The 121,002-nt window shown below is 47.2% G+C and overlaps 3 protein-coding genes and 1 long non-coding RNA gene across 10 annotated transcripts; 3 read left to right on the forward strand and 1 right to left on the reverse strand.

Moving 5' to 3' along the window:
- Nucleotides 1-3,199: 3,199 nt before the first annotated feature.
- Nucleotides 3,200-45,499, reverse strand: MAP2K6 (mitogen-activated protein kinase kinase 6). The gene is made up of 12 exons (XM_075770372.1): nucleotides 45,343-45,499; nucleotides 20,437-20,503; nucleotides 19,430-19,478; nucleotides 17,207-17,320; nucleotides 15,491-15,610; nucleotides 14,580-14,696; nucleotides 14,102-14,153; nucleotides 11,917-12,044; nucleotides 11,126-11,203; nucleotides 10,211-10,350; nucleotides 7,272-7,317; nucleotides 3,200-3,828 (listed from the first exon to the last, which is right to left on the reverse strand). Exons 1-12 carry the CDS (start codon nucleotides 45,356-45,358, stop codon nucleotides 3,751-3,753), a joined length of 1,005 nt encoding a protein of 334 aa, XP_075626487.1. The 5' UTR covers nucleotides 45,359-45,499; the 3' UTR covers nucleotides 3,200-3,750.
- A 673-nt stretch (nucleotides 45,500-46,172) lies between these two features.
- LOC142604406 (uncharacterized) lies at nucleotides 46,173-52,766 on the forward strand. Of its 2 annotated transcripts, XR_012838268.1 has the most exons (5): nucleotides 46,173-46,255; nucleotides 46,809-48,096; nucleotides 48,901-49,004; nucleotides 49,100-49,236; nucleotides 49,541-52,766. It is a non-coding gene; the product is annotated as an uncharacterized LOC142604406 (long non-coding RNA). The 2 variants fall into 2 exon arrangements; XR_012838267.1 differs by lacking the exon at nucleotides 46,173-46,255 and having other exon boundaries at nucleotides 46,438-48,096.
- Nucleotides 52,767-58,198: 5,432 nt separating this feature from the next.
- Nucleotides 58,199-92,410, forward strand: ABCA5 (ATP binding cassette subfamily A member 5). Of its 6 annotated transcripts, none has more exons than XM_075770302.1 (40): nucleotides 58,199-58,303; nucleotides 61,573-61,696; nucleotides 62,354-62,467; nucleotides 63,187-63,391; nucleotides 64,538-64,696; nucleotides 64,914-65,011; nucleotides 65,692-65,921; nucleotides 67,412-67,553; nucleotides 67,862-68,050; nucleotides 68,387-68,534; nucleotides 69,363-69,531; nucleotides 71,113-71,171; nucleotides 71,699-71,809; nucleotides 72,032-72,207; nucleotides 72,630-72,749; nucleotides 73,541-73,679; nucleotides 73,853-73,943; nucleotides 74,156-74,295; nucleotides 75,815-75,934; nucleotides 76,969-77,170; nucleotides 77,420-77,589; nucleotides 78,368-78,501; nucleotides 79,454-79,591; nucleotides 80,225-80,338; nucleotides 80,703-80,873; nucleotides 81,844-81,957; nucleotides 82,218-82,355; nucleotides 82,870-82,944; nucleotides 83,502-83,593; nucleotides 84,279-84,405; nucleotides 84,501-84,618; nucleotides 84,726-84,817; nucleotides 84,973-85,148; nucleotides 85,716-85,791; nucleotides 85,876-85,970; nucleotides 86,375-86,494; nucleotides 86,704-86,853; nucleotides 87,829-87,908; nucleotides 88,154-88,209; nucleotides 88,933-92,410. In XM_075770302.1, exons 3-40 carry the CDS (start codon nucleotides 62,363-62,365, stop codon nucleotides 89,038-89,040), a joined length of 4,947 nt encoding a protein of 1,648 aa, XP_075626417.1. In that variant the 5' UTR covers nucleotides 58,199-58,303; nucleotides 61,573-61,696; nucleotides 62,354-62,362; the 3' UTR covers nucleotides 89,041-92,410. The 6 variants fall into 6 exon arrangements, with proteins under 6 accessions (XP_075626417.1, XP_075626418.1, XP_075626414.1 ...); XM_075770299.1 differs by lacking the exon at nucleotides 58,199-58,303 and adding an exon at nucleotides 58,628-58,744; XM_075770303.1 differs by lacking the exon at nucleotides 61,573-61,696 and having other exon boundaries at nucleotides 58,214-58,303.
- LOC142604455 (ATP-binding cassette sub-family A member 9-like) lies at nucleotides 91,651-120,002 on the forward strand. The gene is given in 42 exon segments (XM_075771092.1): nucleotides 91,651-91,657; nucleotides 93,314-93,351; nucleotides 94,220-94,424; nucleotides 97,364-97,476; nucleotides 97,998-98,208; nucleotides 98,439-98,587; nucleotides 99,697-99,923; nucleotides 100,703-100,802; nucleotides 100,804-100,842; nucleotides 101,337-101,522; nucleotides 102,093-102,225; nucleotides 102,890-103,061; nucleotides 103,820-103,832; nucleotides 103,834-103,879; nucleotides 104,847-104,957; nucleotides 105,468-105,643; nucleotides 105,998-106,117; nucleotides 106,471-106,609; nucleotides 107,148-107,238; nucleotides 107,833-107,972; nucleotides 108,441-108,560; nucleotides 109,108-109,267; nucleotides 109,557-109,723; nucleotides 110,153-110,280; nucleotides 110,712-110,849; nucleotides 111,382-111,495; nucleotides 111,912-112,082; nucleotides 112,246-112,359; nucleotides 112,529-112,648; nucleotides 113,242-113,310; nucleotides 113,890-113,981; nucleotides 114,978-115,098; nucleotides 115,463-115,580; nucleotides 115,841-115,932; nucleotides 116,668-116,846; nucleotides 117,325-117,400; nucleotides 117,909-118,003; nucleotides 118,613-118,732; nucleotides 119,096-119,236; nucleotides 119,398-119,477; nucleotides 119,571-119,626; nucleotides 119,748-120,002. Coding segments are annotated over 42 exon segments (4,977 nt in total). The 3' UTR covers nucleotides 119,838-120,002.
- Nucleotides 120,003-121,002: the final 1,000 nt, after the last annotated feature.

Here is a 121,002-nt window from a genome sequence, read left to right on the forward strand (position 1 = left end):
CTTGGGGCAGAGCAGAGCAGCCCTCCCTGCCTTGCAAATGGCTAACTGTGCTGGAATTAATTCACATAGCTGGTCCGGGTCACAGCTCAGTGCTCAGATCCGAGCAGCTTTTCTCTCCTCTCCGCTCCCTGGTGTGGTTTTGGTTTGTTTCAGGGTTTATGGCACAAGATTGGCTACTTTTGCAGTTTAAAAATCCCAGTTCAGAACAATCATCTAAGGTGCTGCCCAGAGTCCTGTGCGGTCTGAAAACAAAAGAGCTTTTTGAAGAACGGCTTTGAGCCTCACCACCTTGGCTGTTCAGGGGGCATGGCTGTTGGGAAAGGCTTAATGTCCCAGAAACCATGCCTGTCCTAGGCAACCCCGTGCTCGTGTGACAGCCAAGCAAAGTTCTGAGCACTGACCAAAGGCTTCTCATCTTCACAGAGGTTACAATCACATGAAAGAGAAAAGAGTCTGATTTTCATCTTGTAGCCCAGCATGTTTTCAAAGCTTTTAAGCACACGGGAGTCCCTGGCTCTCCTCCCTGTGCCAAGGCCACCAGCTCAGGCTTCTCTCTAAGAAAATCCTGGGTCAGGCCAATCTTTGTGTTCACACAAGACAAACAGGCTCTGCATTTCTCTCCTGCCATGGTTACCTTCCGCAGCGGTGATCACTCGGATCACTGTTTTCAGTCACACCGGTCATACAGATTCACACTCACTCTGGGCTGACGCAAATGACTTTTAAAGGAACAAAGTCATGGAGAATCAGGAGGGAAGTGAAGTGATTTGTTGCATGCCCTATTGTAATGTCATTAAAACAAAGGGATTAGACAGCCCAAGCACTGCAAGAGCAAAAAGCATAAAAGAAAGCACTCAGCATGTAGTGTCGAGGCATGTAAGAATCATTTTAGAAGGTTACTAGCTGCAGACAACACTGACATTAATTTTCTATTGGAAAACGCTGGTGACATTAATATCTGCTATTAATACTGAACTTTGACAGTATCTTATAAATTCAACCTGTCAATTACGATGGCACTGAAATAAAGGTGCTCTGAGGTCAAGGAGATGTGGTGTCCAAATGGGACTTATATTCCAGGAGAAAAGCGGCAAAAACAATCTTTAACAAAAGCATCAGCTCCATATGTAGGAAAACCAAAGGGTGGTTTTAAATGTCATGTTTTTCAAAGAGAGAATTGATGCTGGAACCAACTCTATAAACTGGCTGGCTGGACTTTTAGCTGCAGCTGAGGACAATCAATCAAAACAGCTCTGCGACTCTGAGAAAGTGAGAGAGAGAAAACACACACACACACACCATGGAATATGAGAGGGCAGATTATGAGCCATGCGAGGCCTCTTAAAATTACACTGCGAAGTAAAACATCCTTGTGTTTCATCTGCAACAAAATGTAACCTGAAAGGTTCCCCTCGACACAAAGTGGAATATGGAGCTTATCGTTACTGAGGGCCGGGCAGGCTCGTGAAACATGGCTGAGGAAGGGGAACCTCTTCCCCAAAGTCTGCATGACCCACGAGCCCTTTGCAGCAAGGAAACCCCCGCACCCCGACTCCTGCGAGCCCTCCTCAAGCTCACCCTGCTCTGCAGCTGAGGGGCACTCGGATCGATAAATCCCCATGAGCAATGCTCCCCTGTCTCCTTCGATGCTGGCCCCAGGGCAGAGCTGCACTATTCTGGGGTTCACAGCCACCTCTGCAGGCACTGCCAGCCACGGCCGTGGCGGTGACGGTGGCAGCCCAGGCACTGGCGGTGTCTATGTGCACCTCTGCAAAGTGGGTGGCACGTCCCTTGCACAAGAGGTGCCACCCATCGGGAACCCCTGCTCTAAATACTGCCCTCCCCATCAGCCCTTCCATGGGATCGCTTCCCAAACAGATGCTCAGGCTAGTCCAGAAGCCCAAACCTGCACCAACAGAGACTGGAGCCACTAAACTGGGAGAGACAGGGCTGGATCCCAGGCTGAATTACATCCTGCACAACTGAAAATACTGCTGAGCAAGGCATGCTTCTAGTTGGGATTTGACTCTGAGAGTCTGCGTCAAGCGATGGATGGGGAAGGGAAGCACGTGGAGGGGCACGAGGCATGCGTGCACGCTCCGGCACAGCCCCATGCCCAGGCACTCCCCTTCGCAGGGCTGGGGGAAGGAGACACAGGCAAAGGCAAAGGACCTCATAGCCGAGCGAGGCAGCTATGCAGGTTTGGCTCAGTCAAACCAGCGTCAATCTGGAGCCAGTGGCCTTGCTCCAGGCTCAGCAACACCTTGCAGTGCACGGTTCCCCCCCTTTCTCTAGACAGTAACCATGTTACCTAAAAGCAGCGTGATCTGCCATCTCTCCCTCCCACCCCGACAGTCCCCGCACTCCTGCCCTCGGCTAGCAGCTTTTCTCTGAGGACCCGGCCAACAGCAATGAGCTCCTGGTACGGGTGGGCTGTGGTTTCCCCGCGTGGTTTCCCAAGCTGCAGCTCTCACGGGGGACACCTGCAGCCCGTGCCGGAGCCCAGTGCTCCTGGCTGCCTTCAGCATCCCGACCAGAGCTGGACACGGCCCAAACCGCATGCCGGCACGGGCTCCAGGGGAGCTCGCTAGCACTCCCAAAGTCTGTGGGCAAGCACAGAAGGATTGCTGCCGATGCAGTGCCGAGAGCCCTGGAAACTCACACTGAGATATCCCATTTTTCACAGATGTCACGCTATGCATACTCTTATCCTTTCTCATCTGGAGGAGGAGAGAGGAACTCCCTTTTAGGCCCAAAGCAGCTCATCCCCAGCCCAAGGGAGCCCCAGACACTGCAACGCTGCTGGGCTCGCAGGCAGGTGGGGACCGAGCACTGCAGCCTCCTCCTCATCTTTGTGCAACTTAACTTATCTAACAATTTATTTCCCCCTAAGGCTTTTACCCTAACAATATATTCCCACTCCAGACCTCATCACCTGCCCAATGGAGCAGAGTAAGTCAGTGGGACGTAGGACAGGGGCTCTCGCCGGGCAGGGGGCTGGCAGTGCACCGCGGTGTCCGGAGAAGAGGTGACCTCATGGGACGCTGGGGCCTCCCTCCCATACAGTGATGCTGCCTTGCACCCTGCGAAAGCAGCTCGAGTAGCTGAGCTGAGATCCTTGTTTATAAATTCTTTTTATGATGCACATCATTAAATATTTTCCACAACACAGACACTTCGTCTCTGCTTTCTCTTTTCCTTTGACACCTTTTCCCCAGCAAAGCCCTGCAACTATTGCTTGCTGTGGCCTCATTTAGCATCATCATCGTCACCACGCATTCATCCTCATATAAAACAGAAATCTATTCCATCAAGCACTTAACATAAATATTAAAATAATGGAAGGGACAAAATATAAATCTACATACAACTTCATGACTACCATAGCACCTATTACCATGACAAAGCAAATTCTGGTTCGGGGAAGGGGAATGAGGAGAAAGTTAGGAAGAGGGATTTCAACTGTCATTAAATATGTAAATCACTCTCTCAAAATTTTTTTGTTTTGTTTTTGTTTTAAGGTTATCAACCTTATTAAAATTCATTTCACTAACCAGCTCGTTCTATGTCACTATGGATACCAAAGAACCCTTTTAAAAACTTCGGCGAGGCGGGGGTTTCTCAGAATAAAAACAAAACAAAACAAAACACGGCGACTTTCTGCTGGTGCTTTCATGACAAGTCCTGCCACGCGCCCCTCCCCTGCACCCACCAGTCCACAGAAGGGCAATTCATTTACAAGTCCAGTTCTCAGTCTCCCAGGATGAGTTTGACAAAAGAGGCGACGTCTGTCTCTTTGGATTCGTGCAGGGTGAAGAAAGGATGTTGCTGGGAAAGAAAAGAGAGAACAAATAGAAAAGTTTATTATTCACGACGCTGAGAACCGATCCTAAAACCCTTTTAGACAATCTTCAAGACAGTGAAAAATATTTTGTTGCTAGTATCATATATTGGGCTTTCCACGTTTTGCAGCTGAAGCAAGTCGGGGAGCCCGAGGGGCCACTTTGTGAATGGCTCCACATTTGTGCTGCCCTCTCGGATTCCCTCTAAACCCTGCCCTGGTGGGGACGGCTGAGCTGGGCTGCTCTCGAAGCAAGGGAAAGTATTAAAAAATACTGCCTCTGTCTCTAGCATGTCGTGCCCTTCGGCACACGCTGGCTGACAGCTCTGCAGTGCCCCGGGAGGAGACGTGCTCCTCCTGAGATGGTGGTTACCCACCCCACCGTGTGCCAGCTCCAACGGGAGCAAGGAAAACCTTGCAGGAAGGCTGACTGCAGTGGGTTTTCCCTCAGCTTCCTGCTTTATCTGTGTATTTACCCTCTGGTGACTTTTAAGTCTCATTTCTTCCCTGCAATTGCTCATACTCGCAGCAGGAGATGGCTACTTTACCCCTAACAACCGCAAAGAGGAAAGCCATCCCGGCTGGAAAGCCATCGGCAGCTGTATGTTTAACTACTTAATCGTGACCAACATGGGAAGACATCCTGCCAGAAAATCTTGCCTACATTTCAGCACAAATGGAAAAATATGTGTAAGGAGAAAAAAAACACTACCAAATGCCCCCTGACAGCAACAACAAAGCCCCTCTCCGCTAGCACCAGCGACTCAGTTTGCTCCTGGGGGCTGCAACACATCAGCTGAGATCAGCCAACTTCCACCTGAAATCACCGAACACTGTCTGACACCCACTAACCTGGCAATTAATTATATTTATTTGTATGGAGGGTGTCAGAGAGAACCAAAAGGCAGCTGGGGCCGTGTGGGGCTGACAGGTGACCTCCACTCCGTGCAAAATGCTGTTGTGCTTCCCATATGCAGGCTGGGGGAGCTCGGCTTGATTCCTGACCCTCTCGTTTCACACCAGATTTTTAAAGACAAGGTGGGGTTTCCAGGGTTTTTCAAAGCTGCTCCTCACCTCAGTCCCTGAGCACTGGGTATTTCAATGATCATGTATGGCAGTGGCCAAGAAGGGCACAGAAAAGAGGCTTTCCAAGGTGGGCTTGAGCGGAAAGTTATCCAGTGAATAAAAAGAAGCAGCTCTGAGCAGCCGGGAAGCGACCCAAAGACACACCAGCAAGGAAGAGGAAGCACAATTATGTGGGAAACGGAGCTGAAATGGGTTGAGGCAAGGATCCAGACATAATTTAAGGTCTCCCTGGGTCAGACAGTCACGGGAATTGAAGTGTCCTGAATAACTCTTGGAGAGATGGCCCAAACGGCCTGCTGCGCTATTAGCCCAGCATGATGCCGCTGCTTTCACATCCCAGCTAAGTCGCACCCAAAGCAGAGCTACCGCAGCCTGGAAGCACCCGCAAGCATGACATGGGCGGCAGCAGTAGCCTCCAGCCCCGTCTCTCAGTAAACCCAAGCCCTTTGCAACAACTGAGTCTGGTAATAGCACAAAACACCCCATGCCAGGTGGGATGTGCTCCACGTAACGTGCAGACCACCGGGGAGGAGTCCTGCAGTAGTTTCATGCTCCACTTCACCTGGGGAAGTGGGTTTTAAAATGAAATTAAGCATCCGTATCAGTTTTCCTGATGCTCAAGATAGCACAGAGTCATATTTTCCATGAGAAACCTCAATTCCACAGGAAAGCAAGGGAGCAGTCTTGGTCTAAATGACAAGTCCAATCCAGTACCACAACTTAATGCCATAAGAGAGAGAGGAGGGAGAAAAAAACCCCAACAAAACAGCAACCCTCAACCACAGGACCTCACAACATTCATGTCAGCCATAAAATACCACAGCATTGAGATACTCTGGAGAGGTGATCCAAGAACCTAATTCAATAGAAATGCACTCGCTTGCCAATGGGTATTAATGCTGCAACAGACGGAGTTGCTCCGGTGAACCTTTTTGATTAAAGGCCATTTGGCAAACTTCAGAATTTTTCTTAAAATATATATGTATTTATTCAATAATAAATAAAAAAAGGAAAAAAAAAAAGCCTCCCTTTGTTTGAAACCAGTATTTGGGCAAACTGTGTGTAAATCAGATCTATATATAGTCTAATTGCATTACAGGGCTCAGCAAGGAATGCCACAGGAATTATTCATTGCTTACAACTCACGTTCAAAAGGTACATGGAATTCCAGCATGTCTTGCAGCTAGGGAACACCTTGAACCCTGGCACCTTCACACCACAGAGGTCCCAACACCTCTGAGTAGACTGTGATGGGGCTGACCCCTTGGATGGCATAACACCATGTCCTACAAGTTATGGGGCAGGGGACACCAATGCCTGAGGAAATTCTGCAGCAGATTCCACCCTTAACCCAGAAGATCTTGCCAGTGGCACCAGATGGGAGTGGGCATGCAGGGACAGGCAAGCATTTCGGTTAGGACCTTCAGAAATAACAAAGTTAGGTACCTTCCTGCCTTTAGTGAGCTGTGAATGAGGTGCGAGTAAAAGAGAGGACTAGATGCTTATGGGAGTGAAACACTGACTTCCTAAGCTCTCCCGCTTTTTGCCAGCTATTAGGAGCACCAGGATCAATACCAGAAAGGCCATGAAGCTGTGGAGCCCTAGCAGAGAAGTCTCACCACAGACTCTGTTCTTGCCAGCTCCAGCCCAAAGCTCTGGCTGAGTGTACACCAGCGTCTGCGCTGCTGGGAGTTCATCAGCAGTTAAGTGCATCTGACCTCAAAGCCCTGCGCTGCCTTGAATTCCCCCCCGTCGTAAGCCTTTATCAGCATTTTCTTCCTTAGTTATTCCTCTGTCCTAGACAAGCTCACAGCAAACAGTCTCTAAGCAGCAGATGAAATTCAATAACCGGAATGATTAGTCACAGACTGGTCTCTGTCCCTAACATCCAGGAATTACTCTGTCCAAAGTCTCCTCTCCAAGGCACCATGACCGTGAAGCCTAGCAGGCCACCCAGCTCCTCCAACCCACGTGGAGCATCCATGGTGCACGCATTTTACTTAGATGTCTGAAGCCATCACACAACGCAAGGAAAGGCTTTTATCCTCACTAACTGATTCTTGACAGCCTCATTCTTCTCCCTTAGCAAATTTGTTAACTGTGATTACATATCTTTCTTCCTTCATCTGACTGGAGTAACACCTGAATGACATTTCCAAGAGCATCTCTGATTTGCAGTCACCCTCCCAAGACCCTGAAGTGCCACGATTCTCAGATCTGTTACGAAAATGGAGATGCGAAGTATCCCAAATCACCAGTCGCTATTAGAAATTCTGTCTTCAGCATCTCATTCTAATCCATCCCAGCTCTGAACCAATACACTGATTAATCCAGGCACACTCACCATAAGCTCTGGGTATGTTGGCCGTTCTTTGGAATTCTTCTTCAAGCTTTAATGAAAAAAAGAAGAAAAATTTTAAAAGTTATATTCTGTGTGTAATTTAAGCAAGGCCATAAAATTATACCATGACAAAAGCAAGGTTTCAAGTCCCTGTGGAGCAAGTTCAACTACTAATCCATACGTTAAGTGAATAATTTAGGCCTTGAGGACACCTACAGCCAACACAGCCTGCACATGGGCCCCGTATGGTGCACAGCGCTGGGTACACACAAGTGCAGTGAGCTCAAGGTCGAACAGGAGATGCAGAGACACCATATATACCAGTCAAGACACTGCCTGTTGCTGGGGACCACGTACAATTGGGGTTTTGGGTACTATCCAGTAGGCCAGCGGCTAAAGGAATGGATATAGCCTCCAACCTCTGATTGGGAGTGGTGACCGACTGGCTCCAAAGCACGTGTACAACTATTTGTTTATCACCATGCTGTTATCAGTGGGGACGGTTACATGGGACATCCTTTTTTTCTCCTCTCCTACAACAGATGGCTCTGGAGGGTTGTAGCTGGAAGTTATTTTGGTTTCCCTCCAGCAGAAAATAGCTTTAAAAAGACAGGACGTAATCTCTACTCACTTCCTGACAGTGTATTTAGGGGAAAGACACTTGGAGCAACTTGAAAAGATCTTCACACACGTACACGTCGGTGGCGGGGAAAAGGTGTCACACTGAGCAAAACAAAAGTGAGAACCTCAGCGATGATAAGCCGCTCCTCTGCTGGGATTTGCCGGAGCCCAGAGGAAGCGGAGGACACACACTGAATAGATATTTCCTGCTTGCTGTGTGTAGCGGCCTCATGTTTAGTGTCATGTTGTGAATGAACAGAGGAACCTAGTAACGATACGTGCCAATATTGCCGAACTGAAGGTACGGGATGTGTCACATCCTCTGAGCTCAAAAGCAGCCCAAGCTGAGATGCTAAGGTGAATTTGAAGGTTAGGTGTTTCCAGAGGCAGGATTGTGGTATAATCCTCTTAATTTAGACCCTCTACAAACAAAAACCTTGTTCCCAGGTTACTAATACCAGGAAATCTGGTGACAAGTTACTGAAATCAATGTAAATCTTCAGGAATGAAGAGCTATATTTGGATCTGATCCCGACTCGGACATCCCAGGAACTTCCCTGCAGCGGCTACAGGTAGTCAGACTTTCGCTGCCCCAGGCAGCAGCTGGTGTGATTCACTCTGCGACCTCTCGCATTTGAGATAGCCCTAAGCCAGGTCAGTCTCAATACACTAAGCTGATGTGACCTGGTTCAGTGTCAGAAGAAATTCTCAGACTCCAACAACACAAAACTAGTGCAATCTGCAGCCAAAGCTCATTTTTCCAAGTCCATGCCACTCCACTGGTGTTGAGGGGTCTTCAGCGATCCTAGACGATAGGATTTGCAAAGAGAGGAACCACCACGTGCTCCCCAAAGCTTTCAAGACATGAGTGGTGCTCAGCAGGGCCACTCTTCTCACTGCCACCATCAGCAACGGCTGTGGATATCTTACTCCTAAATCAGCCCACAGCTATAGCTGCAAGACACTGTGCTCGCACTTTGCAAAAGCAAAATATTCCGTGGGGAACAACAGCCTGCCTGGCACAAACAGGCAACTTTGCAAAAACAAGTAGTGAGCCAGCAGCATGGGAGAAAGGCAGCTGGTCCAAAATCTCAGCGTGGGCCTTGCAAAAATGGTGGGCATTTTGTGAGAGGGTTTTTTCCAAGCCAGCTCCCACCTCTGACAGACACAGAGCAGTGTGGGCACGGGCAGGTATTCCCCAGCACGGGTGGGTAGAGAGGCGTGCGGCTGAATCACGGGCACCTCGAAAACACGTTTGAACAAGACTCCGAAGAATCTGAGTGTCGGTACTTAAAGTCCCCAGGCAGGAGTGGCTGATAATCCCCTTCCTGGGTCACAGCAGAGCCAGCCGGGCTCCAGGCCCTGACGCTGGCAGCTCGGGAACAGTCTCACATTTCTGTATTTGTCGATCTGCCGTCCTTTCTTGGCTACCATGCAAACCCACCATCCACCTGCCAACTTGGCAAGCCGTGGATGGCACTGCAGCGCCTGGAAAATAAAAACGCCTCCCAGGCGGTTTCCAGGGAAGCTGGAGGGAGAAGCAGTCAGGAGCCGCAGGGCCGCCGCCAGCTCCCTTTGAACCATACGATGAGGGCAGCTGTGAGTCTCCTCGGGTGCTGGGAGAGCCTGTGCTTTTATGCAGCTCTCGCAACCTCCAGACAGCGCGCATCTGCTCCAACCCTTTTCCTACGCCGCGGCCAAACTCTCCCGCTGCTTCCAGCTCCGAGTCCCACGGAAAGCAGCACAGCAGCCGGAGAGCCCCGGGAGTGGGATGGCCGCCGACGGGGGCCACCGTGGGGTGAACTCTGCACCGGCCCTGCCCTCAGAGCCGTGTCCGCTCCCTCAGAGGGAGCGGGAGGCAGGAGGACGCAGCCATTCCGCACCATGCCAGGACCTGCCTGCCCACACCTCCCCGGCCTGCCAGCCCCACCAGACACCCTGTGCTATTGGTGTGGGGTGATCAGATTGAGCAAGTCTCCTAAATCCCTTCTCCTGCGTGCCCCCTCAACGGGACCAAGCCCGTTCCTTGCCACCGCAGGTGGGGAAGACCCCCACAACCACCATCACTGGTGCTCCAGCAAAGGGCGTGCATTGTCTGCGCAGTGCCAGGCCCCAGCCCGGCCCTCACAGCTCAGTGAGGGCATGAAGGCACATCCCTTCGCCAGGGGCAAAGGTTTGGTCAAAAATTTGGGTTGTACCCCAGAGAGAAGCCTATGGGGACAGGGACGCAGAAGGCTGCTGGCACCTGCCCTCCTCAGCCTCCCCACAGCATGGCGGAGGCGAGCGGGACCAGGGCGAGCGAGGCCAAGAGGGTATTTTACCATTGCGAGGTAAAATCGACGAACTCTGCCGAGAACTTCTCCGCTGGGAGCTGCGGCGATGGCTCCTCCACCACCTGCTTGAGCTGCTGGAAGGGCGTCCCCCAGGAGTCGTAGGGAAAGCGCAGGATGGCCAGCTCGATCTGGGGAGACAGAACCCACGCCTCAGGCACGGGGGGCAGACATCTCACAGCTCGCCCTCCCGCCCACCGATTTCAGATTCCTGGGTGCCCACCCAGGGGTGTGTTTTTTTGGGCCCTGCACAAATACGTCATGTTTCCTCACTCCCCCCCGGCCACAATGTCTTGCTTAACCTCCCCCAGCAAAAGGGAAAGGCCTGGGGAGAGCCAGCGGTCTCAATCCTCCATTACCTTCGTGTTGGACATCGCTTGGGAAAGGTCAGGAGTTAAAAAACAATCCCACGTTGCAAAGGGTAACTGCGCTATAGAATCACTTTGCAAGCAGATGGATTCCCCCTAAATGCTGCGTGGGAGACGCCACCCATCTCTCCTTTTCTGAGGGGGACTTTGCTAATTGCTAAATGCTGGGAGTATTTTTTTGTGCTTGAAATCCAACCTGCTCCAAAGCAACAGACGCGCGGTGCCGGACGCCCTCACCTTAGCCCATGCTGCCATCTCCCGGCAGCCCGTGGCCATGGCAGCAGGGTCATCCCCACCCGGCGACGTCCCCACCACCATGACGGAAGACAGCACGGAGTGGACAAAGCAGCTCCATCCTCTTTCCCCTCAACCCTTCAGCGTGTTCCCTGGTACCCCCCGAGCTGTATTCCCGCTCCCACCCTGCCGCCTTCCCAGGGAGCCAGTGCCACCAGTGTCAGGGGGGCTATGGGGAGGAAAATGAGTTCATGAGAAACATTGAGCCCTCCTGGCATCGCTGCGAGCCCCCAGGTCACCCTACCATCGTGATCCCCAGGCTCCAGATATCAGATTTGACGCTGTACCCCTTCTGGTTCAGCTCTGGGTTAATTCTTTCAGGCTGTGAAGAGAAACAAAGGCAGCTGAGGAACAGAGATGGCCCCACTGCAATGCCCGCACCCACCGACCTCGGATGGGTCTTTCATTGTGGCAGACCAGGACCACTTAGCCCATGCCACCAGCTTGGTCCCGTGGTTGTTGTGGGGCCAGATCTGGTCCCACATCTTTGCCAGTAAGGGCACACAGTGAAATGGGTCACCAGAAGCAGATGGTACCTGCACCAGGGATCGGGGTGGCGGAGCTGACCCAGCACATCTGGCACATAGCGGGTGACAAGTCTCAATTCTGCAGGACCGTTTTCACCCTGTGCAAGTGCTCCACAGAGAGTGAATCCTGAACAACAGCTCCTGGGAGGAGTCTGAGGGACCCAATCCCTGGGGACTGTTTTTCCTCCCAGATGGAAAGTACTGTTGTCCCCACAGGGCAAGTGGCAATAATGCAACAGGGAGTAATTACAGAGCCTTCCCCAAGGTCACAGGGAGGTGATAAGGCAGCAGGAAGCTGTGCCCAGGAGATCTGATCTGCCCAGGAGATCCATCTCCCCTCTCTGCCCCTCTACAAGTAACTCCAGGGATACGTCTTCCAAAACGAGTCCCCAGGACACATGCCGGAGGCTGATCCTTCCCCCGTTAGGATGACCCGATGCCCAGGCTCATGTTCCTCTGGCTGTCCCGCAGCAGCTTTCACACACAGCTTCTCCGCAGCTCAACTTACAGCCATGTAGGGTTTGCATCCTGCATCCATGGTTTTAGCAACCGAGTCAACGAGGTAACCGCTAATTCCAAAATCACACATTTTCACCTGCCCCTGCGTATTGATCAACACGTTAGAGGGCTTTACATCTGCAAGAAGGAACACACACCACAGTCACTGTCACGCATGGGTGGCTGTGCCGAGCCAAAATAAAAAGCCAAAGAGCTTCCTATCAGCAGAGGGCACCAAAGGTGCCCGTGCAAACCCCTGCACTTCGTACATGCCAGAAATCCGTCTGGCTGTGGCTATTGCAAGCTCAGGTGACTGCCTCATGGGCCTGTCATATGTCCTGCAAGTGTTCCTTCACTTGCAGACTCCTCTCTCTGATTTGGGGGAGTGGGAGGTAATCCCGCACGTAACCATCGTATCCCACTGCGAAGGGGATGGCCACGGACATCAGAGCGCTCACGGGGGAACAGCTCAGCAGGGCTGGGGGCATCTCCAGAGGATGTCTGCAAAGGGCTGGAGCTCTGGCAAGTCCCCAGCTGGATCTGGTCTCATGCCAGCAAAAGGAAAAATCCATGGGGAAAGGATGCGGGCAGGCAGGAAAGGGTGAAGAGGAGCAGGGGGTGCAGGGGAAGGAAGGAGCAGTAAACTAAGACGAGGATCAGGATTTCAGGAATGGCCTCTAAGGATACCAAGCTTGAAGGCAATGTGAGCAGCAGCAGGCGTGTGGGTGCTCCACACCTTATGGAAATCAGGCCAGTGTCTCATCTATTTATTACTGCCAGATTTATCTGCTTCCCATCACGGCCTTATAATCCTTGGTGCATTCACACTTGCATCACACTCATGAAGGCAGTTATAATCACCATCAGAAAGGGAAATTAAGGCACAGAAAGAAGCTAAGAAGTGATATCCACGAGAGGATGAAAGTGCTTTCCTGCACAGCAGGCAATGCTCCCCGCAAGGCTAATCCCAGATGAGATGTCAGCACAGCACGGGGAGCGCAGGCTGCCCTGTCTGCTCTTGTCCCAGCACTGATCCTCAAAAGGGAGCAATCCTTTCCCTGTTGCCACCCAGAAATAAGAGGTCGCTTCTGCAAGAGGCTCCTCTGTCTACATGTTATAAACTATTAAATAGAAGAGCTGAAACACCAGCCAAAGGAGGCTAGAAGATGCTCTGAAGTCTTGCTTATTAGAATTGGGTGGTTTACAGTTCGTTAACATCTGCTCTCTAATCAGCATTTTGCAATCAAAAGCTTCAGGTACCTGAGATCCTCACCCATCTGTTACTACACTGAAATAAGACAATTTTCAGTGGAAATCAAACAAGCAAACAGAAATCCAGAAGCCGAACAGCATTCCCCACCTACTGTAAATGATACAGAAGGCAGAAATTCAACCCCCAGCCACATGCAGAATGTACAGAATGCGACTGCCTGCTAGAGCTGAACTCTTCGCTTCAGATGCTCCTTTCCCCGGCAGTCACACACTCCAGAGAGGGCTCTTTCCTCCTCATGACAAATTGAAAATGACCCTTTAAAAATAAAGGTGTCAAGCAGCAGTACCGCAAACTTGTTTCTTTCGAAGTGTGTTCGTGGCATCTTTGAGATGCTTTAGAGGGGAAAATGCCAGAAGAATTTAAGGAGGGTATTTATGAGTTCACTTGAGGCTATTTCAGATATCAAACCACTGCTGACAGAAGAGGATGAGGATGGTTAGGTCACCACGTGAGGGATCATGCCAGCACGGAGACACCTCTCACTGCATGTCAGCATGGAGCTGCCAAGCTAGAGGAGAAGCCTTCACAGCCCACCACGGTCAGACAGAAAAGTCTGGTTTAATTTTGCAGAGGTGTTGAAGCAGACCATGGATTTGGACCATGCGTTAGAGAAATGCAGCCCTGGGGAAACAGCCCTTTCTCTGCCAGCACCGTCAGGCTGGAGCTCTCTTCTCCTCCACCTCAGGGAAACGCCGGGACCAGCACACAGTTTTTAAAGAGCAAACCAGCAGACTTTTACTCTGACTAGGTTTTGCTAATCAGGAGACGCTGGGGAATATTTTTGCTGTCAAAGGCCCATTTTATCTCAGGTATTTTGGGAGCCCTGTGCCCGGCCGCAAGGCCAGCCCTTGCGAAGCTGAGAGCAGGCGGCGCAGGGTAGACAAGACACCAGCACGGTCATGGCTGTGTGCCTGGCACTTACCTCTGTGGATCACGGAGAGTTTACTGTGTAGATGTTCTAGTGCTTTTACGATCTGAAACAACAAATCTGGAGTGAATCACAGCTGGCAGCACCATGATGTGGAGAAAATGCTATCTGGCTTCACCCGCCCCATCCTCACCAGACCTGCTTCTCCTGCACACCCACAGCAGCCTGCGGTGGCAGCGGGTACCCAGGGGTCTCCCAGGGGCACCAGGACCCTAACAGAAAGGCAAAGGAGCTACAGGGCCCTTCCCACATGTAACATTGTGCCACTTCCCAATTACATGTACAGGCACATTTTGGGTTATTTATGGCTTATAAATAACTTCCCCTCAGACCAAATACTGGAAGCCAGCTAGGAATGTCCATGGACCATTGCCCTTCCCGGTGCAAATACAGCAGGGATGCTGGGTCATGCAGGACATGGCGTAGAAGAGTAACACCCTTTCCCTTCCCTCCTCACCCTGCTAATACTCACAGAGACAGCTATTTTTCCTAAGATGTCCTCAGGAATCGTCAGCCCTTTGTCAATGACATGTTTGTAGAACTTGTCCAGTGAGGTATCCATCAGCTCCATGCAAATCCATACATCTCCCTGGAGGATAAAGAAAGCAAATATCTGCCTACTGGAACGAAGCATCCTTTCCTTTCCTTTCACATGCAAAGGTCGCCTTTGGCACCTGCCCTTTGCTGTCCTGCTTGCCTCTTCCCCATCTTTTAAAACTCACTCAGCAAAACTGTGCTGGGCTTTCTTTTCCCCTCCTCTCCAGCTGGAATTAAGTGCTGTCCACTTTCCCTACCATTTAGGGCGCATTTTCTGCTGTCTTTTCCCAAAGCAGAGTCATGCTGATTTAGGAGCCCAGAAAGTTATCAGGACTGAGGCTCCTACATGTTCAGGTCACAGCAAATGCTCAGCCAGGAACAGTTCAGCTCTGCAGAGCTATGCTTAAAACTCTTCAATAAATCTTGATTTTCAGACCTTTCCACATTTTTCCTCCACGTGGCTTTCTCATTGCAAGTCAGGACAACATTAACACTAATGGACCAGGCTGTGAGTTGGTGTCCTCAGCACCTAGCCGTGTCCATCGCTCAAACCCACCACCAAGCCCCAAGGTCTCGGCACAGGGGCCTCGCACATCCCTGGCTCTGGGGCTTGGCTGCCCTTGGCTCCTCCTCACATGGGACCGTGTCTCTCCTCGCTCGCCAAGAAGTAACTGTACGTGACAGATCCTTAGGCTGGGATTGAGCAAATCCATATGGTACCAAGACTCCATGTCTAGACGGAGATTAAACCCCTGGCACTTGGAGGGAGTCTAAGTATGGGAATTCAGAGCCTGGGAGAGGATCCAGTCTCCCAGGGGCAGCGCGCTGATCTCCAGGATGCCATACCTCTCGGAAAAGCGCCCCGTAAAAGGTGACTGTGAAGGGGCAATCTACTGTCCTCATGGAGATATCCAGATCCATCAATAATCTCTTCTGCTCCTGGCTGTTCACTGTGGCTCGGATCCGCTGGAAGACAAAGAATTTTAGCGTTGGCTGTCAGCACCTCCGTACCACGCTGCTGCTGCTGCAGGGGACTGGCCACAACCATATCCATGCTGGCCACAGTGCCTTATGTCACGCCTTGACCCTTTTATCACATCTCTTTGTGTTACCCTTTATCATATCTCTGTGACATAGGCACATCACAAGCACAGCACCCATGGCAGGAGCACACTGGTGCCACAGAAGGCAATGGTGGATGAAAGGATGTTCTCACCTCAGCCCGACCTGCAGGTGACTTTGCTCTTCCCTGCAAATGCCACTGTTTTTGCAACAGCCAAAAGTCACTGTGGCTTGAGAGAGCAGAGAAGGGAGCAAGAAATCAAATTCCAGGCTGATGCAAACCCATGACTTTTGGAGCTGCAGTGGACATCTCTTTACATCAGCAGACTTTGGGCACGAGAGAGGGCTCCAGCCTGGCAGCCAGAGTCCATGTGCTCCCCATGGCTTTGGAAAATGAACATTTCCCAGGGAAGAGATGTCATTTAAGTGAAATACCTGGAGACCCTCAGCTGGGAAGCACCACAAAGGCCCATGACACAGTCCCAACACAGGTCCCACACATATTCCAGGCTCCTTGGCCAAAGCCACTTGAGGTCAGTAATGTGATAGAATTAAACTGTTTAGCACCGCAGATGCAGGTAATAACCTGAATGTTCCTGCCATACCCTCTTCAGATCTTCCACCATACTCAGAGAGATCTTTTGCAGTTTGGTGAACACTAAAGCAAATGAGAAGACCAAATGCAGAGCACAGAGGCCCTGAGACACATCCCAGCATCCACAGCAAAGTCTATTCATAACTGAGGAGCTAAGACTTTTCCTTCAGTTTGCTCATAGCTTCCAGCTCTGCATCTTTTTTTTTTTTTTTCTTTTTTCTTATTCTGAAAGGAAACTTGAGCTAAAATTCAGCCAAGCAAAAACTGGTCCTTCTGAAAATACAAATTTTCCCACGACTATTTCCCTAAGCTGCAAGCTTATGAGTCTAAACTGTTGTTATGAAAACTTTTCATAATTGTATCTACAAGCCTGTCATGAATCAAGATCCCACTGTAGCAGACAAAATGTGAAAATCTCAACAAAAATTTCCTGTTCCAAAGAGACTAAAAAAGTCCCAGCTGAAGAAAATGATCTTATGCAACTAAATTTACAGTATACTCTTCTTTACATTACAATTAGCGTGCAGAGCCCTGAATCTGAGGGTGTATCTCCATCAGAAAAAAATATGGATTTTTAAAAAATGATGGCAAATAGCTTTTAAAATCCTAGTGAAAACAGGAATGTTGTAGACATAGACAAACAATACGTCTGTGTGTGCCACGATGCTGAAAACACGTTGAGCATCATACTTCTTAAAACACACCCCTTTTCTTGGTTAAATGGCCCAAATCTACCCCGGCACTCTTTGGCCCTTTGTAGAGAGAGGATTTCACAAGGAAAGAAGTCAATCTCAGTCAAGGCATGCATCAGAACGAGCAAGATTAGAAACGTGCACAAACGAGAGCGCAGAGGGTGCCCAGACACAACGACACACACAGAAAGCACCTCGGGAGGCTCACTCTACCTTCACTGCCATGATCTGCCCGCTAGGCATGTGCCGCATCTTCTCCACCACCCCGTACGCACCTCGTCCCAGCTCGGAGATGGGCTCCAGGTCATCGGCTTTCACCTCAAAGTTCTGCAGGGGGAAAAAAGCCATCAGTGTGAAGGTGGCCGCTGTACAAACGTCCTATGCAAGGAGCGAAATGCCCCTAAAATCTAACTCTGCTCAGCACGTAAATTCACCTCTGTGCATCCCCCTCCCTATCTGTCTTCATGAGGCCAGAAACAAAATCATGGTCCTCAGGGGCTGTCGGGAGGATTAACTACCATGCGGGAATTAGCAGAGTTCTGAAGAGGACATGCCTCGTAACGGCATGAGCAGGGAGCCCGTGTCGACAACCATCCTGAGCAGGGGAGGCACAGGAAGGACCGTTCCTTCGGTGGGATGCTCTTCCCCCCGGCCACCCGCACCCCAGTGCCCATCCCGCCTTTAGCTGCCAGCACTTTCAGCTTCCTCATCCTCTAAGGGCTGGATGGAAAACACCATGGCAGCTTCTCCCCCAGGAATCACCTCCAGTCTTTTTTTTTCTTTTTTTTTTTCCCTTCCATTCTCCTCCTCCCACAAACAATCATAGAAATATCTCCATTTTTTTTAAGGCCTGTGAAAACGTTTTTCTCCAGACCTGTAGGTGGGCCAAATACCAGCTGAGTGTGCCCCATTTCTGTAACACGGAGGATTTGTTTTGTCTAGTATTCAAGATCTCTTTCTCCTGGCCTTACACAAAGGATGACTTTGTTTGGAGCCCTGCATTCTAACCTGCCCTTCTCCTTTCTGCCACGATATTGTGCAGCAGCTCTATTTTTCGCTTATTATTATTTTTGGATGTTTAAAATATGCCTTCACTACTAAAACCAGCCATTTTGTTTGCTGAACGCACAACCACATCAGTCAATCATCCTACAGAAAGGAGCGGGTTATAATGAACTGATTCACAGTGCATAATCCCACACCGCTTTTTGCCGGCACAGCAGAAAAAAACCTGTAGCCTGAAACGTGCTGGCCGGGGATGCCACGGCGTGGAGGGCCCATACACTGCGTTACTGTGCGCTCGGGCGTTCACTCGCAGCTACGTCGCCTGCAAAAAGGAGCCCTGACTAACAGTTTTGTGTTACGGCAGAAATTTAAGCATCTCTGACGGCCAGACACTGCTCCTACTGTTCAACAGGACCCTCTTCAAAAAAGCACTTTTGACTCTCTCAAGGCCACTCTTAAATTTAGCAGCAGAGTTTAAAGGAAGAGGAGGGAAAGTGGCTTTCCCTTGGGATGGGGGGTGAGTGCAGAAAGGCTGGTGGAGGAGGGAGCGCGTCCTAAAGGAGCTTGGCTGGACAAACAGGTAGCAGATCTAGGGGAAATGCGAGCCATGGCATGCTGGTCCCTCTGAGATAGCCACATATCTGCATCCGTAAAAAAGACTGAGCTTTGGGTTTTACAGGTGCGTTTCTCTTCGCACCGTCCAGTATGGGCTCTCTGCCTCCGCGCGTGGAGCCTTTGGGGAGCGCTCGAGCTTTTCCTCATCCCTGGGACCGCAGGGGAGAAATGGTTTTCTTGGAGCGGGCGCTTGCTCCAGCAGCAGGCATTTTCTCTGTCTCAGTGCTGCCCCATTTTGCTCCAGAGGCATCTCACACTCCTTCCACCTTCCAGCCCCTGCTTCGTGCCAGGGAAAATACAAAATCCAAATGAAAGAAAAGTATCCAAAGATAGACATTATAAAACGCTATTGGATTAGCATTTCACTTCATAAATTAACTCGCTGACACCGAGACCTATCTTTTGCACCTAATAAATTTATTGCCCAGCTTTAAAGTGCTTTTATGAATGCTGCTGTGCCATTTTCTCCTATCAAAATAGCTGTCCTCGGTTTTATTTTTTCCATGCTATTTTTTTGAACATCAGGTGGACTGCTTTCCATGCTGTCAGAAGGATTTGCTTCCAGGACAGGAAGATCTACCCTGAGTTAGACTCCTGATGAGATGGCCTTCAATATTAGCGAAGGGAAATACTTTGGATGAAAGCCTTAAATCAGCAAAGGAACTGCAAAGGAGAGTAAAATCTGCTGTCAGCAATCCTTTTGTTTTATAATCATTGTTTCCAGGGGATTAGCTGCACCTTACTGAGGCAAGGCAGGAATTTCCAAGGTGGAAAACATGAAGGGGACCGAGGTGTCACCATAACTCTTAGTCTTACCTCCTCGCCAATAGAGATGCAAGCTTTGGAGTCTAGATCTCTGGGTGGCCTGCAGGAGAGAAAAGGGAAAAGATGTGAAATGTTCTTTGCAAAGATCCATTTTCCCTCAATGAGTAAATACAGCCCCGTGGTCCCGCAGGCCGTCCCCTTGCACCAGCAGGCCAGCAGCCCTCGCAACCCTGAGCAGCCCAACCGGTCTCCTGGCTTTGCAGGATCAACAGCTGAAGCCAAAGATCCAGAAAGTCACCCCAAAAAGGGGTCAGGAAGGAAGCCGTTGGAATTGGCATTTCTCACATCCAACTTCCTTGTGCAGGAACCCAGAGAGATTCATCGGGAAAGGCAAGCCAGGTGGCAAGCACCGAATCTCTGCCAGCCTGTATGAAAAATAGATTAAACGGGCATAAAGGTCTAAACCCACTGTAAATGATTACCCAAGTCACACAGCACGGGTTAACAGGCTAATAAAAGTCAATCCTCAAGGAAGTAAAGAAAACCAAGCAGGCTGGAGTTGCACAAATGGCCTTAAAAACACAGGGTTTTCTTTTGCAAGGCCAAGTATGTGGGGAAGGGGATGCATTCTTACGCCTTGACCAAGCGCATGTTACTCAAACTGGGTAGAGGAAGTGCCACGTCAGTTAAAATCGGGTGCCCATTCTTTTTTTTTCTATTTCCCGGGCACATCATTAAGCAGCACAAGACATGTACCACGGGCAGTGATGGGTAGGGGGTGATGGGCTGCGACCCCCTGCTTCTACCTGGGGCTACAAAAGAAATACAAGGGCTGTTAAGTTACTATCCTCCCTAACGGTGCCAAAATTAACCTAGGCGTTTTGCCCCTGTTCCTCGTGCGGGGTCCCCGTTACCCCAGACCTGCGAGCACGGCCCCGGGTGCTGGCTGTGACCGGCCGCCGGCCCCTGGCCGTGGCAGCGCAGGCGCTAGCAGAGGCTGGAAGGCAGCTGGGGTTCGTGGTTTTCTTTTTATTCTCCCTTAGTGTTTGCAGACTTACGTGGAGCTTGTCTGTGGTTGCTCAAATGCTTCTTTAGGAATTTTCAGCCCAGGATTTCTCTTCTTGCCTGTGAAACAAGAAAGAGGCAGAATTAAAGAAAGGTGCTTTTTTGTTGTTGTTTTGGTTTGGTTTAATTCACAAAACACAGCTTGTCTATATTTGTTGACCTTATTTAACATAAATGCCCGGCCAGGCTGGTGGTGTAGACTCAGGGCACAGGGTTCAAAACATAAAGTGCCTTTGTTCAGCAACGCTTCATTTAGACCTGCAAGGTCTGGCTGCCAGCTTGGTCCAGAAAAGAGGCAAGAGCTCTGGCAAAGGCAGGCCATGTGAAAATGCAAAGTGAAAGGTATTTCTCCTTTGTCAGCCCTACCCACGTAGGATCCCTTAAAAGGTTGCTTAGATTTTAAACCATTCCAGATACATAACTGTGAACCCTGGCAGGATTAAAAATCTTTTTTTTTTTTTTTTAAATTGCATCTGAAAGTCCAGAACCAGCTTCTGATTCTGTTTAAATGGATGTTTCACCTCTTGGTCATTAATGTTGTGCAAACCCAGCAAAAATAAAGCAGAATTAAGTCTGCAGGCTTCAAAGCCATTTGTTTCGGTTCACACTGACCAGCCAAGCTTTTCTGAGCTGGATGAAGCTCAAGCTCTGAAGCAGTTCAAATGCAGGCTCTCCTGTAAAGGGGGTCCAAGCCGGCAGACACAAGAGCCAGGCAGACTAGAGAAATACAAGAACGTTTTTATGACTAAACATATACAGCCACATTTCAGCACGGGGTTTTGAATTCATGGATAAAATAACCCGAAAACATCAGTCATGTCACCAAAACCCCAAGGTAAACATCTGGCTGTTTGGCTGTGTAATAAAATCCCTGGTCCCCCCAAAAACGGCACAACCGTCTAATTTAGGTGTTAAACATTTTTAACCTAACAATTTATATCAATTACTGTCTTTCTTTTAAGCATAAGTTTTACTCTCTATTCCCAACACTCTCTTTCAAACTTTACCTATACGCGTTTGAGTTTGTTTCTCCTCTTGACACAAACTCGTGTCAACAGATGTCTGTGCATCCCACTGCCGGAGGGGTGCTAGATCAAAGTGCAGGCACTCAGAACTCAAAATGACCTTTTTGAAGCAATTAGTCAATTCAGATTGCCCATCTTTTCTTTTTTTTAATCTTTTTTTTTTTTTTTCCCCCCTTGTCTGCTCCAAAAGACAGGATCGTAATCACTCCTTTTGGCAAAGAGTCATTCCAGGATGGGACAGGCTGCAACAACCCAGCTGACACCTCGTGGGAAAAGCATTTATTGGAAACCTCTGTGCACACATCCTATTGTTATTACACATCAACAGAGCTGCAAATTTACAAAAGGAAAAAAAAAAAAAAAAAAAGGCCAATTCTCTGCTCCAAGGAGCTTCCAGTCTAACACAGAAAAGGCAAAATAAAAGAAGCAAGGTCACTCAGAAGCATGAGGAATGGCTCTCAGTTTTCCCAAGAGGTAAAAGCTGGTCTGTAAGGAAGTAAAAATCATTGTAAAAACAAGTGGAGGAATTCCTACAGTTAGCAGAGCTGTTCTTTGATCCTTTTCCTTCTAGTTTTCTTAGTTGTACTACAAAGGTCTCTAGAAGGCACAAGTGAGAAGCAAGCCCTGCTGTGCTAGATGCTCTAGATACCATTTCTTGCCCAAGCTGTGCCAAGCGCACATCGGATCCAACAGGATGCTAAATGGGTAACGGTGTTCTTGATGTTGTCATGTTTTAGCTAAAAAAGGAATCTCAAAAATACAGGTCTTGCAGTGCAGGGAAACAAAAACCCTGTTTCTCTGGCAATGTCTAAGTCTGCCATCCCAGTGACCTCTCTGCCTCCAAAAACCTGCCTGCATCCTCTTGCAGTTCAAGCAAACAAGACAACCACAGGCACAAGAAAAGCAGAATCTTCATCCTTATTTTGCACTTGGGAATCAAGACACAGAAATTCGCTGACTTGCCACGGAGACAGGAACTGCCTCTTTAGCTCTAGAGCTGAACTCTTCCTGTTAACACTCACCAGCCGTCTCTTGGAATGCTTCTACACATCAACCATCCGTCCCCACTGCTGCCATGACATTCACCCAACAACCAAAATAAAAAGAGAAACAAGCACAAATTTGCTCTGTTCTTTCCTTTTCTTTTCTTTCTTTTTTTTTTTTTTCCCCCCTTCGTGGATTTGCTTGCACAATCCCATGTGCTGTACCTGTCCCTCAGGTAGCTCTGGGAGGGTGAAAACGGACCTACTGGAAATGAACCTAATTTGAACGTGAACCAAAACAGGTTGTGCAGCGTTTAATCTTACCGTGGTTCACAAGTGGTGTCAGCAGAAGAACTAAGTAGCAAAATGCCAAACCCAAATAAATATTAAAAGCCTTCCGCCTTCTGGTGAAATAAAATCGGCACTTTGGGGAGTTTATTTTCCTTGTCTCTTCTTCACAGAATACAATATTTTGAAACTTTGCCATTTTTCTGAAGCACAATCTGTTCGCCTATTCGAGTTGCCAAGACACAGACACAGTTTAACGTTCTTTGGGGTTTTCTTTTCAAGAAAGAAGAAAGCAACAACAGTAGCAAGAAGAAAACACGGATTTCACGACAGCACCAGGAGAAGGGATTGCAAACGGGAATTGCCACGGCCGGGACTCGCACCCGCAGCACCAACAGCTCCTGCGGGATCCGCTCATGGTGCGGAGGGGGAAAGCGGTTACCCCCGCACCGCGGCTCACCGCGTGGTTATTTAATGAAAGTCTCAAGCTGCGATCAGGCGATTTCGTGCCTCTCAACCGGATCAGGCAATATTTCTGAGCTCCTTTTGTTACAACATGCAAAATACTTGTCTCTCCAAGCCTTCTGGGGCCAGTGCCTGCAAGTGTCTTGCAGGAAGCATCACCAATCCAGAACGTGACATTGCCTTAAAACCAGAAGCGTGGAGCAGCGGTCAGCACCGCTCTGCAGAGCTGTGGCTGTCACCCCGGCAGGCTGCAGTGGGGTGCAGGAACGGGGGTCCCCCCCTTGCCCCATGCCCCGGCTCCCAGCTGCATGGGGGGCTCAGCTGAGGCTCTGCAGCTGCTCCAAAATACGAGGGTCCAGGTCACATATGCTTGAAAGAGTTTCTTCCCAAAGGCAAATACTGACACTTAGAGGGCTTTTTTTTAAGAAAAAAAAAATAAAATTGGAAGCCCCAAGATCAGTTCTCTTCAATAATAACTGCCAAGCAAGTATCTCACTGTCAAAGTAATATCCCCCAGTTTACCACAGCAGACATTGGCTTTGAAAGACGCCGCCGTATTAAACTGCACTTTGCAGGGAAAGTCATCCGTACAGGAGCTCAAAATGTGGGGGCAGCTTAATAACATACAAAATTGGATGTTACCTGTTCCATCCACCAGAAAACCAGTATTTTTCATAGTGTTTTTATGAATCATTATTATTTTTAGCTTTGTTTGCTGAAGAAAATCACCACATGTGTATTTGACAGTCTGTGTCCCCTGGGGCAGTGTAAATCCACTGGCCAATTTCAGCCCTATCTGACAGAGCAAATTGAGCTTTAAGAGATTGCAAATCTGATAAAAACTGGTGACTAAATAAAGATGTCCCCAACCCAGAGGCAGGCTGAAGCTCAAAAGCAACCCATGGCAGAGACCAGGCATCCACGCTCAAGCTGTGCAGACGCCGCGGGTGTCTCAGACACCAAAATAACAGCACGAGGCTCAATCCTGAGGCACAAACCAGCCGGGGCCTGAGCATCAGTGCGGGGGGTTCACTGGAACACCTTGGGATTTGCAATAAGGAAAGCCCCAAGGAGCCATCATACGAAGCGGAAAGTCTACACGTGGCTCTTTCCGCAGAAGGTTCGCAGTTCTGGTTGATCAACAGATGGGATCGTACATCTGCTCCCCAGCATCCAAAAAGTCATGAGTTTTCTGTGTAAACAACCACTGGTGGCTTGCTGGTCTCCGAGCCTTCAAGCTAAAGTTCATTTGAGAGCTCTCCCTGCAATTTTCCACACGGAGACTTCCACAAGCACTTGACTCAAAAGCCAAGCTTTAAAAATAATTGAGGGGAAAAAAACAGACTGGTTTGGAGCGATGCTGAGAGACATCTCCAGAACCAAGTTTTGATTCAGCAAAACATCCAGGGTATCCGTAACATTAAGCACAAGCTTAAATCTTTTTTTTTTTTTAAACAAAGCAATTACCCACAGTAAATGTTGAACTAGAGTGCTGGAGAAGTTGCCACCTTTAAAAACCTTTAAAAACCCCCTCAGTGCTTGCTTGGCAAGCGCACCGATCAGGCCAGCAGGAACGCAAGCCGTTAGCCGCGACCCCGCTGCATCCTTCTGTGCCTTCTGCACGGGCACCGCACCAGCCCCAGCGAGGCAATGCCGAGAACGAAGTGAGGTCTGCAAGCAAAATTCTAATAGGAAAAAAGAAAACCTGGCTTAATGAAAAGACATTAAATACTTCCCTGTGAAGGTCTTAAACCCAATTCCTGAGGGAGGGGAGAAAAATACAACTTCCAGTGGGCTTGTTAACCTCTTCCCAGCAGCACTGACAGGGCGTACAGAGAGATTAATGTTGCTAGCCCCTTTCAATTAGGGCAGCGTTAAACATCAATATTGAAAAAAGGAAACTTCAAAGTTTCACAGCAGAAGGGTAGGAAGCATAACAGAGAAGAATAAAGAAAGGGAAGACAGAGGAATTCACTACCCACATATGCTGTTACAGAAAATAAACTTTTACTTCTGAAGGAAAATCCCATTTCCCAGTCTCCGGACTTTTCGTTCAGTGAAACATTTTTTATGATATAATCCAAAAGTAAATGGTTCCTTGCCACAAAAAGCTCCTATTTCCTTCAAAGGATATTAACCAGTTCTGTCTTCACCACAATTTATTATTAAAGCTGTGTTCCATCGCCATGTAGCAACACTTCCTTTCAAATTACACTCTTTAGCATATAATTTGCTGGTAAAATTTCACAGGCGGGAAATGCCTCTTTCTCCCATTTTTTTAAGAGATAAAAGTGGCTCATTTACTATTCCTGTCTTTCCTAAGGATTTTTTGTCTGATTTCTTGAAAGGTTTTGAAAGCCAAATGATCTGCTTTTCCCCTATCAGCTGTGTAAGCAAAACCCCCACCCCTAAAATGAGGGCAAAATGGAAATGCTAGGTGTGTTTCCATGGAAGAAGAGTGAATCAGCATCTCGTGGGCTCGGCAGGACCGAGCCCTGCACCACACGGCTGCACAACCGACATCTCCCCTGACACCGACGTGCCACTGCGCCCACGTTGCAGTGGGAAAGGACCCACGGCCATGGCTTAGGTGCAAAACCCCAAACTGAGATGGTTCTTGCAAAACCAAGAAATCAAGATTAACTTTTTTTTTTTTTTTTTTTTTTTGGTCCCAGATGCCCTGAAAATGCCCAGCAGGAGACAGCTCTTCATGCAAAGACTTGGTCTTCAACTGCAAGCCACGCTGCCAGGGCTGTACCTGGACTCATTTTTACGAGCTGGCTCCATTCCAGCTGAGACGGAAATCAAGTCACAAAGAACAAACACAAATGGGTGCAAATTCATGAACTAGCCACTTCCGGTGGGTTTAGTAGTACCAATGTATCTTCCCAGAGGCAACCCCACTCGCCTTCCCATGGGTTGTTGTGGCCTCTCCACAGCCATGACCACAGTGCCTCCTGCATCACCACTGCCTTCCTCCGTGGGCTTTGGCTGTGTGAAAGTGTTGGTGACAGTGGTCTGGTGGCTGGGCTGGGGAGGCACGAGGGAAGTCCTCTGACCACTTCTGCCTCCGTGGTTGGGTTGCGTGTCCTGGTAACCCTTTGGTAAACCACGTTGTGCGATGCTCAAAACAGGGTGCCAGGGACAGGGCAGGCAAGTGCGTGAGCTGTGCCCACCACCCAGCCTGTAAATGCAGAGCTTTAGCCAAGTCCTAGTTTCTGGAGAAAACCAAATGCTAGATGTTCATGTAAGCACCAATGCTGGGGAAGCGGGCCTGAAAATCTGTTTTCCAACCCCTCATTGAGCCACAGGAAAAGAATTTAATGTGCAAGAGATTCTTAAAACCTCTTGAAGTTTCAACCAAAGGCCAAGGCAAGAGATGAATTGGATATTGTGCTTTATTTGCCTCCTTGAAATATAATTCAGCTGCTCTCGCCTTAGCCCTGTCGATAAATACGAGCGGCCAAGTGCCCCTGGCTGCTCCTCCGTCACTGCCGTAAGCAACTGGACCGGTTGGAGGCAAACAGAGATACTCCAACGGGGAACATGGTACGTCCTCTGCACAGGACAGGGACGTTTCCTGCACATTCTTTATCCGTGTCTTCCCTCACAGTTGTTTGCAATAACTCCTTGGAAATGGCAAACTTGAAATCTGTTTCCTTAACAACTCATTTCAGGGCTGCTTGGGAGAAGGGAGCCGAGCCTGCCGCCGTCGTGGGGCTGAGACGTCTGCCAGCTCCAGCTTTCTTCCTCTCGTTTTGGTGCCGTGGAGCTGCCAGCCCGTTTGGTGGCCGTTGGCACATCCAGCTCTGAGCACGCCATCATCGCTGCCAGCCCCATCACTGCGCCCCGTGTCCACGCTGCAACTCACACCTTTATGTCCCAAGAATTTAAGCTTTTTTTTTTTCTTTTCTCCGACAGGAACCGCATTTTGGGAGAGAAAGCGGGAAAGGCAAGAGCACTTTTATAACTGTTATGGATTTTGCCAACACGTACTGGAATCAGGATACACCTGAAACACTGCACCAGGCACAGAGATACCACGGGACAACCTGAATTTCCTCTGAACTCCTAGTCCTCCGTTCCTTCTCTTGGTGCTTTTCTCCAAAAATAAATAAGTCAGTCAATCTCATTTCATACCAAACCTGGAAATGCCAGCAGGGTAAAAGGAGTGTTTGACTCACTTCGCCTTGCTCTTCCCCCTGCATCTCCTTTCTGATGGCTGAGACACATTGCACTGAGCAGGGAACCTGCTCCTAACGCCACCTCCCCGAGACCTAAACGCAGCCAACACGCTGCCCCGACTGCAACCAAATTTGCTTTGGCAAAGAGGAGACAACCTCAGAGCCGCAGCCCAGAGGCGGATACTTTCTTCTCTCAAAGTCAGTCTAAGCAATGAAAATACAGAGACAGAAAATCCCTGCGTCTCCATCTGGAAACCTGTGCAGGAGGAAACCTTGACCCGTTGGCAGAACGCACGAGCAGATGATGCCGCATTCACCTTCCGTTTTAACTCCCCAGGCTCCTGAAGGTACGAAGCATGGCATGCCACAGCCTGGGCACAGTTCACCCAGTGGCCGTGTACCGGCCGATCCCAAACCACTTGCCGATACCGTTAACACCCATATGACAACGCTGGAAATGTGATTTGCTGTCCTGCCCTGACGGCGGCCGTGCCCCAGCACCCGGCCGTGCCGGCGGCTGCCCCCGGGGTTTCTTTGTCGCCGGGCTCAGCTCACTCCTATGATTCAATCCTGCAACCTGTAATAAACCCAGCGCAGGAGAGGCCCCAAACCAAAATAGCAAGGCTTTTGCAAGGAGTGACTGAGGTGCACCGAATGAACCGCGGAGCAGAGGTTGTGCAACGTCTGCTCGGATCGCGCCAGGGTTATTTGCGTCTCAGAGCCCGTCTCCGCTGCAAGAGCGAGCCGCGTTTTCAACTCGCGGCAGGTGACGTAGCTCAGCTCTGCTGAGGAACAAACACAATGGAGACAAAGATCTTCGGCTTTACTGCACGGTAAAATCACAAGGTCGGTCCTTCATGCCTGCCTCAAGACTGGCCTCCAGCAGGAGACAGCTTGGTGGCGAAGCTCTCAACAGCACAAGAACAAAACGCTGGAAGAAGGCGAAGCAGAAAGCTTTGCAATAAGGACTCCAGCAGACTAATCTCTGGATCCCGCAGTGCAGAAACATACAGAAATGTCACCAAACTGTGCAAATATCAGAACCTATTTGCCTGCCTTTCAATAAGCTCTGTATTTCAGTAATTCAATTTTGAAGGTAATTTCCTGATTCAGACTAATCTCTCTTACTCTGCCCATTTTCCTCTTAACACATCCTGCAAAAGGGCTGCAGGCTGCTGTGTTTATTCGTGTCAATATAGAAACCAAGGGGATGCAATTTCTTCTTATCTATCTGCACATTTTGGTTATGAGAGTCTGTTTGTCGTTCTGATAAGACTGCATCTCTAAATTTTAGAAGAGTTAAGACCTTCTGAGTGTGAAGCGGAAGAGACACTTTGATAGAGATTAGACGTGAGATCCTGTGCTAAGACATGCACTGAACTCTGGGAAGGGGGCAAGGGGCTGATACAGCTTTTGGCCAATTCTGCACCTTCCTGTAGCCCCCCACACCAGACAAAACTGAGCCCCCCTGCAGCTCTAGCCCATAGGAGCTTGCAGGGAGCACTGGGGTAATCACGTGCTGGAGCAACCTTCCAGCAGGTTTTGTGGGAAACCAACATCCAACGCCAGTTTTGAGATGAGGACTGGCATCTGATGGAGGGTTTAATACAACACGGCTGCAGGGGAGAGGGTATGAGGGTTTAAGATGATCTTTTGTGTCCCACAGAAGTTGCTGCCACCTCACTGAGTTGTTTCATGGGCTCCAACACTGGCTTGGACCTTCCATTGCCGGGACCCTGGCCTTCACTTCCCAACTGGGCTCTGCCCTGATACGTTCCCTGCACCCTGCTCCAGCGTTTGCTTGCAGGAATACCAACGTAAGGGGAAACGGGGCCTTCAGCGACCATTTTCACGCTCACAGACCAACGAAGAGCAGCCACAGTTCAGAGGAAACAGGGAGGTGACAACAAACAGCTCTTCAGATAACGTCCCTCCAGATAACGTCCCTCCCCGGCCCAGACGCAGCATCACTCCCAATCTCAGCAAGGGAACTGCAGACACAGCGTGGGGCCACCCATCATGTTCCTGTTGAGCTGGTGCCAGGACCACACTGGTATCTGCAGATGCGACAAGGCAAGGCAGAGTCCTCCCCTGACATCCTGCACTGCCGAGGCAGCCTTTAGATTAGTCAGCTTTTCTTCAGAAAACAGATGCAATGCAAACCAGCCCTAAATCCGTTGTACTTCAGGTGCTAATGTAAGTGGGAGATGGTAGATACCAGAGTTTTGCCTGCCTACGGCTTTCAGTGTAGGGCACAAGAGACCTTCATATTAAAAACCCTGTTACAACACTTTGGCTGAACTCATCTGGCGTGTGCATCCAGCCGCTCAAACTGCAATGGCCTGGGGGAAAGGGCACAGCTCCTCCCAAACAGCAGCACCTCTGTGCAAACGGTGACAACATTGCCCAGCAGGAAAAGCACTCGATGCAGCAGAGCTGGGAGCGTCTGCCGTCAGGCAATTCCACCCAGGCTGGGGCTCGGCTGCCCCGAGCTGACCCCAGCACCAGCCCTGCCCTGCCACAGCTCTCCAGGCATCACCATCTTCCCGCTCGGTGCTGGGATCTCCCAGGCGGGTGCAGAGTGGAAATAGTCACTTCTCTGCTGATTCACCCCAGCTGCAAGATGCTCTGCCAGGGACAGGCACTGCTTGTGATCCATCCGATAAAGAGGGGAGGAGGTGGTGGGCGCACCGGGATGTGCACGCTCCAGTTTCAGCTCTAACGACCCCGTCCATGGCCGCAGGCAAGGTAATCACAGAATCACAGAATATCTCGAGCTGGAAGGGACCCATACGGATCTCATCGAGTCCAACTCCCAAAGTTGCACAAGCCTTGTTTGCGTGCTTGTCCCCTCTCCGCCTAGCGTGCAGGTGTGCTGCAATAATGAATTAAGACAAAAACACTTCTGTTGCTTTGGGCTCTGACTCACATGCACCAGAGCAAAGGACTTCCATGGATGAAGACACTGGCAGCCGCCGAAGGGTGCTGCCCACATTGCGCGGGGGGCACAAGGCAGCACAGGCTCACACCACAACCCCGTTCCTCTTTGCAGGCTACTGCGAGTACTAACCTGAACCCATGGAAGTGGTTCAAGCTAAGGACGGGAGGGCAGCTCCGCTCTCCACCAGGCTTGTGAGACGTCTGCAACGCCTTTTAGCTGCAAGGAGACACCTGTCCATGCCGAGGCTGGGGCTGTGCCTTGATGCTCCAGACATGTTGGACCCTCCAGAGATGGTTGTGGAGGTGCACGCATAAAAATTCAAAATGCAAAATTCAGTGGTTTGCCTGCACAACACCTCCACCTCCAATAGTCTGATGGAAATCCTACAGGGACCTCTTCCTTCTCCTCACCTCGCCTTGCCTAATTATTTTTCCACCCATGAAATTAATTTCATGGGTGCACCCAAGCCTTCCTCATCATGCACAGAGAAAAGCCACTTCCACTCCTCTCCTGCCATCACACCACCTCAAATCCTGCAAATCGCTCACGGCTGCCCAACGTGAGGCTGCGAGAGCCAAAGGCAGCTAACAGCTCAGGGAAATCTTACTGGGGTCCAAGTGACACCAAAAAGGACTTTATTTTCTGCTCCTCGCGGTCGCTGGAGCGGGTCGCATCCCTCGCGAGGCTCCTGCGCCTCTGGCATTCGGGCAGCTGCATCCTCCCGTTGCTCTGGGAAAGATGTGATGGTGGCGGAGACCCCATGGAGCAACAGAGGCCATCGGGAGCCTCGTGGCCGCTCCCCTCGCCCCCGTTATCAGGAGAAATCACAGGAGTGGAGCTCCGGGGAGGGGAGCGGCAGGGCAGTCACTCCCTCCACTCACCAGTACACCATAAATCAAGCCCGTACTTTCTCTCTGCCAAGGTCCGCCGGCTTCGCTGCCTCCCCATCCCAGAGCCTGTTTTCTTTGCTGCTTATCTCAAATTAGGAAATCCACAGGAATTGCAGGCCGGAGAAGCTGTTTGTCAAGAGCCTCCAGCCCTCGCGGGGATTTTTTATGAGAGACTTTTGGTTTAGTTGCTGCTTTGTTTTCAAACCCTCGGCTGTCTGCTTGCAGTGGGAGTTTGCTGGAACCAAAACTGGAGAAAAGCTCTTGGAATTCACCCGGGGAACAAAAGGGCTTTTGTGCAGGAGGATTTGGAGGACGCGGCTGCTTTCATTGCCGCTACCTTCATTTCTATTTTCTCCTTGCCAAATAGCACCTGCCCGCGGCACCGGAGGAGGTGGGCTGCTGCCCGCGCACGGGGGGGGGATGCGCAGGCAGGAGGACGGACGTCTCCTGTGCCCGCAGGCAGCGGAAGCAGAGCGCTGCAGGCAGAAGGGTGAAGCGCTTTCCAAACTTGCGTGCATCGCGGCATGCAAAGCTTACCACAGCCTTTCGGCCAAGCTTCGCGCTCCCTGCCCTGGCTCTGCCCCTCGCACGGAAGGCAGGGTGGGCTCTGCTCCTCAGCGCAGCCGCAGCACCCTAAAAAGTCTCCCAAGGGATGGGCAGGCTCTGCCGTGCCGGTGGGTGCTTCCACGCCATGCAGCCCCGTGGATGGGGGGCTGAAGCTCCCTCGGCCAACGTGTGAGCGGGGATGCTGTGGGATCACCCACAAGCTGAGCATCCCTCTGGGTACTCCGCTTTTTTTTTTACTCCCCCTTATCCACTGAGATTTCACCTCAAAACGCCACAGTGAGTGACCACATGCAGCTACAGGGCTCTGACCGACTTCCCACACGAACGGCTAGCCGGCAGCAGCAAGTCCTCCGTACGCAGCGTAGAAGCAGGTGCCCTGTCTGCCTCAGCCACGGCGGGAGCAGAATTTGCCTTAAATCCACCAGTCCCAGCCCAGCTACAAACATTTCTACACTTCCCAAACCCACCGCTCCCTGGAAATCTCGACACAGTAAAGGAGCATCCAATTCCTTTCGCCATTGCTCTGCAGAGCCCCAAAACCCAACTGTCCTAGGTCTGGCTGCAGGGAGGCGATAAGGATACCCTCCCCATCACACAGACTTTTTGCTCGAGGTCTCCTTCCAGTTTCAGTTTTAGTTTTCAGGTTTTTTAAACGTGCTCAGTGCAGCTGGGATATTCTCTCAGCGAGTCCTGCAAGGTGTTTTTAAAGAAGCATCGCTGGCAGAGCAAGGGCCCTGCAGCAGAGCTTCATTTCCCCTGAAAAAACAGATCGGTTTCTGCATCAGCCCCGCTGCCCGGGCACCGAGGGGTGACAAGTCCGAGCACCCGGCAGAGCGGGCGAGCGGCAGCCACCCCGGCAGTGCCGGCACGGTGCTTTCTGAGCCAGGGCCTCTTGGAGCTGTCAGATGTGCTGCCAGCCCAGGGAAATGCAAATTGCTTTGGAAAAACGAAGGTGACATTTCCACCCGCTTGCTGATTTCTGCTGTGCTGCAGACTCAAAAGCCCGATTCAGGCCTGCGGCTCCAGCTATGAAGGTTCTTATGTCTTGATGGTGCTTATATTTAAGCACGTGCTTACCGTGAGCACACGTTCCTATTAAGGCTCTATTAAGTGCCAGGCTGAGCACGAACACGTACATAAAGGCTGTGCCAGCCTGTTGTCTCAGCTTTTGCAATAGCTGCAGCAAGTATCTATCTGTCCCCTGGGCGCCCGGCTGCGGGCTTCAGCCCATTTTTCGGTCATACCCACCGAAAGGGACAACCCACGCACGGGCACTGGTGGACACTCCTCTGAAGCGGTGGTGTCTCCTCAGCATCGCCCTCCCGTGCCCGAGGTGCTGCCCCGGAGCGTCCGCTGGCAAAGCTACGTGGGCAAGCGCCAGGGCTTGTTCAGCCAAAATGAGTCAGGAGGCTTAAACTTGGGAAATGCAGGACTTTCCTGAGCTATGAGAGCTTATATCTTATGTGAGCTACGGTTTTATTTCTGTTACCGGGTGCTCCTCATTTTACCAAGCACAGATTTAATTTGTTCAGCCTATTGTAAATGTTGGACATTTAAACTACACCGCTATCAGCCATCTTCTACTGCTGAGGCATTGCATACAAAACTGGGGTTTATAATTTTCTGCTCATGAGTAAAGCCACCTTAGGACAAAACGGGCAAATTATGTTCCATAGAGAGAAACCTGCCTATTGATTTGGTCATTCTGTGAGTTATAGAGTATCGATAGCTTTTATGACCAAATGAGAATGTCCATGGCAGGAGGACTGTGCCACAAGCCATTTCTTCAGCACCTCTCCTCACCCTCTGCAGAAGGTCCCTGATGAACAGGAGGGCTACGTTAATCCACATGGTCCAGCATCCACTGTGCTCCTCGGGGGAAAAGAGCACCTCTGGGTTCAAAAGGTTTAAACCGTGACAAGGTTGTACAAGACACCTCTAGACTGAAATCCTTCTTTTCAGTTCCCAAGTTGTGCTGTTCTGTTTGGCAGCTGGCAACTGTTTTTTTCAACTAAAAGTGTTGAATTGAAGATAATTTTAGGACCACTTTGCTGTGGTGCAAATAACACTCGGAAGAATTTCAAATCAATGCCTAATTTTCTTCCCAGTGATACGCTGCTCACGCTCCGTCCTTCACTCACGGCTTGGGCCAAGCTGATAAACTGATTAGAGATCTGGTGGCAATCTCGCCCGGAGGTTTTCCTGCATTAGCACAATGCCGCAACACCTGCGGCACCGGCACGGAAGGAGAAGACCTGCTTCCCGACTTCACGTTTTGTCATGGGGAATTTTTGTAAAGGCTCAGCCAAATATTGTGACTAAGTTTTCGTCACGGTCAAGGCTTTGACCAACCTGCCTTTGTGCCATTTGACAGCTCTCTTTTGCTATTCTTTATTTTTTTTTTTTCACTTCAGAGCTTATTTACTTATTTTTGTACCAAAATTATCAAAGGTGGTATTTGACAGTTGTGGACGGCGCAGATGGGAGGAACTAACTCCTGCTCCCTCTGCTGGCAATGCCTCCCAGCAAACGTGTAGGTCCTACTTTAAAAACACACAGGAACCCTATTCACGGTGAGAAGCCAAAGGCTACCGCAGGAAAGCCAAACCCACGTCCCGTCTGAGCCCCGACACCCACCCAGGTCTCCAGCATCACAACTTTGGGCACTACCCCAGCACCGGAGCAGGACAGGAGGCACTAAGGGCATCACTGCACCCCGTTTGCACCGTCAGCAGTAACAGCAGCTGCTCCACGAAACCGCCGGCGGCAGAGACGGGTGAGAACCCGAGCTGCTCCACCACCACCACGGCAGCAGCAAGTCTGTCTGACCAAGAATGTAAAGTCTCGGTCCTGCCGCCACTTCAGCAACGTATCTTTGCACGTGCAAGAAGTCTCAGAAGCTCAAAGCCATGCACGTGAAGGTCTGCAGGACGCAGAACAGCTCTCGGGGCTTCCAGGAAAGCTCTTTCAAGTTCAAACAGATTTTAGCCAGAGGTTAGAGAGCATGCACATCCAGCTGTCCTTCCAGGCACCTGCTAAGAGCATACGCTAGCCTGCATGTCGTATAATAAAGTAAAGCAAGCAGTATGTAAAGAACAAAAGCCTTTCCCCAATTTTTATTATGCATTTTTATTTCAGTTTGGAAAAAATGTTGAAGAAATGCATTACAGCACAGTCCCCTGACAGAAGACAGCAAGTCTTTTTTTTTTTTTTCCTTCAATAAAGTGTCCCTGACACAACTGGGCAATTTTTTTTTTCTATGCACATATGTCCACGTGGATCAAACCCTGTCAGGTTACATCTCTCCACCCAACCTTCTAAATCAGGAGCTGTAAATACAAAACTCCCTTTATGAGCCTTTCTATCAAAGCCTCCATAGAACTCCCTCTGCGAGGTTCAAGACTGTAGTTTCAGTTATACCCATCCACGCTCTCAAATACGACACCGCGTTCTAAGTTGCAAGAACAGATAAGCAAGAGAAAGCAGGGTAGCGTAAATCACCTACACAGATCCATAATGTCCATCCTACTTAGCAACCAGGACAAAATACATCCCCAACCTTGTAAATTCTGATGTGTGTGCTCAGCTCCAAGCACATTCAGTCCCACCGACTCCTGCAAAAGCACTCCCATGCTCCAAGTTTAGCACGTGCACAAGTAGTTTCAAGACCAGAATACGAAAAAAATCCTATTTAGCTTCTCTTTTAAGGGGAAAGAAAAAAATTCTTCAGACCCCACTCATCCAAATGAGGGCCCTGCTTGGCTACAGCTGCTCTGATTCGGCTCTGATTCAATCTCCCAGCTTGCTCCTTGTGTTTCAGCTGCAGCGATGCCTTTTTAAAGCAAGCTCCTGGGTAGAGGGTCCCCCCCTGCTTTGCAGGAGGTGCTGGCCGGGGAGATGCTTGCACAGGATGAGCCCTAAAGCAGCGTGCTACAAGGTAAAGCAAATGCTTGTTGATGCTGGAAGCGCTGGCATTGTTCTGAGGTCTGCGCAGGAAGAGCGAGAGGAGGAATGCTCTCCTATTGCAGGAAGCTGTTCCAGCCTCTTATCAGACATAAAGCTTCTGATTTCTTGCGGGGGAAGTACCAAATGTTTTTGAGGGGAAGAAAAAAGGAAAAAAAAAATAAATCACATGCTTAGCTATAAAGGAAGCTGCCTAATGACATGAATGAAACTGAAGTCATGCAACGTGGAAGCAAGCCTGCTGTGCTGCCTAGCTCCGGTGGATACGAGCAAGGGCACGTTCTGGTACTGTCCCCCTGCAAAGACCTGCAGGGGTGCAAGCCCAGAGGCCCTTCTCCCTGCCAAAAAGGTTCCTGCTGCAAATTCAGTCTTTCTTCTCTCCAGAAAGCAACCTCCTACTAATCAGCTTTGAATGCAGCATCTGTGTGTCACCCTCCCCAGCTGCCAGGGACTATTTTGGGCTCTCCCTCCAGTTCAGATGCTGCTCTGTCGGGGGGCTGTTCTGCGATGTCCCTTCACGCAGTGCACCGCACCGATCTGGTCTTTTAGTTAATTTGTAAAACTGACTCCTTGGCAGGAATTCAAGCTCTCCGTAGAGATGTTCCAAGTTTTATTAGCAATGAGCAAATTACTGGTGTCCTTGGGAAAGGTAAGGAAGTCAGAGTCTATGTTAATTGCCTTTTTTTTTTTTTTCTAGAGGGTATGTCCCAAAGGACAACTCTACGCCACGCAGAATGGCTCTCTGGTTACACAAGTACTGGTATATATAATGGCTGTTGTGGCTTATTGCATAGATATCTGCGTAAAGTTCAGTTTTAAGTATGTCCACTATTTTATCAGACTTTGTGCTTTATTTGAGCCAAGCACTCTTTGACTCCAGCCTGGTTTCTCCCAGTAGGTTATCAGGGAGTTATGGTTTCCATCACTTATAGTTAAAAAGCAGAAAACACTCTAGAACTGGTTGAAAAACAACAGTATCTAGAGCATTGCCTTTCTTCTCCTTTAATAGGCTACTCTGTCAGCCCTGTGCTTGTTAAAAGAGAAAAAAAATCTGTGGGCATGCAGTGAAGGTCAATCTTGTGGTTTTTGAAAGCATTTAATTAGTACGGTTAAGTACCAAGGTCTGTTTGGGAGTGAGCTTCTGCATTAACCATAAGCATCTTTCAACTCGGAGAAGCAAACCTGCGGGAGGGGACCGCAGTTAAGTCTACCTCTCCATGTCCAAAAGTTCAGTGGTGGTCAACCTCAGGATGGAAACTGTTGCAGCTTCCCTGTCCTGTTTCTAGCTCCAAAACCTGCGTGGGGGTTGGAAATCAAGCTCAGATCTCTGCACATCACTAACAGCACAGAGTCCCAGCTGGCCAGATCCTGGGTGCCTTGTGCAGGGGCTGGGGTGACGCATTGCACCTTCGGGGACCCATCAGGGCTGCCGAAAGCCCTGTGCTATGGCTTGTGCTTCTGCTGAGGCATTTTTGTGAGCTGCTGAGGGCCAGTGCTTAAGCAAATCTACTTAAGATCTAGCTCTGCCCAAAGGGGTTTTGGCATTTTGATGATAGAATGTGAAGTCTTTTCCTTCCACAAATTGGAAGAAGGGGGTACAGCTGTTCTTGGCTCCTACAGGTGTTTCACTCCTTGAATAAAACTACAATAAATGTCACATATCTGTGCTTTAATCCCTGGGCAGTAGGTATGCATAAATGCAATGATCACAGGCTGACACTTCCTTTTTAAAAGACCACAGCATCAGCTGTTGGAAAGAAAAAATCAATTCCAGCCCTTGCAAAGGCAAACTTGGTTTTATTTCTTCATGCTCTTGCAGCACTGGAGACCCTAATTGTAAGCAATTAAAGCAGCCCTAGGAAAAAAGGGCTGTGTTGAAATCAAAGCTGGAAAGTGTGCCTCTACATGGCTGCCAGTTGTCAGCACTGGAGAAGTGCCCTGGGAACAAGGAGCTGGTGCCAAGGGCACTGCACAAACCTTCCACACAGACCTGGTGCCAGAAGGACCTTCTCATCTCGCGTGCCCTGTTCTTTAAGTGAATGCTTCACCCTCTACATGCAAGTACTTGCGTGAGCATGCAGGTCTAGTGGGCTCTAACTGGAGCTCCGGCAGATGGGTGATGCTGAGAGTTGATGAAAGCAGGTATCATAGAATGATAGCATGGTTTGGGTGGGAAGGGACCTCCCAGCCCATCCAGTGCCAACCCCTGCCACGGGCAGGGACACCCTCCACCATCCCAGGTTGCCCAAAGCCCCATCCAACCTGGCCTTGAACACTGCCAGGGAGCCAGGGGCAGCCACAGCTTCTCTGGGCAACCTGTGCCAGGGCCTCAGCACCCTCACAGGGAAGGATTTCTTCCTACTATTTCATCTCAGTCTCCCCTCCTGCAGCTTCAGGCCATTCCCCTTGTCCTGTCACTCCCTGCCCTTGTCACCAGTCCCTCTCCAGCTTTCCTGGAGCCCCTGCAGGGACTAGAAGGGGCTCTAAGGTCTCCCCAAAGCCTTCTCTTCTCCAGGCTGAACCACCCCAGCTCTCTCAGCCTGTCTCCATAGGAGAGGTGCTCCAGCCCTCTGATCATCTTCATGGCCTCCTCTGGACTCGTTCCAACAGCTCCATGTCCTTCTTGTCCTGGGGACCCCAGAGCTGGACACAGCACTGCAGGGGGGTCTCACCAGAGCAGAGGGGCAGAATCCCCTCCCTCGACCTGCTGGTCATGTTCCAGATATTATGGAGCAAGTCCAGGGAAAGAAAGTCAGTAATCAGTGCTGGGTCAGCCTTTAAAATTTCCCCTCTCTCTGTTCAATGCTAGCGCTCAGAGGTTTGTCTTTGCCAGATGGGGACTTCCATTACTTTAGAGCTGTCAGAAGAACAAAAGACTTTTTTGAGTCATTTTCTATATCTGACCTTGAACTACTGGAGAAGCAATAAACAGTCTTAAGAGGAATGATAACATGGACTGAAGCTGTAAGTTTTATAATATAACTTGTTGCTTGAGTGTCAGATCAGCCCGGCTGAAAAGACACGAATGAGGAACCTCAGGATCAGACCCCATTACAGGACAAAAATAAGTGCAAAAACGTGTTGCCTGGGACTTCCACAGAACAGCCAGATGATTCTCTGAGGCCATTTGGCACTGATAAGCATTGTTTCATTGAGTGCAATTACATATTTTTGTTTAGAAAAAGATTCTCCTTCAAAAGCAGCTACCAAGTCTTTGCTGATTCAGCCTTCATTAAAGGCCTCTTACTGCAGACCCAGTGAAGTGTTGACTCCTGTTCTTATTTTCTATTGCAGCTTTATCTTTGGCATCCCATCCGCAACTTCTGCTGGTTTGGGGTTTGGTTTTTTTTTTTTTATTTCCACTGGTTTCATCTGAGTGCAGTAAAAGTGGATGTTGCTTGGGCTTCAGTTCTAGTGATTTTTGATCTGCTTGGGTGCAGGCTAGGAAAATCTAGCCTCGATTATAAAATTGCAAGCTAAGTAGGCTAACAAAACAGCAAGAGCAAGAAACTGGATCAGCTCTGCTCAGGGAAGTTTTCCTGCTCATAGAAGGGGGGGGGGTGGAAAGCCGCTTGCTTTCTTTGCAATCTTTCTTACAAATAGGAAACTCTCTCGGCTGCAGAGCCTGCTCCCTCCGGCTGTTTCCACAGGGCTCCTGGGGCTTCGCCGCACTCAGCTTTTTGCAGCAGCCTCACAAGCCGCGGCCACCGCTCCGACAGCAACTGTGAAAGCGGCCTGAGGAGCTCCTACCCCCAAACCGCTCTCCTGATGCGGTCGGATGCTGCTCCTACCGTGCTCGTACAAATTCAGGCCCTTACTCGACTACGGGGTGCAAATCCGGAGCGCTGCTCAGCCACAGCTTTGCTAGCACCAGCAGACCAAGATGCACAAGGGGCTTTTTTGGAACTTCCACAAAGGATGTTCAGCATCTGTTTGCGACATCTCCAAACAAAGATGACTCAGAAGTGCTTTAGCACCCCAGAGACGTTCATGGTGGGATGAACCCTCTGAAACATCAACTGAGTGTTTGGATTTTCTAGCTTAAAAGGAAGGATAGCTTTAGTTTTGGCTTTGAGGCAAAAGCAAGCCCTACAAGCGAGAGTCTCAGGCCTCCCCTCGCCAAATTGCCTTTTACCGAGCAGAAGACACTTTTGCATTCACGATTGTCAACATGCAGAACATGGTGGATTTGGAAGACAAAAGCAAAAAAAAACCAAAAACCCACTATCTTTTTTTGTAGAATGAGTAGATATGGAAATTGCACTGGATGGCCTTCACCACTTTGTCCCCAGAGAGCAGAATATCTAGCGTGGCACAGCTCCAGGGTCCCAGATCTGCTTTCCTGCTAACATCGCTCTAGCTGATAATGTTAATCTCTTCAACTATTCCCAGACAGGCCCTAAGGAAGGGAGCCAAGTAACTCTACAGGTAATGAAATTTTTTTTTTTTTTTAATTATAGCTCTGGCCACGTCTAAAATTAAAAGAACAGTCCTGCAACTTACCCGGCTACCAGCGACTGACTCAACACTAAATAACGATGCTGCCGGTGGCCACGCTGCCGAACTCGTACAATGCACTGACTGTCCCCCAAAATGTGAGTGCCCGCGGGAAGGGCCACCTGCGTGCTCTGGTTCCGAGCCCTTTACTCGGAGTCACTCGTCCCACCCGTTGACCTGCCCGGCGGGTGCTGCTGCTGCTGCTGCCGCCTTTAGCTGCCCGTGGGACGGGGCAGCGACGCGGAGCTCTGCGGGACGAGACCCGCGGGCAGGATGAGCCTCGGAAAAACGCGAGTTCATGGGGTGAAGGCAGGGAACCCCATGGGAAAGGGTTGGGAATCACAACCGTGCCCCGAGATCGGGGTAACGGAGGCTGCGGTCCTCCCGAGCGCGTTCGCAGGGGTCTGCAAGTGTGTTCCCTCTCCTGGGCTATCAGAGCTCCCATGCTATTTTTTCCCTTTTCCAACTCAAAAAAAAAAAAGGGGATCGGAGCTTGTTTCAGATGCGTTGTTTTTAAATCCTTTTCTGAGAGGCTTCTTTTCTGTTGTCATGGCTCTTTTCAGCAAGAGAAAATGGACTAGTGACATCAAATGTATGTATTGTTTGGGGAAAAAAAAGCAACTTTTTAGTCACCTTGTATATTTGCAACCACAGTATACAGAATTTGCAAATCTGCCGTGTGACTTCGAAGGTAATTGTGTTCCATTAATGCCAATATTCTTGCAGGAATGAAGTGTCTCATTTTTCTAAATTACTCCTGTGGTTTTAATTGACTATCATTTGCTTCACCTTAGCAGCTTATGTATGTGTCATAGGAGGGAATTCACCCCAAAGGCAGCTCCGTTTTTTTGGTGAGTAAAGTAACAAATGAGCAACACTTACCACGGCAGTGAGAAACCTTAACTTTTTTTTTCCAGCCGGGAGAAGAAAACAGCTCTTTGCTCCTTTTTCCCCTGCAACTTATCACTTTTACTGCTATAATTACTTCTATAGTTTGAGCTTTTAAATGCTCGTGTCTTCCCGTCCCTGCCAAGCAGCCGGCACAGCACCGGGGAGCTGCTGTTGTGCCGCGCTGGGACGCGGGGACGAGGCACCCCACAAATGCACTCCGGTTTTTGCACCCCCGGCGTCGCCGCCTGGGGCGGACGGGGCGAGAGCTCCTTCCCCGCGCAGCCCAGCAGCTCGGCAAGCAAACGCATCCGCAACGCGGGGGGCGCAGGCAGCGAAACGCAGCGAGTGGCGGGGTTCAGCTGGGGGGGTCTCGGTTCCCGCTTGCTCAGCTGTGTAGAGCAGTGACTTGGCTTATGCCAGACATCATTTCTAGCCTAATACTTTCTATCCCAACTAGCTGGTTTGCTTTCTTCCCATGCTGGTTAATTCCTCCAGCGTAGCATTGCATTAAACCTTTAAACCTCCTCATAAATGTTTCACCCCTCTTAACCCAAAGCGAGGGCGCAGGCAGCCCCATCACAGAAGTGGTGTAGCAGAGCAGGCAGCACACGCAACAGGGTGAAAGAGTAATTCAACGCGGTCTCCAAAAAACTAAAACTCAAAAAAAAAAAAATATTAAAAAAAAAATAATCAACAACTTGAACTGAATTGGCTCTTTGCTGCTAGACTAGGCCTTGCTAGGCTTGCACCTCGCTGGCCGCGCCACAGCTTTGCTCACCCTGCTCTTGCAAAGCCTGCCCTTGCCAAATGCCTGTGTCATGGGAGTGCGTTAATGGTGAGAAGCTGAGGTGGTGCTGACGGGGCAAACTGCACGTTGCACAACCATCGGGAGCCTCACGCGGCTCACGGGTTAATTTTATACTAGCAAAAACCTGCCACCTACCTAGGATGGGTCGGTTTTGTGTTGTGTTTTTTTGTTTTTTTTTTTTTTTTTTAAAAGCTACCATTTAGGCTTTACATCTGTTCCACTGAGACTTCTAGCTGGAAAAAAGGGCATACTACATAAAATGTAATATTTTTAATAGGTGCAGGGCCTTTGATCAAAGTCCATAGGGTACACGTTCAGCCAGCATCACGTGGGATGTGGTTCTCATCATCTCAGTATCCCTTTTCAGCTAGAGCACAAAAAATTGTATTGGAAACAACAAAGCCTAAGAATTGGGAATGAGATCAATGGACAGCAATATTTAGTAGTTAAATGTAGCTTTATGAATTAGTGCTCTAATGGGAACTGCTCCCCCTTCTCTTTTCTTATTTCAGTGGAGAAATTTGCATATTTGTAGGTTGCTGCTTTGATGTGGGCTTCGCGAGTGAATAATTCCCCCATTACAATGAATTTGGAAGACTCCTGAATATATCTGCTGTCACGAGAGTTCAGATTTATAGCCTCAAACTGTGTTTAGCTTGTAATTAATATGGACTTCCGCATTTTTTTCTCTTCCAGAATAATATCCTATTAGTCATGACAGCCAAATGGGCCACATTTGGGCAACGATTCAACTTCTTCTGAGCCACCACCAACATCAAGTCCCACTTGTCCGGAGCAAACTCCTCTCCGAAGGTGAGGAACGGACTGCAGGGACCTGCCGTGCTTGGGGAAATCTTATTTTTCTATGGATTGCTCCATCCAACTGAAAATACCATTTCTGCAACATAAAAGAGGGAACGAAGGTAGAAACAAGCACGGGGTGAAATGCAGGAGTTTGCACCCGGTGGCGTCTTTCTGACTTTATCTGTATTTTGTTGACCGCAAAGTCTTAAGGAGCCCATCGGGGCGCAGGTAACGTGGCCGAACGCAGCCAGCGCCGTGCTGGAGGCATCTGCTCCTTTCTGCTACGGAAAGGGCCAGAATGAAACCGTTGCTTCCAAACTCCAGGGAGAGTTTTATCTTCTACAGCCCGCGCTACGGTTGTGCAGAAAGCAGATCACCTCCGCTTCTTCGCGTGGCACACGTAGGGTCCGAGGAGCAGGTCTGCCCTCTTAGCTAGGTGAGGTTCCTTGCCAGGGAATAAATCTTATCAGAGAATAACCCTCCCGATTACTGTCCCCCTGACAAGCAGCATTTAAAAAATTAATCTCTGGCAAATTCTCAGAACAACTTTGGAACTGATTCAAAGCAGGGAGAGGGCTCCGCAGCTCAGCAGCTGGCTGAAGCTCTGTGCAGTATTTTAGAAAGCTGACGAGGAACCTCCTGTGCAACACATGAAAGCTGATCCTGAAACGCAGATTATGCCTCCCTTAATTCATCCTGACGAACGATACCTCTGGTGCAAACCCCAGAGCTGAAACCCCTTCCCGAGCAAAACCTCAGCCTGAACAGCTGAACTTGGAAAACTTATCCGTGTAAGGAATTCAAACTTAGACACTCGTATTGCAGCGCGTGAGATGGACGGAAAACAGATTCAAGAATGATGCCGTTCATTGAGATCATGTTTTGTGGGTTGGCTACTTGTATTTTCCCATTTTCCTGGTACTGAGGAGGACGGACACGGCCAGTGCTGGCCAGCACGGGGGCCAAGCGGCACCCCGGGAGGGTGGGCTGCAGGGCCACCACCGCAGGTCCCTGCCCGTCACCGGCTCCGTGCCCTCAGGTTTTCCCACCCCGAAGCTTCCCGGGGACCCGGGAATCGGCTGCGCCCCTGCCCAGCCCCTGCCGCTCCGTGGGTGTCGCGGGGACCCTCCTGCGAGCGCCAGCGTGCCGTGGGTATCGCTCGGTTCAATTTTGCATTATCAAACTTCCTTGGCTCTTTCTATTGGAAACTTTTACAATTCTCTGCTTGGCTGGAAAAGATGACTGCAGCAAACCCAAATTAGGAATAAATTATACAACAACTTTACATTTTTCTTACAAAGGAAAACTGTATGGCAAGAGCTGTGAAAGCACCTCCTTCCTATGTCCTCCCAGCCCGGCTGACAGTTGGAAGGCCACTGACTTCACAGATGTTTGGTGGTGGTTTTTTTTTTTAAAACAACAACAACAATAACAACAAAAACCCCCAAGCAAACCCAAACCCCCCCAAAAAACACACCAAAAAAAGCGCCCCAGCCCCAGTTTGGGAGCTGCTCTCCCACCGGGCCCTGCACCATCTCTCACCCCCCCCCCCCCAAGGGCTGCAAAATGCAAGGGGAGGCAGCTGCAATATCAAATCCAAACATTTAAAAGAAGCTCCAAAAGCTGCATCTGCGTGGCCGGTCACTGACATATGTGCATCTATTTTCACAATGAATGGCCGGAGCAACTCCTCCTCCAACATCTCAGCCTGCTCTTGCAGGGACTATTGCATTCCCCCGGCATTTCTGCAATATTAAATTCTCCACCTCCTCCCAGCCACCCCCCCTCCTCGCAGGACACAAGGCAGAGCCACTCCAGAATAATCATCAAGTTAAAAAGCAAGATCAAACCTTCCCCACCGCGCTGGCAGAAAAAAAAAATAATAATAATAATTAAAAAAAAATAATAATAAAAATCCCTGTTGTCCCCTCCCGCTCCATCCGAAGTGCCGAGCCCCCGGTCCCAAAGGCCAAAGCAGCCCTTGGGCGTGCTGTGAGCGCTCGGGGGTCCCAAACCGCGCTGCTGCCTCTGCCCAAAAGTTACCAAATATTAAGGGAGGGGGGAAAGAAAAATCGGTGGAAAATGATCTCAGTCCTGGCACAAGAACAATACTTTCCCATGGAAACATAGGTATATATTTAATTCCTGGTAAGTCCACTCAAGTTTCACCTTTCATCTCCTCCACGGACTTGTTTAAAAGTTTCATTTAATTTTGCACTTGAGATTAGCTGCAATTCGCATGCACCGTGCCCCTTTTTTTGCATGCACACAGACGGCAGCGAATGCATCTGCTCTTCAACACCCTTTATCTGTCCTGACTGTGCAAAAGGCAAAAAGGGCTCAGTAATCCCCGCAGAAGAATTCAAATAACGTCAATGCACAGCTGAACTGCAAGCCCTGCCTTACAGGAACTGTGTGTGTGAGTGTGTGTGTGGCTGCAAAAAAAGGCACATACTAAACAGGAAATGCAAGTGAGCCATTGAAAGCCTCAAACTTCAAAATGCAATTGCATCCCGAAAAAATGCATGCATGCACTTAAAAATGCATGCACGGCTTTTTGCATATTTGCAACGAACAGAAGTAGGAGCCTTACCTCTCGACTGAGACATTTTCCCCTTTGCTTTGATGGGGGAGGGGAGCACAAAAGACTTTGCCTTGCCTCTCTTCTGGAGCTAGTTTTGCAACAAAGATGCAAACTGCAAGCGCTCAATCTTCATGCAACTGGAGTTTTCCTGACTTGCTGCAGCGGCTCTCCTTGCAGCGGGGGTGGTGGTGGGGGGGGGGGGGAATGGGGGTGGGGGGGGGGGGGCCGTGCAATTGCACACTTTGCAGGGCAGCTTGCAGAGCGGGGGGTTTCCTCCCCCCCTGCTTGCAATGGTAGGGAAGGCTCCGCTGCACCTACATGATGGGCCAGGGCTGGCAGCGAAAAGCTCCAAACTTGGAGCTGGGGGGGGGGGGGGGGGGCCTCGCAGTGCGCAGGCGCGATGCCGACGGTCGCCGCGCGGCCGCCTGGGTGCTGTAGTCCCACCGCCCGCCCCTTCCTGCAGGGGGCGGCGCGGGGCTGCGCGCGGGGTTGCGCGCCCGCCGAGGCTGCGCGGGGCCGGCCCGCACGGCGCGCGCAAAGCAGCGAGAACGTCGCGGATGCGGCTTTGTCCCGGCGCCTGCGGGTTGGGGAGGGGGGGGGGGGGGGGATGCGCGGAGCTGCCCCGGGTCCTGCGCACCGCCAGCGCGGAGGGCTCGCCTTGCGCTTCTTCCCCAAGCGGCTGTGGCTGCGAGCGAGCGAGGTCCCTGCCTGCGCCCCGCTGCCTGCGCCCCTGCCTGCGCCCCCCTGCCTGCGCCCCTGCCTGCCTGCGCCCCTGCCTGCGCCCCCCTGCCTGCGCGCCCCTGCCTGCGCGCCCCTGCCTGCGCGCCCCTGCCTGCCTGCGCGCTGTGCAGCTACTCGGAGCTCCCGGCGCGGTGCGGAAGGCGGATGCGGCGGCGGGTGGATGTCCTCCTGCTGTGACCGGGTGCGGGGGGGGGGGGGGGGGAAGGTGGTACCCGCCCAACGCGGACACTTCCCGGCGGGATCCTGAGGCTCCTCCGGGACCAGGGAAGGGCTCCGGGGCTCGGGCTGCGGCGGGAGGGGGCCGTGGTGGGATGGCCGTGCCCAGGGCTGCGCGGGAGCGTGGAAGCGTTGCCCACGGGGGTCTCCGCACACTCAGCTCCATCGCTCCCTCCGCGCACTGGGGTCCGAGAGGTGCGTGCGGAGCCTCCAGCACCCGTAACCCCGCACCGGGCGTGGGGGAGCCCGTCGCAGTGTCCTGGTGCACCGCCGTGAAAAAAGAGAGAGATCGGGGTGGAAAAATACAGCAGAAAGAGGAAAAAAGACACGCTCTGGTTTCCATTGGGTTTAGATTTTAAGGATCCATTGGAGAGGAACCTCCGGCTTTTGTGCTCATACGATGCCGGGGGCGTTAACGCGTTGTGCGTAGCACGGCGATGCCCTGGCTTAACCACGGCCCTTAGCCACCTTGCATGACATTAACAATTTCTGAGTCTTTTTTTCTTTTCCTCTCGCAGGCAGCGCAGGTGAAGCGAGTTCATCCCAAATCTGAAATGGAGTGTTTCCTGAGGTGGTCAGCTCGGCCCCTGTGGGCTCACGGAGGTTCCCCACATGAAGAGCTGGGGTGACCCGATGCCGTGACATCCCCCTGAGATGGGGACGCTGGCTGGGTCAGAAACGCAGCTGTACGGTGGGGTGTGGGAGATGAGTACGTCGGAACCCCACTTTGGGAAAAACCCCTAAGGAAAAGAGGAGATAGGCCTTCCTAAAGCAGCGCTTCATGTTAAATAGATGTTTCATTCTGGGAACGTCGGAAGAGAAGGAAAAAAAGAACTAAACGCTAAAAAAACATGCACTCTAAAAACATTTACCAGTAAATTAGCGGCAAGGATGTTTCTTTAGACCCCAGCAAAATAGCGATGCCAAAAGAATAAAATCCAGCGAAAAAATTCCATGGGAAGCGTGTCCAGGATTGTAAGCAGCACTGCCGCTTCTAGCGTCCTTTTTCCTTGGGCTGGAAAATGCGTATTGTGGCTGATTTTTACACCGTGCCCTCGCACCGCTCCGTTTCCCGACCGGCCCCGTGCGGCTGAGCTCACGCTAGGCTGGCGCTGCTCACGATTTTGCCATTTTTAGCAGCAAGGGCCGAAGTCTGAAGGAGGCCGTAACCCTCAATTAGGGATCTGTTTGGGTAACTTTCTAATGTTGGGAGTGATTGGGGTGAGGGAGATGTGCTGCTGTACGTGGTCCTTCCTGCCAAACTTGCAGCTAGAGCAAATCCTTACAGCCAAGCAATAAATCCCCAAAGTGAAAGGTTTACGATGGAAATGCTGACAATCCCTTAACTAACGCATTACAAATGGCAGCGTTAACAATTCAGTAGCCATAAGCTAGATTAGCAGCAGCACGGACAGCCTTCGAGGATGGCTGTAGTAAGCCAGCCTTGTCTCGATAAAGATGTGCAGCGAGCAAATGGCTTTTAATTTGCTTTTAATCTTTCTAACGAACTTTTGTTGGTCTAACTTGCATGCAAAATGGGGGATGCTCCTTTGGTTTTTCATTAAGTGTTTGGATGACCGTTGGAAGAACATCCATTGGGCGAGGACAAGAGCTCAGTTGTTTTAAGGCATTTTTTCCTATAGGTGACGGAGTCCTTGTTCTCCGCAGTTTCCCCGGGTGCTGACCGTGTCCCTTGCTGGCTGCCCGGTGCCCTCGGGTGCTCCGGGACGTCCCCGTCACACACATGAGCTGGGACAGCCCAGCAAAACCTGTGTAGCGCCGCTGGCACCCAGCAAAGAGCACAATGTAAATTTTCGTTGTTTTTCAATGTTTTCCCCATTCCCCCTCCCCGAAGGCGTGCAGGGACCTGGGATCCCACTGGTCCAGCACCCTGCTAATGCCGAGGGAAATTTTCTCCTGGCTTTAATGGGTTGAAGCTGAGCCGGGGACCCGCAGAGGCTTGTCCGTCTGTCACGTGCTGCGCAGCGGTTCGTGTGTCGGGATGGAGGGGTGTGAAGTTCAGCTGGCGGGCGAGTCTCGGCAGGCTGCGGCAGGACCAGGCGGTGCGGCCGGGGAGGTGGGGGCATGCGGCAGCACTGCTCCCGGGCTGGGGGGCTGCCCGGGGGGGGGGGGGTGAGGGCTACAGCCTTCCCTGTGCCTGCGGGATCACAGAATCACGGAGTGGTTTGGGTGGGAAGGGACCTCAAAGGCCATCCGGTCCCACCCCTGCCATGGGCAGGGACACCCTTCACCAGCCCAGGTTGCCCAAAGCCCCATCCAACCTGGCCTTGAACACTGCCAGGGAGCCAGGGGCAGCCACAACCGATCCGCCGCATCAGGGGTGCCCTGACCCCGAGCCGGGTGGGGATGTGGTTGGGTGACCCGATGTACGTACCAGTGGGCTTCCCCGGGCAGCGTGTCACGGTGCCGTGAGCAGGTTACTATCAGCTTCGAGTCAAGTGGTACCAAAAGACTTTATTATCTCTATTGCTCACGATTGCTCCAGCGCAGTGCCCACCCTTTAAGCTTGGCGTTTAGTTTTCCCTGGGCAGGTCTTTTTACTTTTCAAGTCTAAATTGTGCAGGCAATGTGACCGGATCTCCTCTCTAGGTAGGAATCACCCTCCTCCTGTCCGGTAAGAGGCTCAGGTTCCCATCTCTGCTGTTCACACCGTCTCCTCCTCCGGTCAGCAGCGCTTCCAAGCTGCAGAAAAGGTCATTTGTCTTCTGAGAACTTGTTAAGTAATTTTTTAAACATGACTCGGGTTGCTGGTTTTGTTTACAGTAAAACACTTTGATTTGCCGTGCAGCAATTAGTTCATGAGGGCAGATGCTGAAGCAGAACAGAAAAACCTCCTCTTGCGTGGTTGTTCTGTACCTAAAGGCTGCGGGGCGATGCACGGGAGCCAGCGAGGTGCCTCGCGTGAGCCTCTGTCTCCCAATGCGTGTGAGTACGTTCTCTAGGAACATCTTTAATCAGCCTGTGTCAATAAGTAGCTCCGTGCCGTGTGCATCCCTGCGCAGTGGCTTTTTAGGAGCTAAATTACCGAGTTACGAGTGGCCATGAAATACGGCGGTATTGCAAAGTGCCTGGGGAGAGAGCGGCTCTGGAAAGGGGAATCCATAGGGCTGAACAAATGGAGCCGATTTCTACATCTGGCTCTGGCTGTAACTTTTCCTCTAGTACTTACTCTCTGTATATAGTCATTTGAATTTTATACACGTTACGGTTTGTGTGTTCTTCCTTCCAGGTTGCTCCTTCATTGCTAAGAAATGAATTTTCTGCAGAGAAATTGGACAAACATGCTGTGGTTTCAGGGCACTAAAACCTCCTCTCCGCGTTTGTAAACAGCAGATTGGCGCTGAAATATGTATTTGTTTTAGACACGACTTCGTTTCCAGCATTCGCTTTGATCGGGGCGCTTGGAAGGCGAGCTGTGTCATGTGGCGGATTTGTCCAGTAAAAATACAATTAGGGGCTTCGGTTTCAGTGTTTGCACGAATGATCGCTTGTGGATAATCAACAGGCCAAAAATTAATCCCAGCACTCTGTCCGCAAACAACAGCGAGCTCGAGGGGCGCAGCTTCTCAAGTTGTCCTGCTTCACTCTTGCATAAGCATTGTCAGAGTTTCTTTATGTATTTCAATTCCTTACATCGCAGTGGGAAGGGCTATGTTTTCCCTTCAACCAAGAATTGTTTGGAAAATCAGATGGTGGTCATGTGTGGTTTCTAGCTGTTAGAAGCATAGATGGCGTGAAACAGAAGCAAAACTGATGTCCAGAACACCTCTGGTGCCTCCTTGTACATCCTTGAACGCTAAGACCAGGTTTGTGGGCTGAAGATCACGGTTTTCCCAGCGTGTCAGGCGGTGTGAAGGGGCCGTAGCTATTGCTCTGGAGCTGTTGTGTATTTTGGATGACAACCCTGTGCAGGGACGGACAGAAGTCACGGTGCCTGGGAAGTGGGATCTTCCAAAAACAATACGCTTTGCAAATGAAATCAGGCGGAGCAGAGGAGCTTGCTGAGCCAGCTTCCATGGAGCAGGAGATGGGGCGGGCTCCAGCAGGACCTCTGCAGAAGGACCTAGCGGCTATTTCGGTTTCCCTTGGTTTGGTTCGCATTTTTGTTGGGTTCTGCAGCTCCCAGCCGTCGCCTCCCTTCATGGGAATGGGAGCCGTGGAGAAGGAAGGGTATTGTGGGGCAAGCGTAGCGAGGGTTTGGCTTGTAAGAGATTGTATTGATGGCTTTTAGAGACAACTGGCAAGACAATGATGGTTTGGAGTGTTACCCTATGCCCGGGACAGTGTCCCGTGAAATTTCCCATCGTGTTTTAGCTGAGGGCTCAGCCCCCGTAGAGAAGCAGAGGTGATTGCCTGCAGACAGGCGAATGCCAGCTGTTTCCCTAATGCTCCCGAGGTACAGTGGTCTCCCACTACCGAGCTGGAAATGCAAAACAGAAGGAATAAGCACATTAAAGGCTCTGCCTGCTGCGGGGCAGGCAGACAAGGCAGGGCTCTTTGCTGCTGGAGATGAAGAAACCGTAGGAAGTTCTCCAAGACAAGAGGGTCAGCTGGAAAAAGGGATGTCCCCGAGGGGATGGCTGGGGAAGGAGCTTGAAGAAAAGCCAAAGCTTTGCTGGGAAGGAGAAAACGGCTTGAGGAGAGGAGGTGAGGAACAATGAGCCGTCCTGAGCACGAGCCACAGAGACCATCTGCTCTTCACCGGCCTGAACGGTGCGAGTGATACCCTGCGTTCCTTTGTTCCCCAGTTTAAGGGGAATTGCAGCCTGCGAGCGTTTAAAGCCAAACACAGTCCCTGAGAGTTCAGCCACGTCTTACCTTTTGTCGGAATTTCCTCCATCTCCTTCTCCTCCAGCATTTTCTCTTGCAGCCATTAGTTCATATTTTTCCACCTCGGATCGTGAGTAGGTGGATGAAAAGCCCAGGAGGACGTTGCAGTTAGCAGAAGTTAAACAAACCGCGCAGCCCCGGTGCACGCAGCGGGGGATAGTCGGCCAAGTCTCTCTTTGTGGCTCTAGCCAGGTAGCTGGGGAATTCAGAGGGGATACGATGACCCCAGAAGTACACGCAGCTCATAGAAGCGGCAGTGGCCAATCAATCAAACCTACTTACAACTCAGTAACCTAAGTAATAATAAGGTCTTAGAGCCATAAACCCCGATCCATTTTACGGAGTGACTTTTTGCTGCCTTGCTGTACAGAGATGTCCGTGCTTGAGACGTGCCCTGCGTGCAGAAAGCCCCCGTCAGAGGTCCGTTCCTCTGCCACGCGCGTTAGGGTTGGCACGGTGGAGGCAGAGCCGAGTGTTGTGGCTGCTTTTTTCCTTTGCCTGCTGGTGTGGGTTTTGATGCTGCAAATACTGCTTGGGTTTTTACTGTTTGGAGTTCCTCCTATCTGTATGCCATGCGTATCTATGTGTATATAATAGGTTCTCTGTTTGCTTTGGTGAAGTAATGGACCCAAATGCATCCTTCAGGCATGTCGTGAGCACTTAGTTCCATCTTCAGTCCCAGACCTTTTGTGCTTTGCTGGATTTGCAGCGCTGGCTCTGGGTCCTTCCCCCCCCCCACCACCACGTACATCCCCAGGCTGCCGCCGTGCCGCCGGCTGCGCGTTCGTGGCCCTGCGACGGCTCAGCTTCGCTGCGGGGAGTTGGGTTCTTAAATATCTTTTGGGGTCATATCCACCACCTTTCGTCTCCACGCTGGTAAGATTTGCAGGTCACTCCCCAGGCGTCATTTGAATACCCAGTGGCTTCATCCCAAGGACAGGAGCAATAAAGGAAATTCAGACTTTTCTAAATGCTGCCCAGCCGCCAGTACCCGAGCCCTGTCGTAAGACTGAGAGAAAGCACCACACACCCTGCACCGAGAGCCGAGAGCATTTTAAAAGTGACTCCTTCAAGGTTCCTTTAAACTCGGGGTGTCTTTACGCTGCGTTAAATGATGGCCAGCCAGCTCCCCGCTGTTTGGGGAGTGATGCTCCCTCCTCGCAGGCAGGCAGCGGTCGGGGCAGGACGGTGACAAGGCAGGAGCAGGAGCCACCAGCCCCGCGGCACCACTCGGTGACAGCGGCAGGGTGGCTGTTGGCCGGGTGTAGGTGTAGGAACAACCTTTGGCCTGGCGGGTGACAGTCCCCGCGAGTCACCTGCCCCCCATCCCTCGCTCTCCGGCTTACGTAGGGTTTGGTGTTTTTTGTTTCTTTTTTTGCCTTGTGGCTCTGTACTTTGGACTTTGTTTCTCGCTGTTTTTCCCTGACTCCTTCATTCTGCCAATATTTTTTTTTTTTTTTTCCCGCAGCGCAGTGAGTCTCAGGCTCATTCAACAACACGATTAAGGGTTTGGCTGTAAACAGCTCGGTGCTCTGGATTCCCCCCCCCCGGCTGCAGACCCGTGTCTGCAGATGCTCCCGCACAGGGCTTTCTGCAGGAGCACGGCTGCGGCGGGGTGCTGAGCGGCGGGGCGCTGAGCAGCGGGGGGGCTGAGCAGCGGGGGGGGCGGTCCGAGGGTTTCCCGCAGGCAGGCTCCTCGCTGCCTGTAAGCTCTCCGGGGTAGGGATGTCTTTATCGCTCGGTGTGTACAACCACCACCACGTGAGTGTTTTTGTCGAGGTGGTTTATTAAACCTTTATTACAATTATGTAACTCCTAGGGTAATATGATCTGGAGTTAATTACTGGAGCCGGTTTTCTTTGTGAACGCATCTGAAGAGTTTGTCAAAAGCCTGCGGTAGTCTTTTGCGCTCCTGTTTAACGTGACACAAATTTGGATGGCTCGGCGTAAACGTGGGCATCGGGGAGGCTTGGGCAGGCGCTGGAGGCAGAGGAGAGCCCCGTGATGCTTTGCAGGGGGCTGCTCTGTCAGCAAAGCCCTGCCTCGGATGTGGGGCGCCTGCTGATTTTTTTGGGGATGGATGCAATGCTCCGCGGTGTCCCAGCCAGCCTGGGATATGGTAGGAGACCACCTGGAAAGTCCCGGTACGGAGGGTGCAGGGCAAGGAGAAGCCCAAATACTCAGGGCTAGAAGCTGATGCCTTAGCGCAGCCGGGGAGAGGAGGGAGGAGGAGGAATCCGCTACAAAAATGTTCTTGAACGTGGTCGAATGAGGCTGAGCAGCTCCAAATGTGAGATTCTGAGAAAAGCAGTGCTAAATAAGGACAGGTAGCTGCCTCTGTCTGAAGGGATATTTTTATTGGGCCGGCAGCAGGAAGCATAATTTTCTTCAAATGACATGTATATCTAGAGTATGCTGTAATACAAAGGCAGCCAGTGCTGCGCTTTTTTAAAACGGGAAATTATATTTCAAAATCCATACAGCAAAATTCACCGGGAAGGGAACACAGCTGGCGGTGGGCAAGCGGGGGGGATGCTGCCATGCGCGAGGGCAGTGCTGGTGAAAAATACCTGTTTTCTGCCATGTCCCCACCAGCCAAGGGGCACATTTGCCCCCTCTGAACTCTGCTGATTTAAAATAGGCATTTTGGTTCTTTTTGCTACAAACATGCGGTATCATTCATGACCAGGATGAATATATGTTTGTACCGACGTGGCTGTAATTATAGTAATCTATATGCATTGCGTACAATGTATATATTATCCTTGTACCCCTGGCGCTGCTGATGTGAAAAGTCTGTTGATGCTTCAGTTAGAAAACTTGTTTTTTTCAGAGGTTTCTGACTTCCCATAAAAGTTTATTCTGGGCTGAAACTCTCTGTGCCAACTCTTAGGCAAAGATTGAAATTTCTTTTATGAAATTTTGGGTTGAGCCAGTTTGAACGTTGTTATAGAAAGTGGATAAGGGCACAGAGTAAAATTTGTGTCTCGCGTGCCATAAGCGAATCCGACTCCTAAAGAACTCGCATTTTGTATAACCATTTACAGAGGTGCAAAGCGCTGCCATTGTCAACAGCAGTTTTAACCCTTTTTCTTTTTACCCAGGTAAGAATTGCTGTTGGTATTGGCCTGTACTTGATAACCGTGCCCTGCCTCTGAGTATCGGGCGAGTTTTTGGTGGCAAAGAGCCGGTGGCTTTGGCAGTGGCAGCTCACCCTGCGCAGCTGGGTGCAGCTGCAGATTTTGAGCAGTTAATGCTGAAGGAAGTTGGGTTTTGCACAGTTTATTTTAGTCTCCTAGCTCACAGAAAGAGGCAGGCCTCTAAATTAGGTGCTCTGAATTACTGTCGAAAGGCTTCCCTGGCAGAGGATCTGGGCTCTGGCGTTAGATGATGCAAATGCATCATCCTTGTGCTTATATACAGGTTTATTGATGCAAACACATCGTTTCCAGTAAATATCAAGTATATCTCCTCTTTAAAGCCTGTTCTGTCTTCTTATAAGCCATTGCCTCTGCTCTGGAGGGTGGAATAATTGCTTACAGACAAAGCTATCTGATTTTTGAGAATGAGTTTAACTGTTGCTGGCAACTCATCTGATTAATTAAACAACAACAACAAAAAAAATCCAGACCACCTGTTTTTTTTTAAAAAAGCTTTATTTTGTTTCAATCTGGATGAGACCACAGCAGGTGAAGTGAGCTGGGAAGCAGCAGCGGTTCCTGCTTGGTCCGTGCTACGCCGGGCACCCCTGATGCTCCTAATGATGTAGCATGCCGCACGCTGCCTCGCAGCTGAACAAAACTCACCGTAATGAAAAAAGGCACAAGCACATCATTGTGGTTTTGTTCTCCCCGCCTGTGCTCTGCTGAAGTGCTGGGCACTCGGGAAATGCTGTCTCCAAATAGAAGCGGGACACAATGGGGAACTCGGTTTTTCACCTGTAATTTGGTTCTGCCCTGCACCGTCTCTAATAACGATCCCTCGAAGAAAGAAAAGAGCAGTTCTTCAATGCAGACCCTCAGCAGCGAGAAGGGAGGCTGCTGGCACGAGGCAGAAAACCTGGCGCTGGTGCTCGGCTTCGGAAGAATCGCGACCTCCTGTACGTGCAGGAGATAGAGCCTGTGCTGGTGTAGGCATCTCCCCCTTGCTCTGTTCCTCCTCCAGCTGTAGGTGGTTTTGCACAGTCCTTTCACCAGCGGGATGAGCAGGGATGCTCCCGAGGAATTTGGAAATGGGCCTTTGTAATTCTATTGCTTACTTTTTTTTTTTCTTTTTTTTTTTTTACTTTTGAAAGGCTGAGTCATTACCTACTTAAAAAAAGGAGATTCAGTTAATCATGTTTCCTTTCTGAAACACGATGGATTAGTGCGTTACAGGTGCAGTGCATTGAACTGTGTTTCCATAATATCCTGTTCACTGAATTCCTTAGGTGAGCGTCTGTGTAAAACTTTCTTTTTTAAAGAAATACTTCTGTAAGGAGATCCTTCAAAAAGAAAGTGGAAGAAATGGCCGTCCACAGCCTGGTAGGGACAAAGTGCCATTCTGCACATGCTCTTGTGGCTTCAGAGCTCCGGATGCGATGCACGGAGTCCATCAGCCCAACACGATGAGAACTGGGAAAAAATACCCTCTGCTTCAGCATGAGCTGTCAGTCACCTGAGTACAAAAACCAAACTGGCCACTTACTAACATAAGCACCAGCAAAATACAGAGTTCAAATGTTTAAGATTTCTTTAAAGTTTTGAATTCTATATTCCAAACTCAAGCTCTGCTTAGCTGCACACGCGGAGCAGAAGCGGCATGGAAGGGGGGGAGCCGAGGAGCCAGGAGAGCCCTGGCGTTAGGCTCAGACTTACTTTTCCTGAGTGCTTTGTTATTTTACCTTTTGTCATCAAACTTACATCATTTAGTTTAAGCAACAACTCTTTCAGCTACAGCGCGTTTACACTGAACTGAGGAAGAAACATCCCAAACTTTCAGATAAATGTTGCAAGCTGCCGAGTTGTTTTGCCAGGTGCCAGTTTGTTGGTGCCGATGGGGACCCCCGCGGCTGATGGGGAAGCCTCCTCACTGGAAGCAGAAACCAGTTTCCAGAAAGAAAATCGGATCGTCTGTGCCCACCTTTGTAACCTTTGTGCTGTGTTCAGGCACCTTTGTTGCATTTGGTGCCGCTACCTGGGTGTAGTTGCTTAGATCTTTGTTCCAGCTAAAGAGATGAAATTGCTCTCTTTGTCTTTCAAGTTTTTTTGCTCAGAAGTGTAAGCCGGAGAGGTTTCTGGTGCCCGCTGTTTGCAATAAGCAGTACCCATCCCCACCTCAGATGCAGAATCCTTTTGGCCTTGAACAAATTACATCACCCTTGGCTTATTGTATCTAGAACTGGGGATTATGTTTAAGGCACCTGAGCATACAGGGCTGTTGTAAAAATTAATTAGGTAATGGTTTTAATGTGCTTTGAAGATGAAAAGCATCGCAGTACTTTAGGTGATAATTACTCTCTGGAGGCTCTCACTCCGTTTGCAGGTTGGTTTTGACTCCCGTACTGACGCTGCCACGCGTGTGCTCGGCGGCTCTCCAGCTGCGGCAGCACCCAGTACCACGGGTGTCTCCCCTGGCTGAAAGTAAAACGTGATTTAGGTTCCCACATGACATAGCCCAATGTTTTGGAGCACTCGCATGTGAAACTGCTGCCATCCTGCGTGCAGACCGTTCGCTTTTCCTTGCTATGAACCCCTTGCTAGGGTGGGTTATTGCTCCACACCCTGAGCTCTGAGCTGCTCCCTGGAAGACAGGGCTGGAGGTGAGCAGAGGTGTGAACCTGTTATGGAGAGGTGGTTGTGCTAAAGGTCCCTGAACTGCAAGGAGTTCAAAACTCTGCAAGTAGAACATGAATATGAGTAGTTCAAACTCTTTAAGTATAAACAGAGACCACAACAAACATCAAAGCGACCAGAAGAATTCAGTCCCAGACAGGCTTCTATTCTGTTTAATGGTAGATGGATGAGGATAAGAAGTTTTGGGGTTTTTTTTTATTGAAGCTCAAGTTATGCCATTGTATTTACTCAGTATTCATTAGGCAAAACTAAAGGGCGTTATTTAATTAGAGTACTTTTATCTAATGCTCTTTCTTAAGGTGGAAACTAATGTAAAATAATAAAGTTTCCAGTTAAAGCAAGTCTTTCTGAGGGCTTTTTTTTTTGTTGTTTCCCCCCTAAAGGAAGTGCTAGCATAAAGATCGGGTGGGATTTAAGAAATTGCTGTATGTGAGGTATCTGAAGAAGCCTGGACCAAACGCTGCTGGGCCACACCGCTCTCGAGAGACACCTGGTGGAAGGAGCCTCCTCCCCAACACCTCCTCCCCAACACCTCCTCCCCAACACCTCCTCCCCAACACCTCCTCGCCAACACCTCGCCGTGCCAGCCCGTGGGATTTCTGCTGCTCTGGGGCTGCAGCAAAGGGTGCCTGTGCCTAAGGAGGGCCCTGGCGCCAGGGCAGGGGCTCGAATCCTGGGTATTTCCAACCGTCGCTGCAGGTGAAGGTGTGAATGCAAAGGCTTCTGCGTGGCCGTGATACCTACTCACGTAAACCGAGCTTTACGCTTCATACTGTGCTTTGAGACCCTTTTCTTCTTCCCGGATGCAAACAGAATCTCCTGATCTCAGTTTTCCAAGTGAAAACGTTGAGTCTGTGCTAACATTATACAGCTGCCCTTCAGCACAGGCGTGCACGATGCTCGTGCAGCTCCTCAAGTGCACAAAACCAGCTCAGGTGGGGACTTTAAAATACTACTCCATCAAACTGCTGTGCTCCTCTGGAGGAAGCCAAGCTGTCGGTCCTTGGTGGAGCACAAGGAGCTGCATGGCTTCTTCCTGAGCACGCACACAGCATCTCTGCTGCAGGACTCCAGATGCTCAGCGACACCTCTGGGTTTCATTTTTAGCTCAGCCTTTCTCAGCAACTTGGAGGAGGCATTTAGGAAAACGAGCACATCAGACTGTGCTGGGCATAATTAAGATCTCAGTGGTTTTGATCACGTCCCGCTTGTCAGCAAAAGGCCGGTCACGGGCTAAGGCGAAGGACCCATCTGGAGGGTGACGAGAGCACTCGTCGTCGGAGGGGGAATGACTCGTGGGAAACATCACGCACTGTGGAGCCATTGAGGTAGGGAACCAACACACGTAAACAACAGAAATTCAGCATTTGTATTCAAGGCAGCATTTTCATCGCTTTAATTGTATTTTGGATAATGCAATAAAATACCGGCGACCTTCCGGATGCAGGCAGGAACCAGCAGCGCTGGATTTATCGAGGCAGCTCCCACCCAACCATAAATCTCCGGACCCCGGGGCCGTATTTCCAACCCTTTTCCCTCCTCTCCCGGCGGGGAGGGCGGCGGGGAGGGGGATGGCGGGCGGCGTCCCGGGACAGCGCTGCGGCCCCGCCCGGGTACCGCGGGGATGCGCGGCCGGGGGCGGTGGGCAGCGCTGGGCAGCCCCGTTCCGCCCCGCTCCGCCCCGGGGCGGTGGAGTCCGGCCCCTCGCCTTGTGCCCGGCGGGGAGCGCAGCGTCCCCCGCCGCAGCGGAGCCGAGCGGAGCGGGGCCGGTGAGTGCCGGGGAGGGGGGAGGCGGTGCCGGGGGGGGGGGGGGGGGGGGGGGGCTCTCCCTTCCGCCCTCCCTCCGCCGCGGATGGAGGTGGGGGGCGGCTGCTGTACCGGGGGGAAACGGTCCTCCCCCCCCCCCCCCCCCCCCGAGGTGTGTAAAACGGGAAGGGGAAGAAAAGAGGGGAGAGGAAGAGGAGGAGTTTTGCTGTACCTGTCGGTGCGCGTCATTACACTCGAGTAAATGCGTTGGGGTTATTTGTGTTTTTGTTAAGGTTTCGTGGCTGGGTGAAAAATAGTGACGAACCGAGATACGAAGGCGTTGGGGGGGAGGGAAGAAGGGAGGAATGGAAGCCCGAGGGGGTGTCCTGCCCCCGCGATGCTGCGGGAGCGGGGAGCCGTGCGGGGAGCCGTGCGGGGAGCCGTGCGGGGAGCGGGGAGCCGTGAGGGGAGCCGTGAGGGGAGCGGGGAGTGGGGAGCCGTGCGGGGAGCCGTGAGGGGAGTTGGGAGCCGAGCGGGGACCCGTGCGGGGAGCCGTGCGGGGAGTGGGGAGCGGGGAGCCGAGCGGGGAGCCGTGAGGGGAGCGGGGAGCCGTGAGGGGAGCGGGGAGCGGGGAGCCGCGCGGGGAGTGGGGAGCCGTGCGGGGAGCCGTGAGGGGAGCGGCCTGGCCCGGCCGCGCTCCCTGTCAGCCCGTTGTGCTGCGGCTCCGTGACGGGCAGGTCGGGGGGAGCGTCCGGCAGGTCTGGGCTTCGTGGTGCTCGTCGGCCCGAGAGACGGCTGTTTCCCTGGGGGGTTCCAGGAGGGAGAAAATTCCGCCCGTTTTTAAAAATGCATAAATAAAGCATTTAGCTTAAATATTTTAAGGCCAGTAAAAAGCACATCAGAGTTTTTCTTCAGTATCACTTAGGCGATTGTCTTCTTGCAGCAAGATCAATAATCTTATTTTTTTATCTCTCTGCGGCTGTTGTTCACCGATAAGTTGTTTTTTTTCCTTCAAGCCACAGCTCATTTAGCTGGGGCTCATCCCCCTCCTTGTTTGTTTTGTTTGGTTTTAGCTTTAAAAACACTAAATGGCATAAACTGACCCTTAAAGACCATTGCCAGGTTGATGTCTGGGGAGGTGAGGGAACTCTTCCTAGGTATCGAACGATCATTATTCCCCCCCCACCCAAGAAGCACGAATATCTCCAATGTGGAATGAAAGTGCAAACCCAGGAATTTCCTGGAGATTACTGTGTTTCACCCACTTCTCCTGTCAGTACAAGACCAGAAGGAAGCAGCTAAATTGCTGGGGACTTTTGCTGGTTAAGGGTATTTTTATTTGTCCCATATTATTCAAATAAATGTCTTGGCAGCTGCTTTTTCTGTTTGTTCTATGTGTTTGTTTTCCTGGTCTGGAGTTTCTCAGAGGGTTTGGATTTTTTTCTTTTTTTTTTTTTCCCCCCAGATACAGTTGTTCACCGTTCAAGTGATATTTCTTCAGTGTTCTTAATTGTGCGTTATGTAGCTTCATCAGCGTATGTGGAGATGGCAAGTGTAATATCAAGAAATTAATTAACACTCTTAAAATGACCTTCCCTCCAACCCAGGGGAGGTTAAGTAAAGCATAGAAGTGTTCCAGTGAAGACGTGGAAGTATTACTGTTGGTTGGGATTTTTTTGTAACTGGATAGAAAATAATTAAAGGAGCAGTAACTGGCATTAGCGATTGATTAAATCAGCTTTGCTAATTTTCTGGATTTCAGTAAACTAGAGGAGTGTGAGGGAAGGGGTGGCCGCTTTAATGCGGTCGTGTAGCATTCGGCAAGGACCTCGGTGGAGCTTCTCCTCTTGTAAGTGCTCTTGAAATCTGCTCCTGAAAGCAAACAGTGGAAGTCCAAGCACTTAACAGGGCACGCTGTGAGCAGAGGGGAGAAGCGTGATATTTTTTACGACCTGTAAGCAATAGCTGCTCTTGATTATTTTTACAACGGCTGTCATCTTGAAGCATTTCTTGCTTGAAGACATCCAGAGGAGTTGCATACGTTTTTTTCCTGCAAAAATTAGTTATTAGCACAGGTTGATGTTTAAGCATTTTGTGTTTCGTTTTGGTTTTTATCAAAGGAAAAAAAATTGTTTTATTTTTGGAGTAGATTCAATGGACTTTTATGGGAAGCGCTCCAGGTGGGGTCTCTTCCCCAGGCTTCACTTTCAGTGATGTGCAGCCGTGTCCCCCCCCAGGTCGGTCCTGCCCCATGGAGGACCCCGACACCCAGCGAAGGAAGCCGTGAGCAGTGGGTTCGGTTACTTATGGATGCCTTTCCCCTCCTCTCTTCCCTCCTACGCTCCGAGAAACGCAGGCTCTGATAATGCTGTCTGCCTCTAAGCAGTTTGTGTATTTGAAGTTCTTCAAGCTCCGCTCATAGCAGCAGTGCTGACATCCGAGCAACCTCATGCGCTTCTTTAGTTAGATGGTGTCTGTACTCCAAAAATAGATTTCCATATTAAAATACGGCTGGGGAAGGAAGCTTGAGCCATGTATTGTCGAACAGATAACGGAGGAACCAGGGCCAGCTGCAGAGCTGCTCTGAACGGGCAGTCACCAAAACCATCAGTCCGCTTTGTGAATAACTGCTGGGAGCTGTAAAACCTGGAACATGGATAAATTCTTAAAATCTGCACTGTATTTTGGCTGAAATGTTGAGAAATGACTCAGTCGTTCACCTGCGGCAGGTGGGTGTTGCTGCAGTGGGACTCACGGCCGGAGCAGTCGGGGAGCGGGACGGGGTGGTGGTGTGAAGACCCGTGCGAGTTCTCGTGCTGCCTCTGCTGAGCAGCTCTCGGTTTTATTTCAGCTCCTCAGGTGAGGAAACGGAGAGAGATGTAGATTGACCAGTGACTCCAAACCTCAGACAGCAAGGTGGTGGCAAAACTGGGGATAAAATCCTGGTGGTTCCCCAGCCTGCTGTTCCTCACCAGGTACGTCCTGGTGGAACGGGCTGCTGTCTCCTGGAAGAGCATTTTCAATTTTATTTTAATTCAAATTTTTTTTTTTTTCTCCAAAAGATTATGTTCAGCACTACTGTGCTGTGCAGCTGGCCTAATGAAAAGGTAAAAGAATAATGAAAAGGAAAATAAGTAGCGTTGGATCCGCTCCAGAGCGGAAAGGGGTTACTCGCGGTAAATTGACCAGTTTGCCTGGGGTGAGATGGCTCTTGTTTTCGGATGCTTGGGGCTGGCTGCCTGCCCTGAGCTCACGTGATGGACACTGGAATTGTGCTTTGAGATAAATACTTTGGTTTGTAGTTTATATGCAGCAAAATGAAAATAAGCCCAGGTTAGCTCAAGTCTCGTGAGCTTGTGCGGAGCTGATCCTGCCTTTACATCCCGAGACCTCTCCCAGCCAGTGTGCCCAGCTCTCTCGTTGCAAACGAGCAGTAACGATTTCTTCGTGTAACGGGCATCTAGCAGATATATTGGAAGGCATTTAAAATACGAAAAATAAAATTTACATGAAAACAGAAAAATAGGAGATGCTGAATGCTGTGACTGCCTGGCTTTTGCTTTTTAAATTATTTTGTCATTTCATATGGATTTGCTTTAGTTTGTGTCTTTTTTTTTTCTTAAACAAACCAGTCTGGAAAAATGGCACCAGCTACTCCAAGAGAAGCAGGAGTGTGGAGACAAACCAGAGCTCTCCTCTTCAAGAACTGTCTTATTAAGTGTAGGACTAAAAAAAGCAGCGTTCAGGTAAGTGGAGTGCTTGTTTACTGCTGTCTTCGTGTCTGTGGTTATTCTGCCGTTAAGTGGCTCTTGAGTCGGAGGCAATGCTCAGTTTTATTGTAATGTTTCTGAAGCTTCAAGGTCTGCTCTGAATTTTGGTTTGAAATAGGCTTTTTCAGAAGGTATTTTGTGATCCTCTGGTTGAAAACATATTCTAATGTGTCAGGCGCTATCCAGAAAATATCCTCGATTTAATATTGCAATTTTAGTGCACTTTAAAAACATTTGCGGTATAGCAGGGCTAGACCTCTCCAAAAGACTGTTATCTTTTCTAACAGTTTAGCCCTGTGCGTAGGTGATGTTGTGATACTTCAAGATGAATTTTGAGGCGAAGAAGGCACAGTACAATGCTTGGCTAGACTTATTTAACGGTTCGTGGCTTGCGTTTTGCTACTTCCCAAATACCCTAAGTTTGCTGATATTTAAAGCATGTAGAATTATCCCTTTATACCTTAAAATGGCTTCTTAAGTTACCAATGCAAGCAATTAAAATCCTGCTTCAGTGCCAGAGAAGGATTTGGCATTAAAATTACGGTTGCATTGAAAACGTTCGGGGAACTCTGCAGTCAAGTAATTAGACTCACAGTCCCTCTTTTAAGCTTTGTGTAACTAAGATAAACTTTCAGAAATTTTTGTTTCTACGACCGCTGTTTGATTTTTCCATATTTCTTTCTTTCTCTGCACAGGAGGTCCTTTTCCCACTCTTTTTCTTGTTTTGGCTGATTCTGATGAGCATGATGCATCCGCACAGGAAATACGACGAGGTCGCTAACACCAACCTCGGCACTCTGGATACCTCCATGCTGGTGAATTTTGTCATCGGATACACGCCACCAACCCGAATGGCACGAGAAATCATGAAGAAAGTGGCTTTCGATAACTTCGAAGATGGTATTCGGAGCATTTTATTTTTCGTAGTATATCTCACGCTGTGGCTTGTGTTTGAAGAGGGAGCTGGGAAAAAGCATTTCTTTCCCATCGCAGATAGAGAACAGACTGCGAAGGCGTTTTGGGTTTTTTTTTTTGCTTCGTCAGCAAATGTTTTGGCACTGCCATCTCCGAGTGGTTCCCGTTCTCCTGTTGCAGCCAACAAGTGTTATGTGGCTGCAGGAAGGATTTTGGGAGGACCCAAATTCAAAGTACAAAAAGCCCCTGAGCAGCTCTAGGGCTAATTAATGCTTATCCTGTGACATCCTGGGGTAAAGGCAGGAGATGATGCTGTCCTGCAGGTATTTTAGGTTGTGTTTGCTATCCTGTTGTTACTATCAAAACAACATTTTAAAAATTATTTTTTAAAAATGCTGATCCCTGTTAACGCTGTGTCACCTCTTCTTTTAAAAGCGATTTTTCTTTTTTTTTCCCTTTTTTTTTGTTTGTTTTTTCCCAAGTGCTTTGCCTACGCAGCTCACACATCTAGTGGGAACTTATTTCTCCAAAACCACTCTGATTCTGATGTATTTTCAGTTTGGTATCTTTGATTCTTTTCCTTATGGTATGGATGCTTCAAAGGTACCGCAGAGCCCAGCCCAACGTCTGCATTTTCCTTACGGGTGCCCTCAGCTGCTTGGAGCAAACGGTTCCACTTTCTGCCTTTGCAGCCCGTCTTCCTCCCATCCTCTGCTGAAGTCGGTGGCAAAATACCGTGTTTTCACTGTGTTTTCATATATTTAGCCCTCTGCACTGGTTAATCTGCCCTTTTTGAAAATTGCTGGTGCTGGAGAATGACCTCTTGGGTAACCAGCGCAGGATTGGGGCACAGAAACTGTTGGAGCAGCAAAAAAATGGGGGGAAAAAGGAAAAAAAACTCGGGGGTAAACTTGAATTACCCACCTCGCTACTGAGCGACACTCCTGCAGGTTTCTGTCCAGGAGAATACTTCTTTCACTGGGACCAAAATATTACCCTAAATATACGTGTATCTCCAAAACCACATAAATCATTAATGATTAACGTCATGCTTCTTTAAAACTGTTGCACGGTTTTTCTTCCTGCTGGGCTGATACCTAAATGAACACGATCATTTCTCGTATCTCACAGGCATCATCACAGAGGAGTATTTAAGCGAAGAGGACCTGCAAGAGGCTAGTGCTTTTAAACCCTCAAACTTTGTGGGTGTAGTGTTCAACGATGCCATGTCCTACCAGCTGAGGTTTCCCGATTCGGTCGCTATGTCTTCCATTTACATGGAATCGAGAGGTAAATGTGCACGCTCTTCCGTGTATCCGTAAGGGAATAAACTGAAAAATCATTCCCTCTCTTTCTTTCTTGACCTGATGTTGCATATATGGGTTTTTTGGAAGTTGTTTCCACCGCTGATGAGGGATGGCCTCAAGCTGCACCGTCTTTACATTAGGGATAGGACGGCTGTAACTCCAGCCTTTTGCATTTTAAAATGCCCTGTTTTATTCCGCAGCCAGTTGCTCCAACCTGCGGAAAGGGTGTGAATCGGTGACGTACTGGAGCTCGGGATTTACGGCTCTGCAAGCCTGCATCGATGCCGCAATCATACAGGTAACTCTGAACAAATAACATAATAAGACCCAGGAGATTGAAATCCGTGGACTGCCTTGGCGCTGAGTGGTTTGGATGTTGTCTATTAATTGCGTAAAGTGCCATAGCAATAATTAGCTTGGATCCGATGAGCAGGCAGAATATTTCACAGGTGTTTTTGCTGTATTTTGTACAGAAATGTTCTTGTCTGGTTGAACACTGCAGACATTTGTCTTTGGTTGTGTCCGCATGAGCCCGAACCATCCATACATCACAGCAGTTGTCAAAACCCGAAGGCTTGACAGTGCTCACCCCAAAATGCTGTGTAAGGTGCTGTGCCAAAAGGGGCTGCAGAACTGGCCTGGCCGTTTTGGTGTCGGTATTGCTCAGCAATGCCCTTTTTCCCTGTTTCTCTCCCGTCATGCCGCTCGCGGTGAGAGCGAGCCTCATCATTTTGGGTGATAGGAATTGCAAAAATGTTAACTTTTATCTCCAGATGTTCAGATATTCTCCAATTTCCCTGCTTTTTGGACTGGGGTTTGGGGACAGTAAAGTTTTGGGGTGTCCAGATCTCTCCGTCAGCAGGGATGGAGACCGGGCTGAGCATGGGGCGACGTGCTGGCGCGTGGGTGCTGCTGGGTGGGATGGGGCCAGAAAATCCGGAGCGATGCAAAAATAACTCTTCCTTCTCCTTCTTCCAGCTGAAGACTAATCAGTCGGTTTGGGAACAACTTGAATTGACAAGAGCAATGGTTATGGGAGAGGCCGCGGTGGTGGAAATAGATAATTTTCCGCGTGCGATCATTTTAATTTACCTAGTGATCGCTTTCTCACCGTTCGGGTATTATTTGGCAATTCATATTGTGGCGGAAAAGGAGAGGAAGTTGAAGGAATTCTTAAAAATATTGGGACTGCATGACACTGCCTTTTGGTATGTGAGTGTTTGGTATAACCCGTTCGTTATAGAAGAAATATAAAATATATATAAAGAAACAGTTAAAAAAATAACTCTAGGAAAACTCCTTTATCCCATCCTCCAGTTTTTTAATTGTTTTCAGTCCGATTAACTGAGAACAGCCTAAAAGTGAGATACTCTGTAAAATCTAACGTAGAGATACTTGCAGTATTGTGAAAGTAGAAATATTTTAATAAGTAAATACCAGAGTAACGCTGCTACACTTATGCATGTAAAGTTGCGCCAGACTTCCAGGCATTAAATGTGGTGATGTGTGAGATTTTTAAGTAGTTTGATTTTATTGTTTTTAAGTATTTTTGGCTCAGTATCTCCTTTTCTGGTGGCTCAACAGGTAACCTGCGGTCTCTCTCCAGAGCTTATCAGCAGTTTCCCCAACACACAATTAAATGAATCTAACTCCATAATTTTAACGTGACAGAGCAATCCAAGCAGTAGGTTTTAAATTGTTTCCTTGCCATGATGGAAATTGTCCTATGCAATATAATGGATTTTTTTTTCCCAAATGAGAGGATGTACTAATTTGAAATCATTGATAGTTGCAGAGATAAAAGCAGGTTTAGCTTTGCCCTTTGCTGCAGCAGCCAACAGTGTTTTAGCATCTTTCTCTGCTGCGCCGTAACAGCCAGCTGGGATTGTCTGTCTGTTTTTTGTTTTGGTTTTTTTTTTCCTTCCCCCCCGGTTGCTTTTGTTTTATTTCTGCACCCAAGCTCTTTTCTGACAGTCGGTTCTGTTTGTTTGCGGTACATCCTTAGTGACAAATCTTATTGAGTCGAGTCCTCCACCCGCGGCGTTGGTCTGCTGTCCCCACTTGCGCATCAGCGTAGAGCATCTCTGGTCTGGAGAAAATCATTTTACTTTTCCCAGTGTGAAATGGGAGCGATCTGCAAAGGCACGCTGGCAATGCAGCTTTCGTCAGCCACTGGATATGACTCAGAAACTTGCTTCTGAGGAAAATGTGTCATTTTTTACTACCTGTACACAAACCGCCCTTATTTCCTGAGGTCAGAATTGCTCACAGACTTGCAGCTCTGTTTTTAAAAGAAAAGGATTTTATTACCCTGCCTGGCTACTGGAATGACTAGTGTATTAAATTTTAAATAGAATTTCTTTAATTATTGAAACCTACTACTCAGTTACCCTCTTTTGGTTATACCAGGGAATTAATTATGCAAGTTAAAATAAAAAACCCAACCATGAATCATCTAATTGTGTATCTTTTTGATGCCGTGAGTATTGATGTGTGTGCTCTAATGCTTAGAACAATTATAGGGATGTTTACAAGAGCTCTCTTTATTTGGGGACTCTTGTTTTGTTGCAAGCCTGTCCTTTGGTGCAGCTGTCTGGAATATTAAAGACTGGTAGTTTTAGCTATTTTTGTGTGTGAATAATTCAGGCTGGGAACTCATTGACTGGTTTCAGTTCTTTTTTTCCCCTTTTGCTCCTAGGCTTTCTTGGGTGCTGCTCTACATGAGCCTGATTTTTGTCATGTCTATTCTTATGGCGGTGATTGCGACGGCCTCTTCCCTCTTTCCCCAGAGCAGTGCCTTTGTCATATTTCTCCTTTTTTTCCTGTACGGAATCTCTTCGGTAAGTATTCCTGGTCCGGTGGAATTCAGCCATCCCATCCCTGTGTTTGGTTTGGGTTTTTTTTTTTTTTTCCTTTCAATTCTGATCTTGTTCTCTCTGCTGAAGCATTTGGAACAAATGTAGCTGCCGTAGGACCAAGCGGTGATGGGTGAATGCTCTAGTGACTGTACCAGGAAAATGATTTGATTATCAGAGGCAAAAGTGAAGCTATGGTCTTTTCACTTTAGTATTTCTATACCCTGTATTTATTTATTTTTTAATATAATACCTTCTTATCTTTTTTTTTTTTTTTTTTAATCTGTCCTTAGGTTTTCTTTGCACTTATGCTGACACCTCTATTTAAAAAGTCAAAGCACGTGGGTATAGTGGAGTTCTTGGCGACGCTGACTTTTGGGTTTGTGGGCCTGAATATTGTCCTGCTGGAAGATTTCCCCAAGTCTTTCGTGTGGATTCTCAGCCCCTTATGTCAGTGCAGCTTCTTGATCGGTGTCGCACAGGTAAATAACCTTCTGCTCCTCCGATTGCAACCTCAGTGCGCTCGTCTTGCATCATTTTCAAATAAGTCTTGATGTAGATGTTCTTAATTTTATTTTTTTTTAAATAAACTGATGAAGGTGGGGAAAAATGCCTATTTTAATAACTTCTCATGGCAATGTAATATCAAGTAAAATACAGTGCACCATCAAGCAGCTGTTATTCTTTGTGTTCATTGCTGTGATCTCAATCTCTTCAATTTTTTTCCTGTTGCTAAGTTTTTCACCGTGCTGTGCTGTCTTTCCAGGCTGGTACAGTGCCGGTGTGTAACATCTCCACTTGTCCCTGTTTGTTGGCAGGTCATGCATCTAGAAGACTATGAAGATGGCGCAACATTTTCAAATCTAAATCGCGGTCCTTACCCACTCTTTATCTCTCTCATTTTATTGGTGCTGGACAGCATATTTTATCTGCTTGTAGCTATCTACCTTGATCAGGTTATCCCAGGTACGTTCATGAGAAAAATGGAACTGAACTGTGCCAGCATCACCCGTTCTTGAAGTCCTGAGCCCCCAGGCTGGTGGAGCTGGGTGCCGTTTCCGACTTCATTCCAGCTGTGGGGAAAGGAGATGCTGCTGTTTGCAAATATATTTTATGCTGTGACTCAGAATACTTTTAGCTGAAATAATTTATGTTCTGTTACAACTGTGAGATGTGAGGAGGGGTATTGGCGTGTTTGGAATCGATGGCCTTTAGGCACGCCAGCTAAACTGGGTTTCCCTCTTTCTAGAGGAAAAGCTGCCTTAACTCAGCCTCTGCCGTTTGCTCTTACGGGGTCGAAAATTAAAGACTGCTCCGCCTGTGCCAGACCTTTCCTTGTGACGGCCGTAGTTTAACATGAAACGTAGAATGAAGTTGTTAATCTCGCGACTAGTGCCTGGTTAAGCCCTTCGGTGCCTTTGGCTCTGATCTCGCTGCCTTGCCGTTGCCTGTGTTGAAGTCACTGTTCTTCCAGCGCTGGGGATTTCTCTTGCGTAGAAAGAGATTTGCAGATAGATTTAAACACTTAACACTGCTAGCAGATTCCAGTTTTGCTGATGGGAACCGTGGCTGAAATGCAAATAATATAAATTTGGCTGATGAAATCCCTCCAGCATCGGGTGTGGGCTGGCTCCTAAACCTTTAGCAGGATAGCTCATTGCTTTTATAGCTAAAACCCAAAAGCTGAGGAATATCTGCGGTTACTTTTGTACCCGTATTTTATACTTGTACAACATTTTGTAACGTTGCAGTTACAACAAACAAAGAAGCTGTCTTTTTCTCTTCATTATCCAGGGGAGTTTGGTCTCCGCCGCGCTCCATTTTTCTTTATGAAGCCCTCGTTTTGGTCAAAGCGCAGAAAAAATTACAAGGAGTTGTACGAGAGCAGCATCAATGGCAGTTTAAGTTTCAGTGAGATCGTTGAGCCCGTGCCTTCCGAATTTCAGGGGAAAGAAGCCATCAGGTACGATTCCTGCCGTGCCCCACGTGCAGATGAGCAGATCGCCTGAGTCCCTGATATTTAATGTGTAATTTGAAAATCACTCTTGTTTCTCCAATCGTTGGATTCAAATGGCATATGGTATGCATTGCCCAGAGTCCTCCGCACACGCAGCGTGGCGAGTTTCCATTTTCAGTGAAGCCCCACCATCAACGACGTGGATGCTCTCCAAGGATAAATCACTGGGCTTAAAGAAAGGGTTTGTTTGTGGATTGTATTCCTTCAGTTGGAGTCCTCTCAAAACCGGCCGGTTTTCCATTCCCTCAGTTTCACTGAGGCCACGAGAGGCGTAAGCGGTTGCAGATGTTGAAACGCCTACTCTTCTGGGAGGGTTTAGTTTCTGGTAACGCACATTTGAGGAGGAAAAAGCTGAATTCTAGGTTTGTGTGAAGGCTGTTGTGTTCTCTGTGGACCAGAAGAGAACTTCATGGTGGTTTTACTCAACTGCTGTATCTAAGAGGGTGAAACAAAACTGATAAATAGATGGCGACGCTCTCATCTTTTGCGTTGCGTTTTGTGTCATCTGTTGTCTTGCATCTGGACTGTCACGTATTTTTAATGTATCTCGGATATTATTTTCAGTATCTTCCTTTTAGCCCTCGTTTCCATCATTTTCCAGTGGCATAGCCTGATGGGGGTTGAGGAACTCTGCGTCTTCACTCCTCCGGTTGGCTCCACTAGTCTCAAATATTTGAGCTTAGTGACCAGGACAAGTCTTGTGTTGTCAGTGCTGTCCGTGTCTCTCTGGGCATCTGCCATAGGTTGAAGAGTCCAGTTTTAATCCTGGTGTTCACATTGGAACGTTGTGGCCATTTTTGCATTATTCATCTGCCCTGGACTCCTTCGTAGCATCCCTCCACCAGCTCTCCATCATTTTCTCACTGTCTTGTCATCTTTACACGTACAGGTTTTGTTTTCTTCTCGTCCCCACTATTCACACCTGTAACCCACTCCCCATCCTCGTGTTCAGCGTGGCCAGGCCTCCAAAACCCATCCTCCACATGGTGCCTTCCGATAAACTGGCTGGGATTTTTTTCATTTTGAAAAACAGTGGTGCTGGAAGGAATGTTTTTACCTTTCTCGGAGAGACAGATACCGGCTTTCTTTTGCCTGATCTTGATGAAGCACTGTCAGTAATCACATCTTTGGAGTCTGGTCTACTAACATCTCTTTTCCATGTCCTGTCTGTTGAGTCTTCTGTTGTGTTGTGAAATTACTGGGGAGTAGCTGTGCCCTTTTCTAGGTTGGGAAACCTCTAGTGCATTGCTCTACAGTGTGAAAGAAACACAGATTTGAAATAATTCAGTCTGTCATCATAGGAAATACCTAAGAAGGTGACCAGAAGAAGGTTTCTGATACCGGGGTGGAGATAGACTAAGTTCTGCAACAGGATGTCCTGTCTCTTGACTTGCCTCTATGGGTCTGCAACATATCTGGTGCCACTTTAGTATGGTCGTCTTGTTGTGACTGTTGCCGAGTGTGGATCGTTCAAAATGATGTATAAAGATCCTAAAATAGTTTATAAAATGACGTGTCTTCTTTCAGAATCAGCTGTGTTCAGAAAACATTCAGGAAAAAGGGGGAAACTGTGGAGGCTCTCAGAAGTAAGAACATTTTAGCTTTTTAGCTGCTTGTCAGGCGCAGAGGAGCAATAGCTGAATTGTTGAGTGGTCTTTTGTGTTTCAGTTGGGGCTTTTTGGTTTCTTTTGGTGGGGTGGGACCTTGGAGCATGAATGCAGATGTGCTTGCGTGTGTCTTCTCTCACTGCTTTGGCAGTAATCTTGTCTAAAATTGTACCCCAAAAAGAGGAGCCCTTCCATCACTAAAGAAAGCCTGCTGACATCATCCCCGCTATTCCTCCTCCGCCCGTGTCATTCGTGATACGATCTTCCCTGCCCCATCTTCCCTCATCTTTTCATCTCGTTTCCGTGTGTGGCTTTTAAACGCAGCCAGTGCAGGGACTGCCCCAGCGGGCGCGGGGCACGGAGGTGAGGCGTCCCCTCGAGCCGAGCGTGAATGCATACCCCATATGTCAGTATTTGAATTGAGCTCTGCGGTAGGAGCCGGCTCTGGGAGCCACGAGTGCATCGCTAACGTCTCCTCTTTCTCTCGCGCCTGCCTCGGGGACCAGATTTATCCTTCGACATCTATGAAGGTCAGATCACGGCTCTGCTCGGGCACAGCGGGACCGGGAAGACGACGCTGATGAACATTCTTTGCGGGCTGTGTCCACCGACGGACGGTGAGCTTCTCCGGTGTTTTTGGGTACCCTGCTTTTGAAAACCAAAGCTGTTAACCTTTAGGGTTATTGCAGGATGCACCAAATTTTTCTCTGGATAATGTCTGGCAGAGTCCACTTTAGATTCGTGTCCTTGTTAATGTGCTCTCTGACCATAAAAAAACCTCTCAGTTGATTGCTCTTGGGTTTTTTTCTCCTTTTTTTTTTTTTTTTTTTTTTTTTTAGGGTTCGTCTCTGTCTATGGGCACAAAGTCTCTGAAATCGATGAAATGCTTGAAGTGCGACAAATAGCGGGGGTGTGCCCCCAATCCGACATACACTTTGATATATTAACTGTGGAGGAGAATCTCTCCATATTTGCTGCAATTAAAGGAATCCCTCAGAATGATTTGATACAAGAGGTAAGTCAGCTGGGCACAACTATTGTCTTTTATGTTCATTTTTAACCTGTAGGGCAAAATACCCTTACCCTGCACAGATAGTTCCTTAAGACAAGTTTACAGGGGAATATTACTTTGCAGTACAATAGACAGAGAGGTACAGTCGGATATTTTTTACAATTTTTCCTAGGAAACTGAAATACTCATGAAACGTTTCAGATCCTAGCGTTTGAGTTCAAGCATAGGCGCCTTTGAACTTCTTCAGGTTTGCTGGAGCTCGAGACCCTGCTCTGGATGTACGGGTTCGTTAGCAGGGGGCGTGGTTCGGATACAGAATACTCTGAGAATTAGGAACAGTTAATTTGAATGTTAATTGTTAACAATCTGGTTAAAAAAAATTATAGCCTTTTCTTAACAATAAATGTGGTTCTTATGTTTTAAAGGTGCAGAAAGTGTTGTTGGATTTGGATATGCAGCCTATCAAAGACAATCAAGCTAAAAAATTAAGCGGGGGGCAGAAGAGGCGGCTCTCGGTGGGAGTTGCTGTTCTCGGGAACCCAAAGGTGAGAGCGAAGGAGCCGTCCCCGACCCGCTGTCACTAATACACCTCAGGGCTGGTGCCTCTTGGCAAAACCGACTAATGCATCTAAGGATATATAAGATGCAGAAATTGTTTCTGTGAGCATCTGTCGCTCGTTTTTTCTTCATTTATGGTTTAAACAATTAAGATCAATAGCTCAGCCTTTATGCGTGAGGATGGTAATGACTTAGGTAATGGCAGCAGCTCTGGATTTGATCTCTTTGTGAAATAAATAGCATGACAAGTTTTGTGTTGTCTCTGGCAGGTAACGTTTAGTCCCCGACAGTGAAACTGTGGGAGACTTTCCTGGCAAAACCATCCAGGCGCTTGGAGCAGGGACGGAGCCGGAGGCTCTTTTGTGTTACAGGTCTATTATTGCTGGCCTGTAGGAATGGGAACTGCTTTTAGATCTGTATTTAAAAATGATGTGTGTGACAGTTCGCTGGGATTTTAAAAGCATGTGTGCATATTTAACCATCCCTTACTAGAAGGAGTGAATACATAGCTAAACGTAATTGTATTGGAAACAGAATAAACCAGACTATGACATATGATTTTTCCATTTGGAGACGGGAAACAACAGGAGATTAATTTATTCAAAGCATAGTGAAGATAGCTGCCTTGCTCACTCCAGGATGTTTCTTATATGTTTTAGAGGACTAACTAGCAGGCTTCAAAGAAAAGCCCGGTATCTGTCACTTAGGAAGGATTTCCTGAAGTCAGTACCTTGCACGTGGATGTGGCTTTGCAAACGCGTCCTGTTTTTGCACAAAGGTTTTACTGCTGGATGAGCCAACGGCAGGTATGGATCCGTGTTCACGGCACATCGTCTGGAACCTCCTGAAAAACAGAAAAGCGAATCGCGTGACCGTTTTCAGTACCCACTTCATGGATGAGGCGGATATCCTCGCCGGTGAGTCCTGCGTGACTGCCTGGAACCGCCCGGGGTACCCAGTCCATAAGTGATAGTCATGTTATACAGCAAAGAGCGATGCTTTGCTAACCGTGGTGTATGCCTTTGTTTGAAATACATAGTGGGGTTTTGGAGTAAATTGACAATCCTCAGATTTTTGTTTTTGTTTCTAGATCGTAAAGCTGTGATTTCTCAAGGGATGTTAAAATGCCTTGGATCTTCTCTCTTTCTCAAAAGCAAATGGGGGATTGGCTACCGCTTGAGGTATCCTTTTTCTGTGATATCTGTTATGTGACATCGTGTACCTTTTCTTTGTTTTCTGTTGAAATCTGTACGACAGCACTCCCCACCCCCCAAAAAAACATCCTTTTATCATCTTCATGCTGAACGTTTGGTGCTCTGCTGGCTGATAGTTCTGATGTGGGTGTAAGCAGAAATCAAGCTTTAAAAACCCAATTTCTTGTGCATTTTCTTAGTATGCACATCGATGCCTACTGCAACACAGAAGCTACAACCTCGCTGATAAGACAGCACATACCTGCAGCCAGCCTGATCCAAGAGAACGACGAGCAGCTCGTGTACACCCTGCCGCTCAAGGACATGGACAAGTTTGCAGGTATTGATGTCTTCGTTGTGCTGTGGGACACGCTGATGGAGAAAGCTATCAAGCATGGCCATAGCCTGCAATTCTTGTTCCATTGCCACTTCTGCATCTATATGCTTTTATACATACTCATCGTTTGGCTCTGATTTGGCTGATGATCAGTCAGTGAGGACCTCCTTGCCTCCTCCGAGGAGGCTGTGGTACGTTAAGAGGGATGTGGGTACCCGACAGCAGGTGCTGGGGAGGTGCCTTCAGCAGAGGGGTGAAGAGACCCTTTTGTCCGAGAATCCCCTTGTCCTGCAGAAGCATCAGCTCATTGCAGAGCGTTTTAATGAGCAGGGCTGGTCTCCAGCGGGAAGCCAGAAAGCCCCAAGTCCTACAATAGTCAATCTTCCTTGTTGCGAGCCGCAAAGAGCATTGTGTCCCTGCCTGAAAATTCACGGGCAAGAGGGAGCGCAGAACAGATGTGCTGGTTTCACTAGATGGCAGCAATTATCTGATCGGTCCTACGCTGGGCTCCTTGTTCACCTCCCAGGAGAAAATGGAAGAAACAGCGTGTCCTTTGCGCTATGCGGAGAGCTAAGGGAGAATCAATACTGATGTGAACATGCAGCTCATATTTCATAAATCGGTTTTTCCCCGTTGCATTTAACCATTTAATCATTTATTAGCTTCACCTTTAGCAGCCACTGCGTGTACTTTTGAAAAACAGGCACCTTTATGTAAGATTGAATCAATTCCCCTGAACTATTTTAAGGTAGAAGCCAAGGTTAGGAATATGCCTCAGCCACTGGGGCAGAAGAAATTGCAGAGATGTGATGAGCGTCGTTGGGTATCCAAATGCTCTTCCCAATTGACGCATTCGCATTCCCTTCCGTGTGACCTTGGCTTTGAAGCTCCTGGTTTTGTCAAGTCCTTCACTTCATAGGACTGGCAAGAGCCTGATAGCATTTTTTTTTTTTTTTTAATTCCAAGGTACCCTCACTCTGAACATCATTTTGGTCTTCAAGCTATGCATGCTGTCCAGGATCTCCTGCCCAGTTAAGCTGGCTTTACAGATCTGGGTATTTATTTTTATACGTACAAAAATACATCCAATTACTCGGTGGTTTTATTTGTCAAATCTCTCTGTGCCTGGGCAGGGATCTGGGTAGGATGAGCTGTCCTGCAGTCCCTGGGTGTGATGCTCCCAGGAGAGGGGCTCTCACAGCCAGCCAGGAGGCAGCTCTGAGCCCGGGAGCTGTAGGATGCTGAGGTGGTTTCCATAAACACCACAGCTTCGGGAGAACATGCTGCATTTCCCATACCTCACCACAGAGGCTGAAGTTTTGTGCTAAAAGGAGCTTATCCCAGCCTTGGTTCTCAAGCTATGACCTGTGTCTTCATAATTTAGCAACCACATTTACACATTACCTGCTGCTTTTCTACCGTGCAGAAGGCTTTAGGGATGCCTCTGATGTGCTTGAAGACCTCTTGGGAGATGGTGTAACCCTGCTTCAGAGCAACCAACATGTTTCACCTCTCTCTCTAGGCTTGTTTTCTGACCTGGACACTCATTCCCATTTGGGCGTTATCACCTACGGCGTTTCCATGACGACGCTGGAAGATGTCTATCTGAAGCTGGAAGTTGAGGCAGAGATCGATCAAGCAGGTGGGGTGGACCGTGGCTGCTTTCCTGTTTTCCCTCCTATTTGATTTAGTCTTCATTAGTGTAGAATTGCCCACGCCGCATCGTTGCCAGAAGGGGTTTTGCTGTGGAGGCAAGAATAAAAAAAATCCTCTTGCAGAGTGCTGCATCCAGCAGCACAGGGCGCCTTCAGTCTCACGGCATTCCAGGCTTCTGAAATATTTATCATGAAAAACACGCAAAAGCAGCGAGTTGGACGAGGGGTGATTCTGGGAGGATCCAGGGGAAAAGCTTTTTACTGGCTCTCTCTGCAGTAATTAATTTTTCATCCAGTGTACTTACATCTCACTTCTTTGCTTTACAATTGCTCTTTTTATGGCTAGCTTTTTAAGATGTACTTTATTTTCCTAATGGAGCTTACTTTCAAGAAATTGTAAATGCACAGTATAAAATCTATTTCCAACTTTATGCGTGAACAGTAATATTAGTTGCCTGCACTTAAGGCTGAAATAGCCAAACTTTTCATTCTTTCCCTCCTTTAAATTACCTTTCAATTCAAATGAAAAGTTGAGACGGCTTAATATTACTCCAGAATTAATCAGCTCTTCTTTTGATGTCAATTTTGAATGGTTTAAGCAATCTTAATCTTTCTGGAGCTTTCTGTGTGATACAGACTAGTAAACTATCCTGCCCTGCAAAGCTTTTGCGTGGGTGTAAGGGGGTTTGACAGCTGAATGTGCCGGTACTGAACAATCCAGGTGCACACACAGGCTAACGGTGTGAAACTGGGGCGAGTCTGCTCCTTCGGAGTAGTGGCAGAGATTCGTATCATCTGCCTTAAGCGTCCGCTGCGCGTGCGATGCGGAGCTGTGGGGTAGGTCGGTGTCGTTGACCTTGGGGTTAAGTTGGAATTTGGAAGTTGGAGATGGGGATGAGATGGCTTCTGCAATAGCAAGGGGACGGAATTGCTGGTCACCCACCTTTCTCCAGCCCTACCGTTTCAAACCGCGTAGCTCTGTCAGAGCATCAGATCTCTAAAGTTTTACTCTCTTTTACAGATTACAGCGTGTTCAGTTCCCAGCAAGTGCAGGATGAAATGGATACGAAATCCCTCGACGATATGGAGCAGAGCCTCCTGATGCTCTCGGAGACGAAGGCGCCGGCAATGAGCAATACAGCCCTCTGGAAGAAGCAGGTTTCCACCATAGCGAAGGTTCATTTCCTTAGTCTCAGGCGGGAAAATAAATGTGTGAGAGTTATGTAAGTATTGGGGCTTTCTCATTTGTATACAAAATTCTCAAAACCTGGTTGAATGACACCAGAGAAAGGGCAGGATGCGATTAATTTTTTTCCCATCATTACATTTAAAAAATAATAAGTAAGAAGCTGTTCGTTACTGTTGAATACATGCTTTTTGGGGGGGGGGAGGGAGATGTTTTATGTGCATGCACATAAACTGGGTTGGCTTTCTCTGAATTTTAGTAAAACCAAAACTTTTATTTCTTTCAGGTTGTTGCTTTTTCTCATTTTTCTTGTAGTTCAGATTTTATTATTTTTCATACACCACATCATCAAAAATTCTGTAGCTGCTATCAAACTTTCCCCAGATTTGTACTTGCTGAAGCCCGGAGAGGACTATCACAAGTACAGGAGTCGTCTCCTGCTGCAGAACTCCACAGGTAGGAGAGCCGATACGCTCCGCGGGGGTAGCTCCCGTCTCCCCCTCTCTCTTTAACGTAGCGTTTCACGTGGTGGGGAAAGACGGTGTGTGCTGCTTTTGGGGTTGGGGACAAACTTTTTCCTTGAAATTAACCCAAACGAAGAGTTTCCAAGTACCCAGAGATGGCAGAGAGCGAGTATCCTTTGTGCCGTAGGGTTTGGTTCAGAGATCGTCCTCCTCCTCCCGTGTCTGGTAGCCTTGTGCTCGCTGTGTCTCGAGACACAGAGACAACCCGTGTGGGTAGGGAGACGTTCAGATACATCAACGTTAAAATCCTGCTACAAAGCGTTTTGGAAAATTCCTTTTTATTTCAACTTAGGATGTTTTTAAAGCGCGTAGCAGCGATCCAGGCAATAGAAATGAGCATCTGTTGGAGTTCTTGGGAATTTGTGCTTAATACAACTTCATTTCTCCAGACGCTGTATCAGAGTGCTGCTGGTTTCCTGCTCTCTTAGCTACTTCTCGGTTCAACTGAAACCGTATCCCGCTAATGCTCGTTGGCAGCTCCGCTTCCTCGCTGCTGCGTTTGACTTGCACAAATTAATTGGAGAGTATAACCAAAAAATTTTCTGGAATTCTTCGGAGGCTGTTGAGTGAGAAGCCCAAATAAAAACATGCATGTTGCTCGAAAGAGCAGAGGATCATAGGGCTATATCAGTGAGAAAATGCGTCAATAATTTAGTGTCAAATACTCCGAGTTGGTGATGAGTGATCATGTTTTCTTTGTTTTGCACCAGAATCGGATATTGATGACATTGTCCGCTCTCTTGGGAGCATGAACATACTCTTGGAGATGTTCAATGACAGTGATTACGTCTCGGCTGCACCTCACAGCGCAGCTTTAAACGTGTTTGACCTTGAATCCAGACAGGTAAGACGAACAGACCAGCTCGGTCGTATCCCAAAGGGCAGACAAGCAGCTGGTCAGGGGATGGGTTTGTTGTACTCTTGCCTGAAAGGCACGGATTGAGTCGTATAATCGAATGATATCATGTAATATTGCTTATACAAGAGGCCTGGAAAGAGGCTTGTATTAACAGAATGGAAATATTATCAAATAATGATAATTATGGTAGGCTAATAAAACTTCCATCCCTCTTTCTTCCCTGCAAGGACACGAAAAGCCAAGAGAAATATTTTACTTCACAAGAGATCTGGTATAGGAATTTTTTTAAAAAAATTTTTTTTTTTTTTTTTTTTTTACTTATACGGGCTGAATTATACAATTTGACAGAAGTATAATTCCATTGTGCTCTCGTGTGTAAAGAAAAATGAGTTTCTCGGATTGTGAGCATTCATTTCAGTATGGTCGCTGAAGGAGCGTCAGCAAGATTTGAACATTGGGGTCGTATTTAATCTCCAGCAAAGGAACTGCTTTGCAATATGCCAGCTCTGTCTCTTGTTCCCATTTTTATTCATTGCAAACTGTTAATATTAGTGTGACAGTGCAGCCCTTAGCTATTGTAAATTTTTTCCTGTCTGATTTTTAAATGCATTAGCAAGAACATAGAAGTGTGGGTCGTTGTGTGTATTGTTTTTCAGACTGTAATTGTCTAGACCATCATTTGTCATATCTTCACAGTTGCATAAAACATTCTGGGAATTTAGTACAAATAATTTGTTCTCCAGGAGCACGACTGTTTTCCTGAATTAGGTTACGTGTTATAACCACCCTGAGCAGCCCAGAGCTTCCTGCAAAGCGTACTCTCATTGCGCAAAGATTTTTTTCCAATGTTCAGGTTTAATTAAGCCCATAGGAGAGCCCTCCCAGGGTATTGCCCTTCGTGCAGAAGAATTAATAGAGCACATACTTTCCTTTCCAGAACTATGTTTTCACGGTCATATTCAACAGTACCATGGTGCATTCCCTGCCAGTTTTGATGAATATTGTCAGCAATCTACTTTTGCGCAATTTAAACGTGACGGAGAGCATTCAAATCTGGAGCAACCCCTTCGTTCAGGTGAGCAGAACCCGTGGCTGCACGGCAAAAAATCACCCTTAGACACGGCAAAGCATCCCTGGGGTGAGAGGGGGAGTGCAAAACCACGCCGCAAACGAAGGGAGAAGCTCTCTGCAGCACCAAGGCTGTGCTCAGCACCGTGCTGTCGGGAAGGATTGGGCCCCAGTAGCCAAAGCCCGTGGAGTGAGTCATGGTACGGACCTTTGCAGAATTGAAGAGGACTTGAAAGGTGCTGGGATTTTGTTCTGCAGCTTGTGGAAGTGGAGGGAAAGGGACTTGGAAAGAGGATGTCCTGTTGGGAAGTGGCGGCGGGTTTGTTACGGGTTACCTGCAGTTCTCGGAGGCTGCACGTGGGGATGCTGGAGGTCTGCTGCCTCCTCTGCAGAGCTGGGGTGGCCTTTAGGAGAGGAGGGGACCTGCCGCAGGAGATAAATGCTCAAAGAGTTTATTAGACGCTCTTATAAACACTCCAGAAACCTCCATAGGTATTTTTCTTCATGCTGCAGCTCAGGTGATCTTGAGATACACAGAATCTATGTTTTAGCATTTATGGTCATGTTCCAGTTCTAAATGCCTTTCTTTTATGTGTGCGTGACGTGTTCTGGTGTTGAAGAAATCTGATTTGTATTTCAGAATCTTCCAGACACAATTTTCAGACTGGAGATCTATTTTGAAGCTGTGTTACTGGGAATCATTATTACTGGAATGCCACCCTATTTTGCCATGGACAACGCAGAAAACCATAAGGTAAACTCCCAGGAGTGGATTCATAGACTGCACAAGAACTTAAAAACCTTGGGATTTTGAGGGAAATCTTAAGAAGTGTTTTAAATAGCATCTTTTGCCATGAGAGGCGGTATGGATGTGACTGCTGTTCGGTGCCTGGGATGGAGCAGATTTGGGAAAAGCCCTTTTGCTTTCCATGGAAATGCTTTTTGCTGCTTTGGCAGCTAGAATCAGTGGTAACTGGGTAACGCGCTGATGCCACGTCAGCGTAAACGCAGCGTATTAGAGGGAAAACCAAGATCCTGCTCACACACCGAGGCAGATTAGCGTAGTGTTAATTTTAATGAACACTTAATTAACATTGAGTTTTCTTTTCCTCTTGCAGATCAAAGCGTACACACAGCTGAAGATAGCAGGGCTTTATCCCTCCGCTTACTGGACTGGGCAAGTCGTCGTTGACTTCCCGCTGTTTTTCTCCATCCTTGTCCTGATGATAGGCAGCCTCTTCGCCTTTCACTACGGCGTGTATTTCTACGTTGGCAAGTTCCTTGCTGTGGTGAGTGCAGCGGGGACTGGAGCACACGTGGGGATGCGAGAGGATGGTTACGTTATTTTCCACAAGTGTTTATTTTTATTAGCTGGTTCAGCGGACTTTTTCCAACCGATATACGAGGAAAATACCTAATAGAAGCTGCTGGTGCAGAGGCACCGATCAGGCTGCACCAAAGGCAAAATAGTACTACTTTTCGTGGGGAAAAAATACTCAAATTTTGGAGGTTCGTTCAGAACTGGAATAAAACGGAGCTTTAAAATACCAGGATCTCCCAAGGAAATGCTCCATCCTTTTTTGCCCTGCTTGCTCGGTCAGCTTTGTGCTCTCTGCCGCTGATTGATAATTGCTCCATTTGCATCGGCGTGCTGCTGATGACAAGGCTACGGTGACTTTGAGCACAGACCAGCCCTGCAATGAATTGCAGCGTACGATTAAATTGAAGATACTACAAGTCTTCGTGTCTTTTATATTCAGAGCGGGCTTCCCTGAGATATTGGCTGTAATTGAGAAGAATCAGATTTTCCTAGCTGCTTTCCCAGAAGCTCGGACTTAATCAGGTTTGGGATGTGACTGTTGCGCTGCAGGGCTATTTTTCTACCAGTGCATCTACCCTTGTTTTAATTTCTGTGAAAATGCTAAGGCTGAGGGGTAGAAATTCCTAATATTTGCCAAAATCTTCAGGTCAACGTTTATGGGAGCCTGTGTTATTAAAAAAAAAAAAAAAAAAAAAAAAAAAAGGGAAATAGTTTAAAGGAAACTGAGGGAGGTTCCTGCCTATCCATGTATTCTTTAATTTGTGTCTTTACTAGAATATGCTGTTTGTACCAAGGTGGCAAAATATGTCAAATTAAGTGACAAAGATGAATCCAGAGTTATGTGGCACACTAAAGTAATTCCAATTGATGCTTATACAAAAAGTGCACCCCCTGATTCTTGCTGTACATTTCCTGAGAAACCTTTCCTATCTTTGCAGATTTTTTGCCTGATTGGCTATGTCCCATCAGTCGTGCTCTTCACTTACGTGGTCTCCTTCACGTTTAAAAAAGTCCAGAATACAAAAGAGTTTTGGTCATTTATATTTTCAGTGGTGAGTAGCTTTACCTTGGTTTCGGTTAGCTAGGAAGATCGATAATCTCCAAAGCCACAACAGGCTTCCCAGTTATTTTCTTTAACGGTGTGTCCTTAATGCAGAAGGAGTTTGAAACGTTTATCAATGTCTTTGTACTACTGTTATATCCTAAATGATAAAAGCTTTAAAAAATGTGCCTCAAATTAGATAACATATGTTTGGAGAGCCTGAACAGAATGAAAATGGACTTTTTTTTTTCCCCCTTTTGTCTTGTGCAGACAGCCTTGCTCTGTACAGTTGTCACTGAAGTGGCCTTTTTTCTGGACTATTACCTGGTGACCACCATCCTGCATTATGTCTTCTCCATCTTCATTCCTATTTATCCCCTCATTGGCTGTCTGATTTGTTTTATCAAGGTAAGGGGACACAAGAAATCTTCTCCAGAGCATTTGTAGGTGGCTGGGGTTGGGTGGGCGTCTTTAATGATAACGAGACAGCAGAGACCTGCCCAGTGGTGTAATGTCACCCGTAGCCATTCCATATGTGAAGAGTAACAACTGCTGGTGAAAAGTCACTTTTTTTTTTTTCTCCCCTGTAAGCAGTGTGTTGCGATTTTAAAATGAGGAAGGAAGCGAGTCTTCCATTAAATATCTAAAGGAAAACCGTGCGTTTCTCGGCCTGCAGAGTTGAGCGAACGCAGTGATGGGAGATGGATTGGTTGGGAGTTGGTGGCTTTAAACTGGGAGCAGCCCCAGGGACTTTGATGGAAGTTTACTGGTGTCAGACTTGTGCGAGCAGGGTCTCTGCAGAGCTCAGAAAGTGCTTGAGCAACATAACTTAAATGACTGGTTTGAGATTAAAGTGCAGTGTGGAATATGCAGTCCCTGGTAGGTGATTATTTACCTGAAGGTGGGTTTTTTGTGCTGTCAGGTCTCATGGAAAGGCAAACGAAAGAACGGAGGATACTACGACCCGTGGGACCGGCTCCTGGTAGCAGTTATAGCTGTAAGTATGATTATTTGATTATTTGCCATATTTGCTGTAGAGAATTGCTGACTCCTGCTGGGAGGCCCCTTCTGTTCAGGCATCTTTATTAATAAAAGATTTGATATAACGCTGAGCATCACTGGAGCCTGCAGCTCTGCATCCTGTGGTGGCGTGAACAGTATCAGTAAAAGCTGCTGTGCCTACCAGGTCAACATCTGCTGCTTCAGTGGTCTTATTAACGGTGCCAAAATTAATCCTGATTATTCTGGGAGTCCGTGCAGGTGGAGCAAGAACTCCAGAGCAGGGGACGGTCCCTTCTCTCTCCAAAACCCCCAAATAATTGCCATGAAATCTTAGCAGAGTCTGGCTGTCGACCCACTGAGCAGCGCCTAACGCTGTATTTCATCTTCTTGGAAACATCGGCACGTCTGTGGTGGCGAAGAGCTGGAGCTTCTTGTCACTCATCGCGCTGGTGGGGTCACCTATGGGGTCACCTATAGGGTCACCTATGGGGTCACCAGCCTCGCAGGGCTGGCAGCACTCCGGGTAACCAGAACTGTTTTTGTCCGTTTTAGCCCTATTTGCAGTGCGCCGTGTGGCTCTTCCTACTGCGGTGTTTTGAGCTGAAGAATGGAGGGAGGACAGTTAGAGAGGATCCATTTTTCAGGTGTGTCTCTGTTGAATAGACTTTTAAAAAGTAATAGTCCAAAGAAGCCGTTTTTAAAACCGATGCTGGTGATTCAGCTGGAATATGCAGCTATGGGCGATATTGCAGAAAATAAAATACCTGTGGTTATAGCCCATCCCAAGTGTCTAAAGATTTTCTTCTCCTAACTTTAGTTGTCTGAAATTCAGTCAATAAAGTGCAGAAATATTATTTTTACTTCCTTTTAAGTTATATGAGTGCAATGTCAGGAATTTTATAAGGACATCTGCCGTATGAAAACAGGCGTGATGGCAGGGTTTAATGCCTGTTATGATGGTGCATAGCAGGAGGCAGCACCCGTGCGCTGCAGGGAAGGTTGAGCCGCGCTGCAGCTGCCCGCTGGGGCGGCGATGACGTGTCCCTAACGAAGCAGATCCCGTTCCGAATTTCCTTTCCCTCTGCGCGGCTAGAGCTGCGTACCCCAGCAGAGAGCTCGGCACAAAGATGACGAAGCTGCGATCGCCGACAGCTCTTTCTGCTCTTTTGGGGCTTCTCCGGTGCGCTGCGTAAATGTGTTACCGCTGGGTTTGGCAAACACAAACTGCTTGCCGCATCAAAGCAGCGAGCAAACCTTGACCGATTTCTCTGACAGCTTTATTCCACCTGAATGCCGAGCGGAGGCATCACGTTATTTTCTTCCCCTTAGAAAATGTTTCACAAAAACCAGAACCTGGAAGTTCCCAGACGTCCCGCATGATGAGAACGAAGATGAAGACGTGAAGGCAGAGAGGCTGCGAGTCCAAGAAATACTGAGCAGCCCCAAAAGCGAGGAGGTAATGCTGCGCGCCCGCGGGCGCTACCCGCACCCCAGATCCGGAGGTTTCCCGGAGCTGCTGGGATCTGCAGCCACTTCCCTCTTCTCTACTAGATGCCAGCAATCCTGGTCAGCAGCTTGCACAAAGAGTTTGATGAGAGAAAGGAATTTCTTCTGGGGAGAAAAATAAAGAAAGTGGCAACAAAACATGTGTGTCTCTGCGTAAAAAAAGGTTGGAGTTAAATTACTTGCTGTTGAGCTGGTTTATTTACAAAGATGACTCTTGAATCCATTGACCTGACCTCCCGGGCAATGTTCTGTGTGTCATCCATCCTTTAGGAGAAATACTGGGCTTGTTAGGGCCCAACGGAGCTGGGAAAAGCACGCTAATTAATATGCTCGTTGGAGAGATTGAGCCAACCAGTGGGCAGGTATGCTACATGCTGCAAACTAAATAAAAAACCAAATCTGTATTTAACTTTTATTATTATTATTGCAAGCAATCCCAAGTGTTTTTTGCTAAAACTTTACAAAACCAATTCTGAAACTTATGTTATTGAGTAAAGTCTGTACCTTTCCCTTGAAGGTTCTGATGGGAGATTATTCTTTTGGACTGAACAGCGAAGATGACTCGGTGAAATTTGTGGGATACTGTCCTCAAACGAATCCGCTTTGGCCAGATATCACATTGCAGGAACACTTTGAAATTTATGGCGCTATCAAAGGAATGAGTCAGACTGATGTTAAGGAAGTCATAAAACGGTAAGTAGTTTATTACAGAAATGTTTAAGGTTTTAGCTGTATTTTTCTTAGGGCTTTTTTTTATCCGCCCCCCCAACTCCTAAGGCAATATTTCTGTCCATTTATGTTTGATTGGATCTTTTCAGCAAATTCAGCAAGTGTGAATTTGTAGATTAGGAGATACAGATTCAGCCACACAAAATTCAGCTGGTATTTATGGTGGATTTTTTTTGCTGTGGTTTTTATTTGGTGTTGGTTGTTTTTTGGGGGGGGTTTTTGGTTTGGTTTGGTTTTGTTTTGTTTTAAAGTTATGAAGTGCTAACGATGACCTTTGCAGAGGCTGCGAGGATGGTGAGTCCCGGGCTCGGAGCCATTTCTTGGTTGTCACCTCCTCTGGGACCACAGGGCAGGAGGTTTTTATGGAAACACCCAGCTCCAATTCTGCTTATTGCTTTGCTTTTTTTATACTTTCTATCCAAATATTTGGAACTGAGCTCTTTAAATGAGAGGTTAGCATACTGTGTGATGAGGGGGGAGCCGAACCATCACCCTCTCAGCTGTTCACATGCAGTCCTCCCCCTTCCGCAGCATCGCGAGTGCCCTGGATTTGAAAGACCACCTGCAGAAGACAACGAAGAAGCTGGGCGTAGGGCTGAAACGCAAGGTATGGGGGAGCTTCTCGAGGCGCCGTGTTGGGTGTCTCCAGCAGCTGCTGTGTCCTTACCCCTTCTCTCTGCCTTCCCCCCAGCTGTGCTTTGCCCTGAGCATGCTGGGCAACCCCCGGGTCACGCTCTTGGATGAACCATCAACGGGGATGGATCCAAAAGCCAAGCAGCACATGTGGTGAGTGCCACCAGGGCCGTGTTGGCCACCGGCTTGTGTCTTTTTGGGAATTTCCCTACTTTTCGTCTGCGTTAGCCCCGTTAGAGCTAGGGAGAGCCGTAGACAGGGAATCAACCCGACCTTCATGGCAGGTGCACTTCATCTGTGCCCTCTCCCAAAATAGCGTTAAAAGCTTGAAAGTCAAAAGGAATCTTTAAAATAATAGAAGGAGTATGAGGTTTGAGTCATCTTTGTGAAAAATTCAGGTGTTAATTGTTGCTGTGGGAGTATTACTGGTCCATGAAATACATGGTTTGTGTTTGACCATCACGGTCCTCTTTTCCTACTCACCCAGGATTTACTGGTAGGTGCCAAATGTTTCATTCAGGGATTTTTTATTTTTTTTTTTTGGTTATATTTTGTAGGCGGGCAATTCGAGCAGCATTTAAAAACAAGGAGAGAGCAGCTATCCTGACCACTCACTACATGGAAGAGGCAGATGCTGTCTGTGACCGTGTGGCCATCCTGGTGTCCGGGCAGCTCAGGTACCGCCGGAGCCCTCCCCTGTGGGCGGGTGTTGTGGCAGGGAGGATAGGACAGCTGTCAACTAGGATATATTGATATGAAAATACAGATAGACAATTTGTTTGCACCTTAAACTTGGAGAAAAATTAAACTTAAACTGCAAAAAGGGTCTGTTTAGAAGTTATTTTTGTTATTAGTTATACTCTTATTTTCTCTCTGCAATTGGTAGATGTATAGGTACTGTCCAACACCTGAAGAGTAAGTTTGGCAGAGGATACTTCTTGGAAATGAAATTAAAAGAAACAGCAGATGTACAGCAGGTGGAGTATCTGCAGAGCCAGATCTTGCACATCTTCCCAAACGCGAATCGTCAGGAAAGGTGAAGTTTAACAAACACGCAGAAAACGTTGATGTTAATACAAGCCCCTGATTTCTCAACAGCAACTTGGTGCCAAGTAGGCAATGCCATGATAGTAAAATGTATAAAAAATATTTACACATAGCTTAAAAAACAAAAAGAGGAAGGGTTTTGCAGGCCAGCAAAAGCTGCCAGGGCAGTGGCTGCGAGCCCTGCGTGCAGAAGTTCAGCGTGGAGGAAGCAAAACTCAATGTCTGCATAGCTGTTGCCTGATGGCTTCCTCCTCGGTCAGGGTCGCTGGGAAAATCTGAGTCACTGAGTCTCTGACCCTTACCTAGAAATGTCTGAATGTTTTCTGGGGGTACCTCAAAGTTTGAGGGCAGGTTGGTTGGGTTTTTTCCCCGAACAGCTTAGAATTTCTGCCGTATGAACTCGAGGGTCTGGCTCGGTGACCGCTGATGACTCTCCAGAAAGGACAGTGCCGGCATTGTGTAAGGAGCCTTCTTCAGGTCAGGAGGTTTGGAAGAGAGTTCATTTTTCAGAAGCAAATGCGTGGGGTAGAGCAATTCCCTGTTCTGGAGTCTGGGTTGCAGGAACCGCTGGATGATGCAAAGTCCCAAGAGATCCTGTGACCTCCCTCTAAGTTCATTTGAAAGGCAAAACCTCATAACTTTGGGAATGCTGGGCAGCGATTTTTCTTTCATTAGTTTATAGGCAGAATATAAATGTTTGAACCTTAGCTGAAGAGTGTATAAATCATAGAGCGGTCTCAGGGGGATCTCAGCTGGTGTACCTGGACCTGGATCCTTGAGACAGGTTATAAACCAGCCAGTCTCCTGGAGCCGCAGCGTTCCTGTTGCCTTGGATGATGATGACTAGTCAGAGTGCCTGGAGTAACCTTCAGAAAATGAGTTTAAATCCACTCACTTGGATATTAATATTTCTGCTTTGAGTAATTTTACCTGAAGCTAAATTCACTTTTTTTCTTTGTTCTAGTTTTGCTTCTATTTTGGCATATAAAATTCCTAAAGAAGATGTACAGTCACTTTCACATTCTTTTTCCAAGCTGGAAGAAGGTAATTAAGCACTTGCCATGCTTCACATACATTAATCATTTTGTCTTCTATAACTGACACATTTGCCATGCGGTGGCATTTTTGCCTTTCTGTTTCAAATCCATTTAATTTATTTTTTCTGCTGTTAATGGTTTCCCAACTCTGTTTCTTTTGAAATGAAGAATAAGTGCTTAAAATGCTTTAAATCCAGATCTGTTAGATAGCACAGTATTCCTAAATGTGCGCTCTCGTTAATTCTTTAACAGTAAAACACACCTTTAACATCGAGGAGTACAGCTTTTCTCAGGCAACACTGGAGCAGGTATGTTAAAGCAAATTATATTTCGTGGAAGTAAACCCTGCCATGCGAAGGTGTTGCAGGTTTTTTGACGGAGTTTTCGCAGGCGTCCTGGGTGGATTCGCTTTGCCCCTGCCACGCAGGAGTCGTGCATCCAGTCTGGGCGAGCCGTAGAGGATGGGGAGGGGGTGCTGAGCCCTGCGCAGGCAGCTTGTCCCCCCTCCTGGCTTTCAGGCAGCTGGGGCCGCGCTGCTGATGCCTGTTTGGGTGTTTTGGGGGAACTGAAGTCCCCTTTTCTGAAGTGAATTGGGACTGCCAGATCCCCTGCTCCTCTTTATTCCCATTTTCTCCTTCAAAAATAAGATGCCGACTGCAGTGACTGGAGCAAAATAAATTTGAGGTGTTAGTGGAAGTGCCGCTCTGATTTATTCAAATGACAGGCACTGCTGTTCATTTCGGAAAGGAGGGTGAAGCTGAGGCTTATTATTGCTTATTCTGGGTTAGTTATTGCTGACGATAAATGTCCTTCAGCGTGTATTCGGTTCAACTTCCTTTTCATTGTGCTCTTGAAAAAATGAGGTGGGAGCGTAGGAGCAAGGAGAAAAAACCCAAAATGCTAAAAACTTCCTACGTGGAGATGAAGCAAGACATTCAATACTTGTGAGGTTTTTAGCATGAATTCTATTTGTGACAAAGAAAGCTCCTACAAGGACCGTGGTGTATTTGCATCCTTTCTGTCTGTCCCAGGTTTTCGTGGAGCTTGCTAAGGAGCAGGAGGAGGAGGACAGCAGCTTCGGCACCCTGAACAGCACGCTGTGGTGGGAGAGGACGCAGGAAGACCGAGTCGTTTTCTGAGCTCCTTATGGTCCAGAGCTGCTCAGCAGCTCGTGTTTTGTGCCAGCGATGATCCTCTGCGCACACGTTTGCACGTGAGCGTGGAAAACTTCGGAGCTGGGATGGACAAGGAAAATCGTATTTGGAAGCATTGAGCATGTTCCACCATCCTGGCCTTAGGAATAACGCTGGAATAGCGGTGAGCGTCCCCACCGTTATTCTGGCTGATCTGAAATTCCTTCTCCCCTCGCTGTTTCCCGGTTTGCATTGAGCGAGAAGCCGCTGCCACGACAGTCGGTCATCTCCTGGTGTTGGTCACTTGTGCAGGAGCACCCTTCTGCCTTCCTCCCTTGGCCGTGCTGCGCCGGCATCGGAGCTGGCTGCTTGAGGTTGGGCTGGTGCGATTGGAAAATCGTGCATTTGAGCAAAACCAGTTGCCGCTGGAGCATCCCGCCCCGCGGGACCAACTCACTGGTTCGCAGGGTCGTGCCGTGCCCCCTGCCCTGAGTTGGGCATTGGTGCCCGCCCGACGAGGTGCCGTGCAGACACGTGTCCCCACAAGGTCCTGCTCCCCCGCCGGCTGACCCATCCCTGCTTATGCTTAGAAGATGCACCTGCTTAAGAAGAGAGGGGAAAAACCACTCCAAAGCAATTGTATTCACTGCAAAGAGGGTCCTGAATTACACTGCGAGCTTAGCCTGGTGTCCAGCCGCTGTGAAAATGTTCATTCACGGATATAATACGGCACTCGTCGACACTTAGATCCCTTTCTATCGCACGTTGGCAAATGGGGCCGACTCGTGCTGCGGTTCTGGGTGGCATTGGTGTTTGTTATGCATGCGCTGTCGGGTTAAAGGGGGTGTACAGAAGTGGATGTTTTCTTTCCCCCGCTTGGTAAAAGTACAAAGACATAACTGTGTAGTTATGGGGTTTGCAGAGATGTGAGTATTTCTCGTCTTCATTAAAAACAGTCTAATCCTTTTGTTGGGTGTAACAATGTGTATCCTGCCAGCTGGTTTTAGAGACAGTCCTTTTTAGATGTTTTCATTTTTCTTGACAGTGAATTCATGAGCACATGCAACAGTACTTCCTAATCCATTGCTATTACCTTGTGATAGCAATAAGTAAGGCAGTAATGTGCTCAGCGCAGAACGTTTGCTTTGTCCTGGCCTGGCAATTTTTCATTCACCTTCCTAAATCCAAAATAAAAAGATCCAAATTCACAACCTCGTTGGTAGGAACGGTGCCTTTGTTTGCATAGAAGCACTAAGAAGAGCAGAGTATATAATCCTTTATCCTAAGACGTGACAGATGTATGTTGAAAATACATTATTTTGTTTTTTCTACACAAAGCCATCGTCACTTTTTTTAGTTTTATAGGGTGAAATAAAAGATTGTTAACAGTTCATTGTGTTCTGCAATGAACAAATATAGAGATGCATTTGTATCGGAACATTGGCTTCATAAGTCATATCAATTATATATTTTCACATTAAAGTTAGAAAAGACCTTTGTTTTTCTTGCGAAAACTCAACAAACTGTGGGTTAAGGTGGTTCTGTGTCATGTTTATAATTATCAGGCAATAATGTATGCTAGATGTCTGATAATGGTTTGTTACCGCGTTGAGCCAAATTCTGTTTTCATTAGTTTCCTACTCTACTCTGAGGAGATGTGAACTCTCGATGTAAAACTTTTGCTTCCTCTTTCCTACTTGTAGATTGCATATAAATGTACAGATTTTGTTTCATAGTTCAAATTTGAGCCCAAGAACTGCAGAAACACCTGGACGTCCCGATTGCTTCCCCAGGGGAAGGTTCCTTCCCTTCGGGAGCGCGGAGCGTGACTCTGCCCGTTCTGATGAGCCCTGAGCCGTGGTCCTTGCGTACGCCCGACCTTCCTGTGCTGGAAACAAAACCGAGGTAAAGAACCAGGATTACAGCACCAGCCTCGAAACTGCAGTTCCAGAAGCCCTTCTAGGGCTGACGCTTCCCTGTAAGCAAAGAAAAATGACTCAAATTCAGCTCTTTTTGTTTGTGTAGCCTTTTGTTTAGCCCCTGGGAACCCCCAGCCCGTTGCTCCCAGCTGCATCCCTGCTGCTGGCCGGTGTCTCTGAGCATTTTCCTTTATTTGAAGTAAAGGTGGGACCCGGAATTTTGTCTCGGGATATTTTCCCGTGTCTGTACGTACAAGCTAAGAGCGTCTTCCCCAGATCCCATATTTCTTCCATCTCTGTAAATGGTGTTTCAGCCGAGTGTCACTTGCACATCTGTCCATGCACAGCACGCCCTTTTCATGTGAACTTAGGAAAGTACAGTTGTGACCAGTTAACCTTGAAGTCTTAATGTTATTCTTTAACTTAGAGTTAATAGTCTGTAAAATAGTTCTGTGCTGTCTAGATTACATCACCTTATTTAAAATAGTGTCTTATTTTCTAACATTTCAAGTGGATCATATGAAACCTTTCATTAGCAGCTAGATTTGCTCCGTTTGGTACTATTCTTGTTTACCCTGGAGTAACCCAGTTGATGGTGGCACTGTGTTCGTGCAGCTACACGTGCAAAGAATTCGGCTCGTGAAGTTAACTGCGTATTTGGGGTGGGATCTTTTTGCTGTGGTGACATCACGTGTCAATGTGGCGTAAGACGCCACCCCAAAACATCACTGTAGTCATAGTATATTGTATCAGAAGTCTTTCAAAGTGTCGTATGATGTCTGTAATTGCCAGAATAGGGAAAACACATGCAAAATTAATCCACAGAATCCCCTGGAAATGCGAGAGCTTTACTCCAGCAATTTTAAGTCCCTCTGTTGAGCTGTTAGCGGTGACATGCCAAATCCCAGCCGTACAGTGCGCACACCCAGTTTGTGCTCTAGGAGATAAAACGGAGCCGAGGCAGCTGGATTTGGGCTGACTGCGGGACTTGGGGCAAATCAGGTCACTTTGTGCCGCCGTTCCCAGGTACGACGGGTTGCAGTTACCTCGCAGGGTTGTTGTGAGAAATCGTTAGCTAGTACATCCAAAACGTGCAAAATGCATTTACTTTGTGGTGGTGTTATAAGGTTGTGTTTTTATATGGAGGAATTGAATGTGTCTGATTTTGTTTACGTTACCAAGAAAAGCCCTTATTTAAAAATATCTCTGTGTAGCGAGTGAAGTCGTTTATGTAGCCAGTATCCAGTACTCTGGTAGCAGAAACAGAAGGTGATGGGTCTAAAGGTGACACGTTTGTAATACTCCTCCTGATACTGCCGTCAGGCGCTTGGAATCATTTGCAGTTTATTTTATACACCAGTCTTTCTTTTACCACTTTTTGCTGTATTTATAAAGCTGAGGTTTGTCCTTTTCCACCAGAAAGTACTACCAAAATAAAGATGGATTGGATTGTTAAATGCTCGTGTTTTTATCGTGCGTGTGTTTTGCCGTGCTAGGAATAGGGGATTGTTTTCAAAAGCCTTTGCTGTCCCTTGGAGCGTGCCGGGCACGGGGGCTCGGGCAGAGCGTGGTGGGGGGCTCTCGGCATGGCTGGGGGCATCAGGTTGCAGTAGTTGCATATTTTTAATTGGATTTGGGCAATTGCAGCATTGCAACACTTCGGATTCAACCGCCCGCAGTCGGGTAACGTTTTGCAGCCAGATTAATAGAGCCCGACTTCGGGCTGTTGCTAGAAGTGACCCCACGGGAGCTGCGTGCTCCTGGCACACCGCGTCTTGCATCTGCGGGGATGAATCATGTTCATCCGCTTGAAAATTAACCCCACCGAAAAAAATAATTCACGGATCCGTGCCCAAGACAAACTCACTGGGTGGCTGGATGGGTGCTCGCTCCGGCACAGGGGAAGTCGGAACACGAAACCCTGGTCTACAGGGATGAAGCACGCTGCCTGCCTCCTCGGCTGCCGCACAGGACTGCCAGCGCCGGCGTGACCCACCGCCAAGGAGGAGGAGAGAGGAGGTCCACCCCCAGCCCTGCGCGTCCTCGGCGAAGGACCTAGCAAAGTGGAAGGGGGTTGCGCGCCCTGGACCCCTCGGTGGGGAGGAAGGTAACCCCATAGGAATTTAATCTGAACTTGGTGAAGGTTCCCAGGTTTTCACGTAATAGTTTGTCTTTAATGGCATGTTAAAGGCAGCATGCCATTTATTTTATTTATTTTTTTTAAATAAAATTTTAAAATTTGCCTTGGAGTGGGATACTTGAGCAGCAGAGCCAGGAGCAGCACCCGGTACACGGGATGGGAATCCCCAAGGAGCGCTCTTAGCAGGCATCATTTTTATGTTAAAATGCGTTTTCTGTAGATAACACGCAGACACGCCAGGCCTCCACGCTGCATCAGGTATTGCCAGCACACTATGGCACGGGGTACGTGTCAGAAATAGTATTTTCTTGGTGAAGTTCGTCTCGGATGTGCTTTTTGCGGTTACGAGCAGCCTTCCCCGGTTCTCACTTGTTGCCCGATCGGAAGGGGTGCAGGAAAGTGCCTGCTCATCTAAATGAGCTCATTCCTTGCCAATGAGTAAATCGGCAGCTGCAGAAGAGCTACGGCCTTTTGTTGAGCAACAACCAGACGGCTTTTGTGGTTTTAGTCAGCTCTGCAAATCAGATGCAAAGTCTTTGAGTTGTTGAAGTTCCAGGACAGCCAAATTCCTTTAACTACTTGAACTGTCGTGTGGCTGTACACCCTTCCAACTCATTTGGATTTCCTGGCTTATATGATTTCGTCACCTCCCTGTTTTGAACGCAGATCCATTGGAAAACTATTTTTTAAAAAAAACCCAGCTGTGTGGCAGCTGCTGGAAGAGCAATTAAAAGGAGTGGAAACTAAAAAAAAAAAAAAAAAAAAAAAATTATTAAAAACAAAGGGGAAAAGAGAAACAAGAAATAAAAATCCAGTTGGTCCTTGGATGCAGGATTTACATCTGCAGAGGAAGGAGTGCTTGCTGACTCAGACTCTGAGCAAGATGGGGAGAAGGCAGTGAAGTTTTCCCTCCAGAGAAGTTCAGGCAGGGGCGAAGGTGCTTTGCCACCCATCAGGAGCTCCCATTCACCTTGTCTCAGGGCACACAGCTCTCCTCTTGCAACAATCCCCAGGACTTGTACGCCTGGTAGAAACACGCTGTTATATTGCGCGCAATGCACATGTCGTATTAAATACTGCAAAATGTAGTCTTAATATCTGCAAGCTCTAGGCCAGCTGGTTGTAGGTGTTGCTCACTGGTTGGGTCATCGCTCCAGAAGCGTTGAGAGCGTTCGCGCCTCTGGGATCGGACTCTGACGTCAGGCTGGAGAGGGGCACGGCCATTGGGCTCTGCTACGGCGTTGAACCCTCTCCAGGACTACAAAGAGACGAGGAGTCCAGGCATCTCAGAGCTGTAGGAGACGTATTTCTAATGGAAAACACATTACCAGGTAAGGAGTTTCATATTTCTCTTTTGCTAAGAGAAAAATTATACCTAGGGCATTTTCATGCAGAGGTTGTGTTTGCTGATTATTTTTTTCCTTATTGTTTTAATACAGTGTTATTCTGAATGCATAAGAGCTGTACTTTCCAGCTCCGTTCTCTGACAAACGTTGAGCTTTACATCAAAATGTTTAAGAGGCAATGGAGAAAAAAATATTCTACTTTTCTGGGTGCGCATGGATTTTGATTCTCACCACTGAGGTACTTCGGCTGTAGGCAAAGAGCCACAGGTTGAGTGCTGGGTCCTCCCAGCTAACGCTCCCTCGCTTCACTCCTCCTCCTCCAGCCTTGCTATCACCAATAAAGGCTTCTAAAAATGCAGACCCCCAAATTTCACTTCTCTGTATGAATTAGTGGTGAAATTTGATACAGGGTAGGCTTAGAGGTTTTTTGTGGTTTTTTGAGAGTAGGGAAAAAAAAAAAAACCCTGTTTCAAAAATTGTGTGTTAAAGAGTAGAGTCAGTACAAATCTGTCCCGTATTTATCAGGAGGTAAAGACGGGGCTGCGTAGGGGCCAGATGCAGGCGTTTTGCACCTGCAATAACTGGCACACAGGAGGGTATAGAGAGATCGCGTTCACCTTTGCACTCCCCATGTGCAGGGATTAATCTTTGGCTCTCGGAAAGCCGACGGCTCCTCTGGGAAGCACGAGATGCATCGCACACTGCTTTCTTCATAGCCAGCATCAAGAGGTTCCTGCCAGTGCTCCTGAAGAACAACTTGCTTTTAGGAGTTAGACACAATATCCTCTGTTAAGTTTTTATTGGGGGGGGGGGGAAGTCTGAGGAGGTGCCAAATAGGAAATCCCTGAGACAGTAAATAAATGAAGCCGTTGTATGGGACATGCCTTCCCGGGACAGCCTTTGGTACAGCAGAACTGGACGCAGGATCCCAGCAAAAGTTGTTGCAATTCCTGAGGAGCGTGTTCCTGGAGAGCAAGAAGATTGGGTGCGTTTGCTGAGCCCTTGGAAGCGAAATGCTTCCAGAGACATTCAGTTTTGCAAGTGATGCTCTTACTGGTTTAAGGCTTCTCAAACACTGTTGCCTCCAAATACATTTCTGATGTTTGGGTTTGTCTTCTGAATCTGCAGGTTTGAATCTCAGATCTTGTAGAGGCATCTCTCCTGCTTACATTTTGTGTCTTTTGATATTAATTTAAATTTAATTTTTTTCTGATGAAGTTCATGCAGTGTTTGTAGGCAGCATCATTCATTTGACTTTCTGACTTCACATTTCAGCTTCCAGGGGCATTTGCTTCTTGCTCCAAAGGCAAAAGTAAGATTAGAACCAATAGAAAATTAATTGGAATGCTTTAAAAAGTCTTAGATTTGCTCCATCTTTTTTTTTTTTTAATGAAGTGTTTGTTATGTCTGTAGAAATTCAGTGCATTTTTTGCAAGACCATCACATTTTCCATGTCATCCAAAGACTCCAGTGTGAACCTTTTCTTTACTTCCCCAACATCCCAGGCTGGGCTGTTGCTTTCAGTTCACAATGACTGAAATCCAGACCTGGGCAAAAAAAGTAGCACTTCCTAGAAATCCCTTCCTAATTGCCTTTAACCTTCATGGTAGGCTGCAGTGGGGAAGCACAGGAGAAAGCTCCAGGCAGGGAAAGCAGAGCACTGGGGAGATAACCCTTGTAAACAGGGATTCTGGATCCATCACCCCTGGAGTATGCAAATATTTAATTCTTCCAAAAACAAATAATGAACAGAACAGAGTAGTAGAACCCTTTATTAACTCCAGCTGCCCAATCCATGAAACCAGAAATGATGTCCAAGGGAGTGCAATGCGTTTGAGGTTGCTTTGATTTTTTGGTTTCAGCCATTTTAAAGGATTAAAATACAAAAACACGTTCTGAGGTTCCCTCCTCTCCTTCTGGGAAGGTCATGAAACCAGCCACTCTGAAATTGCTGCTGTTCTTGCACAGGGTATTTGCTGCTTGGCCACATGATCAAAGTTGGAGCTGAAACAAATATTCCCCATAAAAATATCCCCCAATAAATACTCCCTGCTCAGTAATTAGGAGGATATAAAGAAACACAGTGGAGTTTTAATGCTGCCCTGTCCTAGCTGTGCTAGTATCATAATTCATTATATTAACATTTGGGTGAAAACATGACAAATTGGTCTCTCACCAGCCTGTTTAAGGGAGGCAGTGGCAGCATCTATTTTAGGCCACTTTTAGCATCCAACCAGTGTTTCTAACGTGGCCTCCTGGGTGGCAGCTGCCTTCCCCCTATAGATGATGTGAGGAGAATGCACGTATGTCATGGGGATGTTTTAGGGTCTAGTTACAATATCCGGAGTAGGTGAGCGGTGGTTTGCCAGTGAATCGCAAGTGTAAGGCAAGACGTAAATTCACTGCGAGAAATGCAGGATCTGAGGGTGAGCTGTATGTGCAACGTAAACTAGAGCTACTGCACCCAGGAGCTGGGCTTGGCAAGGCTGCTGCTGTATGTTTTAAGTATTTTTAATAGCTGCATAAAAAAAGAAAATTAAACTTTATATCTTCTTTTTTCTACATGCCATTCAATCCTCTCGTATTTTTAGTACAGGACAGACTGTTCTCAATTTTATGTAGATGAAGAATCAAACTATAGCCAGTTGAATGCCTCTTTCTACAAAGCCACTTTGGGATGAAGAAGGACAAATCTGTGCACGTGGAACAGGCAGCTGAGTGCGACCCACCTCTCTGTTCCCTTGTGTGATCTCGGACTGTTTCCTTCAAACTTCTCCTTGGTTGTCCAAACTGTAAAATGGACAAAAGCTCTTAACCTTTGGCATGTTATTGGCTTCCTCTGAAGTGGCCTTTACACAAGTAAATATATTCACTTCCAGTGGTCTCTTTTTTTCTGAACGATATTATTTTCTTTCTCATCCTAGCTGGGAAAATGCAGAGGATATTCAAGAAAGCCTCAAAAATACTTCAGCAAACCCGTGCTCTCTTATGGAAAAATATTCTTCTGATGTGGAGGATGAAGACAGAAAGTTTTCAGGTGAGTATCTGTTCTTCCAAAGGGAAGATAGGGTTTCCACTAAGAAGGATTTTTACGTTGCATTGTTTTTATGCTAGGTGATATCTGAGAAGCCTCAGCTGGTAATGTGGTTCTCTGGAAAATGTCAGCAGTTACACTTCTTCCCGTGACGCTACAATACCACGGCATAATGAGGGCTTGTTACAAAGCTGGCGTGTTGCTTTTGGTTGTTTATCCCATTCCTGTACTCTCTAGAAGAACACGATGTCCAATTCATGATTATGAGCGCAAAATTATCAGCAGACCTTGTTGGCACCAGTGCTAAGAAAACATGTTTTTCGCTTGGAACATTCCTTGTATTTTAAAACACCTGTGAAGTAGATCTTTCTCATTTGCAGAAAGAAAGCATTCATGGCCAGAGGAGCTGGACCGTGCAGCCAGATCAGCGCTGCATGAGAAGGGTCCTTGAAGACACTTTCCGTACCAGCCAACCTCCAAGTCACTGTGCTGCCACTGACCTTTACATTTGCTTCCATTTCTAGGAATGGATTACGTCGGTGTTTTTTCTCTTGATAATACAAATATCGTCAAGTATAATATCCCACTACCCGCGACAAGAAATCCCCTACGACTTCCTTGGATGGTTAGATGATCCTGCCTTTAACCCTACGGGATATACACTTGTGTACACACCTGTAACAAACACCACCAGGGAAATAATGAGCAAAGTGGCTTTGGATTCTTCCGTGAAGGGTAACATTGCTCTTAAATCCTTGTAGCTGCAGCGCCTGAACCCACCCTGACACAGTGGGCACCTTGGTCTTCATTGTGGTGGGGGGAGAAAGGGATTTGGACAATACAATTTTTGAGGGTGCAAAGTGTGGCTGGTGCACATTTTCATGTTGTTGCATGACTTAATCAAAGTTTCAGCTGTCATGGTTTTATTCTTTTTTTTTTCTTTTTTTTTTTTTTTTTAATGACAGATATAATGATAGAAGGGGTGGAAAATGAGAAAAAACTGGAAACAAGAGGAATTTTGGAGGAAGGCATTATTGGTGTTGTTTTTAAAGATGACTTCTCCTACCATCTCAGATTTCAAAGCTACAGTGTTGTGTCTCCAAGTGATGCCTTATAACACATTGGTAACAGAATAAATGAAACCAGAGAAATTGATTTAACATTTGAAAAATGCTTATACGGATCTCTGTGTTGCCATGGCACTCAGAAGGGATCAAGGCTGTATATGTGAAATGCTTCAAGAAAGATATGAGTTAGAATTTGAGGTTTTGTTCCCTTTAAAGGGAACAAATGTCAGAGAAAAAAAAGTTAAGAACACATACATGTTATCCCCAGTTCTTGTTGTCCTTGTTCTTGTCCCTTCTATGTCTTATGTCTTGAAAATGAGCATCATTTGTCCACTAATGTACTTCTAACATAGTGCATGGACATGTATTTAATACATTAAAATCTAAATCTGCACACACTCCACATCACTTCTTATTTGACCAAATTCACCCCTAGTTACTGACTAAAAGTAGTAAACTATCAGAAAAAAAAAAACAAAAAACAACTTATTATCAGATCAAAACCCAAGTGAGTTCATCAGCTGATGGGCCAAAAAAAACTTTGCTAAGAACAGGTCTTGAGAGTGGCAATGATGGAGAGGCTATTTATTCTGTCTACACAAGTCAGTAGCTCTTCACAGACATGACCCCAGCTCTGGTGTGCTCTGGATTTCCTAGAGGTGCTCCTCTCCCACCCTCGGCGTTGGGCACATTTACGGTCGCTGAACTCTGTACTCTGAGCTTGGGCTGCCGCCGAAATAGGAGAGCTGAGCGTGGCCGGTTCTTCTGCGCCGTAAAGACAGGGCTGATGCCACATCAGGTGGGCCATGGAGCCAAAGCCACCCACTCCCAGCACTGCGTTATTCTTGGACAAAAATGGCTGGTCCAGGAAAAAGGCTGAGTAAAACTGAATCTTGATTTCCTCTCTCAAATCAAATAAGTTTTCAACCCCTCACGCATACATAAGCATGTATTTGCACATGTATATATGGAAATATTAGATCAAATTATTCTGTTCTTTTTTTTTTTCCTTTTTTTTTTTTTTCCTTTCTCAAAGATACCTGCTCCAATTTTTCAAGTGACTGAAAAAAAAAAAATAATTATAAAAACCTGTTTGTTTTGATGTTGGCGGTTTCATTATAGAAAATCAAATGAATGACTGATCTCTTTTCTTTAGGTGAAAACCAACCATTCTGTCTGGGAAGAGATGAATTCAATTAGTGGCATTCGTCTGAAATCACCCTTGATCAAACCTGTGTATAAACTGGATTATATTTCGTTCTTTATGTACGTTATATTGTCCTTCTACCCATATATGTACTTTTTATCAGTGAAAGTTATAAGAGAGAAAAAGAAGCTCAAGGTATTAATGAGAGCAATGGGTTTGCAAGATCTCGCATTCTGGTAAGTGTCATAGAAATAAACTGTGTAATTACAGGAATTATATTATGTATATAAGATGTATACTAGCTTGCAGGATGGATGTGCGTCTGCTACCACTGCTCAGCTCAAAAGCAGTAGTTCCCCAGACCCCAGCAGCACCATTTGCAATTGCCTAACCACACGTCTGGGCTCCCTGAAGCTACATTTTGCATCTTGTTGAAGCAAAATCTTTGCTGCTTTTATCTGTAATGCATTGTTTGCTGGAGGACATCAGTTTCCAAGCACGTTGCTCTGATGCAGGATTTTTCATTTCCCCAAAAGAAGAGGAAGAACACTCTTCATGTAGCAAGGCTCTTGGTGTTGAGGTGTTGCTTGCCTCCAGGAAATGGGTGGATACACACAGAGGAAAAACACAAAAAGTGAAGAAATAACTAATTTTGGAGAGAACTGCAAATTATGAAGCACGGGGGGATGCAGGGTCTATCAAAACAGGCCTCCAAAGCCTTCTGAGCGTGCGTATTTCACATTATTAGGAAAAGCGTAGGAATAAGTGTTCCTGGCTGCAGAGCCTGGGCTTAGATGCCCTGTGGCTCTTTGCTGGCATCGTTGCATCTGCAGAGATTTGCACAGGTGCAAGACAGTGATATTTGTACTTTTCCAGTCTGGAAACAGTAAATGGAATTGTATTTGGGAATTATGAAGTATTTGAATTAAAAAGAGTGTGTCTTGTACTGGTCATGCAATGGCATGTGCTGTCATGTACAGGAATGTGTGCAAAATAACTGTGCCTTCATTTGTAGGTTATCCTGGAGTTTGCTGTACACCGTTTACGTTTCAATAACCGCAAGTCTGCTGACACTGATCACGATTAGAGGAGTCATCCATGATCACAACTTTTTTGAAATATTTTTTTTTTTATTTCATTTACGGCACAGCATCTGTAAGTCTGCTTTTTTGTTCTTAAATGATGCACGACTTTTTCCATTTCCTGATCAAAACATCTAAAGCTCAAAGACTACGGAGCACTGTAGGGCTGGGCATTATGAGACAGTAACAAAAACTTCTCCACTACTGGGATTTATTGTTATAATTTGTAGCCTAATATATCACTCCTCTTACATTTTGGGAGATTCGAACCTGAAATCAGAGTAAAGAGGTGCTAACCTCAGCATTAATGGGAAAGCTGATGCTGTGGGGCCAGGGCTTCCTCCTTGCATCCAGGCTTCTTGGGAGGCTGAGAAGGGCCTGATCTGCCTGCCCTTACATCAGAGCTATCTGCTAGATGACATAAGCCTTGCGATGTGCCATGTGCGTCTTTAGGGGACAACTGGAACTCAGCTGGATCTCTAATTTTGTTCCTTGGATTTTCGTGTTGTGTTTTTTTAATCGCCAGCAGAAATGCATCCTGCTTACTACTAGTTTTCTCCACTGCAGATTCACTTCTCTTTCATGCTCAGCTCATTGTTAAAGCAGCCAAAGTTTGCCAGTTTCGTGGGATTTGTCCTTCATGTCATCTTTGGATTGCTGGGCATTTTTACGTTCTTTAAAAAACTACCACCGTCTTCAGAATGGATTTTTAATCTCTTCAGTCCTTTTGCCTTTTCAGCTGGCATCTCAAAGGTATGTTCAAAATAAAGCCAGCACATCGTTAAAGTTCAACCTGCAGTAAACATGCTGCAGACTTCTGCCAGATAACAGTAGCTGCCACACATGGTTTGCATTGCCGTAACAACCCAATCATGCCCCTCTGCCCTCCTTGTAAAAAGAAAACTTTACTCCAAAAAGTACATGCTGCTTCGTGACAAATACGGTTAGACTCTCAACTGCATCATAAATTTTACCAGCTTTGTATATACAATAAATTTCAATCTCTGGAAAATTATTGCAGCAGTAGGATGTGTCTGGTGGGTACCAAGGTCTGCAAGAACCGTGAGGTCTTGAAGTGCTGCCCCAGCAAATACTGTTGCGCGTCACTCTTCTGGTGTAGTAACTTCTGCACAATCTTGAATTCAGCTTACTAAAGCACTTCTGATACTTGTGGTTAATAAAGTGTTGCCCGTGCCCTGTTGATCACGAGTGGGCATGGATTTCTGGTGAAAATGGTCATGATGACACAGCAGGGGCTTGCACAAAGTATTTCTGGCTAAAGGAAATGTTGCAGCTGATTTATGCTTTTTTTCCCCCCCCTAGATGGTTAACTTAGAAAAATATGAGCCAGCCTTTACACGAGAATCATGCCCTTTCTTTAACCTATACATCATCCTGATCCTTGACAGTGTCTTGTATTTGCTGTTGGCCATCTACTTTGATAAGGTTTTACCTGGTAAGTAGAAATGTGAGGGAAAGAGCACAAATTTCCTTGCATTTTTCTTCTGTAATCCTCTTCCATCGTAGGGGGAAGAGGTGCCAAAGGAGCGGTGGGACAGAGCTGAGAAAGCTGTCATCTACATGGAGCAACAAAAAAGGTGTCCTGGCAGTGAGCTGGTCAGGTTGTGGAATGGCATCTTAACAGCAATGAGCCTTGCCACGTTACATGAGGGGATGAAACCTGGATTTGCTGTATTGCTCAGGAAAATAATGGTCGGGAAGAATCCTGTTTTCCCAGAAGCTGGGTGTATGTAGCTACCTAATTTGGCCCTGCCTCAAAAACAGGGTCCAAAAGGAACGTTAAATCCTGCAGCTAGACACTGAGATGCCTTACCTCTACTTCAGCAGCCCTGACCACTGGCTTTAAAAGGGCATTGTAGGACTTGTCCTGATTTTCTTGTACCTTCGACAATAAGGTCTCTGCTGTGATTGTTGCCCACCTGCATTTACAGATACGGACAAGTGGACAACTTTGCATAAATTACCAATCCTTACACGTTGCAGAAAGGCTGTATTCTGCAGCTGTAGATGAAGCAGCGACTGGACATGACATATATCAAAGTTGAGCTGACGCGTAGCAGTCTTTGGTTAATATTTCACCTTCTTTGTTTCTGAATTAGGCAAATACGGAGTACCGTATCCACCTTTGTGCTTCCTGAGACCATCGTACTGGTTCAAGCCCAGGAGCGGGTATGTAGGGGTGCGAGCTGGCAGCGAGAGCAGCCATGATCCTGTCTTCAGCAATAACACTGAGCCAAGGCCTCCGGGCTTCGATGGGAAGGAAGCAATCAGGTAAAGACTCTTGTAGGCATGAAAAATACAATGCTACACATTATGTTTGACTCTAGAGAGTATAGCCATATTGCACTGGTGAATGCTAGACTGAGCCATCTAACACATACAGATAAGGTTAATGGCAAATACGTGAAAGGAAAGAGTTGTTCAGTGTTTCATTCTGCTCCAGAGCTGGATTTGAACATTTATTGGACGTGCCATCTCCTCTGAGCCAGGGACTGACTTGCTGCCCCACAATTTCCTCTTTGCAGAACAGCAGCAAGGAGCCTGTTTCCCTTCACCATCGTCTTTAAGAACACTACTGGTGGAGTGTGCTACATAAGATACTATTATTTACATCCTTACTGGGCTAGTTTGGCCCACTGCTGTTGCTGCCCATTGCTTATTACTAGAAAGCAAATATAAATCTACTCAAATAATAGCCAGGCCATTGCTTTTAATTATACCTGTTACTCATTCCCTAGGGCCTCCCATTTCATTCACTAAGTGTTCATTGAGTTCGACTTTGAAAGCTTTTAAACATCTTTTCTAAAAGTACATCAGCTAATTCTGCTTTTAAGTGTACAAGAAATTAATTATATAAAGCAATTCCTTCGGACGGAATTACCACAACCCCCAACGGTAATGAGCAGGACCAGTGTGAGGAGGAGGTTGAGAAATATTCTTCCAGCAGTTTTCAAAGATTACTTTGAGGCGGAGGAAACATGGCAAAATAGTGAGAATAAATAGTAATGGCTTGCTTACCTTTCCTTTAGACTAAACAATATTAAAAAAAATATACATGAAGAAGGACAAGAGAATCGAAGCTTTAAGGGGTAAGAGAGATTTTGTAATTCCTTTAATTTCATTTTTCACTAGATATGAACCCAAACTGTTTTGAAATGTACTAGATGTGCTTAATTCTGCCTCCAGCACTGTTAAAATACATTATGCAATGGTTATTTCTGCTAGGGTAAATTACTAGCAAGTTTCTACCAGGTCGTTATCTTCCTGTTCAATCCAGGAAAATTACTATTTTTTTTACAACAGCAGAATTCTCCTTAAAAGCTGTGGGTTTTGCAGCCATGAACCACTCTCAAAATCCCCTCTCAAACCTCCCCTTCAAAATGTGACCTATTTTGGGCAAGAAAAACTCGACTTTTTGGTCCCTGGCTATAGCCAAGTCTGCTGTCACTGGCTGAGCTGTGTTCTCCAAGCACTTGCATGTCCACCAAACACAGGTATGCAAGTAGCTGGCGTAGTCATAGCATAGTCAAGGGATAGTTGTTAAATGCTCTTGTTTAACAAGAACTCCAAGTGATGGGGAAAATATCAATATGGTCTCAAAGGTTTATACTGAGTTAAAAAAAAAAATCAACCCAAACAACCATCTCCACCCCACCCCCCCAAAAAAAGTCTTTTTTTTAAAAAAAAAAAAAAGGAAATGAGATAGCAAAGTGTGGATGCTTTGCAATAATTCTCAAATCTCAAGCACTGGAGAGGCTATGGGCTCTTCTCTTTCTGTGGACCACACACTAAAATAAAAGATTATGAAACTCTGAGAAAACAGAAGTGAAAGTTCTTTAAATATTGATACAAGTTTACACACTGTTTCCCTCAATTCAATCACAACATGACTGCACGTTCCTTACTAAGTTTTGTCCTAACTCCTGAAGATGCAACCCATGTTTTTGGCTCTCAGCATCAAATGAAATGCCACTCCTCTGTCATACTCAGCAGCGAGCTACAGGGACAAGTCTACTTGTCTCAAAAACTTCCATCCTCATGTTATTCTATTTCTAGGTTTGTCCTTAAATATTTATGAAGGCCAGATCACGGCATTACTTGGTCACAGTGGATCTGGAAAAACTGCTCTCTTAAATGTGCTCAGTGGATTTTCCAAGCCCTCAGCAGGTAAGATGATGGACCGGAATGCTGAAGAGGAGAAGCTGATTCGGGTGTAAGGGAGTAAAGGTGCAAAAAAAAGAAGTTTTCTCTCAGTCATTCAGCCTGGCTCATTGGCAGTGCAGACTGCTCCTTCAACACGAGCTTCAGGGCTAATGCATCCCTCGTGGATACGCTCGTGTGTGCAAGCATACACAGATGGTTATTTCTCCATTTGGATGGCCTGATATTTTCCATGAGCTGCATACCTATAGGAAATACGTTTTAGTTCTTAAGGGAGAGATTCAGTGCTCTGAAATAATTTTGAGTGGTATTAAAGTTTTGGACAGCACCAAGTTATTTTACCTTTTTTTTAAAAAAAAAAAAACAAACAAACAAACAAAAAAACCCAAACATTTGAGGAACATACACAATGCTGAAATTATTGTCGGAGGTATGAACACCAAGCAGTCTGCTTTCCCCTTATAACTGGAAAACACTGTACAGTATGAAACTTGTTTCATTCATTCCTGTGTGCAGGTTCTGCAACGATATACAGCTACAAAGTGTCTGAAGTACAGGATATGGAAGGAATTCAGGCAATGGTTGGGATTTGCCCCCAATTTAATTTACATTTTGAAGTGTTAACAGTGAAGGAAAACCTGAGAACTTTTGCTCGCATCAAGGGGATCCAGCAGAAGGAAGTAGAGCAAGAGGTTGGTATTGTCAGTGCTGTGCTGTCAAGCGCTTGTCAGTCACTGACCTCTCCTTTATGGCATCTGGGACAGTTTGGGCTTGCTTTATAAAATATTATCTCCAGCATTTTGTTCTGTGGAAATGAGAACAACCCTAATTTAGGGGAGAAGTGGGGTTTTTTTCAATTCTTTCTTATCCTCTTATCATAAGAGTTAAAATTCAGATTTGCAGTACTCATCTCTAAGCAAATCCACTTAAAGTAGATAATTTTAAAATCTCAAAGTTATACTCTCCTGTACTGTGTGTAGCCGTGTACGAATTAAAATGTGACCAGTGCTTTGAAAATCTGGCTTTCGTTTTTGTATATTGCCAAGGTGCAGAAAATTCTTGCAATGTTGGACCTCACCGACCTTCAGGACGTCCGTGCTGATACTCTGAGTGGGGGACAAAAAAGAAAATTGTCTCTTGGAATTGCAATTTTAGGGAATCCCCAGGTAGGGACTGGTCATATTTACACACACACAATGCGTACTGTTTTAGCACTGTTTTAGCTTTGCGTTTTGACTTGGCATGCAGACATTTGTACTTTTCCCCTTGCACTCCAAGTCTGCTGACCTACTAATTCACTTGGCTGCTGGAAGAACTGAGGAATCTAGGCCAACGAGAACTGTATTTTAAATGAAAAGGGTAATAATACTGTAATAGGGGAAAGAGCAATAAAAATGTCTGATATTGGAGGACGCATTTTATTCTTAGAGCGAGATCATCAAAAGTGTAAAATGAAATGATGTAAACATGGCAATGCCAGCTTGGATACATGGAGGTCTGGTCTTGTTCACCTTTGCAGGTGCTGCTTTTAGATGAGCCGACGGCTGGGTTGGATCCCTCCTCCAGGCACCACGTGTGGACCATTCTGAAGGAACGCCGGGCTGGACGTGTGATGCTCTTCGCGACCCGGTCCATAGAGGAGGCCGATGCTCATGCTGGTGAGCCCAGATTTTCACGCTGTGATTGACTACGATTTGAAAATGAGGGTTTCCTACTGCAGAGCCCATGTACGGGTCCTGCCACGATGCAGTCAATGCTTGCTGGACATATTTTGTCTGAGAGCAAGACACAACCTGAGCTGAATAAAGGCTAAAACTGGACTGATGTGCTCTTCCAAGACCTTGCTCGTGCTCTGCTTCAGGATGAAGCAATTGCATATTTTCCGGATGTACCACTAGCAGAACCAACACAAATTAGTGATATTGCTTGAATTAATATCTTTCCTATTTCCTTATTGCTCCCAGGCTGCATAGGAAATTTTCCACAAGCCTGTAAGAATACATAATTAAAAGATTAACCTTGGTGCTTAGGAGAAAGGCAGCAGTTCAAAGAGAAAAAACCTTCAGCACTGGCCTGGTTTTACGCCTCTCAACTTCTTTATAAAAATGTCTGTTGAGTTCAGAAGGAGCAGAGTGAGGTCAGTCTACTGCGCTGCTGTAAATCCCCCCTAAATCCTTTGTGTTCATACCTCCTTAGATCGGAAAGCTTTTCTCTCAAATGGGAGATTACAGTGTGTTGGCTCATCTCTGTACTTGAAGAGAAAATGGGGAATTGGCTATCACTTAAGGTAAATCCTTTTCTTTTTGGTCATCGCCCTTTTTGTGAAAAGGTTCTAGTAGATGTATTTTGTTGCAGAGTCTGTGTCTCTATAGAGTTTCTATATAAAGTAATAGAAATCTTGACGATTCATTTTAGAAAACTTTTGAGACTGCCAAAAAGTCTTGCTTTGGATAGCAAACTGCCTCTTTTTTTTTTTTTTGGAACCCAATTCTGAAAGCTCTGAGCATGAATTTGCAACCTCCTTCGCAGCCAAAAGGGGACCAGCGTAAGATGAATTGCAATTTCCGTATACTCTGTGGTGCCAGAGTGACGTACAACAGCTTTAAAGTAAAGTTGTTTTTCCTTGGACTTTAATTTCTGTGTTCTTGGTTTAGCAGTGCTAGCCAGGATCACTATTCTTGACCTCGAGTATTTCTTGTATACATGGCAAAAACAGGGGCACTGCAGACATCTATAAAAATTCCCACTGAAATGCAGCCCAGTTTTGGAGGTTTCCCTGTGGCTGGAAGAACGACTGCTGGCTTTTTATTTTAAATGGATGATGCATGCATAATTTTTTTTCTCATTTAATATTATAGCAATGGCTTTTTAATACAAACAGGATGCACATAAATGACCTGTGTGACCCTGAGCTGGCATCGTCCCTGGTCAGACGGTACATCCCCGATGCCGTGCTCAAAGGACAGAAGGAGGGTGAGCTGTGTTATATGCTACCTCTGGAGAACACTGACAGTTTCCCAGGTAAGAAAAGCCCGTCGCTGTGCCAGGGTTGTAAAGGGAAACCAAGTGGCGGGAAAAGCAGAAAACAACGTTGCTGTAAGGGAATAACTATATTCCCTGGCCCATACTGCCTGGGATTAGGAAGCTCAGAGCTGCATAAACATCAGCCTTAAAGAAAGTCTCTAATGGACATACTAATGTTAATAATGCAGATGAACAAAAGAAAATCCACCAACTAATCTACAAACTAAAATCCACTGAGTCTTCTCTAGTTTCAGGATGAGATTTCTCCCATCAGGGGCCATGGTAATCAAGAAATCTGAATTTCCTACTTACCTCTAAAGAGAGCAATAGTTTTGCCGTGGCTATTAAGTTGTGGAAATTAATGATGTGAGTGCTAGAAAGTACAACGTTAATCATGCCAGTCTGAGTTTCTGCTCAACACTACCCTTGGTCGCTGGGCTGAATCTGGCTGTTTCTGTTGTGCAGATCTGTTCAGCCATCTTGAGAGCAGTCTTCTGCAAGGGGTTGTTAATTTTGAGGTTAGCAGGACAACCCTGGAAGATGTTTTCCTGAAGCTGGAGGACGAGGAAGCCATTGGTCAAGAAGGTAAAACATTGACCCCCGTTTGCAAGTGTGGCGCAATTAAGGTTCCGTATATACATATATTTTAATTGAATATCTGATGAGTTTCTGTTAAATGTGAGTTTTGGTAGGTCAAGAGTTGCAGTTGTAGTCAGTGTTCCTTTAGGGAAGGATATCTTCTTGAAGAAGTCTAGATGATTCAGTCTTGACTTCCAACAGACTTTTAAGCACATGAATTAAGACTGGTGTTGGAAGGGTATTTGCCTTTGAAAGGGTATCCTGCCCAGACCAGGAGTTGGGAAGAGATAAACTGGTCAGAAGGCATTTCACAAGACCAGTGAAGATATTGGATGTGTTGCCATATGAGCCCAGGATCAGCAAGTCTGAATTCACCAATATAAATTATGTTCTGCATAAATTATGGCCCTTTTTCTCTGCCCTTGTTTGTTTTCTGGCTAAAAAATAAGTGTTCCTCTATTCAGACAGAAAATCCTTGTTGATCGTTTGCACTTGAAACGTATCCTTTGAACGCTCTTTGTGGATAATGATGTTTCTCATGGTGAACACACAGAAGACAGAGACCTTGAGGAGAGGCACCAAAGCCTCCTGGTGTTTTCCGAACAGTAGAGCGTGGCAGTGAGCGGGATGGCACTCTGGAGGCAGCAAGTGTGTGCAATGATGAGAGTTCGCTTCTTAAAACTAAAGCACGAAGGAAAGTTTCTCAGGTCCATGTAAGTATGGGAGCTGTTGCCTAGTCTGCTGGCTTGGTGCTTTCCAAAGGATTTGATTGTTCCCTTGAGTGATCTAGGGAAGGCTTAAATACCAATGGAGATGCTTGGAAGCTAGGAATTAGGTGGGAAATGTTTAAAAGCTGCAGTAATAAGGACGGTTAGAATTTACTGATAGAACTCTGAATTACTTAAGTTTTAAATTTCCCCTTGCCTTTCTCAACATAAATCACACAATTAGTTAAAAGTGGAGTTCCCCTGGACCCACTTAACGGTCTGTTTTTCCATCTAGATTGCTGCTGTTTGGAATATTTGTCCTTCCAATGCTTATGATTTCCATTCTATTTAAACTGTGGGACATCTACAGCAGCTGGGAAATCACAGCCAGCTCATATTCTATTCCCACTGTCGAGAAAATTCAAACTAAGTCGACAAATCTGCTCATCTTCAATGATACAGGTGAATAAGAACGTGTAATGTTGATTGGCTTTCTGCACCACTCGAGTCCTCCTAGAGTTTATATACCAACCTTCTCTTACTCTTTCTGTACATTCCTTTATATATTTGTGGTTTGGGGAAGCGCTTTTGAGCAAAAGCAAATCCAATTTTAGTGGTGATGATTGAATAGCTGATATTTAAAAGAGTAATGAACCAGGCAAATTTAAAAAGAAAAGCAACAAACAGACTATGTAAACATACATTGTGTTTAACCAGTTTAATTAAAATAGAAAAAAAAATTATAGATAATATAAGTTTGCTAAGATTCTGAATGATTTTTTTTAACATACCTCTGCTTTGCAAATGGGAATTTGTCTATAAGAAACTGTTTATGTTGAAAGGAAAAAAACCCCGTAATTATTCTAATTTCTGTTCTTGACTTGATTTCAGGATCAGAAATTGAGGATTTCATTACTGCTTTGAAGACTCAAAACATAATGCCAGAAATGACTCTTGAGGAAAACATCACAAGCATTCCACTACACAACGGAGCTATAAAAATATCTCTGGAAAACGGGGTGAGTGATATTTTCTCTTCTTTCATCCTGTACATCAACAAGATTTTCTGATATGTGTTTAAATGAGGCACAGCAAAATGCACACACCAGCAAGAGGGAGAATATTTATTTGACATAATAAATAATACCGGTAATTCTGCTTGTGGGAAATCAGGGTTATATTTGTTCCTTTCCACTGTATGTTTTTTTACAGTGATCTTTAGAGAAAAACATTAATGCAGGACTTCTGAGCTTTTCTCCAGAAACTGTTGTCTTTATCGATCATTTTGCTCATGGTAGCTGTTAGCACGTGTCCAGGTCTCCACAGTCCCACCAATAAAACTGCCTGATTGCCGTTGTCATTGGTTTTTTCTAAACCCTTCACTGCAGTCAGCTCCTCCTCACAGCTCTCATGAGCATGAAGGTAACGTCTTTTGCTCTTATGCCTCCAGAGCTACCAGTTCACGGTCATGTGCAGTGCAGAACCCATCAACTGTTTCCCTGTGCTCGTGAATATCCTCAGCAACACTTTCCTACGGCTCTTGAACTCCACTGCACGTATCCGCATCTGGAGTGAGCCGTTTTATAACGTGAGTGTCCTGCTTTTCTTGAAAATTAATTGAAATAGCTGTGCTGAAGTGACAAGGACTGGATGGGTTGGAAATGTGGTTGGATGAGCAGCCTCCAAGGGTTGGGGTCCGTGGTCCAACTGCTGGCCAGTTCCTGGGTGCGTTTCTCAGCAGTCAATACCAGGGCTATTTAATGAGAATTTCTTCTGCAGTGTTTAAGAGCTCTATAGGGTCTCAGTGCCATGAGGCATTTAAGCTCGTGCTATGTGGCAATATGGTAGGAATACGACAGAAATACTTGCAAGCTGCACTTTCCTTTGGCATTCACTCAGCATCGAAAAGATGGTCTCTATCTCAACAATTTACAGTAATTCCAATGCTTTTTGAAAATTTTAGGATGCTAAATGCTTTTGTTAATTGCCTTGGTTTGTGTTCTTAAACACAAATTATTTACCATCAGTGTTATTGCTCGCTTTCCTATGAGTGTCGAGGTAGCTGGGCTTTCCCTGGGCAGCTGTTGATTATTGTTGGCTTCTGAATTTCTCTTCTGCAGATACAAACCCCAGAAGTAAAGACCAATATTTTTTTCTTCTGCCTTGGCTACATGCTGCTTTTGGCTGCTGGTTTGCCTCCTCACTTTGCAGTGAGCAGCATGAAGGATTACAAGGTAAAAAACGTGTGCTGCAAGTGGTCTTACACAAGTGAATGCAAATGCGATGTGTCTGGATAGCAGTTCGTGTGCCAGTGGGCTGGACGGCATTTCTAGGTAGGATGCTAGAAGAAATACATCCACGTGAGTGCAATGTTGTGCGAAAGTGCGTTACCTCGCATCTCAGGGAATCAGCTTGGGCTCAGAAAAATTTGGGTGTTAATAAAGATTTTTGGGGTCAGGAGGATTATTTTTTTCTTTTCAAGAACGATGTGTTTTTAAACAACAGTAAAACTAAGAAAGAATTGAAAGTGCTTGGAAGGGAGAGGAAGGCTCAGCCGGGGAAGAGAGAAGCGAGGGTAGTGGAGGAGGAGGAGCAGGACGATGTTTTGGACTCTGCTGAATCACCTCCCTTTTCCCATTTGCTTCTGCAGCTCCAGGCTCGTGCCCAGCTGCGGCTCGCGGGGCTCTTCCCCTCGGCATACTGGTGCGGGCAGGCGCTGGTGGACGTCCCACTTTTCTGGACCCTGGTGTGCCTCATGTTCGGGGTCATGCTGCTCTTCAGCCACACGTGCCCCTTGCAGGCCAGCACCCTGCTGTCCCTGGTGAGCTCTTTGCATGCGGGGAAACGGGCAGCCACAAATCCCCCTCCCTCCTTTTGCAGCGAGTTTTTTGCTTTGAATATTTTAATTGAAACAGACTGCTCTAGGCGGGTTTTCATATATCCACATCCGCCTCCTTGTCGCTGACATCAGTCTCTCTCTCTAGATCATTTGCATCACTGGTTATGGAGTATCTCTTGTCCTCCTCGTCTATTTAATTGCCTTTAAATTTCGCACGGGACGAAGTAATCGTTACCTTTGGTCTTTCATCTTCATTCTGGTAAGTGAAGTGAATTTTCACTCTGAAGCGTTTGATTTACACATCTTGCCACTTGAGGTTTCAGTTCCAATATATTGATATTCAGCAAAATAACCCAAATCTGTGACAAATAGCCTAGATTTAGCAACAATGCATTAATATTGGAAATACTTTTTCTGCCTTATTCCAGGTGAATTTCATTTTCTGTATGCTCAGTGAGCTACACGAGACACCTTCATGCCTTTACCTCACCTTCTCTGCTTTGGTTCCTGTGTTTCCACTGCTGGGCTGGTTGGTCTTCTCTATACCAGTAAGTAAACATGTCCTACTAAATTCAATAATGATCCTAATGGTGCAAACTGGAAAAGAATAGACACTTTCCAAGTTCCCTGTCTCAAAGAGCCTACTGTCAAAAAGACAGAGTGAGAAAAGACAACAGAAGAAAAGGTCCAGGCTGTGGTGTGAGAGAAGGGACCAAGATTTGACTTGTTAATCCTTTGTTTGGTTGGGATGTTTTTGGTTTGTTTAGTTACAAAAAGCTCTTACGATGACTGTATTTTGACAGCCAGGGTAGCATGGGAGGGGAAGGTGGTGGAGTGGGAAGACCTGGAGGGATGAAGGGAGCTGACAGAAGGAGGCGAAAGGACTGGGAAAAGAGAAGCTATGATGGAAAAGATCGATCTAACCTGCCCAGTTTGAGGCACCTCTGAATTAGCTGTAGCCAAGGAAGCAGCAGCTCTCTGAGGCAGTATGAACCCAAAAAAATACACACAGATCAAAGCTCCTTTATCCCATCCTGAAGAAAAGCTAAGTAAGCATCCCTACATCCCGCACTTACTCCAACCCTGCACTGTCACACTGTGTTAAGGAATTTTTCTAATTGACTGATTTTTTTTCTTGTAGAGTTTTTCATTTTTTCACAATATCGATCTTCTTGAGTCATGGAATCACATCTTCATAGCTGTCTTTGCAGTAAGGAACAATTTGGTGATGGTTATTTTGGAAAGGGTGACTGTTCCAATGAGATGGACTTGCACTGGGCTTGTATAACTCTCCCTGAAAATAAAGCATGGGTTATGTGGCCAAAGTTTCATGTTAAATGTTGACAGTGGAGGTACATCCAAGTTATCATGGACTCATATCTCATGTGACCCCTGGATGCTGTACTGTATATGGGGAAAATGGTGGGGGATTAAGTGGAGCTCATGTATGAGGCAGAGATGTTATTAATCAACTGATCAGTCTAATGCTACTTCTCCAAAAGAAAGATGTCATCTCTGATCCTGTAGGACACCTCATAGAGTCTGTCAGGGTGCAGATTATCTGAGCTAAAACTGCAGTATGAAGTTAAGGCTTTTGCAAATGATCAGCATATGAGATGGAAATGTATGTGAAGCATCAATTTAACTTCTTCCCCACATGGACCTATATGACTACCTTTTCAATAGCTGAAGTGAATGAGATAGGTCCCTGCATCCCCTTACAATTAAAATTAATCGAGTACGTTGTTACCTTGTCTCCATACAAACCTAATTTGTTATTGCTTTTTAGCCTTACATCCATCGTGTGGTTTTTGCTTTCCTCCTGCGCTGTTTGGAGATGAGATATGGAGAAGCAGTTACGAGACTTGATCCCATCTTCAGGTGTGTCCCGGGCAGCCGGGTGCCGGGGTGCCTTGTGATCCACAGTTATCCTGGTCTGCAGGGTGGGCTCAGCCAGGCAGGACCCTCCTGGCTCACCCCTGACAGCAGGAGGAGAGGAGGAGCGAGCTTAACAACATTTCGCAAAGTGTGGATAAAGCCCATGGTTTTAGTTTTGACCAGTTTGTCTGGAGAGGAGGAAACTGAGAACAAGGGAGGGATATTTTTTTTTATTCCTTTGGGTCATTACAGTTTCCGACTTTACTTACTGGAGTTTCCTTGAATGTGTCTGGAGGCAAATTCCCACCCAGTGTGTTGCAATAGAAGGTCAGTTCAACTACAATATCCTAGAGAGAATAATAAAAGCCATTTAAGTTTTGGGGGTTTTTTATTCAGCTTCATAGCTGAGGTTTCAAGACACTTTACTACAGCTGGCTAAATTAATAGTTACAAATTGAAATCCAACATTTTAACTCCTTTCCAAATGTGTTACTATTGTTCTCTGCAGGATGGAGACTTCCCCAAAGCTTTGTCAGAATGGGCTTGTCTGCTACGTGCTCTCTGCTTATCTGTCACCAACAGCATAGGACTGACCAACTAAGTCATGTGGGAGAGGATTTGTAAAAAATATTAAATTGTCAAACATTAACAAATGTGACTCAGTTAGGAGTTAAATGCCCAAATAGCTTTGAAAACTTGCCCCGTGTATTTTAATTCTCCTTGAACAGATCATTGGTATGTGTCGAGCAGGGGACCAGTCAATACTTAGTGATGAAAGAAAAGCTAAAGCTGGCCTTTATTTTCTTGTGTATGCCAGTGGGATTTTTTTTTTCCCCCCTTGAATAAACATTTGAGCAAACACTGTTTGTGGAACAGCTCCCTGAATTCAAATAAATTGTTTGGGGCGCTGCATTGGCGCTGCCCAGGGAACAAACTTGTGAAACCAAGCCTTTTTGGAAGGGATTCGTCGTGACGCCATCTCTCCTCCTCCACTCGTAGGATACAGCAGAGGAGAGAGGTTGGCCGCCAGAACAGGGACCCCCCTGGGGAGGAGTCCCCAGAAGTCCAGGCAGAGAGGGAGAGGGTGAGGAGTGCGATGGCCTCCCTGCAGCAGGACGAGGTGAAACCAGCCTTCTGGCTTGTTGTCTTCTTCACTCTTCATTTTTGGGTCTGTCTCTGCTTTCTTAGCTCATGCACCTATTATTTACTGATCTGGGGTCCAAGCGCATGTCTCACCATCCAGCCCATGGTCTCCCTGGCCGCAGAGGGAGTTTAGCTGGCACTAAATTTTTATTCCAATTCTGGTTTGGTTTTGTTGTTGGGTTTTTGTTGCTTTTTTTTCTCTGCTGTTGCTCTGTTTCCTTTCAAATGGATTTTTAATTTACATATTTTCTCTGTGAAGAGTCATACTTAATGGTAAGAACAGATGAGCTGTCTCATGGAACAAGAGGAGAGGTTTTATTTCCCACTTCATCTCTTCACAGGAGTCGGCTATTGTTGTCAACAGTTTGCGCAAGGAATATGAAGACAAAAAAGCCAGTTCTATCTTTAAGAAAAAGAAGAAAGTTGCTGTCAGAAACATCTCTTTTAGTGTTAAAAAAGGTTTAAGTATTTTGCTACACCCTCTAAAATGACTAAAATCTAACGTGAAGGTCACATTTGGAGACCATATTTTTGTGTGAACTTTGTTGTGTGCAACCAGACCCAATGCACCTGCACTCCTGCGTTCATGGTTTTAATTTATTGAGATAGTCAATGAACAACCCTTTCTCCTACTGTACTTTTAGATATTGCCTAGCATGCAGGGAAAAACATCTTATTAACAATAACTGTTATTAACAGTTTTTCCGTATTTGTTCCAGGAGAAGTATTAGGTCTGTTAGGACCCAATGGAGCTGGAAAAAGCACAACTATAAACATGATTTCTGGAGACATAACGGTGACTGCTGGGGAGGTAGGTGACTCTTTTGGAGCACTTGGCCTTTATAAATGAAGGATGTGATAAGGCAAGCTGGCAATGCAGCCCTTAAGTCAGGGAATTTATGTACATGCAACCCTGGATATCACAGAAGAAAGAAGAAATTGTTGGTTTACTCAAAGCACATTCTAGTTTTCATCAAAATCAATGTTTCAGATTTAAGAGTTTGAGCTACACAAAATCTTTGGTGTGCATTTGAAACTCATCATGAAATTTCACAAGCCTTGTAAGAAATGTCGACATCTAAAAAAAAAACCTCAAAACCACTCTTCATAAACAGCCTTGCAAAACCAGGAAATTGAAAACGAATGTGAACAGGGTTGGGCCAGCAACAATCCATCACTTAATTATGTACAGGATGATTAATGACATGTGTGGGGGGAGGGGAAATACCATTGCTGTTACAGATTTGGGACTGAGTGTTTGAAATAGAAAAATATTACTAGGAAAAGATAGCCTCATGTTGGTACTATTACCCGAAGTTTTATGGTAGTAAATACTGTTTGGTTTTGTGAAAACGCTGTCCTGGATTCAGGTGAGCAGAAGTAGCAGCAGATGGAGACAATCACTCCAATGATGCTGGACTGCCTTTCCCACGAGCTAATGACGTTCCTCACAACACAGGAGAAAACATTACCCTGTTTCCAAGGGGTTCATTGACTCACCCCAGAATAACACACTACAACGACGGAGGTGCGTGTTTTTGTGCAGGTGCTGCTCAAGGGCTGCGACGCAGCTGCCCCCTCCCCAGGGCAGGGCAGCCCGGGGGGGCTGGGCTGCTGCCCGCAGCAGGACCCGCTCTGGCCAGACCTCACGGTGCTCCAGCATCTGGAGGTGTACGCTGCCGTGAGAGGGATGAGGAAAGAAGATGCAGCTGTTATCATCAGCCGGTACAAAGCCAAATGGTTTTAGCTTTCCGTTCTTCCTCTCTCCAGAGGTATAGGACAGGGAAAGGGTTTTCTGCTAACAAACCTGGCTAGTGTGGTTAAAGTGGCACCTTCAATGTCTCTCTGCCTTGGAGAAATGAGATCTCCTTCTGATGAGATCATCTACTTTATACTGTTATCAATCCCTTGACAATGAAGATTTTAGCTCTAGTTTATCTAGAAAGCTTCAGAAAAAAATTGAACTTCCTCCAATTCATGGCCAGTTACATGAGTAACTCACTTCTCATTAACTGCACTTATTGTCTTGAGTTTCTGCAAAAAATCCATATCATCCAAGCTAGGAGTAAAATCACCAAGTAACCCAAGGTGGTATGTATCGGCAGAAACCAGAATGTTAGTCTCTGGTTCCTCAGTACCCCTGACCACAGCGTTAGCAGATGGAGATGTTCATTTCAGTATTTTTCCTTTCCCTTCCCCACAGCACAGCGAAGGCCTTGGATCTCCAGAAGCATTTAAAAACCCCAGCTAGGAGGTTATCTCCTAGAGAAACCAGAAAGGTTAGATTTGTGTTTGCTACTTGAACAAATACCTGCTCTTTCTTCCTTGAACATGGTGCACACAAAACCTTCAGCAGAGTGGGTTCCTGGCATGGTTTGTTTTCATCAATAGCTTTTGAACCCAGCATGGCAGGATCCCCCTCATCTTCCCCCACTCTCCCACACTGTGTGTTTAATAAACACTAACCACAAATTTGATTTACAAGGGTATCACCTCTTCATGCCCCACCATGTGCATCTGCCAGTAAATGGGATGGAAAACCACTTTCAGATTTTTGGCAGGCTTGGGAGTTTTGGGATTTTGGGAGCTGATTTTGGGAGGTTAAAACGTGACCCGAGAACAACTGAGGTGGGTTTTTTTTGAATCCCTGTTCCTCCTGCATTTTGGAATTCAGAGCTTCAGTTTCTAAAAGATTCACAGGGATTACGATGCAGCAGGACAGCACACCAGTTTTGCAGGTAAAGCAAAAGCAGACCTGACCTGACCCCGGTGTCTTTCCCATTTCAGCTGTGTTTTGCACTGAGCGTCCTGGGAGATCCGACGGTAATGCTTTGGGATGAGCCATCGGTGGGCATGGACCTGAAAGGGCAGCGCCGTATGTGGTGAGCAGCCCTGTTTTAGCGCAACTGGGAAGTGTGTAACAGATTTAACAGGATGGGTCTTACCCTCCCTATTGCAGTAACCATTGGGCAAAGAGCTTCTGCATCGGTGGCAGAGTACATCTGTTTTTTCCTTTTTTCCTAATGCACAGAGGATGGGGTACCACTCGCTAAACTCCTTACTCAGCAAGCAGTAAGTCCTTGCAAACCATCAGGTGTAATCTTAAAGATAGTGCACAAAAAAAAGTATAAGTAGATTGCAGCTGAACCCATGCATTTGGTACAAAAGACAAAATTTTCTGTTTCTACAGAGCATGAGAAAGAAGTATAGGTTGTTCCTCCTTTTCATCACTCAGCCCTAGTTCTTGCTTTAGCTTTTCATCAACAGTTTACACTGAAAGTGTAAATTTTGGAGGGATGCTGACATGACAAATTGCAATGTAGCATTGGCATCCACAAGTTATCTTCAAGCAAGATAACTCAAGTCTTTCAAATAATCATCCACTTTTTTATAGTTTTGTCATCTCAGGGTTTTTTTTGGGAGGGAGACACAAACCAGGAGATTTTTCTTTGGCTATTCCTGGGAAGTAACTGTGATCCCTCTGTTCCCAGGAAAGTGATTCAGAACACCGTGAAAAGCAAGGAGCAGGCAGCAGTCCGCAGCACACAGTACCTGGAGGAGGCAGCGGCAATGTGCGACCAGGTGGCCATCCTGGTGTCGGGGCAGCTACGGTGGGCACCGGGGTCACATCGATTATCGGGATGCCACCTGATTTTTAGTCTGGGTTTTTTGGGGGTTTGGTTTTGTTATGTTTTTTTTCTTTTTTTCTTCTTAATCAATAGAAAATATTGGTTTGGATTGTCCCAAGTGTGTAACAAACAGTTTTGTGAGGAGGTGGGTTGTTTCAGCAGCACAATATAAACAGCTGATAAATAAGAGGATGTACACAGAATCATAGAATCATATGATTCTATGATTCAGCAGCACGGTATAAACAGCTGATGAATAAGAGGATGTACATCTGCTGCTCATATCCAGTGATTGCTTTATTTGCTGTCTATGATGATTTGAGCACCGTTTTTCCTCCTCTGCAGGTACATCGGTTCGCTTGAAGATCTGAGAAGTAAGTTTGGCACAAGTTACCACCTAGAAGTCAAAATGACGGATGTGGGGCAAAGCGATGCTCTCCATGCCGAAATTCTGCACCTCTTCCCCTACGCGGCTCGGCAAGAAAGGTCACTACCCCGCGGGCTGCACACCCAGCCCGTGCTTGTGCTGGGATGCTCTGTTGCTCCTACTGACCTTGCTCAATAATTTACCTGGGAGTACAGTACGCCTACAAGTGCTGAGTCCTGAAATGATTAATTCTTTTTTATTATTATTATTACTTTTTCAGGTGGTCTTCTTTGCTCATCTACAAGATACCAATGGAGGATGCACTACCTCTGTCCCAGTCTTTCTCCAAGCTAGAAGCAGGTAAAAGAAATCAATCAATCAATCAAGTAAGGTCGCTTTCAAATTTTTCATGTAGATTTGTTTTTTAAGGATGCCTTCTCCATCTCTCCGCAGCTAAACAGAATTTCAAGCTAGAGGAGTACAGCTTGTCATTGCACACTTTGCAACAGGTAAATTGATGCAGAAGTTACAGGTTAGAAACTGCCTGTATAAAAAGAAGAAATAGCTTGTGACCAGCATAGTGTCAGTCCTTGGCAATAATGGGGTCATTTCTGTTGCGACACATTGCAGGTGTTTGTAGACCTCACCCGGGACCCGGAGAAGCACAACCTGGATGTGGTGTCCGACAAGGCTGTGGAGTGGAGACCGCTTCACCCCTGAGCCCTTGGAGCCACAAAGGAAAATATTCAGCGTATTTCATCAGTGTTACTGATATGTGTGATCGGATGCAGCCCTAGGACTTGGTTACCTGTGTCACATCGCATACAGCCTTGTAGAGTTTCTGCCTCACAAAGAAAAATAATAATTCTTATTTTAATAAATAAAGCTTTTATCCTCCTGCCATTCGTCTGTACCCCTGCTCAGAATGACTCATGGAGATTCGCTGTGCTGAGGAATAACCCTGCTGGGATGAATTGCTGGTCCCAAGGCAGCAAGGCAGGCACTGCAGCTGTGCCTGGGAGGGTCAGTTGTTGGCGAGAGTCATGCTCAAACTCGGAGGAGGCTCTGAAACCCTCACTCATCCATGGCAGGAGGACACCAGAGCTTTGGCTCGCTCAGTCCTGAGGAGCATCCTTCCGGCTGGTGTCACACGGCCAACAAGGGTGGTGCTTTCTGGTGGAGGTGCGCAGGGGTGCATTTGGACCCAAAAATCTGCTGTCATTGTGTATTCCAGCTCAGCCACCACTGGGGACGCAGAGAGAGGAAAGGACTTGGCAATCCCTGGAAAAGTTTAATGACAACTGGCAGCTTTTAGATCATCGTCTTTCAAAAGAATTATTATTATCTAGAATCAAAATAAGATGTGCTTTGACCCAAAGTAAAGCTAGAGCAGGACAGTAGATTGAACAGGTCTTCTGGCCACAGCATATGTCTCTGACTTGCTTTGGTGGTCAGGAAGGACAGGCTGGGCTCCTCTCTAGCATCCACCCTCTGCGGGTACTTGGGAGGGATGGGGGCACCGGTGGGGAGGTGGGAGCAAGCACCAGCACTCTGACCCCGTCTGAGCAGATCAGCATCTCTTCTTGGATATCTGCCTGCCAAAGCTAGCTTTAAATAATAAATTAAAAAAACAAGAAGTAGAAACTCCCTACATTCAGGCAGCCAGGTGTTTCCCCCGGTGCCCCGTCACCCTGTTCCCCAGCATCTCCAGCCTCTGGGAAAGGCTGGTCTGGGGGACCCAGTGGAGGACAGAGGCAGTGCCATCCCATGGGACAGACATAGCTGCAAGGCCTTCACCCACGTTGTGAGCTCCCCTGGTTCATGTGGATCATGCTGGCGATGCAGGTATGGATGATGTAGGTACGGTATGGGCAATGCAGGCATG

The sequence above is a fragment of the Balearica regulorum genome, chromosome 18 (genome assembly GCF_011004875.1).
Source record: "Balearica regulorum gibbericeps isolate bBalReg1 chromosome 18, bBalReg1.pri, whole genome shotgun sequence".
Lineage (NCBI taxonomy): Eukaryota > Metazoa > Chordata > Aves > Gruiformes > Gruidae > Balearica > Balearica regulorum.

Excerpts from the sequence above, each read along its gene's own strand:
- MAP2K6 (XM_075770372.1), bottom strand. Across the intron at positions 17,321-19,429 it reads GCATCTCTATTGGCGAGGAG|AACTTTGAGGTGAAAGCCGA; the intron begins GTAAGACTAAGA and ends TTCCCCCTGCAG. Across the intron at positions 7,318-10,210 it reads GTCGATTTTACCTCGCAATG|CTTGAAGAAGAATTCCAAAG; the intron begins GTAAAATACCCT and ends TTTTCATTAAAG.
- ABCA5 (XM_075770298.1), top strand. The coding sequence starts at position 61,415 with ATGTTGAGAAATGACTCAGTCGTTCACCTGCGGCAG. Across the intron at positions 72,750-73,540 it reads CTGTTCTCGGGAACCCAAAG|GTTTTACTGCTGGATGAGCC; the intron begins GTGAGAGCGAAG and ends TTTTGCACAAAG. Across the intron at positions 77,171-77,419 it reads AATAAATGTGTGAGAGTTAT|GTTGTTGCTTTTTCTCATTT; the intron begins GTAAGTATTGGG and ends TATTTCTTTCAG.